The 144179-nt window shown below is 42.2% G+C and overlaps 2 protein-coding genes across 2 annotated transcripts in view; one reads left to right on the top strand and one right to left on the bottom strand.

The window, feature by feature from the left end:
- Positions 1-25851, top strand: part of LOC134846806 (uncharacterized) — a 34783-nt gene extending 8932 nt beyond the window's left edge. Inside the window, exons 4-10 of the mRNA XM_063864198.1 lie at positions 18518-18701; positions 19189-19284; positions 19724-19930; positions 21429-21621; positions 22195-22466; positions 22705-22867; positions 25541-25851. Coding sequence (XP_063720268.1) covers positions 18518-18701; positions 19189-19284; positions 19724-19930; positions 21429-21621; positions 22195-22466; positions 22705-22867; positions 25541-25742 — 1317 coding nt within the window. The 3' untranslated portion in view covers positions 25743-25851. The remainder of the gene's footprint in view (positions 1-18517; positions 18702-19188; positions 19285-19723; positions 19931-21428; positions 21622-22194; positions 22467-22704; positions 22868-25540) is intronic.
- Positions 25852-31952: 6101 nt separating this feature from the next.
- LOC134846048 (small integral membrane protein 14-like) lies at positions 31953-133191 on the bottom strand. Its single transcript, XM_063863227.1, has 4 exons — positions 133182-133191; positions 52002-52097; positions 33985-34263; positions 31953-32405 (listed from the first exon to the last, which is right to left on the bottom strand). Exons 2-4 carry the CDS (start codon positions 52074-52076, stop codon positions 32370-32372), a joined length of 390 nt encoding a protein of 129 aa, XP_063719297.1. The 5' UTR covers positions 52077-52097; positions 133182-133191; the 3' UTR covers positions 31953-32369.
- Positions 133192-144179: the final 10988 nt, after the last annotated feature.

The following is a 144179-nucleotide window of genomic DNA, read 5'->3' as shown; positions in this document are numbered from 1 at the left end:
GCTAAAAATGTTGTATGATGTCCTGATCAATAGAAAAATACCGAAATTTATCTATTGCTTGAGTTATTTACCGATAAATATCTCTTATTAATTTACGAATTTGGATTCAATTATTTTCGTTTGGAGATTAGCGAGCATATTTTGGCGCCCCACAAGGGACCACATTCTGTAGCAGTAGGACAGTATTCTCTAACTCAGAGAGCAGTATTCTACATTGTAGCAGTATCGAAAGGAGTTAATTCAAAAAGCAGCTCAGTCAGACGAGGCGTGGTCGAGAAAGCTGTGAGACGTCCTGTGGTGCTGTATTGTTGCAGTATCGAAAGCAGTTCATTCATACAGAAGTTCAAACAGACGGGGAGTGGTCGAGAAGGCTGTAAGACTTCCTGTGGTGCCGTTTTTCTGACAGGGTTGCTGTTGTGCCAGTGCTCCTGTGTTCTTTTGCTGCCAGTGCTCCTGTGGTCCTTTGCTGCCAGTGGTCCTTTGCTGCCAGTGCTCTTGTGGTGCTGTTTTGCTACCCAGACAGTGGTGCTGTTTTGCTGTTTAGAAGTCCTGATATTAGAAGTACTGAGACGCCCGACACCCGTCGCAGCGATGCTGTTTTACTGCTTAGACGACCGAAACCGGTGATCGCCCAATCTCCAAAACTGTAAGAAGTTTCCAAAACTTTTAAAACTCCAATTGTGCTATAAATTTAAATACGATGTCATTTATGATAGAAATTTTCCCGCAAGCTAGCCCCCGGTAATTTTTCTCGATACCCAAAAATTTTGGACAGTTCCGTTGAACTGAAATATTCTACAGTCGTTACATAGACAAACTGACTTGACATTTTTCTCGATACCAAAATTTTTTGGATATATGTGAGCGGACTATTAATCAGTGAAATCGGAACATAGACAAGAGGTACTGGACTAGTTTTTTGGATTGGTTTATGACTCGAACCTGCTGACCAAAATTTTTTGAAAAATTTTGTATAAAAAGTAAAAAAATTGCCAAAAAATCCTCAAAACGTCTCCAGAATTCTGCGAAACTGTGCTGTAAGATGACACCAACCTTATGTTAAGTGGTCTGGTAGCAAAATATCAGGCAAATTAAGTTGAGTTTTTTCATCCTCAGGTTTCTTCCGCGTGTGTTGTTGGAACTTAACCAATTTGCCTGATCCCCCACCCACCATTGGTGAAACTGAAAGCCAGTTCGCTTCGAGTAAAACAAAGCCGTTTCAGCCCATCAGATTATTGACTTCGTTGCGTGGCAGTAAAGTTAAGTGGTCAGGTACGGTGATATTAAGTGAGTTAAGTTGAATTCTTTCATCCTCAGGTTTACTCCGTGTGTGTTGTTGGAGTTCAACCGACCTACTTAATTTTCCAACCCCATTGGTACTTAAGCGTAACGAAGCCGTCGCATAGGTCCCCTAAGTGTATGGTATTCATTCTAGGAGCTAGTTCTTTGGATCACGCGCTCCGAAAACTTCCCGCTCCGTCCCAGAAGCGCGTCAAAGATACTTGCTTTACGAAGCCAGGTTTAAGTTTGAACTTTAACGCTAGGGACTCTCAGAAAACAATACAGTACTACCTTCATCATTACTTGTCGCACCGTAAAGACCTTGTAATTTGGCACGACGCCATTAATAACTCGATAAGTAGGCACCGCAGCAACAATAACCGCAAGCTGAGTAGTGAGCAACTTGTCAATTTGTTATTAAGGTATAGGACAAACATTTGTGCGATCGTATACTGTAGACGGAACGGAACCGAGGATATAGAGGAAAGTTTAGGTTCAACAGGTATTCTCGTTCTCAACGTCGTTAAAGACTTTATCTCTAAGCGTAAGGCCAAGGACCAGGTACTAATTGAGAAGTACAAAGAGCTTCACCAGCCTCCTTCCCTTGAGTTAAAGACTCTCCTCCTTCTAAGGCGTTATAGCGCTAATCTTAACATCCTTAAGACACGTAAGAAGCGAAACCGCTTACCCCTCAAAGCTCGGAAAGCTATAAGAAATAGGCTTCAGGTAGAAGCTTTGAGACGTCAAGTTCCCCCGTCTTGTAAGCTAATGTTGATTTACTAATGCAAATTTGATTACGTACCAAAACAGTATCTCATTTTATTGATTGTTTTCTATAAGTGAGCATCCGTAGAATATTGTCAATTTGTGAAAAACATGGACGAAAAATTCCAAAATAAGATACGCAAGTTATTCGAAACCCGTCTAAATCTAGAAAATGAGCTGCTTAAAGGTCACTCATTATTACTTGAGTACATTGAGAATAATAGTCGCACTACAAAAATTGATAATGCTGTTTACAAATGTAAAATTGCGTTGGAAAAAGCTGTCGACGTCAATGAGCAATTAATTAGGTTAGCGGGAAAAACGGAAAATCCTGAAAAAATTATTGCTCAGCAAGACCTTTGGCTTAAGAAAGTAACCGAAATGAACGATAAAGTAATGCACGAAGCTCAGAGTTACAAGATGAGCCTTGAACCTTCGTCATTTCCAGCAGCCGGCATTACAGGGGGCAAGGGATCTTTACAACAAACTAGGTCTGAGACATCCTCACGCTCGCACAAAACAAGTGATTCAGCAGCACGAGTATCTGAAAACAGGTCTAAGGTCTCTAATCAGTCTAAGGATAGTAGAAAGCTTGACTCACATAAGTCTGATAAATCTGCTTCTACTCGTCATACGTCGACTGTTCGCACTATGTCATCAAGTGAGAAACGGCATGAGTTAGCTTTAGTAAAACGACGCCATGAGGAGCTGGAAAGGCAGTATCAAGTGTCTTTAAGACTTAAAGAGCAAGAGAACCGTCTTAAGTTCGAACAAAGTCAGCTGGAACTAGAGCAATTGGCTGAAAATCATAAAAAGCAACTAATTGAAATGGAATTGAAAGCGTTTGAACTTGAGGACAGTTCATCTGAGGTTAGCGAGAAGGTAGCGGAAAGTAACTTAACAGGAGTAAGTCAACCTATTTCAAAGGTAGCAACCGATCGAACTAATGATTGGGTAGACTCTGTTAGTTCACAAGCACCTCCCGACGTTGCTAGTGCGCCAGGTTTGCAGGCCTTCACTCGTGTACCCATTTCGTCAGGACCGACGACTTCCGCCCTCCTTGCTCATGCAATTCACACCAGTAATAGTCATAACCATGAGCACACAGCATTGAGTGACCCTGGAATCCATAGTTATGGACATCGGGCTATGCCTCAATTTGGCAGTGCAAGCCGTTTGCCATTGCAAGCTTCTGTTTCATTCCCAGCCTCTGTTCCATTCCCAGTTAACAATATGCATTCTAGTGCACACGTGTTACCACCACCGTCTGCTGTTCCTTTACAGACCATGAGTTGAAAGACCAAGACAGACCTTTGTGTTGAAAGTCATGACATACGATTAATTTGAAAACTGTCTTACAGAAAATCTGAATTTGACGAGCTTTTTATAACATTGTTGATTCTGAGCACTGGTTTTTCCTGTGTATTTTTTGTGCATTTCAAAATCCTGCTATCCGATGCCACTTTTAAGTAGTGCATTATAATGAAGAACGCTTATTATGAACTAAAATTGCAGCCCCGTCAACATGTTGTCCTAGACCCCTTAGAACCATGCATATAATAATCAAAGTTTGAGTGAGTGCCAAGAGACAGGTCTGGTCGGCGGTGTATCGACTAGCATAAAGCTCGAATTGCAGAAAATATTTTAAATTGAAAATCGTATCGATTAGCATAAAAATTGGAACACAAAAATCATATGTTATCGAAATTTAAATCTTTATACTCAAAAATATATTTAATCACAATTTTTATACACATTTAAATCAGCGGTAATCAGCGTTCTGTTCAAGCCATTACAGATCATGGTGTGACTAATCAAAATTCATGGGATGAAAACTTTCATTTTTTTGTTGATTACTTAATTTCTCCGTAGCTCAATTTTCTATTTCACGGAAAAGCACGTTTCAGTTTGAGCGGATTAAAACTGTAGTTTTGTATTTCTGAGAAATTAGGCTATCGAAATTACGCTTTCGATTTTTTTAAAATGTTTTTAAACTTTTATGCTAGTCGAGCTTTATGCTAATCGAGCAACAGCGGTCTGATCTACACAGTGGACTTAATATACACTTATAAGCGGGGAGTGTTGCAATGCAAAACAAGAGTGTAGAATAAAACAAGTATAGATGCATATAAAACAAGCACAGTTGGCCGAGCGGCCTAGAGACAAGTCTCTCACGCCGGTCAACCGGGTTCGAGTCCCCCCATATGCAGACCTTAAAACATGTAGACCCGAGGGGCTATAGCCCCATTTGACCGTTTTTTACTGTTTTTTGGTTCTAATTCGGTTCAGCCTTGATTAAGGTTGACCGCCAAAAAGAGCAATTTGTCTCAAGGACATTACCGACCGGTTCTTGTGGCTAGCTTGCGCCGATTTGTACCAAAAACGAACAGATGCTAAAAATGTTGTATGATGTCCTGATCAATAGAAAAATACCGAAATTTATCTATTGCTTGAGTTATTTACCGATAAATATCTCTTATTAATTTACGAATTTGGATTCAATTATTTTCGTTTGGAGATTAGCGAGCATATTTTGGCGCCCCACAAGGGACCACATTCTGTAGCAGTAGGACAGTATTCTCTAACTCAGAGAGCAGTATTCTACATTGTAGCAGTATCGAAAGGAGTTAATTCAAAAAGCAGCTCAGTCAGACGAGGCGTGGTCGAGAAAGCTGTGAGACGTCCTGTGGTGCTGTATTGTTGCAGTATCGAAAGCAGTTCATTCATACAGAAGTTCAAACAGACGGGGAGTGGTCGAGAAGGCTGTAAGACTTCCTGTGGTGCCGTTTTTCTGACAGGGTTGCTGTTGTGCCAGTGCTCCTGTGTTCTTTTGCTGCCAGTGCTCCTGTGGTCCTTTGCTGCCAGTGGTCCTTTGCTGCCAGTGCTCTTGTGGTGCTGTTTTGCTACCCAGACAGTGGTGCTGTTTTGCTGTTTAGAAGTCCTGATATTAGAAGTACTGAGACGCCCGACACCCGTCGCAGCGATGCTGTTTTACTGCTTAGACGACCGAAACCGGTGATCGCCCAATCTCCAAAACTGTAAGAAGTTTCCAAAACTTTTAAAACTCCAATTGTGCTATAAATTTAAATACGATGTCATTTATGATAGAAATTTTCCCGCAAGCTAGCCCCCGGTAATTTTTCTCGATACCCAAAAATTTTGGACAGTTCCGTTGAACTGAAATATTCTACAGTCGTTACATAGACAAACTGACTTGACATTTTTCTCGATACCAAAAATTTTTGGATATATGTGAGCGGACTATTAATCAGTGAAATCGGAACATAGACAAGAGGTACTGGACTAGTTTTTTGGATTGGTTTATGACTCGAACCTGCTGACCAAAATTTTCTGAAAAATTTTGTATAAAAAGTAAAAAAATTGCCAAAAAATCCTCAAAACGTCTCCAGAATTCTGCGAAACTGTGCTGTAAGATGACACCAACCTTATGTTAAGTGGTCTGGTAGCAAAATATCAGGCAAATTAAGTTGAGTTTTTTCATCCTCAGGTTTCTTCCGCGTGTGTTGTTGGAACTTAACCAATTTGCCTGATCCCCCACCCACCATTGGTGAAACTGAAAGCCAGTTCGCTTCGAGTAAAACAAAGCCGTTTCAGCCCATCAGATTATTGACTTCGTTGCGTGGCAGTAAAGTTAAGTGGTCAGGTACGGTGATATTAAGTGAGTTAAGTTGAATTCTTTCATCCTCAGGTTTACTCCGTGTGTGTTGTTGGAGTTCAACCGACCTACTTAATTTTCCAACCCCATTGGTACTTAAGCGTAACGAAGCCGTCGCATAGGTCCCCTAAGTGTATGGTATTCATTCTAGGAGCTAGTTCTTTGGATCACGCGCTCCGAAAACTTCCCGCTCCGTCCCAGAAGCGCGTCAAAGATACTTGCTTTACGAAGCCAGGTTTAAGTTTGAACTTTAACGCTAGGGACTCTCAGAAAACAATACAGTACTACCTTCATCATTACTTGTCGCACCGTAAAGACCTTGTAATTTGGCACGACGCCATTAATAACTCGATAAGTAGGCACCGCAGCAACAATAACCGCAAGCTGAGTAGTGAGCAACTTGTCAATTTGTTATTAAGGTATAGGACAAACATTTGTGCGATCGTATACTGTAGACGGAACGGAACCGAGGATATAGAGGAAAGTTTAGGTTCAACAGGTATTCTCGTTCTCAACGTCGTTAAAGACTTTATCTCTAAGCGTAAGGCCAAGGACCAGGTACTAATTGAGAAGTACAAAGAGCTTCACCAGCCTCCTTCCCTTGAGTTAAAGACTCTCCTCCTTCTAAGGCGTTATAGCGCTAATCTTAACATCCTTAAGACACGTAAGAAGCGAAACCGCTTACCCCTCAAAGCTCGGAAAGCTATAAGAAATAGGCTTCAGGTAGAAGCTTTGAGACGTCAAGTTCCCCCGTCTTGTAAGCTAATGTTGATTTACTAATGCAAATTTGATTACGTACCAAAACAGTATCTCATTTTATTGATTGTTTTCTATAAGTGAGCATCCGTAGAATATTGTCAATTTGTGAAAAACATGGACGAAAAATTCCAAAATAAGATACGCAAGTTATTCGAAACCCGTCTAAATCTAGAAAATGAGCTGCTTAAAGGTCACTCATTATTACTTGAGTACATTGAGAATAATAGTCGCACTACAAAAATTGATAATGCTGTTTACAAATGTAAAATTGCGTTGGAAAAAGCTGTCGACGTCAATGAGCAATTAATTAGGTTAGCGGGAAAAACGGAAAATCCTGAAAAAATTATTGCTCAGCAAGACCTTTGGCTTAAGAAAGTAACCGAAATGAACGATAAAGTAATGCACGAAGCTCAGAGTTACAAGATGAGCCTTGAACCTTCGTCATTTCCAGCAGCCGGCATTACAGGGGGCAAGGGATCTTTACAATAAACTAGGTCTGAGACATCCTCACGCTCGCACAAAACAAGTGATTCAGCAGCACGAGTATCTGAAAACAGGTCTAAGGTCTCTAATCAGTCTAAGGATAGTAGAAAGCTTGACTCACATAAGTCTGATAAATCTGCTTCTACTCGTCATACGTCGACTGTTCGCACTATGTCATCAAGTGAGAAACGGCATGAGTTAGCTTTAGTAAAACGACGCCATGAGGAGCTGGAAAGGCAGTATCAAGTGTCTTTAAGACTTAAAGAGCAAGAGAACCGTCTTAAGTTCGAACAAAGTCAGCTGGAACTAGAGCAATTGGCTGAAAATCATAAAAAGCAACTAATTGAAATGGAATTGAAAGCGTTTGAACTTGAGGACAGTTCATCTGAGGTTAGCGAGAAGGTAGCGGAAAGTAACTTAACAGGAGTAAGTCAACCTATTTCAAAGGTAGCAACCGATCGAACTAATGATTGGGTAGACTCTGTTAGTTCACAAGCACCTCCCGACGTTGCTAGTGCGCCAGGTTTGCAGGCCTTCACTCGTGTACCCATTTCGTCAGGACCGACGACTTCCGCCCTCCTTGCTCATGCAATTCACACCAGTAATAGTCATAACCATGAGCACACAGCATTGAGTGACCCTGGAATCCATAGTTATGGACATCGGGCTATGCCTCAATTTGGCAGTGCAAGCCGTTTGCCATTGCAAGCTTCTGTTTCATTCCCAGCCTCTGTTCCATTCCCAGTTAACAATATGCATTCTAGTGCACACGTGTTACCACCACCGTCTGCTGTTCCTTTACAGACCATGAGTTCAAACATAACTAATGGTAGTTTTGCCATCGCGCAACCGGAATCATTACCTGTCCCAATGTTACCGGCCCAACCCGGTTCTGGTTTTGTTTCTTTGTCGCCTGCATTTGCTGGTGGTGGCTTCTCATCTTCTGGAGTAAACCCAACGCCGGTTTTCTTTTCGGCACCTAATTGCCATGCAGCGCCAGTCCAGACGCAACATAATCTTCCCTTTGTTCCGCAAACTGTGTCACCTAGTATCAACGATTACTACACAAGTGATGCAAACTTATGGCGATTGGCTGCTACAACTCCAATCGTCACGCCTGCTCAGTGTTGTAATGCTGGAAACATTTTTTTCTAATGTGACAACTGTTGTCCCATCGTGTAACACCGCCGCTCCTTATACTAGTGGTGGGACTGTGTATTTTAATACTCCCCCAGTTCATCCACAACATGTTCCGCATTTCGTCAATCATACTAATACTGGTTATCAACCAGTCAACGAAGACTACGCACCGTCTTCTGCTTATCCGAACCAAGGTTGTTCATCGGATCGACCTCTCTCCGCTCGTGAATTGGCGGAATTATTGATGCATAGCCGCAAAGATCATCTTCCTGAATGGAAGTTGGCCCAGTTTGACGGCAACCCGTTAAACTGGCACGAATGGTTTGGTCAGTTTAAGTCCACCGTTGATTCCGCTGTTCTCACCGATGATACGAAACTGACATACTTAAAAACGCTCGTCACAGGCAAAGCAAAAACCGCAATTGCGGAGTTTAGTTATAGTGGCGTTATGTACAAGGATGCACTTGCCACCTTGCAACGGAAGTTTGGGCAACCACATGCCATTGTTGGTGCGCATCTTGATAAGCTGAATACTTTTCCTCCACTTAAGATGCACAATTCGGAAAATGTCATTAGTTTCTCCTCTGCAATATCTGGCCTCGTAGCAGTTTTCAAATCATTGTCTTTCAACGATGATCTAAAGAGTGTTAACCTGTTAAACCAAGCTGTTAGTAAACTTCCGCCTAACCTCAAGGAGGCTTGGTCAATGCATACTGTTAGACATAATTGGCAGCGACCAACACTCTTAGACTTTAACAACTGGTTGAAAGAAAAGGCCGAGGGGCATGAAAGATTACGTTTACTCAACTCTAAGGCAAAAAACGAGGAACCAGTTAAACCAAAAACAACCAAAGTTTTTGCAGCCAATAGCCAGGTAAGTAGTAAGGCTCAGGATAAGTCTAAGTTTCCGCCGTGTGTTTTGTGTAAGGGTAGTCATGCATTGTGGAATTGTGCTGTTTTTAAGGAAAAGAATGCTACTCAGCGAGCAAAATACGTAGCTGAACAGAAACTTTGCTTCGCTTGTCTCAATGGCAATCATAGTTTCCGGCAATGTTCTAGAGCAAAAAAGTGCCCGAAGCCAGAGTGTGATAGCACACATAATGTCTTGCTCCATGGAGCCGAAAGAATATTTCCTCGGAAGGAAAATTCAAATGTCTCGAATAAGGCTGGAACAAACAAATCCAAGGAGAATACAAACACTTCCACCCATGCCGCTGTTAGTGATGTACATGTCATTGAATCTTCTAAAGGGTTGTTGCCAATTGCAACACTTGGTGTATCCTCGGATGTAACCAGTCTCCTGACGTTGGTTCTTTGTGATAGTGCATCTTCTTCTTCTTCTTCTTCTAGGCGTTCGGCTCGTTCGAGCCATGCCCTCTCCCCCTGCATCTGTCTGTGTGTTTGGCCATGTTTGTCGCCGACAGTGTCCTGTTGCATTTGCTACATTCCTTCTTTTTTGCTATGTATTTTCTGGGTTTTTCAGCTTCTTGAGGGTTACAGACTTTGACGTGATTTTTGTATGGACCTTCTGTCTTCCATGTTTTCTGGCAACGACTGCACGTGAAAGAGTGCGAGGCTTCGGTGTGCATTCTCTTTATGTGAATCTTTAGTCCCCCTACCGATTTGCAAACCTTTTCACATATGTCACACTGTAAGTTCGTCGGGGGGAGATCGAAATTCCTCTTCTCTAACTTTTCTTCCCCATCATGGCGATTCCCTTGTTGGTACTCCCATTTCTCCAAGTGGTCCATGCGTATCTTGATTCTTCTTTTCCATTCTTTTCGGTCTAAGGCAAATTTAGGGGCTTCGGTCCAGTTGATTCCGGCCTCCTTGAGCAACTTCCTCCAGTAGAAAATGGTTTTCCGTTTGTAACCTGGTCGCTTCTGGATTTCCTCGAGGCTGCCCAGCCACCCTAACACCGCCATTTTAACCGTCCTTGCGTTGCTCATTCTTAATATGTGGCCTATCCGCTCTAATGTACGTTTCTCGATCTTCCATCTCAATGATCTTATGTCGTACATGTTCCGGATGTCCTGCATATTAACCCCCTCAAAATGCATTTGTTTCAGCGGTGGACCCTTTTTATTACTCCAGAGATATCTATACCTTTTATCTATCCACGACTGAATATTATTGATCTCTTGGTTATACCACGGCCGAGTAGCGCAATCGAATAGGAGCCCACTTTCGACACATGCTTGCACCACTTGTGCTTGTTTCTTTCTGGGAAGTTTACTTTTCAGAAGTTGCGAGCGGCATTTTGCCCATAGGTATCCAGCTCGCTTTTTTCTATTCATTAGGTCTTTTTTGGGACCTAGCCAACAACCCAACATGCGTATTTCTTCTGCTTCTTCTGATCCAAATAAAGCCTTTTCTTCTTTGTCTGTGTTGTTCTTTTCCTCAAATTTCTCCATGACTTCTTTGATAATGTTAACGCCCTCTTCCAGCTCTCTTTGCTCGCCGATGATAGTGGTATCATCTGCGAACAAGGATATGGTTATGTTAACAGTTTGCGTCTCGCTGTTTGACTTTTCGATCTTGTTTATATCCGGTATATTGCTGCCTGGTATCCATCGCCATTTTATGCCCGTCTGTCCATGTTTCGCGTCTGATATCTTTTTCCGTTCATTCTCCGCTATGCGCATTACCACTTGGTGATAGATATTGAATAGACATGGCGATGTCGAGCAACCCTCCCTGAGACCCCGTTCTGGGATCCATTCCTCGCTATCTCCCTCCTTCCCTTTCACTTGGTAACTGGTTGCCTCGTGTAAATCTGCTAGGGATTCTAGGAAGGGTCCTTTCATCCCGTAGTTTCGCAGGATTTCCCAAAGAGCTGGTTTGTTCACTCTGGGATACGCTTTACGTAGGTCCAAAAGCCTTGCTTCGGGGTCAGTATGTTCAATTTGAGGCAGGTTCCAGATTGCTCGCCTCTTCTTTAGATCGTCTGCGTCTTCTGTTATTCTGACCAAGATTTGTGTTGCATCCGCAGTCGACCTTCCGGTCCTGAAGCCGCTTTGATTGTCATCTAGAATATTTAGGCGTTCTGTCCACTTTCTTAGTCTTTTGGACAGAATTCTTGCCAGGATCCTGCTGCCCATGGCCAATAGGCAGACTCCTCTATAGTTGTTTACATCATTTTTTCCGCCCTTCTTATGTAGGGGTACTATTTGTCCGTTTTTTAGGATTTCGTCCCATGTCGGGGCGCGGAATAAGAACATCTTTTTAACCATGGCCACTATTGCTGATTTAATATGTGGGCTGGCCAATTTGATGTACTTTATGCGGACATTGTCTTTTCCGGGCGCGGACTCCCTTATTTCACTGATGCAGTCCTGTATTTCCTTATCCGATGGGGTCTCATTTAGCAGGTTATTTTCTTCGATATACTTCTTTTCCGCTCTGTGATCCCCCATACGTGCAACAGTATCCATTAGAAGCTGAGGGCTGATTTCATATCGGTTTTTCGATACTTCTTCGAAGTGGGCTTTGAATTCATCAGTTGTGAGTGTTGTGCCAGTATCCGGTTTCCTATCTCTGCCGCCTAATTGGCGTAGTGTTCGGTACATGGTGCCCATATCTCCTTTGATGTTGGCCTGTGGGCATTCGTCTAGGATTTTATCCCACCATTCACGTTCTAATTCTTTCAGCTTCCCCTTCATTTTAGCCCTTGCTTTCCTAAGGTTGTCCCTATTACGCAGTATATCTTGGAGTGGACGGTCTTGCTCTAAGGATTCGTTTCTATCCCTCACGGCCGAAGCTATGGAATTATGGAGCTGTGACAGCTCATCTTCGTGGCCGATCGTCCACGGATTCGCTATCTGCCTGGTTCTCTTTCCACATACCTTTAATGCAGCTTGCGTTAGCGCTGTCGCTATTTCGCTCCATGAGCTATCCTCGTCCACCTCCTTTGTCTCGGTCTCCTTTTGGAATTTTAGAGCTGTCTGCTCAGTACTCAATTTCTCCCAGTTTATTGCTGGTTTCCGTGCTACTCTTGTTGGTCTGGACCTCTTTGGGATTTTTAGGTGGAGGGATACCGGCTTGTGGTCCGATAGCGTTAGCTCCTCGGTAATTTGTATCCTTTTTGCATGCCTGTGCCTTTCTCCTCGCCTCATTATAAATCCGTCCAGCTCATACCATCTGCGGTGGCTGTGGTTAAACCAAGTTCCCCTTTTCCTAAGGTTAGAGAAAGAGTTTATCCATTGGAGATCGTGCGCTACACACCAATCGAGGAGGTCTCCTCCTGCTTCGGTTGTTGGCGTGGTTAGACCATACCTTCCATTTGTTTCACAGGCTCTCTCCCTTCCAATGTGAGCATTATGGTCCCCTCCAATTATTAATACCTTGGTCTTGGGGGTTCGGGCTACTTCATTTTCTAGGCAGTGTCTATATTCTTCTATTCCTTCGACCCCGTTACTCCAAAGTGGTTGGTAAACTGATATAATTTTCATACCATGTACCTCTATGGCGGTAGTGCGCTCCGAGAAACTTTTCTTTTGGCCTTCGCTGATCCAGGACTTGAGGGCCTCGCCACTGAGAACTATACCGCTACGTTGGGAGTGTATAACAGCTGTTTGTTCACTATCTTCACCTAGCCATATCACTCCTTTCGATTTTGATCGAAGCTCTGATATTAAGTTTATTTCCCATCTTTTGCCTTGTGCATACGTAATTACTCTCTTCAGTCGGTTTCTGTTTCTTTCGTGGACTGATAACCCTTGTAGGTTCCATGCAGTTACCGTAATACTCGGCTGTCCCTCGGGGGGAGTGGGTAATCTTCTTTGTTTTCTCTTCTGTCTGCGAGCTTCCCGGTGTTCTTCAGTGGGGCGTCTCATTTTTCCTCTCCTTGTTTTCTCCCCTTTGTCCGAGTCTTTTTGCCGCAGAAGATGTTGCGCGGGGTTTTCGCAACTGTCTATGCCCCTGGTTTCTTCTTCTTCAGGCTCCTGTCCGGGATGGAGGCAGGGACTCTTCGGTTCCTCTCTTTGCGGGAGCTCGTTTGTCAGTGTTGGGCCCTGCGCGGGGTTGTCGCAGGTATTTGTTCCCCTCGGTTCACCCTCTGCTGACTCCTGGTCGAGGTGGGGCCAGGGAGCTTGTTCCCTTGGTACCCTTGTGTCTGTTCCGTTTGCTTCCTTTGGCTCCTGCGCGGGGTTTTCGCAGGGTTTTTCTCCCCTCGTTTCAACCTCGGGAAACTCTCTGTTAGGGTTCGACAGAGCGGAACTGCATTTGGTGCACTCAAATGCATATCTGTTGGCTTTAGCTAGCTGTTGGATCTCTTGCCGGGATAGACCGCTACATCCTTGGTGTATCCATTGTTCGCACCATGTGCATTTCACGCTGTTGCTTGTTACTTTCTTCCTGCATTCTCCGCACAGCGTGGGTCCCGGATTCTTCTCAACGTCTCCGGCCCTCGTTATTAGCTGACCCAGATGGGCTAGTCCCGAGTCAGCGACAAAAAACCCGACACACTCGAACCTGGGGGAGGTTCTGGCCACAATGTTGTTGTAAGAGGTGCTCTGACTGGCTGGGTCTTCGCCACTCTGTTGGTATTCCGGGGGGTTTTGGGTCCTCGCCGTTCCCGGTTTGTTCCCTTCCGTTCCGAAAACCCTGTGTGTTCTTTGCCGCACAGATAACTCGTGCGTTTCCCGCTTGTCCCGCTCGGAGGGCACACACACACAAGCGTGATAGTGCATCGACTCACTCCTGGGTGTTTTCGTCACTCGTAAACCGTCTCGGCTTAGTAGGGGAGCCCGTTAACTTGTCAATTAGTGGTTTCAATTCGACCACCGTTGTTGAGACTCAGAGGGTCAAGTTTACAGTTTCCTCCGAGCCGAACAATAGTGATTTCGTATTTTCTCTCTGTGCATATGTTAAAGACAACATTCGGATTGGTTCCGAATTAATCAATATTGCTGATTTGCAGAATAAATATCCACAATTAGCACCTATTAAGCCCATTCAATATACGTATGAGGACGTTGAAGTTATTATCGGACAAGACTACTACCATGCCGTTAGACCCATTGAGTTCATCTTGGGAGATGATAAAAACTCACCGTGTTCCGTTCGCCTTCCGATAGGTTGGGTCTTAAGTGGTCCGTTGCCGCCGTCCGGTAATTCTACTTCTTCGTGTTTCAAGTGTGTTGTTGAAGATTCTTCTCTGACCGACCAGATAAAATCATGGTACGAGTTGGAATCGTATGGTGCTTTCAAACAAGTCGATGCCCGTTCCGCCGCGGATAAACATGCTTTATCCATCCTCAATTCTGAAACCGTTCACAATGGCGAAAGATACATTGTGCCTATGCTTTGGATTGATAGTAATGTCAGTCTACCAAACAATTATTACTCGTCACTGGCCCAATTTAAATCATTGGAGAGAAGGTTAAGTAAAGACCCTGAGCTGCGCGAAAGATACGCAGAAACAATTAGAGAGGACATTAGGAAAGGCTATGTCGTTACCGTCGAACCGCATGATCCACGTAAGCGTTCCGATCGCGAGTGGTATCTTCCGCACCATCCCGTCGTAAATCCGAATAAGCCGGGTAAGGTGCGCCGAGTCCTTAATGGGGCTTCTAAGTTTCACGGCACATCCTTAAATAAGTCCTTATTGGTGGGTCCTGACCTACTCCAAAATTTAATTTTGGTGCTTTTGCGATTCCGTCAACATAAGTACGCCGTCTCCGCGGATATAGAGGGTATGTTCCTCCAGGTAGGAGTCCTTGCCCGCGATCAAATTTCGCTCCGTTTTTTGTGGCGGGAGGATACCACTTCCGATGTGGTAGTTCATCAGTACACTCGCCATATATTCGGCGCACGGGATTCGCCTACGTGCGCCAATTTCGCGTTGCGAAAAACAGCAACTGATAATATGTCCACATACCCTGAGGCCGCCTCAGTCGTAAATGAAAAATTTTACATGGACGATTACTTGGATTCATTCGAGAACGTTACCCAAGCAATTAAAACTAGTCGCGATTTGGTTTCCTTACTAAAATTAGGAGGATTTAATTTGACTAAATTTGTCAGTAATGCTGATGAAATCACTTCAGCAATGAACCCCGAGGAATCCGAAACCTCGCTTTCACCCATCAAGGAAATTTGTAACGGTGCCGAACAATCATCACACGTCTTAGGTCTTAAGTGGAACCATGTGAAAGACACATTGGTTGTTAGCAGAGGCGTGGATCGTCCTCTCGATAAAGCAATAACTCAACGAACCGTCTTGAGTTTCGTCTCTTCTGTGTTTGACCCTGTTGGGTTAGTAGCTCCATACACAGTTAGGGCCCGTCTTTTACTTAAAGATATTTGGAAAATCAGTGGTCAAAGTTGGGACGACGAATTGCCAGAAGACATAAGAGATAAGTTTCTCGAGTGGCACTCCGGTCTCCCTCTCTTAGGGCAATTGACTATTCCCCGTTGTTACTTCACAGAGCTTGTTGATCAAATTGAGCTCCACATGCTCGGTGATAGCTCGCAGGACGTTTTCTGTGCTGTTGGATTTTTGCGTGCGCGACTCGCGAGCTCGCATAAAACTCAAATATCCTTCATTTTTGGTAAAGCTCGCGTTGCGCCCATGAAAGCGCTATCTATACCGAAGCTAGAGCTTCAAGCTGCTCTGCTCGCCACACGACTAAAAGATGATATACTGACCGCCCTTACCGTCTCAATTAATCATGTCTTTATGTGGACAGATAGTACAACAGTTTTGCAGTGGCTAAACTCCACTGAAAAATTACCTGTATTCGTCGCTAATCGTGTCGGCGAAATCCTCGAGTCGACCACTATTGATGAGTGGCACCATGTTCTGAGCGGCGATAATCCAGCTGATACCGGTACGCGGGGGATTTCTTCGGAAGCCCTCAAGGATAGCAGCTGGGTTATTGGTCCGAGCATTCTCAGGACTACTGATTGGCCGTTTATACCCGACGAACGTGTAATCAATAAAATTCGTTTGAAGGGTCCTTCTTGTGATGTTGATAATTGCTTGGAGACATCATCTTCCTTCGTCACCGATGTCACATCAATCAAACATCCCGAACACGGGTTCAATTGGGAAAGGTTCAGTTCCTTTACAAGATATAAACGAGTAGTCGCTTTTATGTTGAGGGTGTTGCCTTCACATAAGCATTTTTGTGGTAAAGACTTACGAATCACCGACCCTACTGAACTTGATATTGCAGAAAGCAAACTGATTCATCTTGCTCAGATGGAATCTTTTCCCGTTGAGTTAAAAACACTCACCGCTGGCAAACCTATTAAGAATAGTAGTAAAATTGCCACATACTCGCCATTTATCGGTCCCGCTGGAATCATTCGTTCCACCGGACGGATTGTGCGCTTAGTGGATACCGAGTTTGATACTAAGCACCCAATAATACTCGACGCCCGACATACCTTAGTTCGTTTGTTGGCCCGCAGCCTCCACCATAAGCATTTTCATCAAGGATTAGATTACATGCGCTCCGTTTTAAATATGAAATTTGCAATACTTGGGTTGCGTCGACTACTTCGGTCTGTCGAAAATCAATGTGTGACATGCCGTAAACGCAAAGCAAGCACCATCCAGCCAATTATGTCCGATTTACCGGTCGAACGTCTCGGATACAAGCAACCACCCTTCAATCATACGGGTGTGGATTACTTTGGACCGCTTTACGTTCCGGTTCGCAGAAGCACGGAAAAAAGATGGGGATTTCTTTTTACTTGCCTCACCACCAGGGCTGTACACCTTGAGATTGTACCGTCTCTGGACACCAGTTCGTGTGTCATGGGCATTGAACGGTTCGTTGCGCGCCGTGGTACGCCAAGCACAATCTGGTCGGATAATGGCACGAACTTCGTTGGTGCGGAAAAGGAATTACTTGCCTGCATCAAGAGCTGGAATGGCGTGGCTCCGACCATTTTTGCACACAAAGGTGTTACTTGGAAATTTAACGCGCCAGGCGCACCCCATCATGGCGGCTCCTGGGAACGCCTCGTCCGAAGCGTGAAGCGCGTGCTGTACGATATCCTAGGCAGTAGGCGAGTCACTGAAGAGGTGTTAGGAACAACACTCTGTTTAGTTGAACAGGCTTTGAATTCGAGGCCAATCACTCCCGTTAGTACCGATTCACGTGAGTTAGAAGCGTTAACCCCAAACCATTTTTTGCTTGGACAACATGCCACAAGCTTTCCTTCGCTTATACCCGGGGAGCACTTCGATCACAAGAAAAGGTACGTGCGAGCGCAGTCATATGCTAACGCGATTTGGTCTCGTTGGCTTCGAGAATATGTTCCCTCGCTGAATAAGCGTGTCAAGTGGCACACTCATTCTGACTTCACTCTTAAAACAGGCGATCTCGTGTGGGTGATTGAGCCCGATAGTCCGCGTGGGTACTACCCTCTCGCCCGAATCGTCAAGCTAAACTACGGACAGGACGGTTGCGCCCGATCCGCCCTTGTCAGGACCGCAACCCGTGAAGTCACGCGGCCGACCGTTAAGCTCGCTCCGGTTCTTCCTTCTTCAGGGGGGGAGGATGTTGCAATGCAAAACAAGAGTGTAGAATAAAACAAGTATAGATGCATATAAAACAAGCACAGTTGGCCGAGCGGCCTAGAGACAAGTCTCTCACGCCGGTCAACCGGGTTCGAGTCCCCCCATATGCAGACCTTAAAACATGTGGACCCGAGGGGCTATAGCCCCATTTGACCGTTTTTTACTGTTTTTTGGTTCTAATTCGGTTCAGCCTTGATTAAGGGTGACCGCCAAAAAGAGCAATTTGTCTCAAGGACATTACCGACCGGTTCTTGTGGCTAGCTTGCGCCGATTTGTACCAAAAACGAACAGATGCTAAAAATGTTGTATGATGTCCTGATCAATAGAAAAATACCGAAATTTATCTATTGCTTGAGTTATTTACCGATAAATATCTCTTATTAATTTACGAATTTGGATTCAATTATTTTCGTTTGGAGATTAGCGAGCATAGGGAGCTTTTTTCATGGGCCGAGTGAGCGAAAAGCTTCTTATGATCGAAGAACCGAAAAACAAAATAGCCCTTAGAGCTACTTTACGACATGCTTTTTTGTCCGACCGACCAAAAAAGTGTAAAAATTTATACTATTTTGGGTCAAATTGGGTCAAAATTTATGATGTTTTGAGAAAGCTCAGAAGATCAATTTGGCAGATACCTGCAAAAAGGTTGACAAGATGTCAACAGTTTCGATTTTATTCTCGAAAGTTCTCAAGCTGGGGAGTGGGGGGTGGGGGCTGGTTAGGCATATTTATGGCTTTGCTGGTCCAAGCCGATTTTTGTTCTATATTTTTTATCTCAAATGTTTGATACAAGTCATAATTTTATCTCTAATTTCTTCCGTTCGCCTTCTTTCTTTTCTTTCCTTCTTTCTTCTTTTCTCAATTGTTTTTGACTGCAGACTAATGAGCGGAAGGGGGCATCGTGGCTGCTGTGGTTCATTGAGAAGATAGTGGGACTGAGTGGACAGCCGCAGAAGACGAACATAGTGGCAGATGTGATCTACCTCTTCCTCATAGTAGTCACAATCGGATACTTCTTCCTCTGTGCCGTCTTCATCACCATCGAAATCAGAGAAGAGCAGAGTGAGCGAAATAAGTTGCTGATAATATGCATCGATTTCATGTGATCGAAGTGCTTGTCGAATAAAAAATTCGTAATTTTTTGAGACAATTTTTGTTGGTTTCCAGAGTCATTTTTCACGGCGTTATCACTGTCAGTTCTAAATCTGTTTCAGATCCGTTACGAATCATATGCTAATAATATTTTGATTTAAGTATCGACGATCTTGACAAGATTTTGATAAGTAGCATGATCTTGCCAAGACATTTCTGAGATCATAATGCAAGTCATAATGGCTACTGCGAGTATGCAGCACTTAAGACAGCACCAGGAGAGGAAAAATCGAAACCCAAGACTCGCGGTACTTTTACCCTTGCAAGGGTCATCGTTTGTTCTCACGAATAAAATGTGATACTTGTTCTCGGTAAACCAAATGAATTTGAAATGTAATTACTATCGGAAACACATTCAGATGGCGAACTGAACTTAGTGAACAACTTGAGATTTCAGAGCAATCAGACGTGAACGTGTGGGAAAAACTGAAAGAAATTCTCATCAATCAGTTCAAGTTTCTCTGGAAGGCTTCCCTCTGCATCGTATTCAGAAGTGAGCAGAGCTGACATTGACTTTCATCAATTTATTGTTTTTCAGTCGCAGCTTTTATGAATTTTGAGAATAAAAAACTGAAGAATTTAAGCTCAAAGAAGCTCCTACTTTAGTAGCTCCAAGTAAGAAAAACTTTAGTCTTGCCCTTTAAATCGAATATGGCAGCCATTCGATCAAACTCATTTACAATTGTCTGCTCATATATTTTTACAAAATTTAGAAGTTGATGCTGCGTAACAAAAATTTGTCTTTTTTTTTAATGAATCGAAATTAATGAACCGATTATCCGTGCTCGTTGCCTAAAAAAAAATGCATGTGCATCTTAATCAGAGAAACAACGATTAACAGCTGTTCTTCGGAAGTAGCTGAGCATCTCGTACATTAAATCTTACCCTCGAGAATAAATTGTCCCAATGATTATTTTTCTTTCTGTTTTAAGATGAGTTGAGAAAACTTATCAACGACGACTTGATGGTGCGGACTCTGTTGAAACACGTGAAGATGTTGACCCCTCTGCCGTTTGTGGCAATTCTGTTAGGTTTCGCCTCCACTACACTCGACATCTTCATAGACTTGAGGACTAACTTCTTGAAGCTTTATTCTAATGTACACGTGGCCTCCTACGCAGAGCCGACATTACTCACATGTGAGGACGAAACTTTTTGTACAACAAAAGTTTCGTCCGATCTACAACATCTTTTTATTCCTCCGCGAACTTCTCAGTTTTATTGTTCCGACTTTTGAAGAAAATGCGGAATATTTATGCCTGGTGTGGTTTTTTTGATTCAGTCAATTTTGGACTTCTTATTTACCAATTTTGACGAAATTTTTAAACCATCTGAAAGATATTGCTATTTTGAAAGATTTATTTGCCCATGTTCATGTTTTGTGAAGTTACAGAGGTTTGAAAATTGCTAATTTGGCCAATTTGGTACAATTAACGCGCGATATATTGCGTTCTTTTATTACGCGTAAGCGCCGGACTAATGCGTTCCAAATTGAATTGATGAAACTCCTTCGGTGCATTATTTCAACAGAAGACAAAAAATATACCCTTTATAGTTTACAATAGCTTAGCGTGAATGGGTATAAAATGAAGAAAAAAAACGTTTTGTCCTTTTTTCGATGATGTTGTCAATTTTCAATCGGTCTTAAAGTGCAGTCCGAACATTCAGGGCTTTGCCGTGATAAACGAGCAGTCTTATTGTTCCCACATTCAAAGAAAGTGACGGAATATTTGTGCTTGGGTGGTCTTTTTTTCAACAGACAAGTTTCAACTTTTTAGCAAGCCATTTTTGACAAAAAAATTTTACATCAAACGAAAGGTATTGTTGTCTTGAGCTCAAACTAAAAAATTGTATTTCACCGGTGATCTATTTTCGTAAAGTTATGGCAATTTGAGATAAATAACGCGGGATACATTTTTGCTATTAGAGAGATTTCGGTCTTAAAAATTGTTCCACAATAAAATGATTAAAATGAGGCACATTATTGTTCCGACTTTTGTAACAAAAGTAACGGAATATTTGTGCTCGGAGTGGTTTTTTTTCTTCACACAATTTTCGACTTTTTAACTAGCCATTTATGACGGAATGTTTTCATATCATTCGAAAGGAATCTTATATGCCAAAATTGTTTGTTAATAGCAGCAAAATCTATTCATTCGTATTTAATATGGCGTATGGGGATGTTTCTTTTTAACAAAAATCTCAATTTTGAAAAAAAAATTGTTTTATTTTTTGAAATTTAAGTTTTTCATTTTTTTACTGCTCCATAGACCTTAAAAGGCAGTCGGAGCAAACAACCAGGGCTTCGCCCTGATTTGAGCAGTCTTGTTTTGTTCTAAATTCAAACTCAAGCTAATTTTTTCGCCTTTTTGACGTTTGTTATTGGAGAGAGTTATTTATGGTCACTTTGCTTGTCGAATCCGATTTTTTTTCTTTATTTTTGTCTCATATGTTAGAAACAAATAATATATATTGATATTGAATATCAAACACTTTTTTTGAATGAAAGTAGTTTAATGAAGAGCCCACTTAACCTTACACAAAATTACGCAAATAAACTTAAACAAGAGAAACAAAATTTTTATGTTCTGTCTAATATTTCGTCTACAAAAATGAAACACTCTGTTTATTGTTCAGTTCGGACCATAACATCAGTTCTGTCTATTACCTGGAGTAACCTTCTGTTAGTTCTGCTGGGTGCCTGGTGCAACTACCTCTCAGACACTATCAAACTCATGTTCAGAGACCTAGATGAAGACGCTGTCATTTGCGAGTACAACTTCTTCATTCACCAACAACAAAAACAGCTGCATCAGCAACAGCGAATCAGGTGAAAGTCAAGGAAATTTGCTGAAAGCACTACACTTTTGAAATTTTCTCCTTAATGTTGAATGCATCAACATCACCAAAAATAAAACTCCGAATAAGATTTGATGCGATGTAGCTAGATCCATTAAGACTTGTGAGTCATTGATCTTAAAACTTGCGAATCATTCGAAGAACAAAAATGAAATTAATGATACTGAATAGTGTTTTTATTAAGCTTAAAAAGTTTGGTTAACAACAGGGTTGAATGCAAATTATTGGTGACCTCTCATGACAATTCTTTTGAAAATGTAAATCTTTCGACTTCATTTGAAAATGAATACAAGGATTTTATTGCAGTCTTTTTAGAGTTTTGATTGATCCGAGCTCGTTGCCTGCGGGATGAAGGAACGAATCTCAGCTAAAAAACAACAAAAAATTCATTTTGTTCTTGACAAGAGGCACAATATCATGGATCTCTGTAAAAGATGAACAGCCGAATTTGGTCTTTTCCATCGTGGACAAATGGTCTTAATTTTAATTAATGCTTGCTCTTTCGAATGTTTCTAACTTTGTTTGCGTATTTGATATCAACCAGACCACAGAGGAACGAATACTCAACTGGCATCAGAGATATTCACAATCACAATGCAATCAATGTGACAAACAGGAGTTCCTATTTGAGAGACAGAGAAGAGGTGGGGCAGCTGCACTCCAGACACAGTCCCACCCCTGACAGAGGGGGTGGTGGGGGCGGGGGAGGAGCACTGAGAGAGGGCGGGGGAGGGGTTTGTCAGACTTGTGATGAAATTGAGATACTCACAAATGAACAGCTTCTGCTGATGTACACTCAGTTGCGTGAACGACTAGGCAAGTTTGAAACATTTCGCAATTTCAGAATAAACGACTAACTTTGACGCCCTTGATACATACAGAAACGCAAGAAAAGGTTTCATAAACCCAAGAAATCAATTTAAAAACTGAAACTGATGCATTTATGAATACACTATGTACCGGAGCTTTCACTAAAAAAAAGAAAAAGGTAAAAAATTTTTTAAAATTGTTGCTGTTTTTGTCGCGAGCGCACGAACTGAATAACATTTTTTAGTGTACACTTCAACTAGTTTCGAGACATGGCTGGGTCTGAACCTTCTCTCTGGCTGCTTGAATTCAGTCTTGTTCCTGTTGCGCTACGTCACTGATGGCGCTGAGCTGGATGTAATTGCTAGACAGGCGTTAATCATGGGCTACTTACCTGTCCTAGTTCAGAAGTGAGTTTGTTTATTAATCTGACTACCCTACTCATGGGCGGATTTAGGATGGGGGGGGGGGTTGGCAGGATTCGACCCCCTGCCGACCTAAATTTGTTCACACTGTCTGATTGTTATGAAAATTGACATGCGTACTGTACCAAATAGGCCATGAAAAACATTTTATTAACCCAGCAAAACCACTCGTTAGTCTAGAAAACTGACGCTCGTGTGCTGAGCTCTCCTAAATTACTATAAAGACCCCAATTCGACAATATTTTCTGCGCCGCAGACAAATTTTTGAAAAAACAGGCCACTGGTGGTTAGAACTATGGATTTGTTGGTTTTGTTTCTTCCGATTTTGACTACCTGTGCTGATGCAATCAACAACTTCTCACCGCAAAACCCAAAAACTGAACTTTGATTCCTGACGAAGCGACGATGAAACAAAATTCTCAATCAAGAACACCTAGTCTGACTATAAGACAGTACGATCGAATAGTGTTTCATAACCTGAAAGCGCGCTCTTAAGGAATCAAGTGTGGCATAATATTTAAACCCTATTGATTATGATTCGCACTTCAAAAAAGGGCTTTTTTCCTTGCCCCCTCCCACCTGCAAAATTTACTAGAAAAAAGTTTCGTTCACGTCTGATTGTTATGAAAATTGACATGCGTACTAATTAGGCCATGAAAACTATTTTTGGTCTTCGTAATTAACCTTGCAAAACCACTCGTTACACTGCAAAACTGATGCTCGTGTGAGGTGGGGGAGATGGGTGGACGGGAAAAAGATCTAGAAAAAGTCAAAACGTTGTCTCAGTGTCGAGAAACACTGGTCAAAAACTTTCCGTTTTTCAGACTAATTTCCACGGAAAAAAACACGTACACCAAATGACACGGCGCAGTTCTTAGGCCTATTTTGGTAACCAGCGAAATGTTATTTTTCAGACAAATAATGATTTGAAGTTGTCTGAAATGATTTAAGTGGTTTAACATTTCAAATGAAAATTTCGCCAAAACGAAAAAAAACTAATCTTTTTAATTATTGCTACCTGTATGAAGCTTTTGCACTAGATGATGGTTTTCACCTTTCATTTATTATATAAAAATCTCAAAACATTGGCACTATCGGTGGCCTTGATTACCTTTTTTGGCTACAAAATTGCGCTTCGAACTATAAATAAACCAAATTTCAAGTTTTCCGAATTCCCAAAATGTTACGAAAAACTGCTTGATTTACTTGTTTCGGAAACTTCTCAACTGATTTGTTAAAGCAGAGTAACAATTTAAAATAGAACTTTGACTAACCAATCTTACAAATAATGAAATACTAAATATCAAACGTGTTGTATAACCAAGCATGCGAGATGAAATAATTTTTCATTACTACAAGCTCCGTTTTTCAACGCTTTATTGTTGTTTCCATTGAAAGATGCTACAAACTGTTCTGATATTTTGATCTCTATGATTAGCTTTTTGATCTCTATGATTCCTTCATTTCTACAGTAAATCCGTAACCACTAGGAAGTTATTATAGAGGTTTTGGTTGATTTCTTAAGAGAACAATGTACCACCACAATACATTGTTTTTGAAAGTAAAGAACTAAGTGAAGACTCTTGAATAGCTTTTATGATTTGTTTTGTTGTTTTTTCCCGGAAAAAGTCTGAAAATGTGCATAAAAGTCTCTAATAACTACAGGTGTACATTCATACATACTGATGCATTTATGAGTGCACTTAGGTATATATGCACTTTTTGAGTTCAATTGAAATGCATCTGCTGAAATTGACGTAAATAGCACTCTCCAAAAACGAAGGTGGAAATGTCGCGAAAAAACGTGAACGATTTCTAGTTTCAAAAGTGGGATTGAATTTTTAGATTTCCAGCGGAATAAAAATTTTACCTGTTGGTCCAGTTTTCTCAAGTTGGGTTAATGTTTTCAAAAAAGCGTCAATCATAAATCGTTCTAAAAATTCAAAAGTTTTAAAAGGCATCTATAGTATCTTTGAAATTCGAAAGTTCAGATTTTTCAACAAAGATTTTAGTTTATTTGCGTTAATTACTACTTTTCCAATCTTTGATTGGCTGTTCTTTTAGCTGGCAGTGTTAGTCCAGTTAAAAAAGAGCGAAAGTCAACTCGTATATCAGGGCGAAACCCTGAATGTTCCGACTGCACTCTAAGGCCAATTAAAATTTTTTTTTTCCAGAAACTTGACGGTAATTTTGACAAATATTGAACGCTAACGATCCCAAATTAGCCAATTTACCAATTTTCAAACCCCCCAACATTACGAAGTTTAATCACAGGTTAAGGTTTTGATACGTTTGAACTCCGAAAAACAATATTTCTCAAATGGTACAAAAAACTTCCGTCAAAAACGCTCAGGCAAATGGTCAAAAATTGACTGCAAAAACCAACCCCCCAAGCATCAATAATCGGCTTTTTCTTCAAAAACTGCAAAAATTAAGCATGAGCTAGCAATCATCATCAAATAGTGGGCTGATATTGTGCATTTCATATCCAAAAGCTCAGTTTTTCCTTATTTACCATTGTTTTTGCCATCGAAAATCACGCTATCTTTCCTGTTAAATGCGCCATTCGAATGATGGCGTTTACTGATACTTTTAAACAAAAAATAAAAATTGAACCGATTGAAATCATCAGATATGCGCAATTTGCTTCCCTTTTAGTGTGCTCCGAGTCAACTCCCAGTTGGGTAATTTGCCCAAGCATATCTACCCTCTACCTACCCGTGCCTCTGTATTCACCCTCATAAACGCATCCAAAGCAGAACTGTGTATTTTTGGAAGACCTCTAACTTACGGATCTGTATGTGCAGTATTCCTGGCCATATGTGTCGGACTGACAACAAGACTCCTTGTGCAGCTATAAAATAACTTTGAGCTCAAATAAATCAAAAGATCAACCTAAAATAATGAGTTATGATCAGACCGGACTCCGTCGAACAGCCAAAAAAACAACACTTCTTGCTGTATGGTTAGCTCCATGATCTCATTTTTAAAATATAATTATTGAGCAGAATGTCTGCACCATTGTCAGTTTCGAGAGAAGGTAAGAGCAGCATAAAAATATATCAGTCTGCTTCAATACAATATGAGAGCTAATGGCTATTTTTAAGGCTGAGCAGAAAAATGTCCTCTCCCGGGTTCGCAGAACGTCAACTGATCGATCCAAGTCACTTAAGGATTCCTTCTATTTCACTGGTTTTTGATGATTTGTTTCATATCTCAGAGAAAGGTAAAAATATTTCAGAGCTTAACTATAAAGTAAAAAGCTAAATTTTTGAAGTATTTTTTCTGTCAAAACTCTTTTTGTCGATAGTTAAGTGCTCCATAAATTTGCTGTTTGAGAATTTTTGAACAAAAATGATTCGTTAACATATATGACCTATTTATCTTCTCGGGTTCGCAAGAAATGCTTGACATTAAATTCCATTCTATGGAAAAATGCTCATCATACAATTCCATTTAGTTTCATAAGAAAAAAAAATGCTTAAAGGTGGCATGATAAGCATAATTGGCATAATTTTTCATTTTAAAGAAATTTATTGAATATTTTTCCTTACAAAAAACTTATTATTTTTTGATTGACTAGAAAGCTTTTAATTTGGAAAACTCAGTGGAAAAAACGTATGGTTCATCTTTTCTACTGATTTTATTGTTACTAAGAAAACGCTGTCTGCACACAAAACAATCCTCGGAACTTAAGGCTATGATGTGCAACACTGAAGCTGAGAAAAAGGGACTACGCTCTAGACAGAAACGTTATGATCATCATGCAATTTCCGAAAATTATTTCAATGACGTTTGCCAAAATAAAGTGGCTCTTTTCCAGCTCCCCCTTTTCAAAATACCGAGTTTCATGAATGTTTTAAGTGTTGTTACGGCTAAATGCGTGAAGTTACGCTGTAAGGTGTGAAGGACAAATCTGTTCACAGCTGTCGATTTGTTCACCACGCCAAATTTCATTATGACACCATTATGACAACGTTAGAAAAGCTTTTCAAAACTTGAATATAAAAAAGGGACTGGAAAAGAGCCAATAAAGTTTTTTCCCTCATTTTGTGAGCTTTTATTCTATGGAGAAACGCTTATTATACGATTAACATTAGAGAAAAATTTGTGACAAGGATTTTCCCCGAAACTTACAAAACTCATTTTTCGACAAGGCACGTGTTCTCAATCAACAAAAAATCAAGTTCAATTGATTGAAAGTTGCCTAAATACGTTTGCACACATAGCCTACAGGGGTGCGGATCTAGAATTTTCTCGATGGGGGCGGCGAATTTTCAAAAACTATTTCAAAAATTTAGTCAATTTTCTTTAGATCGATCAATGATTTTCCGAGCTCTCGCAAAGCACCTGGAAAATTTTGGAAAAAGGCCAAAAAAGGCGTTTTTAGGCACTTTTTGGTTTTTAGGCGCTTTAAAAAAGCACGTTTTTTCGGTGCGCGCTCTCCTCTCAAAATTAGCATATTTTGGCGCCAAAGGCGCTTTAGAAAATTTTTATGGTCCTGAAAAAGGATATCTCGAAATAGTACAAAGGGGGAACCCTTTGGGTCGACAGCGGGTCGAATCCCTGAAAAGGGGGGAGCGTCCACCCCACCCCAAATCCGCCCCTGAAAGTCAGGTCAAACAGTTAACCTAAATTAAAATTTTACGGTGGGCAGTTTTGCCGAAACTTACAAAACTCATATTTTCGACAAGGCATGTGCATTCAATGAACAAAAAAAACTCAACTCATTGAAAGTTGCCTAAATACGTTTGCAAGCACAGTCTACAGGGGTTCGGGTCTAGAATTTTCTCGAGGGGGCGGTGAATTTTCAAAAAAAAAAAAATTCCAAAATTTTGTCAATTTTTTTTTAGATCGACCAAATTAATTTTCCAAGCTCTCTCAATGCACATGGCAAAATTTGGGCACTTTTTGGAGTTAAAAAAGCACGTTTTTTTTTTTTGGCGCGCGCTCTCCCTTCAAAATTAGTATATTTTGGCGCCAAAGGCGCCTTTAGAAAAATTTTAGGTTCTGTCAGGCAAAAAAGGATATCTCAAAACAGCACAATGGGGAAACCCTTTGGGTCGACAGGGGGCCGAATTCCTGAGAAGGGGCAGCGTCCACCCCACCCCAAATCCGCCCCTGAAAATCTAGTCATACAATTAACTTAAATGAAACTTTTGAGGTGAAGGACAAATCTTTTCACAGTTGTTGATTTTTTCATACGCCAAATTTCACCATTATGACAATATTATGACAACGTTAAAAAACCGTATTTTTGACAACCAAGGTGCTCTCAATAAAAAAATTAAATTTATTGAAAATAACCTAGAAAACAACGGAACCAAACGAATTCTAAAATGTTTTTATGGAAAAGTTTAGGCATACAATTTACATATAAGAAAATTTTGTGGTGAGCCTTTTTTTGGCAAGAAGAACAACCTTGTTTTTGACAGTCCCGTGTAAAAAACGAAAAATCACATAAAGTCATTTAGCTGCACACTAGATAAACACACTAGAATTTAAGTAAAAGAAAAATGTGAAAATTAGAGAAAAACTGTTCGACTTGTGCTGGAATTGAACCCCTGACCTGGAGACTAAGATTATTATAATCTTATCTGCGCCATGGCTGCTTGACAATCTCTAAACACTAGCCACCAATGAAACGTGTTCAACAGATACTTTTTAAATGCCAATGCTATGTTTGCACGGGAAAGTATCACCAAATGAGAGTTTTTATTTGCGAGTGAGAAAAGGAATTCGTGAGTTGACACAACGCTTGCTAGCTTTCAAGTCACCCAAGCTTGAATCCTTATTAATTTGCTCTTTAATGTCAACGCGAAAATATATTTCAGTGGCATTCAAGCATTAGAATAAGTGTCAACGAGAACAAACTTTTAAAGATGCAGACACCGTAAACTTTTTTGAGCTAGAAATCACTAAATTTTTAAAGCTTTATTTCTACTTAATTTACTAAAACAACACTTAAAAATAAGAAATTGCTCGTTTAACAAAAATAATAGCGTGTTTTGCGGTAGAAAGATATGAAATTTTATGAACAGCTACCAGAGAGAGAGAAGTATTTAAAACCTCCAGGAAATCATAAAGTTGAGCTTTTTCTAATTTCATACTAAAATCAAATCAGATTAAAAATTTTTGATAACCAAAATTTTTTCTTACAATTAAACTAACCTTATTTGAGACACAGATGCTAAGTTCAACTTCAAACCTGATTGGTTCATTTATAACAAAAGTCTGCGTTCATCTTTTTCTTTTAGAAAAAATTCACAGAAATTCAAAAGCTGATGACATGGCTAAAAAATTCTTTTTTTAAAAAGTTTCATTTTTGAAAAAAATCAAACAAACTTTTACCTAATGCATTTTTTAAATCTTTTTTACTCTTGAAGAAATCTTCAACATAATAGTTTATTCTTAATCTATTTTATTCTTTATCCATATCTTTCACCTTCATTCTTTGAGTACTTCTTCTAAGATTACAGGTGAATTAAAATCTCTTTTTAGAACTTTTAGTAAATTTTTCCATATAAGCCATAAGAAAAATCAAACTTTGATAAAACTTTATTAATAATTAAAAAACACGATACAACGAAGACGAAATAAATTCCGTTTCTGCAAGGACGTTTTGTTTTATTCTTGAAAAGAGAAAACTGCAACCTCATCAGGCGAATTTAAGGGTGTACTAATGCTCAGCTCGCTGTTTTTTCATCATGGATTTACATGAAAAACCCTAACTAAAAATACTTCAACATTACAAACAAAAAATTTTAAGAAAAAGAAAAGATTTGGAATTTTTGGACTGATATCAATCCTGATAAAAAACGAAGTTTATTAACTGTGAGTAACAATACGGAATTTTTAATGGAAAAAAAAGCCTTTTAACGTAAAACATAGCCGTCAGTGTTTGCTAAAATTAACGCAATTTGAGAAACATGGATCAATAGCTAATTTTTAATAGCGCTGGGAAATGGGAAAATCTTTAAAATGAAATTCACATTCAAAACTAGAATCCATTGACGTTCTTCGTTCTCTTTAAGCTTTTGATGATCGATGATCGTGGAGTTTACTTTCCTTTTAACAATAGCAAAGCATCGAATTTGAAAAGAAATCACAAGTTGCACCGCGAAAAATCAAAATTGAGCGAGAAAAAAATTTAAGACTTTTTCCTGAAAAAAACCAAACAAAAAATTAGCAAGACCTATATAAGAGTACTCACTTAGTTCATTGCTCTTAATCAAACAGCGGAAAACCAAAATTTAGCGTGAATAAATTTTATTCGTTACATCCACTGACACATAAAAACTCGATGATCTCGATGGTATAGATTCTCTCTGATGAATTTCGTCCGAAACCTACCTGCACCGCAGCAGTGCGAGACAGTCCTCCAAGATTCGCAATCTTCTCCAACAAAGAAGCAATCAGAATCAATTTTCCCGGATGCTCAATCTCTTGCAAATTCTTATGTAACTTGACATCCATCAGTTTTCGTTCCTTGCTCAAAATCAAGTGTGAACAATCTTTAGGACATTTTCCTGATAAAAAAATATCACGACCTATATAAGTCTCTTCAGAGCTTTCATTGAAACTTATAAAACAAACATATTTCTGGAAAATATTCAGTCAAAAACAACGTCACTCTCAATTCCCAAGCGAAATATGCCTTTAGAGACAAAGCAATTAGGTCAAAAATTAATATTAAATTCACTGGACTGAGATGCATTTTTGTTCGAAAACTTTTAGACATTTTGAACCAAAAAATAGACCATCACCTTGAATCGATCGATATACAAATGATTTAGCTCAGCTTTTGAGATAAACGTACACGCAAAATCAGGTTCCACGCATAATTCTTAAAATTTCAAAAAATTGTCCAGGTATTGAGAAAAAAATGTTTCAACAATCTTTAGTTTCATTTCAATTTCGTCGAGTAAAATAAGCTAGCAGGCTTATTTTAGATGGATGCACTGTGTAATTTCAAGTTCGAGCAAATAAAGCAAGAGAACAGGCTTTCTGAAGAAGGCTAAGCCTAGAAAATTTACTTTTAGCGCCTTCTTGGGACTAAAAAATTCAAAAAACATTTCCAAAACTCAAAAAATATGTTTTGTTTTTCTTATTCTTTTCCCCCAAGAACTGTTGTCCAATTTGCCAAGTGTACTGTGAATATCGAATAAGCTTAAGTTCTAGGCTTTCGTCAGATCCTATTAACACCCCACGCACAAAAAGAACGCCACCAGTTCGAAAAAAAAACAGCCAATCGAAAATTGGAAAAGAGTAATGAACGCAAGTAATTACAAAAAAACACTGACTTTGTAAAAAAAAATCTCAACGTTCGAAACTCAAGGAAAAAATAGATGCCCATTAAACTCTTTGAATTTCTAAACCAATTTTTGACTGGCGCTTTTTTGATAACATGGACCCAACTGGAGAAAACTGGATCAATAGGTAAAGTCCTCTGGAAATCTAAAAACTAAATTCCACTTTCGAAACTAGAAATCGTTTACGTTTTTTGCGCCGTTTCAACACTCGTATTTGGAGAGTGCTATTTACGTCACTTTCAGCAGATAAATTTCAATTGAACTCAAAAAGTGCATTTATACCTAAGTGTATATACCTATCAATATTTCAAGACTTTTTCCCGGAACAAAAAAAAAATCAGCAAGATCTATATAAGTCTTCACTACGTTCATTACTCTTAGCCAAGAAAAAAAACTAAGTACATTTTTTCAGAATACGGCCAAAACATTCTGTGCCAATTGCACAGCAGCCAGCTATCCTTGTTTTAAATATTAATCAAATGGTCTTCTCAGCACTTGGGAACACTTGTTCCATTTACTATCTTAGTCTGTATTTTGATCTATTCCATAAAACGTATTCCCATGTCGAGCTGCAATTCGTAGGTTTTAGATTTAATCACAGCTCAGTTGAAAATTGGTTTCAATAGTTATTGAATTCCAGGCACCGATACTAATTTAAATTTAGATATTGTCTTGCACGCATTTTTTAGCTGAACAATACCGTCTCACGTAAATTATCTTGAAAAAGAAACTAATAGAATTTTTCGAGCAAAACAACATCAAGGTTAAAAGAGAATTAAACTAAGCCAAAATAAGCGTCAGAACCCGAAATAAAAATTTCTCTACTGCGTACTACTCGGCATGTATAATTTGAATGGAATTTTTATGGTAATTTTTTACAGCGAAGGCACAGTGGCTTTGTAATGAATTACATCAGCTATAATTACACATTGTTCATTGCATACTTGACACCAAACTTCTGGCGAGCCTAATTTTAAAGCCACTTAGAATATAGGTTTAAAGAACAACGCCAGAAGAAAAAAGAGCTAAACTAAAACCACAACTTGAATTAGATTCGGACAAAGTTTCAAAGTTTTCTTTTTTCTTCGTAGATATGTAGTGCTGCTCTGCTATCTGTTTGTATTGTAAGCACGCTAGTTGTCCTTTGGAGAGATTTGGGCATTTTGGGTCAAGATTTAGGACGAAACACCAGGATCGTCATCAAACCGTCTCTGAAACAAAACAAATGCCATGACTCAGCGATCTAATCATTTCTTATATATTCATTCAACACTAACGCCAATTATACAATAAGCTCGGTTTTTATTTCACTTAGGATACTAATTGATACAGAAGAAAGATGTACCTAACGCTTCTCAATGCTTTTTCTAAAGTAAAAAAATTGCGTAATAAAAATCAAAATTGTTACTGGCTGCATAATTTGATTCTAAGAAACCCCATCCGTCATATAACTTATTGAAAATGGGGACCTATACGTACTACTTCTGAGGAGCCAATGTGAACAATTTCCGAGGTCTTGTCAAGCTGCAAAACTTCATTTCAGCGAAATTCTCAAAACATTTCAATGCGTCCCCAAGTGCTCTTATGGTAAAATATGATATTCTACGCAGAGGTGGAGCCTAGCTTCGCACCACTTGCGATACAATGCAAAACAGCCACGAAATCGAGAAAAAAATCAGAAATGCCGAAATCTATGAGAAGAGTATCAAAAGCTCGCACCAAGACAAAAAAAGGTAAAAATAGAATCAGAAGAAAAATTACCAAGTTGTAAACAAGACGAAAATACCTGAGAGGAAACCTTTGAAGCCGCAAAAATTCGAAAAAATGGCTTTAAAAACTAATGAAAAGTTTATATCCCCCATTCTCCTCAATGCAAAAACTTTTTTCGCTCATTGGACGACAAAACATGAGGCAAATAAGTCGATATAAAAGAGGCCGAAACTTATCAACGTGAGAAAAAAAGAAAAAAAAAATTTAAAAAAGACTTAAAAACTAACAAAAAGTTGTAAAAATCCCATCCCCTTGATTACACACACACTCACACACAACAACAGTTTTTTTTTGCTTATTACAGGCCGCAATATGAGGCCAATAAGCCGAAATAATATAGGCCGAAACTTATTAAACCGAAAAATTTCCAAAAAAAAATGAAAATAAAAAAAACGAGTTGCTGAAATTACAAGCAACCTAAAAAGCAAATTTCGAATAGGACGGATATTCAAAAATATAACATGCTCATAATATGTCTGTTGCAGTTTCTAACAGAGAGACGACTGGTGCAGTTTAGAGATCATCCTGTCGACTAAGTTGTTTACGGGAAAAAGCCTTGTACCCGATTGCAATACCTTTGCTTATCGCAAGGGTAATTATCAACACAACAGAGCTTGAAAATCAAATTGGTCAAATATATGTTTTTAAAAATACGTAACTCCTCGCTTTGCGTCGTCATTTTCTGATCAAAAACAGATCGTATACGCGTTTTTGAGACATTTGGGGAAAACTCGAGGATATGCGTTGTGATATTCGCTCAACAAGGTTGTTGTCTTTGGCGGCAACAACCTAGCTTAACTGTTTATTACCTTGAAATAGTATTTCCTTAACTACTCCTGTGACCTGTGATTTTTTTTCATTGTTAAGGACTAGAGCAATTTGCATTTCGGCAGCATACAAAAAAAATAACTGAATAAAATCCAACCGCAATAAAAAACTGCAATGAAAAAACAAGATTTTCTTTGGATTATTAATGCTTAAACCATCTTTGGAGCAATTTAAATATCTTGAAGCTCTAACCGATGGTCCAGGAGCATCTCCACTACCACCGCCACTGCCACTTGGTCCCGGGTGGTCTGAACTTCCACCCGATGGTCTAGAGCTGGGCCCCGGTTTCTCATCCTTCGATCGCCTCAGACTGCGAGGTCTAATTAGGAATAGAACTGTAGCTACTAACATCCACATCATGGCCATCATGAAGAACGACATGCCTTGGTCAGCGGGTGCGGATCCCGCCTCCGGTCCAGGTAACTCTTGGAGGCACTCTGTGTCTGTGCAGAAGTTCTGGGACTCTCGCAGCTAAAAATTACACAATGTTGCATGAAAAAATACATGTATTGCCTGTATTATCCTTCAATAATTCTGCTTCATAACGCCAATTAGACTGCGATAGGTCCAAAATTTTCAATTAACTGGCAATTTTCCTGAAATCAATATTTCATCATTTTAAAAACAATTTCTGGTGTTTATTGTTCCGACTTTCGATACGAAATTAACGGAATATTTGTGCTCGGGGTGGGTTTTTTTTTCTTCAGACAAATTTCGACTTTTTAACTAGCCATTTTTGACAGAATTTTTTATATCATTCGGAAGCCATTGTTGTCCTGAGCTTAAATTTGAAAAGATATTTCACCAGTGATCATTTTTCGTAAAGTTATGAGGGTTTAAAGATTGCCATTTTGACCAATTTGGGACAATTAACGCGCGATATAACTCGCGCTATTAACGCGTAAGCGGAGATTTAATCCGTCTTAGAAATCGTTCTAAATTGGTTGAAAGAAGCTTCTTTGCCATAATTGATTTGTTACAAGGAGCGAAATCTATTGTTTTGTACTTAATATGGCGTATGGGGGGATGATTTTCATAGAAAAATTTTCAAATTTTAGAAAAAAAGTTCTTCATTTTATTTTGTTTCATTTAATTTTTTTATGTTGTTTATGTTATTACTGCTCCATAAACGTTAAAAGGCAGTCGGAACTATCAGGGCTTCGCCCTGATACGAGCAGTCTTGTTACTATTTAGTTAACTCAAACAAAAGGATCAGACCTCTCGAAAATCGTTGAGTATCGTATAAAAACAGGAATATGAGAAAATAGCTTTGTGCTGAAGCTGATTGAGTTTCTACACCCTTCTAAGGTTGATTTTACAAAAAAAATTAATAAGTATCTTTTCATTCTGCACGAATTTTCTTCAAACATAAGACTCACATTTCAATTTAGATGTTACGCCATTTAGCATAATGAAGACCAATTTTCATACGACAAATAATTGTAAAAAGTGATGTGAACTACGTACATAAAAAGCCAAATAAGAAATTGACAAAACCAAAGACAACATATAGTCCAGACAGTTGCGAAACTGTTATTGGACTCATGTAGAACCAAAAACAATTTCGGATCCGATGTTTTTCCGATCTTCTTTAACATCAAACTTCATGAGAAAGACATCAGCTTAAAAAGATCCTTGAATTACAAGAATCTTTCATGAGTGACACTTATTCAATAAGAATGAACCAATTTGATAAATCTCAATCTTAAATTTTCATGAAATTGTCTCGATTTATCTTCATTTCGATGAAAATAAGCAAAGAAACACGATCACCACTACCGTTAGATAAACATTCAAAATCATTTAATGCGCGGCGAGTAAGCCGACAATAATTAAGTGGACGCCAGTTGAGCCGATAAAAAAATGATACAACATACGAGCTTAAGCTTTTAAAATACGAGGTATTTATGCCCATTTTTTGAAACACACAAAAGCACAACAATCGTTTTTTTGCCATGCGTTCTACAGAAAGCCGACAAAATTCGTATGCAAACGATAGTCCGACAAGAGAAATTTTCCAAAAAAAAATATTTACAGACCTTGACAAAAGCGAGGTCCGGCCAATTTTTGAACCTGAGACCTGTCGCCTGTAAAAATTTTGCTTTAATGTATAAAAAAATCTTTGTTTCTAATCTGATTTCAAGTTACTTGCTTTCACAAATAAAAAAAATGTCAAGAACTTAAGGAAACCACATGAGATGACTGCTTTTTGTCCGTTTCATTTTCAACTTTGAGCTTCATAAAACGCAACGCCTGGAAGATCTTCGATTTAAACAATCATTGATTATCGACACGTTTCCAATCATGCTCACACAAAATAGGAAAACTGAATCAATAGCAACTTTAATTCTATGGGGAAAAATCGAGAGTGAAAACCATTTTCATAGTCGCAATCCATTTTTCGTGCTATTTGAATTATTATTGTTGCAGAGAGTAAAATGCCTGACATATAGCATATGAAAAATTGTTTCTAAACGATCAAACGTGAGATCACCAAAACTTGTTGAGCGTGAACAAAATACAATTTTTTTTTCTAAAAAAAGTGACACGACCTACACAAGTGAAAATTCACTTCAATAATTAACACTAAATATGCTTTAAAATAGCGTGAAATTACAAAGTATGATTTTCAAATATCAAAAAAATAGTTGACTACTGTACAACTAGCACAAAAAGAAAATGATTTTCAAACTAAAGCAAGCGTAAAAAACTTAAAACTCAACAATGAAATGCACAAAAAATGCTAACCATAAGCTAATATGGCGTGAAATTCTAGTTGAATTAAATTTGGATATCCGTCTCTTAATAAACTCCTGTATAATTTCTTTCCAATTAAGTCGGAAAAATGATGTGACAAATTTCTGAATTTTTTCCTGGAATACGAAAAAAGGGTTTAATGAGCTTTAATATGACACCACACTTGACACCATGCTGGCTTTCTTCAAAGCAGTCAAACAGGCAAGAAAAAACACCAACATATTTCTTTCACACCCAGAGGACAATTAAATCAGATTGCAGTTCACTCAATTTTCTCACGCCCACGCGCTTTGATTTAGTCTACACAGAAGCGAAACTTCACAAACACTAGCGAGAACACGACAAGAGGCAGCTCTAGAAAGTGTAATAAGAAAAAACATAAATAAGCCTCGAATTAGCAAAAATTCAGCTAGGACTAGGATTCGATCTGCGACCTACTGCAATCAAGAGATTTAGAGTCTCACGCTCTAACCACTCCGCCACACACCTTTAACCATCGCCAAACACTAGTCACGAATAAAGCAGCTACATATGCTAATAAATTGCCAATGCAATTCGGCAAAAAAGGCACCAAATACAAAAAGACACAATTTTGCAAGTAAAAATTTGGAACCTAACAAACTGAAGGCCAGGGTTGGGTTTTAAACAAGTTTTTTAAATAAAAAACGTTTAAAACGTATAAAATTCAGATTTTTAACTACTTTGTCAGAATTATACCACACATTCTTGGCTGACAAAAAACATGGAACCAATCAGCCTCAGTACACAAACAATATCTGAAATGATGGACCGGTAACCGACAATGTTTGTTCAAGTCAAACAATTCATCCCTTGGCCAAGTGACGAGACTTCCTATCCAAACATACAATGCTTACAAACATATAGCTTGCTTCATATTGTTGCAGTATGACTTAATATAAAACAATAATTAAAAACATGAATAAAAAACACCTGTTTTAAAACATGTTTTAAAACCCCCATGTTTTAAAACAGCCAACCCTGCTGAAGGCATCCACACTAATTTTGCATGCAACAAATCGCAAAGCATAAAACCACTTTATGTATATATTATGCATTTCAAAAAATTGCGAGATATATCGATTCAGAAAAATATCTGAAATCGAATTTTTCTTATTGTTGTTGTTTGAAACAAATAGCTTTTTTTCGGTTCATTTGATGAATTAAAAATGCAGCAACTGTATAACCTTATTATTATTATTCGAACGTCAAAGCTGTAAAGGTGTCCCAAAAGTGGCACCAATAAGCAAGTAAAAAAATTCCAATATTTTGACCAGTTGCTTGAAAAGTGAAAAAACTATTCTAATTCGGACTGACTGAATAGGATCTTATCAGATATCACACTCAATCACCGATAAATTTTCTTGGTATCAAGGGTATCGAAAATCACGTGAAAAACGCTCAACAAGCTATAATACCTCTGAAATTCTAAAGGAATTGTCGGATTTAAAAGATTGCACATTTGCCGCAATTTAAGAATCATGTGGCTTCATAGAAGCTTATAACTTCATATCATCTACTGCTTCCATTCTACAAAGATTTTGACAGCTAATCCAAGTTCTTCTAAATATAAAGACATTTATTGTTCAGTCATTTACCTCTTTTCATTCTCAAAAAGTTGTAGCAGTCTCACTAAGAAGTTAAAATATTTTACATTTGTTTAATTATGACATTTTTAGTCAAACTAATTTCCGAAACCATAACACAGACATTCATACAAGCTTTTTAAGCCATTGTTAATTCAAAGTGTGTTCCTAAGTCCTTTTCAAGCCTCAACAATAGAATAACAATGAGGCATTAAAAAGCTCTAATTTTTAGAGGGAACAAAAACAGCATTTGCATTTCCAGATGTTCCGCCAAACTGAATTGAAGATAGAATGACACGCAAGGCAGAGTCTTTGATAAAGTCTGATCCAAACGCTGAGTTTCAAAGCTGGTTTTCAATATTAGTTCTTAACTCGCAAAGTAGTTTTTAAATTGAACAAGACTGCTCGTATCAGGGCGAAGCCCTAAAGTTCCGACTGCCTTTTAACGTTTATGGAGCAGTAACAACATAAGCAACATAAAAAAAATTAATGGAAATAAATAAAATGATAACTTTTTTTTCTAAAATTTGAAAACTTTTCTATGAAAATCATCCCCCCACACGCCATATAAAGTAGAAAACAATAGATTTCGCTCCTTGTAACAAATCAATTACGGCAAATAAGCTTCTTTCATTCAATTTGGAACGATTTTTAGGACGGATTAAATCTCCGCTTACGCGATAATAGCGCGAATTATATCGCGTGTTAATTGTCCCAAATTGGTCAAAATGGCCAAAATTGCAATCTTTAAACCCTCATAATTTTACGAAAAATAATCACAGTTGAAATATCTTTTCAAATTTAAGCTCAGGACAACAATAGCTTTCGAATGATAAAAAAAAAATTCCGTCAAAAATGGCTAGTTAAAAAGTCGAAATTTGTCTGAAGAAAAAAAAACCCACCCCGAGCACAAATATTCCGTTACTTTCGTATCGCTTTCTGTGTACCGCCTGCACAAGTCAAGTAGGTAAATTGGGAAAATTGGAAAAAAACATGTCTCATTAACCATAATCAGTAAAACTGGTCTGAACAATTTACTTCAAAAAACGACAGAGCTTGCACTACCAGAGCAACTTATCGTAGAAAGCGGAACACGCAAAACCGCCCAATCAGGCGGATAGAGAACTAGAGGTGTGGAAACGTTAATTACAATGTAGGAGAACGATTGTCAACGGATTAGAGCCATTCCGGTAACTATCTTGAACATCACTTGGGAGGTAACGGGTAGAGGGGTTAAAGTCACACAAGCTTCTCCGTTATGAAAAAAAGGAAAACTAAAACAACGAAAGAAAACGCGAACCTTCAGATAACGAAAAAAAGCTCACCACTCTCGTACTATGAATTATGTTGAAAGATACTTTCAAATCTTACCGGATAATGGCATTTGACATACTCACATTCCTTTTTAAACAATCCTGGCTACTCTTCACAATTTTGCACTGTATGCAGCTTGGGTACATCAAAGTTAGATGGCTAATAGATTCAGCTCTTAACTGAAACGCTGGATTCTTCACTATGTCTGGATCGAGAAAAACTTAAAAATAACGAAATGAACTGGCTACAGATACAAATATACACAATTTTGCAAGTAATAATTTGGAACCTAACAAACTGAAGGCCAGGGTTGGGTTTAAAACAAGTTTTTTAAATAAAAACGTTTAAAACGTTTTAAAACGTATAAAATTCAGATTTTTAACTACTTAGTCAGAATTATACCACACATTCTTGGCTGACAAAAAACATGGAACCAATCAGCCTCAGTACACAAACAATATCTGAAATGATGGACCGGTAAAACCGACAATGTTTGTTCAAGTCAAACAATTCATCCCTTGGCCAAGTGACGAGACTTCCTAAACAAACATACAATGCTTACAAACATATAGCTTGCTTCATATTGTTGCAGTGTGACGTAATATAAAACAATAATTAAAAACATGAAAAAAAAACACCTGTTTTAAAACATGTTTTAAAACCCCCCTGTTTTAAAACAGCCAACCCTGCTGAAGGCATCCACACTAATTTTGCATGCAACAAATCGCAAAGCATAAAACCACTTTTTGTATATATTATGCATTTCAAAAAATTGCGAGATATATCGATTCAGAAAATTATCTGATATCGAATTTTTCTTATTGCTGTTGTTTGAAACAAATAGCTTTTTTCGGTTCATTTGATGAATTAAAAATGCATCAACTGTATAACCTTATTATTATTATTCGAACGTCAAAGCTGTAAAGGTGTCCCAAAAGTGGCACCAATAAGCAAGTAAAAAAATTCCAATATTTTGACCAGTTGCTTGAAAAGTGAAAAAACTATTCTAATTCGGACTGACTGAATAGGATCTTATCAGATATCACACTCAATCACCGATAAATTTTCTTGGTATCAAGGGCATCGAAAATCACGGAAAAACGCTCAACAAGCTATAATACCTCTGAAATTCTAAAGGAAATGTCGGATTTAAAAGATTGCACATTTGCCGCAATTTAAGAATCATGTGCCTTCATAGAAGGTTATAACTTCATATCATCTACTGCTTCCATTCTACAAAGATTTTGATAGCTAATCCAAGTTCTTCTAAATATAAAGACATTTATTGTTCAGTCCTTAACCTCTTTTCATTCTCAAAAAGTTGTAGCAGTCTCACTAAGAAATTAAGATATTTTACTTTATTTAATTATGACATTTTTAGTCATATTAATTTCAGAAACCATAAGGCAGAAATTCATACAAGCTTTTTATGCCATTGTTAATTCAAAGTATGTTCCTAAGTCCTTTTCAAGTCTCAACAAAAGAATAACAATGAGGCATTAAAAACCTCTAATTTTTAGAGGGAACAAAAACAGCATTTGCATTTCCAGATGTTCCGCCAAACTGAATTGAAGATAGAATGACACGCAAGGCAGAGTCTTTGATAAAGTCTGATCCAAACGCTGAGTTTCAAAGCTGGTTTTCAATATTAGTTCTTAACTCGCAAAGTAGTTTTTAAATTGAACAAGACTGCTCGTATCAGGGCGAAGCCCTAAAGTTCCGACTTCCTTTTAACGTTTATGGAGCAGTAACAACATAAGCAACATAAAAAAAATTAATGGAAATAAATAAAATGATAACTTTTTTTTCTAAAATTTGAAAACTTTTCTATGAAAATCATCCCCCCACACGCCATATAAAGTAGAAAACAATAGATTTCGCTCCTTGTAACAAATCAATTACGGCAAATAAGCTTCTTTCATTCAATTTGGAACGATTTTTAGGACGGATTAAATCTCCGCTTACGCGATAATAGCGCGAATTATATCGCGTGTTAATTGTCCCAAATTGGTCAAAATGGCCAAAATTGCAATCTTTAAACCCTCATAATTTTACGAAAAATAATCACAGTTGAAATATCTTTTCAAATTTAAGCTCAGGACAACAATAGCTTTCGAATGATAAAAAAAAAATTCCGTCAAAAATGGCTAGTTAAAAAGTCGAAATTTGTCTGAAGAAAAAAAAACCCACCCCGAGCACAAATATTCCGTTACTTTCGTATCGCTTTCTGTGTACCGCCTGCACAAGTCAAGTAGGTAAATTGGGAAAATTGGAAAAAAACATGTCTCAACCATAATCAGTAAAACTGGTCTGAACAATTTACTTCAAAAAACGACAGAGCTTGCACTACCAGAGCAACTTATCGTAGAAAGCGGAACACGCAAAACCGCCCAATCAGGCGGATAGAGAACTAGAGGTGTGGAAACGTTAATTACAATGTAGGAGAACGATTGTCAACGGATTAGAGCCATTCCGGTAACTATCTTGAACATCACTTGGGAGGTAACGGGTAGAGGGGTTAAAGTCACACAAGCTTCTCCGTTATGAAAAAAAGGAAAACTAAAACAACGAAAGAAAACGCGAACCTTCAGATAACGAAAAAAAGCTCACCACTCTCGTACTATGAATTATGTTGAAAGATACTTTCAAATCTTACCGGATAATGGCATTTGACACACTCACATTCCTTTTTAAACAATCCAGGCTACTCTTCACAATTTTGCACTGTATGCAGCTTGGGTACATCAAAGTTAGATGGCTAATAGATTCAGCTCTTAACTGAAACGCTGGATTCTTCACTATGTCTGGATCGAGAAAAACTTAAAAATAACGAAATGAACTGGCTACAGATACAAATATACACAATTTTGCAAGTAATAATTTGGAACCTAACAAACTGAAGGCCAGGGTTGGGTTTAAAACAAGTTTTTTAAATAAAAACGTTTAAAACGTTTTAAAACGTATAAAATTCAGATTTTTAACTACTTAGTCAGAATTATACCACACATTCTTGGCTGACAAAAAACATGGAACCAATCAGCCTCAGTACACAAACAATATCTGAAATGATGGACCGGTAAAACCGACAATGTTTGTTCAAGTCAAACAATTCATCCCTTGGCCAAGTGACGAGACTTCCTAAACAAACATACAATGCTTACAAACATATAGCTTGCTTCATATTGTTGCAGTGTGACGTAATCTAAAACAATAATTAAAAACATGAATAAAAAACACCTGTTTGAAAACATCTTTTAAAACACCCCTGTTTTAAAACAGCCAACCCTGCTGAAGGCATCCACACTAATTTTGCATGCAACAAATCGCAAAGCATAAAACCACTTTTTGTATATATTATGCATTTCAAAAAATTGCGAGATATATCGATTCAGAAAATTATCTGATATCGAATTTTTCTTATTGCTGTTGTTTGAAACAAATAGCTTTTTTCGGTTCATTTGATGAATTAAAAATGCATCAACTGTATAACCTTATTATTATTATTCGAACGTCAAAGCTGTAAAGGTGTCCCAAAAGTGGCACCAATAAGCAAGTAAAAAAATTCCAATATTTTGACCAGTTGCTTGAAAAGTGAAAAAAACTATTCTAATTCGGACTGACTGAATAGGATCTTATCAGATATCACACTCAATCACCGATAAATTTTCTTGGTATCAAGGGCATCGAAAATCACGGAAAAACGCTCAACAAGCTATAATACCTCTGAAATTCTAAAGGAAATGTCGGATTTAAAAGATTGCACATTTGCCGCAATTTAAGAATCATGTGCCTTCATAGAAGGTTATAACTTCATATCATCTACTGCTTCCATTCTACAAAGATTTTGATAGCTAATCCAAGTTCTTCTAAATATAAAGACATTTATTGTTCAGTCCTTAACCTCTTTTCATTCTCAAAAAGTTGTAGCAGTCTCACTAAGAAATTAAGATATTTTACTTTATTTAATTATGACATTTTTAGTCATATTAATTTCAGAAACCATAAGGCAGAAATTCATACAAGCTTTTTATGCCATTGTTAATTCAAAGTATGTTCCTAAGTCCTTTTCAAGTCTCAACAAAAGAATAACAATGAGGCATTAAAAACCTCTAATTTTTAGAGGGAACAAAAACAGCATTTGCATTTCCAGATGTTCCGCCAAACTGAATTGAAGATAGAATGACACGCAAGGCAGAGTCTTTGATAAAGTCTGATCCAAACGCTGAGTTTCAAAGCTGGTTTTCAATATTAGTTCTTAACTTGCAAAGTAGTTTTTAAATTGAACAAGACTGCTCGTATCAGGGCGAAGCCCTAAAGTTCCGACTGCCTTTTAACGTTTATGGAGCAGTAACAACATAAGCAACATAAAAAAAATTAATGGAAATAAATAAAATGATAACTTTTTTTTCTAAAATTTGAAAACTTTTCTATGAAAATCATCCCCCCACACGCCATATAAAGTAGAAAACAATAGATTTCGCTCCTTGTAACAAATCAATTACGGCAAATAAGCTTCTTTCATTCAATTTGGAACGATTTTTAGGACGGATTAAATCTCCGCTTACGCGATAATAGCGCGAATTATATCGCGTGTTAATTGTCCCAAATTGGTCAAAATGGCCAAAATTGCAATCTTTAAACCCTCATAATTTTACGAAAAATAATCACAGTTGAAATATCTTTTCAAATTTAAGCTCAGGACAACAATAGCTTTCGAATGATAAAAAAAAAATTCCGTCAAAAATGGCTAGTTAAAAAGTCGAAATTTGTCTGAAGAAAAAAAAACCCACCCCGAGCACAAATATTCCGTTACTTTCGTATCGCTTTCTGTGTACCGCCTGCACAAGTCAAGTAGGTAAATTGGGAAAATTGGAAAAAAACATGTCTCAACCATAATCAGTAAAACTGGTCTGAACAATTTACTTCAAAAAACGACAGAGCTTGCACTACCAGAGCAACTTATCGTAGAAAGCGGAACACGCAAAACCGCCCAATCAGGCGGATAGAGAACTAGAGGTGTGGAAACGTTAATTACAATGTAGGAGAACGATTGTCAACGGATTAGAGCCATTCCGGTAACTATCTTGAACATCACTTGGGAGGTAACGGGTAGAGGGGTTAAAGTCACACAAGCTTCTCCGTTATGAAAAAAAGGAAAACTAAAACAACGAAAGAAAACGCGAACCTTCAGATAACGAAAAAAAGCTCACCACTCTCGTACTATGAATTATGTTGAAAGATACTTTCAAATCTTACCGGATAATGGCATTTGACATACTCACATTCCTTTTTAAACAATCCAGGCTACTCTTCACAATTTTGCACTGTATGCAGCTTGGGTACATCAAAGTTAGATGGCTAATAGATTCAGCTCTTAACTGAAACGCTGGATTCTTCACTATGTCTGGATCGAGAAAAACTTAAAAATAACGAAATGAACTGGCTACAGATACAAATATACACAATTTTGCAAGTAATAATTTGGAACCTAACAAACTGAAGGCCAGGGTTGGGTTTAAAACAAGTTTTTTAAATAAAAACGTTTAAAACGTTTTAAAACGTATAAAATTCAGATTTTTAACTACTTAGTCAGAATTATACCACACATTCTTGGCTGACAAAAAACATGGAACCAATCAGCCTCAGTACACAAACAATATCTGAAATGATGGACCGGTAAAACCGACAATGTTTGTTCAAGTCAAACAATTCATCCCTTGGCCAAGTGACGAGACTTCCTAAACAAACATACAATGCTTACAAACATATAGCTTGCTTCATATTGTTGCAGTGTGACGTAATCTAAAACAATAATTAAAAACATGAATAAAAAACACCTGTTTGAAAACATCTTTTAAAACACCCCTGTTTTAAAACAGCCAACCCTGCTGAAGGCATCCACACTAATTTTGCATGCAACAAATCGCAAAGCATAAAACCACTTTTTGTATATATTATGCATTTCAAAAAATTGCGAGATCTATCGATTCAGAAAATTATCTGATATCGAATTTTTCTTATTGCTGTTGTTTGAAACAAATAGCTTTTTTCGGTTCATTTGATGAATTAAAAATGCATCAACTGTATAACCTTATTATTATTATTCGAACGTCAAAGCTGTAAAGGTGTCCCAAAAGTGGCACCAATAAGCAAGTAAAAAAATTCCAATATTTTGACCAGTTGCTTGAAAAGTGAAAAAACTATTCTAATTCGGACTGACTGAATAGGATCTTATCAGATATCACACTCAATCACCGATAAATTTTCTTGGTATCAAGGGCATCGAAAATCACGGAAAAACGCTCAACAAGCTATAATACCTCTGAAATTCTAAAGGAAATGTCGGATTTAAAAGATTGCACATTTGCCGCAATTTAAGAATCATGTGCCTTCATAGAAGGTTATAACTTCATATCATCTACTGCTTCCATTCTACAAAGATTTTGATAGCTAATCCAAGTTCTTCTAAATATAAAGACATTTATTGTTCAGTCCTTAACCTCTTTTCATTCTCAAAAAGTTGTAGCAGTCTCACTAAGAAATTAAGATATTTTACTTTATTTAATTATGACATTTTTAGTCATATTAATTTCAGAAACCATAACGCAGAAATTCATACAAGCTTTTTATGCCATTGTTAATTCAAAGTATGTTCCTAAGTCCTTTTCAAGCCTCAACAAAAGAATAACAATGAGGCATCAAAAACCTCACCTAATTTTTAGAGGGAGCAAAAACAGCAGTTGAATTTCCAGATGTTCCGCCAAACTGAATTGAAGACTGATTGACACGCAAGGCAGAGTCTTTGATAAAATCTGATCCAAACGCTGAGTTTCAAAGCTGGTTTTCAATATTAGTTCTTAACTCGCAAAATAGTTTTAATTGAACAAGACTGCTCGTATCAGGGCAAAGCCCTAAAGTTCCGACTGCCTTTTAACGTTTATGGAGTAGTAACAACATAAACAACATAAAAAAAATTAATGGAAATAAATAAAATGAAAACTTTTTTTTTCTAAAATTTGAAAACTTTTCTATGAAAATCATCCCCCCACACGCCATATAAAGTAGAAAACAATAGATTTCGCTCCTTGTAACAAATCAATTACGGCGAATAAGCTTCTTTCAACCAATTTGGAACGATTTCTAGGACGGATTAAATCTCCGCTTACGCGATAATAGCGCGAATTATATCGCGTGTTAATTGTCCCAAATTGGTCAAAATGGCAATCTTTAAACCCTCATAATTTTACGAAAAATAATCACAGGTGAAATATCTTTTCAAATTTAAGCTCAGAAGAACAATAGCTTTCGACTGATATAAAAAAATTCCGTCAAAAATGGCTAGTTAAAAAGTCGAAATTTGTCTGAAAAAAAACCCACCCCGAGCACAAATATGCCGTTACTTTTGTATCGCTTTCCGTGTACCGCCTGCACAAGTTAAGTAGGTAAATTAGGAAAAATTGGAAAAAAACATGTCTCATTAACCATAATCAGTAAAACTGGTCTGAACAATTTACTTCAAAAAACGACAGAGCTTGCACTACCAGAGCAACTTATCGTAGAAAGCGGAACACGCAAAACCGCCCAATCAGGCGGATAGAGAACTAGAGGTGCGGAAACGTTAATTACTATGTAGGAGAACGAGTGTCAACGGATTAGAGCCATTCCCGTAACTATCTTGAACATCACTTGGGATGTATTGGGTAGAGGGGTAAAGTCACACAAGCTTCTCCGTTATGAAAAAAAGGAAAACTAAAACAACGAAGGAAAAGGCGAATCTTGAGATAACGAAAAAAAAGCTCACAACTCTCGTACTATGAATTATGTTGAAAGATACTTTCAAATCTTACCAGATAATGGCATTTGACATACTCACACTCCTTTTTAAACAATCCAGGCTACTCTTCACAATTTTGCACTGTATGCAGCTTGGGTACATCAGAAGTTAGATGGTTAATAGATTCAGCTCTTAACTGAAACGCTGGATTCTTCACTATGTCTAGATCGATAAAAAACTTAAAAATAACGAAATGAACTGGCAACAGATACAGGACAATGAGTAGGAAGGCCGGGAAGTTTTCTAAATCGAAAATAAAATGAAACAAGGTGCTTCGCGGCAGACTCAGCGAAGGCCTTGACCAGAGGTCACGAAACCATGCGGAGGTTTTTGGCTACAACGAATCAGCACTCAGAGAATTTTTTTCAGCAACGGAAAAAAAACAGTAGAAGCTGCGGGGAAAAATCAATTTTTTTGAATGTGCCAATCGAGAAACCCAGGGGAGAAAAATTCGAACTTTTTGAAAGGAATTAGAGCTTGAGTGAATCTTATCGACAATAGAAAATACAGAAAATACAGTTCGGATACAGACGAGCGATCCTGCACAATTGAATACGACAAAGCCAACGCGGATCTACAAATGTACGACGATTTGGTCTGAAAAGAGCTTTTTTCAAAAATTATTCAATGGATCAGATCAAGATACAATGGGGCTAAAATTGAGGAATTCACTGGACAATATATAATTAAAATTAAATCTACAATTTAGCTTCATAGCTGATAACAACAGTGTTTTCAATTTTATTATCCAAATAAAAGGCTCAAAAGCTGGTGGAACTATGCAACAAGCCTTTTTGAGAAAAAGACCAGAAACTTCCGAGATTTAAAAAGAATTACCATAGAGTCATAAAAATATGTAACTTAGAAATACACTGTTTACAGGGGGGCGTTAGACAGTGCCGAAGTTAGAGAGTGCCGAAAAAGGCGGGAAATATTGGAACGCAATTTAAGAGGCTAGCTTTTGGCGGGAAAATTAATAATGACACTTGAAACTTGTTCAGACTCAATTTTGGCGCCAAAATCGATGAGCAAACAAAACTTTCTTTTCTTTTCTCAATTAGTTCACGACAAATAAGTCAGTTTCTTTCATTTTCGGCACTCTTTTCAAATTGTTCAGACTCAATTTTGGCGCCAAAATCGATGAGCAAACAAAACTTTCTTTTCTTTTCTCAATTAGTTCACGACAAATAAGTCAGTTTCTTTCATTTTCGGCACTCTTTAACAGATTTTTGTTTTCGGCACTCTCTTACTTCGGCACTGTCTTACCCAACCGTTTACAGACCTACAAACCTCCGACCGGCATGTGGAGGATACGTCCACAAAAACACGGCAGAAAACGTACTTAAACCAGTTTTGGGACGGGATAAGCTTAAGAGATGGGATCCAGATAACTCAGGAACGCAACACTCTCAAGAACAACAATTCCATAAAGACACAGGAAAAATACTCAAAAGAATGTGACTTGAATTATCCCAAAACTTCAAGGGGTTATTTGCACAGTTAGAATGGAGAACTAGTTTCTCGGTCCGATCGAAACTCTTCCGTAAATTCACAACTATGCAATTGGAAGGTACATGAAAGTAGACAAATCATTTTGCAAGAAAAACTAGAACGTCATATAATTGAAACGTCTCTGAACTATCAACCATTTTAAAAAAGCAAATCAAAACTTTTTCACCTAAAATATTTGGGTTACACTGTATCAACCTTATAATCTCTTACTACAGATTCGACAGTTTTAAACAAAAAAAACACAAAAATTTTTACCAAAAGCCGAGAACTGTACAGTAATGGAGGGTATTGACCCTTACAATACCAAGTCGGAAAAAAGGCACTCTGCTTTTTCAAGCTGGATCTGAAGTACGCTTACTCACAGCTACTTTTAAAACTATCTTTTTAAATTTGAAAATTTTTTTAAATAAAAATCATCACCCCACACGCCATATAAAGTACAAAAGGATATATTTCGCTACTTGTAACAAATCAATTATGACAAATAAGCTTCGTTAAACCAATTTGGAACGATTTCTAAGACGGATTAACTCTCCGCTTACGCGTTAATAGCGCGAAATATATCGCGCGTTAATTGTCCCAAATTGGCCAAAATGGCAATCTTTAAACCCCCATAAATTTACAAAAAATGATCACAGGTGAAATATCTTTTCAAATTTGCGCTCAGGACAAAAATACCTTTCGAAAGATAAAAAAAAGTTCCGTCAAAAATGGCTAGTTAAAAAGTCGAAATTGGTCTGAAGAAAACAAAAACCCACCCCGAGCACAAATATTCCGTTACTTTCGTATCGAAAGTCGGAACAAAAAGACTGATTGAAGTAACTTTTGAAGTACCGCCCTAAAATATTGGAAGTAAAAAGATATAGGTCCACCTTACACAAACAATCAAATGCTAAATGATAAGCTCTGTGTGTTTTTGCAATATTTGGGTCCATTGACTCGCTTGAATTTGTTTTGGAGTGTTTTTTGAGCCTCCTTTTGGTTTAAGACTCCCCTATGAGCTACGAGTTAATTGAAAAGTGGTAAAAATTACTTTTTACTTATCTCATAACTTTTGAGGCCCTGTTAACTTTGTGAACAAATCAAAAATCTCTTTTTGTGGATTTTATCTTTCAATTTGAGCTCAATTTGAAGTCAACAATCTTTGAAAAGTTGCGTGTTAATGGAACTTTGTCTTGAGATAAAAACCGCCCCGTGCGCAAAAAGTCTGTCATTTTCATGAAAATTGAAGTTACTTATTTAACAATAGCCAAATTTGATTAAAAAATTAATCTTTGCACTAATTTGCACTAAATTAATTTTATAGTTCTTTTTCAGTTCAAGTTTCAGCACGAACATACACAACTGAAAATAAAATTTTATAATTTTGTTTTCGTATATCTCAACAACTAAAAACAACCAAGTCTTTTATTAAATATTAAATCTGTATTAAAATTGAATGTAAATAGGTTGGGTGAAAAACAATTTATATCGAATTAAATGAATTTAAACCAATTTAAGTCGAACAAGACTGCTCGTATCAGGGCGAAGATCTGAATGTTCCGACTGCCCTTTAAGGTATATGGAGCAGTAATAACAAAAAAAATCAATGAAATAAAACAAAATGAAAATTTTTTTTTCTAAAATTTAAAATTTTTTACGAAAATCATCCCCCCACACGCCATATAAAGTACAAAAGGATAGATTTCGCTCCTTGTAACAAACCAATTACGGCAAACAAGCTTCTTTTAACCAATTTGGAACAATTTCTAAGACGGATTAACTCTCCGCCTACGCGTTATTAGCGCGAAATATATCGCACGTTAATTGTCCCAAATTGACCAAAATGACAATCTTTAAACCCCCGTAACTTTACGAAAAATAAACACAGGTAAAATATCTTTTCAAGTTTGAGCTCAGGACAACAATACCTTTCGAATGATATAAAAAAATTCCGTCAAAAATGGCTATTTAAAAATTCGAAATTTGTCTGAAGAAAAAAAAAACCCACCCCGAGCACAAATATTCCGTTACTTTCGTATCGAAAGTCGGAACAATGGGTCAGATAACTCCATACAGATTCAACTTGTTGAGAAGTTTAGCTTGGCATTCCTTTCGATATATAATTGTTGTAAATCTAAGTGAACAGGAGCAAATTTCGATACCAAAAAAAACATAGCATAGCTATCTAGCAGAAAGAAAATAAACCGAAAGCCATTAAGTCAAAACAAAATTGAAAACATGTCAATAACCACATCTGCAAAAACCTTTCACTTTTTGTCTCGATTGATGCATAGCACAAAAAATTGTTGTGTGGCAACTTAGCCGACAAACTATAGTCAAGCCTATTCAATTTTTCTCGAAAAAAACCCAGACATTGAAAAAAGTCGGGCCGGGACTCGAAACCCAGACCATAGGGTGCAAAGATAACTGCAATAACTCCAGACCCAGAGGGAACGCGCCTTAAAGTTGCTATGGTTCGATAATAACGCAACATCAATTACTTCCAAATTTGTGCGAAAAATTTTTAACGGGAAAAAAAATCTAGATCCCGATTCAATACATTTGCCCTTAAGTATAAAAAACCGATTCTGGCCGGATTCGAATCTAAACCCTAGGCCGTACCAGGTGTAGTCGTTAATCTAAACTAAGAGTACCAGGGAAGCTCGAAAATTTGAATTCATTAATCAGGCGAAGCGGATCTTCACTTTACTTGCGATAGATCACAATCATCTATCAGAAAATAAGACAAAATCCGCTAAATCTAAACTTTCTCTGAACTATCACGGTAACCGAAGTTACCTTCATCATTTTACCCAGTCAAAAACCCTTGGAATTTCATAAATTAGACAAGCGTAAAGGAAAGTATAACAAGAAATTAAAGAGAGTTGAAATGAAAAGTTAAAAGGGCCGAGATGGGAATCAGGTCAAAAAGATTGATGAAACTAACGCCTGCAGAATAAACCGGATAATTAAGTTTGTTAATCACAGTCTAATGTACTTTATAATTATAATTCTACCAAGCGGAGAAGAAAAAAGACAGACTTTCCCAACACCGATCTTTGTTTTAAGGATTTTTCTGCAATATCATATCAATCACAACCAAGACAGCTTCATCATGACGATATGCTTAAATCAATTGGATGCTATTATGGTTTTAAGATCTGCATTTGAAAAATTAAGCTTGCGATTACCAAAAAGTGACATACCAAACTCACGAGACGCCTCATTGCTCCTTCATAGCTGTACACGCATTCGCACGGGTCATAACCGCCCTCTGCCATAATAAATTACCAAATCAATCTGAAAAAAACAGAATCATTTGCTTGGGATTTTATTATCTTTATGTTCATTTCCTGTCCAAAAGAAAGCAATAGGGTGCCTACAGCAGCAAAGCTGATTCAATAACAGACAAAACTACACGGCTAACATTTGTTAGAAAACGGAATTTGCTCATAAACAAATTCCAGCAAGATCTATTATCAATCAAGTACTTTAGAAAATGCCTGACAATACATCGAAAAATAAAAGCAAAATCGGAAAATATAATTAATGTAAGTTTCATTTTGGTCATTTAATCGACTTTAAGGCAGCACTTAATTTGACTTTAACTTGACAAATAAATAATATGCAACTCAAAATTAAGTTGAGAGATAGTTAAGGTGAATAAATGGATGTACGTTTTTCGGAAGCTTAAATCCTCTTCTGTTTGATTTTTTTTCCAACTAAAAAACTTCCTAAATTTTAATTACAAAATCACTTTACTTTTCTAAACACTAGCGTGTTGAGCACCTTCGGTGCTTCTAATTGGTAACAACTCAAAAACCTCACGTATTGAAAATAAGATCTGCATCCTTTGAGTGTACTCTGTCAGCAAGCAATTACAGGGTTGTAAAGGTAATTTCAAAATTAGTTTAAAAAATTTTATTCAAGTTTTTTCAAAGTTAGAAAAACCATAAATTTTAGGTTTAAGTTTTTTAAATCCGTTTTTTGAAAAATTTCAAAATGACATAAAACGTCACATCTCGGAAACTAAAAGCCATTGAGCAGTCGCATTCGAACTCAAGATTTACGACTCCTGAGAGAACTCTCACAGTACCCAAATACAGCTTTGAGAATTTAAGCATAAGAAACGTCCAATCTCAACAAGATCAAAGTTCAAGCATCTGCAAAACAGTTTTTCAATACTTTTTCTTAGGGATTGCGAAAACTAGATCTACCGTTCCTTGAGTACCGTTGAAGACCAGGAACAATGATTCAAGATTGTGTACAACCGCTATGATACGAAAGCGACGAAAGAAATGTTAGACCTTAAGAAACGAGACACCAGGACAAACGGCAGCAAAGATTTATTGAAGAAGGCCAGTCTAGAAGTAAGGAAACATTACTTTACAATTGGAGCTGCAACAGACAGGGACGCATTGCCAAGTGAAGTCATAAACTCAAAAAGAAGGAATCATTTCAAAAAGAAACTGACAATTTTTGAAGAGAAACTTGAAGCAATTATTTCGAAACGAAGAATTGAAATGGAATACAGCACGAGCTGATCGAAAGCGACAAAAAAACTCCTATATGAACTGAACTGAATACACAACTGGCCATAGGCACATTTTCTTGATTCATTGGAAATTCAACAACTGCTAAACGTTTGTTCTTGTGATTTTCAAAAAATCAGCAGAGGCACATTTTCTTGGGTCTCGGGAAGTTCAAACAGCTGTCTGAGAGTTCCAGTCGCAGGAAGTTCAAACAACTGCCCCAAACAATTTCACTTTATTTTTCGGAAATGGTTTTGTTCCTGAGAAGTTCAAACAATTGTCCAACGGATTGGGACTTGGAAAGTATAAAAAACAACCGAACACTTTTGGTCTTAAAAAAATCAAATAATTGCCCAACATTGTTTTTAATTGAGTCTCGGAAAGTTCAGACAATTGCCAGAAAGGTATTTTTCTTCAGTTTTCTGAAGTTCAATGGTTTGTTTTTGGAAACTTCAACCAACTGCCTAGCACTTTTGTTCTTGTGAAGTTCGAACAACTGGACAAAGGTGTTTTCCTTGATTTTTGAAGTTCAAAAAATTAACTAAAGGTAAATTTTTAGTCTTGAGATTTTCAAACAACTGCTCAACTGTCAATTTTCAGCCTCAAAGGCTGTAACAACTTTGGAATCTATTACCAATTTCTTCATAATGAAATTAATTATTCCTGATTGAAGAAATTAAAGATCCCGTTAATTGTATTCTAACAAAGAACCAAGCATCCTTTAGTATTATCCTTGATAACATTGATTACAGTAGTGATAATTGTAGATAGATCATTAAATAACTAGGTGAAGCTAATTGCATAATTATTGTTTCATGTTTTATAGCAAGACAACATTGTTGTGACATTCGACCAGAATTGACAAAAAGACAGTTACGAAGGGCTAGCAGCTAACCATCCGAATTGGCAGTTTTAGAGGATTAACAGTGTTATTCAGACGATTAGACAAATCGTGAAAGCTGAAGGATTCGGAAATACTTCAATTTTAAAAATTCGAATTGTGACGTCACACTACTGAGAAACGTCAATAACGGCCATTTTGAAGAAATCCAAAATAAAAACAGAACAACAATAGAAGTTGCGAAAACAACAACCACGACAGTTGTGAGAAAAACGAAGAGAAACACGACAGACCCCCTCCTGTCAACGTCCGAGAGGAGAAGACCCTACCCAGACGTACTCGGAGGACCCTCAGCCAACTTCGGTCCGGCTACAGTCAACACCTGTTGTCGTACCGGGCCAGGCTCGAACCAGACCAAGAGTCCTCCTGTCCCCTCTGCCATACAGCCCCCCATACGACTGCCCACCTGTTCCAATGCCCCACAAACCCCACTAACCTCCCCCTCACTGCCCTTTGGACAAACCCGGTGGAAGCCGCCCGTTTCATTGACCTGGCCGGGGTACACCCCACAATGTAGGGCCCCGGCGAGAGGCAACTACAACAACAACAGAGTGTCAGCAGAGACCGCTCCGAGTTGCAACGATTGTGTCGCTACAATCGTTGCAAGGCCATTCACGCTAACAAGAAAACCGAAAGTGCGGAGTCAGCATCGCAGGAGGAGGAAATGGAACATTGATGAATGGTCGAGAAAACAAGAGGCAACAAGAAAGAAAATTAGAAGAATTTAGAAGTTTTAGAACTTCTAAACGACGAAAAAAGAAGAGAACAAAGGAATGATGAAGAAAAGTTAAAACTCAGAATTGTTTTATGTGTGTGAAAAACTCAAGTGAGAAACCAAGCAACCAAGTTGTAATTAAAAACTGAAACATTTTGTTGAGTTCTGAAATTGTTGCATTTATAAATTTGCATTTTGGTTTTAGTTGAAGTGGCTTTAGAGACACTCACTTATTATTTATTTAGAAAGGCTTGAGGGAAGAGTATGTTTAAATATTCCAGCCTGCATGATTGTTTTTAATCACTTAGGAAAACTGATCACTTTGTGGTGATATGAAAGACTTGAGTAACCTCTTGAAGAGGGAGGTTGGTACATTGTTCTTTCTAATCACAAAGTTTCTTAGTTTTAATATTCAGGACAATAAACAAGCAAGATTTCCGAAGGGAAGGAGCATAGTAGGATAATTTTAGCTTGTTGCTTGGCAGGACTGTCCTGCAGGCCAACAACTTTTAAATCTAAGAGAAAAAGTTTTAATCGGGACATAGACACTGGAAGTCAGAAAAGATGTTTTATCTTAGGTCATATTCTCAATGTGCAGATTAATGAAAGAATTTGAAGGCTATAGTGATGTAGTATGATGCCATTTATATTCTGCAGTGAGTTGATATGACGTGGGTAAAAGTAATTCCGTGCATTTTGTAAATTCTGTTCGATGGCACTGTAACCATTTTATGAACATTGCGCGATTCAATGAGGACATTGACCGGACTGTCCGGGGAGTATGTGACATTCGACCAGAATGGCCAAAATGCAGTCTCTGCAGAATTCGGGATTTTAGCAGTGAACCTTCCGAATTGGCGATTTAGAACGGATAAGGACGTTATTTGAACGATTGGCCAAACGGTGAAGGCTAGAAGATTCTGGAATTCTAAATTTTAAAAATTCGAATTATGACGTCATATTTCTGAGAAACGTCAGAAACGGCCATTTTAGCTAAAATAGCAGAAAGAAACAGAACAACTTTTATTTGTGATTGCGAACAGAACGAAAATCGAGATTAAAGAAAAACAGCAACGAACTACAATAGCAGAGAACGTTCCAAGTTGCAACTATTGTGCTGCTACAATAGTTGCAAGGCCGTTGCCAACAACGGTGAAGGGTGAGAACCAGCCTTCCGGATTGGTGTGAAATTGAACTTGAGGAGCTTGATTCACTGGATTCAAGAATCCGGAAGGGTTTCGGGACTGGAACTTTTAGCTTTTTATATAAACTTTTAGCTTCTTGTCATGTCCTGAATTGAATTTAATTAACAACTGGATTCGTTTTGATAAGGATGAGAAGCTAGGAGTTGGGGGAAAGGGTTGATCCATCTTCGATGGAGATGATGATTTTTATCTACTGAACAAAAACAATAGTAATATGATAAGTAGTAGCCCTGTTTTTAGGAGTGACCTCGTGGTCTGGGGATACTGAGACCCAGCCATGAGCTCACTATTTTTGCATGTAATTCAGTTAATTTGAGCGTTCTGGTCGAAGCCGGAGAACAGTAACGTTTTTGTCGACCCGATGTAAGAAAGACCACCGAAAAGTACTGGCTTGGTAGAGACGGTGAAAAACATGCAAAGCTCTGTTTAGACGCTAGCCAGTCGTCTTAAGACTTAGTTTTGTTATCCGTCGATATGTATCTTCCGGGCGAATGTTACAAGGGTTGATCCACCTTCGATGGAGATGATGATTTTTATCTTCTGAACAAGGCAATAGTAAAATAAGAAATAGTAATAGCCCTGTTTTTAGGAGTGACCTCGTGGTCTGGAAATACTGAGACCCTGCCATGAGCTCACTAATTTTGCATGTAAGTAAGTAAATTTGAGCGTTCTGGTCGAAGCCGCAGAACAGTAACGTTTTTGTCGACCCGATGTTGAAAACCACCAAAAGAACTGGCTTTGGTAGAGACGCTGAAAATCATGTAGAGCTTTGTTTAGAGGCTGGCCAGTCGTTTTATAGCTTAGCTTTATTTTCCGTCGATATGTATCTTCCGGGCGAATGTTACATGTATGTTTTTATGGCGCTCCTGGGTGTTATTCTTTCATAACATCATGACCGGCGGAACCGTTAACGAGCACTCCGCGCCGAGCGGATGCTCACATTAACGCCCTTAATAGGCCTAAACCGCCGGGGCGGAAGGGTAGTTCGGAACGCGGAAGCCTTCCGGATTGCCGTGAATAGTTTTTTAACCTAGTTAAGACCGAAAATTCATGAACCAGGAAGGGTGGGGGGAATCGCGAACCCCTCATCCCCTGAGTGGTTTGTGACCAAAAACACTTAAAGATATAAGCAAAACCAAACAAAAAGTAGTATAGTACCCAAGAAAAACAAAAAACATAAAAAATAACCGAAAAAACCAAAAACAGTAAAAAGTAAAAAAATCAGTAGAAATCATCCCCCCAGACAAGATGTGATTCAACCCCCCCGTTTGTTGTTGATAGATATACTGTTGTTACAGGCATTTATATCAGTCAGGATCGTTACGATCAATTTTGTGGCCCGTTTGTGAGGCTTGTACTGTAGGGTTATTTGAGCATTTAAGCACGTTAATGATAAATTGCGTTCAATCCGGAGGGGTCAGCTGATTTGCGCTCAATTCGGAAGGGTCTTGGGTGAAGACCGATCCGGCAAGCAGTACAAGGAGCAACAAGAAGGGGCTCAACGACAACAACAATCGACTGTTGGGTATCGTTAACAAGTTTTGTATCCATTTTGGTACAAAAAGTAAGATAGTAATCTGTGGGGGGCTCGACAGTGCTGCACTGTAGTGACCCTTCACCGAACTGCGAATATCCGAGTTAAGCACCTTAATTCGGATAATAAACAAACCCGGAGGGGTGTAGTATTACTAATATTATTACTTGGATAGCCTATATTAATAGTCTTATATCGTTTTTCAGTGAAAAACAACGAAAACAGACCGGTTTTTAGGGTCAAAATAGCGATATTTTGATCCCCCCACAAGTCGCGATTTTTGAGATATCGATATTTTTTGAAACGGAAAAAAGCGCTAAGTTAGTGTGTTACATCGTAACTGGACTACTGTAATAAGTAGAACCGGTTAACTTTAGTTCGGAAGTGGTTTCCCAATTTTTGATAGTAAGAAACACTATAAAATCAGAAAATTTTTTGAAATCTTTGAGTTAGGACAGTAAAAATAGTTGTTCGGACAACGTCCACTAGTGAATCTACGAGTTTTAAAACCCGCTACCCGAAAGCCTTCCGGGTTGCAGAGAAATCGAACATAACGTGTTTGATTTGGTGGATTCATCAATCCGGAGGGGTCCAGGTAGCATAGTTTTTCGCAAATTTTTTCTACAAAAGCGTTTTAGATCGGGTCTTTTGCATTGAACTAGAAGAGTATAGGCCTTGTGAGCTCAGATCAATAATTTTTAGGTCGAAAGGACCAGATTTGCGGAAAAAGTTAGGCGGAACCTATAAGAGAGAAAATTTTTGAATTTGGAAAAAAGACGTTTTGGTTAATAACTTTGGAACTACAGAGCATATCGAGTCAATCTTGGTACCATTAGATCAGAAATTAGCTGAACTTACTAGTAGGAAAGAGAATTACTCGAAAAAGCGAGCGAGAAAGTTTTTTGAGATTGTTTTTAGCAAATTACACAAATCCGGAGGGGTACACCCTTCACGTTTTATAAATTTTTCAGAAAAACCCTTATACCCCTACCAAAAGTTGATAGCGATTGAACTAAGTAATTTAGGACAGTTCTAGACAAAAAGGGAGGGCTGAAGGCACAAGACAACCATAATAGAGTCGAGATTAGGCAAGTGATAAGACCCTTCACCGTTAGTGTGAATTGTCAAATAAGTGCCTTAACTTCAATCCGGAGGGGTCTAGGAAAGGACCCTATACCCTTCCCAGTTAATTCAAACAGCATAATAGCAACGCAGAACGTATCCGGAGGGGTATAAGCTGAAATTAAGAAAACTACAAAAAGCTACTTTGACAGAGCTAAGGGCTCCCAATCCGGAGGGGTCGAAATTTTTCAAAGTCAGAGGGGTCCGAATCCGGAGGGGTCTACTTTCCACAAAACCGGAGGGGTCCGAATCCGGAGGGGTCTTATAGTTGCTAGTTCCGAGGGGTCCCAATCCGGAGGGGTCTATATTCTGACAGTCCGGAAGGGTCCTATTTGTGCCAATCCGGAGGGGTATCATTTTATTAAGGATTTAGGTAAACGAAAGAAAGACTAAAAAGCGAGAGGTATTAGGTTATTAATACACAGGCTAGGTATCAGTGACTGCACTGGTAACTTGCCTTTCAAAAAGAACCAGACTAATACAAAACAGATCCGAACTCGGATATTCGCGACACTAAGTCTAAATTAGAAAGAGCGTGACTCATTGGTGTGGATTGAAACATAATACGTTTTTGGGAAAAGTGACTGCCCTGAGGATTTTAGTAGGTCTAGCTCGGGCAGTCCGAAGGCAGATAGGTAACACAATACTCGGTGGGTGCAATAGACGCCCACTTGAGAAAATTACTGCCTTCAAAGTTTTGTCTGTTTGGTGAAGCACCAAGCAGGGAAAGCTTTTTCTTTAAAAGACAGGTTCGACTATTGTACTGCGACCAACTAAGAGTACAAGACACATACGTTTTTTTTGTATATACATTCATATTGTGTCAATATATAATTCTTGTTTTTGATTTTAAATCAACCTAAACTGTGCTTGATTGGGTAGTGACTACACTATCTTTTAAATTGACTGATAACATCATATTGTGCTAGTTCCCAGATCTTTGGACCGATAATCGGCTAGTGTGAATAAATTTTATACAGACTGTACTCTGACAACATACAGGGATTCGTGGTCACTATTTAATAGAATCTGGTGAAATTTATTGTGTTTTGTCATTATTTTTGTTAATAAAACTATAAGGTCTCTAGCAATTGAGTCAAGAGTAGGCATAGGAAAGTGACAAATAAAGAATGAGTTTAGACAAGTCAAGGATACCAAAACGAGGTAATAGCTCTAGGAAATTCATACCTGAAAAGCAAAGAAAAACGATGACCGATCCTTTTGTGGATTGGATCAAGCGAACCCGGTCCGATAAAGAGGGGACGGTTTCAGGCAGAATGGTTGAAACGAGAAGTCAAAAGACCTCAGAAGAGCGAAGAGAACTGTTGGAAGCGGAGGTCAATACGGACCACACCATGAATGACAACCAGGAAGTAAATGAACTGGAAGGGAGAGGCAGAAGGCTGGCGAGTGAATCTACCCCGGTAGAACAAGGCCATGATTTTGCCACTTCCACCGGGACATTGGATCGAGAGGAGATGTCGGAACTGTCCGACATCTCAACTGAAGTAACGGCAACTAGAAGATCTCCGACAGACAACACTATGATGGCAGGCGGAACGGGGAAACAAACAACGTCATCATCATTCTCGGAAAGAATGAAGAACACCTTCGGAAACATCTTTCCATTCAGCATGGGAGGAGGAGCAGGAAATGACGGTGAATCCCAAGAGGAAGAGGATGAAGAAGAGCAAGGGGACTTTGGATCTCAGGTCAGCCTCAACAGTTCGATCCAGGAGAACGAGGCATACGTCGGAGGAGAGACTGGAACCATGGACAAATTTGGTGTAGTGACAACGATAAGCAAAGAGGCAAACACACCAGGCCAGTCAAAAGACTTCGCGATTAGGACAAGTTCAGAGCCACAAACTGGAGAGAGTAGAACCAGAGGGCTAGGCAACGCGTTAGCGGATCCTGAAATAGATAATGATAAAACGTCAAGACAGAGAGCCAAGGCCCGGATCTCTACCAGCACGAAGCTACCTGGGACCGACAGAGTTACACCACCACTAGTGACGCCACTCATGGATAACAGGGCAGCACTAGAGGAAGCCTTAAACAACATAGTGGGCAGTTTAGGAGAACAAAATGAACAGATGTCGATAAGGATGAGTGAACTGGAAAGAGCAGTTCACATTGAAAGAGAAAGTCTGCGGGAAGAAATAAACCGCAACAGACAAGAAGTTGGCAGAAGCGAAAAACGCTTGAAAGAAAGAACGGACGAACATATGACGAGGAATTTGTCACGAATGACAAGAGAGGCGGAACAGAGGGAGTTACGCTTAAGAGCCGACATGGAGAAGTTAAGAATTCAGCAAGAGCAGTCTCTTGGGTCTCTTGACACAAAGATAGATGCGATGATGGAGAGGCGAACTCAGGCTATCATGGATAGGTTGGACGGGCTACTAAGCAGCAAGAGTGGACCAAAAGAAGGAGAGCCGAACTCGGGAGGTCCCAGCAGGGAACCGAGGGTGAACTTCAATGAACATCAAAGGAGGAACACGTATGGATCCACTAGAGGCAGGGGCAGTTCATCAGGCTATGCCACAAGGGGTAATACAGCATGGGGCCCGAACAGTAGAGCTAGTTCAACGGGGAACAGACAAACCTCGAACGAACGACCAACGCAAAGCACACATGCGACTGGGAGAAGCGATTCTGGCAACATGGGGCGTACAAGCCCGAGGAGGAGTCACATGGGCCAAGCGGGAAACGCTCATGGTGATTCGGATTGCAGGGATGCACCGCACACAGAGCCTTCGACAAGGTGTGAGGACACTCAAGCGGGACTCTCAAGGGATGCTACGGCAATGGCCACAGCATTTGAACCCCTGAACAGGTCTTTGGAGACATTCCTGACGCGGTTATCTAGAACCAATGAACGCAGTGAAAAGTCCAGAAGAGTCTTTAAGAAACCAAGATGCTACAAAGACGAATCTGATGGCTGTATTGATACCTGGATAGAGGTAATGAAGCTGCATTTCGAGGAAGAAGACTTGTCTGAGAGACAGGAATGCAGCGCGCTCACCAGCAACTTAGAAGGGACAGCCCTGAACTGTGTCATGGCCAAGAAACAGTATCAACGTGACACTGCAGAGAAAATCTTCGAAATCTTGTTAAACCGTTTCGGATCAGGCGTGCAGGGGCACCAGGCGATGATGCGCTTCGAGAAACGGAGGCAACGGGAAGATGAAACCATAGACAAGTTTCTCGATGATTTGGAAATGCTGAGAAGACGCAGCCAACCGGATGAGTCAAACCAAAGGATGAACCTGGCCGTAGCCTCAAAATTCATCGATGGTGTGAAAAATGATGAACTTCGTACGATGCTAGCAACGCATTACACACCACTATCAACTAATGCGCCAACACCGGAGGAGTTGAGGCTCAAATCAAAAGAGTATCTATTGTTGAAACCTCCTTCGAGATCTGGATATTACAAGAACAATTATGGCAATTTTAACAACGGACCAGCAAACCAAGGGAACAATTGGTACAAACCGAGGGACGATATGGACAAGAGACGCTCTTGTGCCAATTGTAGTTCAACAGACCATCACGTGTCAGCATGCCCAGCTTACAAACAAGGCATGAAAGCAATAGGCTTTAGCCTCGAGGACGAAGATGCGTCAGAGTTGGACCATGAGGATTTCATGAGAGGAGTAATTGCAAAATTCGGCCCGAGGCAAAATTTGGAAGGTCATTTTAAATCAGATTGTCCGCAATTCTGGGATGCAGTGGCAGACATCAAGCATCCAAGGCATGAAGAAGCTTTGTCAGGAGTGAAAGCAAGCAAGGCTCGACTCTTGAGCGAAGCAGAGGCACGCAGGAAGGACAAACCTCAAGAGCTGGCGGCAAAGAAAATGCAAGCGGTAACAGAGGAAGCACGTGAACCGGAACCAGCAACTGCGGCCGATGACTTCAAGATCGATTATAAGGCAGCCGCAAAGGATGCTCTAAATAGAGTACAGCAGGAATTGGTGACGAAAGAGATCGAACAAAAAGTGAAACTTGAACTGGAAAATGAAAAGCTTCAGGAGCAACTGAATACCTTCGAGGCAACGGAGTTCGAGGAGACGAAAACACCAAGCAGTTTAGATATGAAACTTAAAGTGATCTCCGGTAAGAGGTTCGCCATGGCGCCGCAAGGAAAGAAGATACAGTCGATAATCTCAGTCGCTGGACACCAGGTAATAAGAAATTTGAGTGAACCATCAGAGTTCACTTTAATGCATTTGGACACATATGCAGATTATCTGAGGCAGGTGGAGCCACGCACTGAGTCGAGAGCTGTGCGAGCACTACTAACGACGGGTGGCCCTCGCATGAAGAAACTTCATGGACGCTACTTGGAGGTCTATGGGCCGTATCAAATAATGCTGAACGTGGATGGAATCAGCATCTACACCAGGACTTACATAACAACAGATGATGACCAAATGGGGCAGATCTATTTGGGTGAAGAGGAACTCAAAGTCCGCAGGATAGGCCATGACGCCATGATGGAACAAGACGCGGTACATATTGGATATGAAGCAGATGTGACAGCACACCTGCTTGACACCAACGGAACAAAAATCAGAGTCACAGGGCTTCTGGACACAGGCGCGGTGGTGAGTGTGATGCCGATAAAAACCTGGGAGAGAATGGGCTTCACGCGGGAAGATCTGATTCCTACGAATCTCCGACTAGCCGCTGCAAATCGAGGAGCTATCTACGTAGCCGGAAGAACACCGGTGACGGTCCTTCACATGGGAGGACGGAACCTTTGGATGAGCTTCCTGGTGGTAGAGAATCTGGACGATGCCGACCAATTCATCTTGGGCAGAGATTTTGTCAGGAATTTTGACGTGATGATTGACTTGAACAACGGTCTAATACGGATTAGAAACCCGGACCGAAAGTATGTTAAGAGACCATTTAATAGGATAATAACAGATGAAAATAAGGTACCAGTTTTTTTGGATAGAAAAGTAAAGTTACAACCAGGACAAGCTGTAGTAGCGATTTTTATAATGAGAAATTTAAATTCGTTAAGTGATAGTAAACAGGTTTGCTTAGTACCGAATCCAAATAGTCAGAGTTCGGTGATTTTAGGCCGGAGCTTCTCGGTAACGCGAAACGGACTGTGTGTCAGTGTGTTGTTGAACACACTGGACACCACGGTTTCAATCCAGCGTGGAAAGAAGCTTGGTTACGCATTGCCGATGAGGACCGACTATGAGGAGACAGAAAACTCGAAGAAATATAGTGTGAAAGACTGTCCTTATCATGCAAATAAAGATAAAATCTTAAAGAGAATTAATGAATTAAAATCTATTCATAAATTGTTTTCAATGAAATCCGAAACGGACGACGGCTTATCAAGCTGCTCGAATTTTCCGGAACGCCCCTCGTCATATGAACTAGATTCTGACAAACCGGTTTTGCCAGAAATAGAACATTTAAAAGGAAAAATAGGTGAGGGAGATTTTGAAAAATTGCGGGACCTCCTAGATCGGAACGCCGAAGTATTTTCAAAACATAAGGCGGACATCGGTTGCTGTAATTTCGTCGAACACGAAATCGAACTAGAAGAGGGCGCCGTTCCCCATAGGGAAGGCGCAAGGCGAATGACGCCACATAAATCGGAAGCGTGCCGAGCGGAAATAGAAATGTTGCTTGAATACGACATGATAGAACCCTCGAAATCACCATGGGCTTGCGGAGTAGTAATGGCGAAAAAGAAAGGGGGGCAGCTTAGATTTTGTTGCGACTTTCGTTACTTGAACGCGGTAACGATTAAAGATGCGTACCCGATACCGCGAATAGACGAGAGCCTATCCAAACTTGGTGATGCAAAGTTCTTCACCACATTGGACTTAGGTTCTGCCTTCTGGCAAGTTCCTTTGCGGAAAAAGGATAGGGAAAAAACCGGTTTCGCGTGCGAATTGGGGTTGTACCAGTGGAAGAGGATGCCCTTCGGCTTGTGCAATGCAACAGCAACCTTTCAAAGGCTGATGGCTCAGGCTTTGACAGGAGTGGCCAAAAAGTACGGGAATCTCTTAATGTGCTACGTGGATGACGTAGTCATAGCGACACCAACCCTGGAGGATCACATTGATCGACTCGATGAGGTCTTCGGATGTATGAAAAGAGCAGGCTTGAAATGCAAACCATCGAAATGTGAAATCCTTAGGGATTCGATCAAGTACCTGGGAAGAATGGTGGACCGGCATGGTGTGAGGCCAGATCCAGAAGCAGTAGAGGCTGTGCTGACATGGAAAGCTCCTAGAACGGACACACAGCTCATGAGCTTCCTAGGGTTTGCCAATTACTACCGAGAATTCATAAAAGGATACGCGGACAAGGTGTACCCGATGCAGAAGCTGATGCGCAACAAAGGGAAAAAGTTCGAATGGAACGATGAGGCACAAGTTGCTTTCGAGAACATAAAGCGGGAACTGTGCGAAGCGCCAGTGCTGGGCATGCCTACAGAAAAGGGCATGTATGTTCTTGACACAGACGCATCGGTGGTGGCCATCTCAGGAATATTGCATCAAGAGCAAGAATGGAACGGAAGAACAGTCCTCCGTCCCATTGCATACGGCAGCAAAGTCTTGAGTGACACAGAGATGAAATATGGCACACCAAAAGCAGAAATGTTTGCAGTAGTTACCTTCGTGGAGAAGTACCGTGCATACTTGGGGAGCGCTCCTTTCAAGTTACGCGTGGACAACAGAGCGTTATCCTGGTTGAAGACCTACTCGATGGATCAGAGTTATATTGGTAGATGGATAGTAAGACTGGATGGCTACCATATGATAATCGAACACAGGATGCGTGATAAACATCAGAATGCTGACAGTCTCAGCAAGAAAACTGAATTCTATGAAAGATTGGAGCAGAAGCAGGCCAATCAGGCGGAAGTAAAGGAGGGATTCTCGTTTCTGGACAAAGAAACTTATGAAGCGCTTCCCTTAACGAGATGGTTGGATAAGTCTGGACATCCAATTCCAGGGCATCCTGAGTTACCTGTAGAGAAAGCAGCTGATTAAAGATCCTGTCCAAGGAGGATCCAGTCCCCTTAGATTTGTTGCTGCGCTCGAACCTGGTCCAGCAAGAACTCTCTCGCATGAATATAAACAGCCTCTCATTATTGGATAAAACGGTGCAAGTCACACCACAAGTAATGCGGATGCTGGGTGGATTGTTAGAAAGAGAAGTGACCAGAGATGACCCCGAGTGGACAGCAGCAGTGGCATCGCTGACAATCAGTGAGAAGGTGAAGATCGTGCCGTCCAGACGACAACACGAAGAGAACGAGAGGGATTGTAGGACAATAGTTCAGCAACTAGTATCCTCAATACCCCAAGAGATTTTAACCAGTACTTCTTACGGACAGAAAGGACAGGAGAGCGGCAGGCAAAAGAAAACTGTCACTTTTGTAGACCGGGATAAAGACGGTGAAGTTGTAGAACAAAATCTGCTGCAAGACTATTTGTCCGGGGAGAAGGATGAGGAGAAAAACCAGCGATCACAAGATCAACACCCGGGACAAGGAAATTTGTCCGGGGAGTCCGAGATAGACGAGAAAATTCCTGAGGAGAAACAGGACCTAGAGAACAAAGTTTTGTCCGGGGAGTTCAGATGGATGCGAAGGAAATACAGACATGATCTGGAGGAGCGTGCAGTCTCCAGCACAACACCTTCGACGGATAATGATTCCCGAAACTCAGGAATGGATACCTATTCCGACAGGAATTCCACCTCGGGATCAGAACTGTCAGAACTAGCGATACACACGCTACTAGTGGAAACTCGGGCGAGAGACCTGGACAGAGAGGTGTACCAGGATCCGGACAGCGATCGCTACCTTATACCGAGCGAAAGTGTCTTTGACAACGCAGCGGATGACTTAGAAACGATAGCGGTATCGAAACGTTCGATAAGCCTGTTGCCGCAGAAAGAGGTAGTCAGGACTGATCTTCAGCCGTTTCAACAAGAAACACAACCGTTGGCGAAGATATGGTGCGTTAAGATGGAAGAAGACACACATCAGCCCAACGAGCTGAACAGTCAGATGAGAGTCATGAAGACGTACTTGAAGGCGAGATACAGACTCTCGGACCTTCTAAGGGCGCAGAGAAATGATCGCATGACAAGCAACCTAAAAAGGTGGATAGAAAACGGTGCACCTGACAAAGGTGACCTGGAAGAAGACAGCTATAGGATCCTGAGGCAATACTTCATGCAGAAGGAGGGGAGATTATATCTGAACAAGGACGGGATCGTGGCCTGCAGGAGAAGAGAAGAAGACAAGGTCTTATACAAATATAACGCGATAGTGTTGCCGCAACTCTATCAGACAGAACTATTATTCAGGTCGCATGATCAGATGGGCCATCAAGGGATCGACAAAGTGTATCAGAGGATCCTGAAGCGCTTTGAGTGGCCTGGGATGAAAAAGGCATGCGAGAAATGGGTGACAGCGTGTCTGTCATGCCAACAGGTCAAGGATCCTAGGAAGTTGCGATTTCCTTTACAATCAATTGAGTCGTCTGAATTCAACGAGGTGGTGCAGATAGATCACCAGAAGATATGCATGACAGACAGCGGTTACAACCAAGTCTTGGTCATGATAGATCACTTCACGAAGTATGCAGAGGCCGTGCCCTGCATAACTGCCTCGGCGGAAGAGACATGCGACCACCTGATCAATACGTGGATAGCAAGACACGGATGTCCAATGACGTTTCAATCGGACAATGGAACGGCTTTCGTAGGCGAGCTTACGAAAGAGCTTATGAGACGGTCACAAGTCGCTCAGGCTCACTCCACGACATACCACCCTCAGACGAATGGCTTAGTGGAAAGACAGAATAGGACGTTAGTGTCGATGCTGAGGGTATATTGTTCCAGGTACATGACCAATTGGGACAGATACCTTCCACAGGTGATGGGAGCTTATAATAGCACGCAACACTCCACCACTGGGGTCAGTCCACACATGATGCTGACGGGACACGAGAAGTCTTTACCCTTGACATTCTTCTACCCAGAATATGAGGGGAAGAAAACATCTCCACAGGTTTACGTGAGGGATGTGATCAGACGTCAACAGGAGTTGAACGATCTGTGTAGACGAAATACTCAGCAAGCACAAGCAAGGCAGAGGAAAAGATTCGACAAGAAAGCAGCTGGTGCAAAGGCTTACTCGGTGGGAGACTACGTAGGGTATTTCAGAACGTTATACCACCGAAAGGAACAAAGAAGCTTCTAAAAAAGTGGAGGGGACCCTTCATGATTACAGAGGTGCACCAAGAGGGACGTTTTTATAGACTGAGTACTGGCCGAGCCGCCCACTACGAGAACATCAAGCCACACAATCCATCGACAGAAGACTGGTGTATACCTGCAGACATGGAAGAAGGGGATTATCTAATGATGGATCCTGCTTGTGAGGTCAATGAAAAAGGCACCAGGGAGAAGAACGATGGAAACGAAATCGTAGAGGAAGGTACGGATATACCGCTGGACCTGGATCCAAACGAAAAGATCGAAGCGGATGATGAAACCTTACCCTACGCAGAAGAGGATTGGCAGGATCCCGAACAAACAGAGGTTCCCAAGAACTTGGAAGCAGACCTTCCGTTCACGATGCAGACTCGTCAAAAGGACGGGACGAGACCAAGAAAAAAGTACAATCCTTACGGTGACGACTTTTAGTGGATAGGATAGATCTAAAGAAAATAGTGGAGGAAGTAGTGGGTTTAGAGGAAATAACGGTGTCACAAGACATTGACATAGTCAATGATCACAACGATGAGTGGGTTGACGACTGGTCGAAACCCGAGGTGGAGTTCGACGATGAGCAACAGCAGTCAAATGAAAAAGACCTGACGAACCTGCGTGTCTTAGAGTGGCTGAACGAAATGACATCAGACCCTAAAAAGACCAGCGTCACGATTCAAGACGTAGATCGTGAAAGCATGAAATACATCAAGACTGAACGAGACGATCCTTCCTGGGCTGCCCAGGAAGGACGTTTACTCATTCCAGCTTCAAATCTCGACTTAATAACCGGTATGCGATCGACGGGGACGCCGATGGATATTTTTGTCCGGGGAGTGGGGGTAGGACTTACCCACACTGAAAACTTGATAATAAAAAAATTGAGAATAGCAAGAGAAACAGGAGACTTAGAAGCAGGAACAGGCGAAGAACCTAAGAAACCTGACATAGGCAGGGTAGTTGAGTCATATTTTAACTTACCAAATGAATATTCAAGTAACATAGTACTAACAGATAGCGATTTCATACTCACAGACAGAACATGTGCGATAGCGATCACCGCAGACATGAGTTTTAGGACAGCGCTAGCGGCAGATTTTAAGAGAGAATACAAAAACGTGGAATTCCTTTGGAAGCAAAGACCAGGGATAGGGGGCGTAGCAGCCTTACCCCCGGCGGTGTCGCAGATACCGGGAAAGTACTTATGCTTCTTGGTAACGAGAGCGACAGAGAAGCAGCACGTGGACCCAGAAAATCTAGTCTTGTCTTTGACGAGGCTGAGGGACTTCCTTGTGGAAATGGACGTGAAGGAACTTTCGCTTCCAGTGTACGATCCAAATAGAGGAAGACTGCATCCTCGGGAATTGTACGCGCTCGTACACGTGATATTTTCTGATACGAACATACAAGTGTATCTACATAAGAAATATTACTTAAGTATAGGCTGAGTGATGTGCGAGAGGGTGTTAGGCCAAAGACCAAGTTACGTGTGATATGTGTGTTATGTTATGTTATGTTATGTGTTGTTGTGTGTTAGGTTATTAAGATCATGGGTAAGTAGGGGTCAGTGACCATGAATAACTAAATGACGATTTTGGGAATAGATCCAAAGTTTGGACTGTCCAATCTTAGGTCGTATTCCAAAATTTTAGAAACCAATTGATTTTAATAAATTTTAGGATAAATATCTTTTTATCTGAACTGTCTTTAAGCAAATTTTAACGATGTATGTTAAGGTGAAATTGACAAGTGTGACATTCGTGATTTCTTTTCTAGATCCTGATTGATCATTTAATTGCTCACTTGAGTCAAAACTTGAAATCGAAATCAAATCAAACTTGGAAAGAACAGTATGGACAATTTCAACCTGGATGAATTGATGGACCTGGCAGAGGCATATGTAGGACCGATAGTAGATGCGATCTATCGTCGGCTGATCGAACGAGACTTCGCTCTGGAGGACCCAGAGGTGGTCATGTTGCTGACCGCCCTGATTAACATCTTGGGGCACGACAACCGTGGGGACCGCCCCACGGAAGTCCTGTTGATGGCAGCATATGGAGAAAGAGGAGTACTAGACCGCCCGAACATGAGAGTGATGAGGTGGAGAAACGGGGCTCTCTCAGGGAGTGACTTGGCGAATGAGCCTGGGTTGGGAAGTTCTAGGACTTACCAACCAGATGAGATGCCAATGCCCTCCAAGCCCAAACCTGGGCTGACGAGAATGCATCGGGAGATGAACAGCGAGGCGACCTCGTCTGGTTCACCACTGAGAGTAGCTGTGCCACCAAAAGGGGCGAAAGTAACACAGAAGGTTCAGACGAACCAAACCATACAAGATCTGGACGAGATGAACGATCAGTTGAGAAGTACGAAGAAGGAGTTAGACGATATGACGAAGACCATGCTGGCGATGGAGGAAGACCGGGACATGTGGAGAAAGTTGTTTGAAGACTGCAACAAAAAGCAGGGTCAAGAGATCGAACGCTTAAGGCAGGAATACAAAGAGCGATCGGAGCAGGTGGCGTTGACGACGTCCATTGAGAAAGTGATACCTGCAAGGGATATTCCTCGTGGGCAGTCCCCGATGGAGCTCTTGACACCTCGAGAAATGAGTCAAACAACGGAGACACGGCTTCCAGCAGAGACGAACCGAGTAACAATCCCGGATCCTAGTGACACCTTGGGTGATCCCGTCGTAGAACAGACAGTGAGAAAACTGATAGAGACAGCTGGACGATTGGTCGCTAACAAGAATGCACCAGGTTCCGGGGTGACTGCACCCTATGGAACGATTGACGATACGGGCAGAGTACAACTCTCCCAGACAGTAATCAGACAAGGGATGAGTAACGTGACACCACTCATGGGGAACTCGAGAATCCCTGAGAGGAAAGTAAGGAAGATGCCAGCGAAGAAAGTGTCTCGTGTAATGGACGTGCAGAAGAATAATCAATTAAAGTATAATTTCACGGGAGTTCCGGAGACAGATCCGAGAGCCTGCTTCAATCGAGCTACCTGGAGCCCGGCTGTGAACCTGCAGCAACCACCACTCGGGACATCTCACCTGATATTGGGAGACAGCTTAGTTAGAGTGCTGTCGAATTTGAGGACCTCATGGGTCACCACGGTGATGGCCTTTGGAGGCGCGACGATTGCCCAATTATATCGCATGGTGGAGCTGATGAATCCAGGGAAGATACCCAATGTGATGATCTTAGTTGGGACGAATGATATCTCCAGAGGATCAGATGAGCAGGAAGCACTGTGGGAATCAATGATGGTGTGTTTATTCACCACTCTCTGGCAGAAGTTCAGTTGCGCGGTACTGACCGTTTGCACGGTGCCAATGAACGCAAGAAGTCTGACAGCATCAGGAAGAAGGCACAACGAGGGAGTCATGAGATGGAACAACATCTTAAGAAACCTAGCAAATCGAAATGCCGGAAGAATGATCCTTATGGACATTGAACACGAATTGAGAGCCATGGAGCAAGCCAGACTGACTTCGGATGGCATCCACTTTGACACAATCGAGGGACAAGCTTGGTTGAATCGAGTCTTCCAAGAACGGTTGGATGAGTTGGAAGCAGAACTCTCTGACACAGGAGTACTGAAGGAAGAGGGAACGGTGAATGATACGGTGATCACTACCTTTGTGCCTCCTAACCTGGAAACGCGTTTGGGTACAGTCCCAGCCGCCATAAATTACCGGCAACAAAGCTCCAGTGAACCAGGTCGAAGAACAGACGTACAAGATCGGTTGGGAGAAGCACCGATGAGGAGGACAATCCATCCTAGGAGAAGGATAGGACCTGTCAACCAACCAATCGAGGAAGTAGCAGGCACATCCAGATCGGACACTAGATCGGAGACGACGAGTACCAGTCGAGAGGAAAGACCGAGCAGAGGCTCATTGATGTGGTCGCGATTCATACCGTCTCCTTGGCATATATACAAAGAAGAACTAATGAAGCTGGACCTACAGAGAGTGAGCTTCATCGAAGATGCAAGGAGGATGCTGAATGGAGCGACGCTATCCGTCAGCAGATTGTACTCGATAACCGGCGTAGACTGGTTGATAGCCGCTAGCATAAATTTCAGCTCCACGACGGCCTTGAGATTTGCCGACTTGGAGGGACTGCCCTCCAACAACACAATGGGACCTGTGAATGCAAGACCGTTGCAAGATGTGAGATTGAACCATGAGGAGAGGAATCGTGAAGAAAGACCAGGAAGATTCCTGACGGCGAGAGCGCCGATTGGACAACACGTGAAGATATTCAGGCAACTGACGACACCACCTGGTCATGTGAAGGAGAGAGTGTACCCAAAACTAGTGACCCAAGATGGTGATGCTGAGAGATATGGCGGATTGACAGCAATAAAGAAAGATGAGAGCATCTTCGCCGCCTACGACAAAGCAGAGATGAGAAAGGCCAAGATCATGGTAGTAGCGAATTCAGAGTTCGTGTACACCTCTAAGTCTTTGTTTTGGCCGGACGTCATAATGCTGGCCGCAGTTGACCTAGACCTATTGCAATCAGTGTCATTGGCTATAGGGGTACAAAGACAGACAGAAATGAACCCGATAACGATTGTGTTTGCTGGTATCAACGACCATCTACATAGTAGAGGTTTTCTGAGCAGGCTCAGAGATCCTGCAACAGCAGAAAACGCAGTATGGCCAGCGATAAAAGACATCCTGGAATCGATGGGTGAAGTGGTGGATGCGACGAAGGAGGGATCATTCAATAAAGTGACGTTGAAAGTAGTATTTGCGTTGTCTCCGGGATATGCACATCTCCCGGATGGACTAAAATTTGTGTATGCGATGGTAGCCTTACTTTCGGAAGGAAAATATGATGTGATCATATCAGCCCCGAATCGCATGATTGAAGTGGAGAACCTGAGGCCACTCAAGGCTGAACTGCCTGCAGTATGGTCAGATATCTCGAACGCGATGAGAAGATTTAAAGACCACGCGCTACACATGTTGGTGTTGGACGAGGTGCTGGGGTTGGAACTGTCCAACTTCAGTCGGCAACTCAAACTGAAACCAGGAATAGATGACGACCATCGAGTGATCACGGCGATGTCCAACGACTTGTGGTTCCGAGCAATGGAAGTGGCGAGTGAAGACACGAGAAGAAAGAATTCACTGGAGACGAGAGCTCATCTGGAAGCGATGGTGCTGAGAACCAAGCCAGAAGCAAACCAGTGGCTACACCTGAATCCGAGAGTAGCTGCATTGGGTGCAGATGCTTTTCAGCAAGGCCCAGTAATGATCACTAAGATACACGCCTACTTGTTGAAAGAGGTGAACCTGGCGGAAAATGCCGGAGAAAAGACAGCTGAGTTCGTGAACAGAATGTGTCAGATTACTCTGGAAACCTTCTGGACCCAGGAAGTGAAAGGACAGGAGGGATTTGAAAGGACAGACAGCATGCTAGAAGGGTTGGGAGCCGGATGGACCGCGTCCTTCTTGGCAAAAGTCTACCCGAAAGTCTCGCATTACTTGATAAAGGAATTCCTCCAAGCGGTGGTGAAAGTATCGATAGTGGAATTAATAGCCTTGTTCGTGACATTTGGAGCGGAGAATTTCGTGAAAGGACCGGTGATACTGCTTACGGATGGAATACAGAACCTGCGACTAGATGGACTTTTGACATTGATCGCAATAACCCACGGAAACTTGGGAGGGCTGATGAAACTGGCACGTTGTCCAGAGCAGATGAAAGAGAGAGTGAGGAATCTGGATATGAAGAAATCCACAGACTCGTGGAACAAAATAAGAGACCTGAGACACACTCTTATCCAGTATCTCTTGCAGCAAAATCGCTTTGGAACCGGAGAAGACGAGACAATTGAAAGAGAGGAAGATGTTAGACGACATGTTGGAGGCATGCCGCTGTTAACAGATTTGAGCTTAGCTATGAGAATTGATCCCTTGGCGCTGATCAGAGGAGTCACGGAGTTCGTGACAGTGATCTATGGACCAGCAGTCACCTTTGCGTTCCCTGACGTTAAAGTGGAAGCATATAGGAGGTCGGTGTTGCACCTGAACCTCATATCGGCAGTGGACGGTAGTACACTGAACTGGTGTGAGCAGCACGCATTGCGAGAGCTCATGAGTGAAGATCTGTTATTTGCGAAAATATCGGAGCCAGAGATGACAGCCATCAATTTTGACGATCACTTCTGTGACCGCATGGGAGAAGTAGAAAGACTGCACATCGAGGTGTTTCCAAAGCTTTGGAATCTGAGGCCCTATGACAAAACGAATGGTGAAATGACCAGAGTGCCTCGTCTCACAGCAGCGTATCACAAGGTGAGAGAAGAGACGAAGGATTGGGGCGATTACAAGAAGCTACCCGAAGCAATCCCTGAATTCCCTCTGATAAGAAGGATGTTGCTCGGAGCAGTCTCCGTAGTACAAACTCCTAGGTTGAGAGCATTCGAAACCAATGAAAGGAGAGTAGGGAATTTCTTGGCGACAATGGATCCATACTTCGTGGGGAGAAATGCCGCCGTGTTACAGTACACACGATTTGCGTACACGGATCAAGCGACGAGAAGGCGAATAAGCAACGCTGCTACTCCCAAGCCTGAAGGATTTGATGAGGAATGGAGGGGACTAGGCTTAGCTCCAATGAGGATGAGAGGCAGGACTGAATTGCCTGAAGCCTCAGTAATCCTGACCAGTGTGAGAAAAGAGATGAAAGCTGCGGGAGTATTGCAGACGAGAATTTTCCTAGCACCCTTCGGCTGCGAAGAAATCAAAGTGGTCCATGGAGAAGAGGACGATAAATCAGCCGGTACATTGCTCATACCGAGATTCCAAGAAGAAGCTGACAATGACAAACAAGGACCATCGAACTCGAATAGGGTCAAGTCAGAAGGAGATGACGGACAGGGTGGAAACCGTCAGACTGAAGAACCCATGCAACAAGATCAAGCTGGTGGGGAGGACGACAGGGCATCGACAGGAGGAACATCCAGCCTGGATTTCAATATCTTCAATGATCTTGAGAATAATGCAGACACGTTGGAGACGGCTGAGCCAGCGGATGAAGGCATCTCGACACTGGAACCTCCGTCAGCCTTTGAGGAAATGAAACGGAATTTGCCGGAGAGCAGCTCTCCTGGCAATACAAGAAATAACGATCAGAGAATCCTCATGGAATCACCTCGGAGGAGAAGAATAGAGGCCTCAGCCAGAGTACCTTTCTTGGGAACGCTACCCGAAGAAGAATGGGAAGTACATCACCGAGACCACGAGAGTAGGACGGGATGTAAGCTGGACAGAGTGGCGTTCATGGAAGAAGTCTGGACTGTGATTCAGAGCTATGGGACCCAGTCCATTCTCAAAACAGGTCTCAATCAACCCTTAATGAGAGAAGTACTTGACAAGCTTGATGAGTGTGAAGGGAGACTGAGTGAGTTATTGATCGACTCAGCCACTGATGAGAGTGAAGCGAATTCTCCCATCAAGATGACACCGCAGGACAATGAAGGAGAGGTGGTGTACCTGTCAAGGACCAGGAGAGGAACGATGCGATCGAAAATGGTGATTGATAAAATCAATGCGATGAAAATGAAGTTAGGCAGCAGAGTGATGCCGAGGAGGATTGGAAAGACGAAAGTGGATTCGGAAATATCGATGAAAGCTGGTAACTCAGCGAAAAGAAAACGAGTCGAGGAAGTCATGGATTTGGGGCAAGGTGATTATCAATTGTCTAGCACAGATAGAATGCTAACTGATATAGCGATGGTGCCACCCATTCTCATGGCGGGAATAAAGTCAACCGGTTATAAATCCAAAAGGAGTGACCGCACTCTGACTGGAGCGACTTTAGAAATGGAAATACTCAGTCAATGTGGAGAGAGTAAAATGAGGGACTTCGAGCCATCTCCCATGAATCATGGAAAGGGAAGTGTTGCAGGACAACTAACACCAGTGGAATACAACAGACTAACAGTGTCTGAGACAGTGTCGATAGATGCACCCACCGGTGGATACATGGAGATGTTGGAATACCGAAACTCGGCTAGAGGGCATGTAATGGCCCTGGAAGAAGAAAAAGCCATGGAGGGTTATCTGGAAACAATGTTGCAAGGCACCACTCTCAAGCAGAAGGCGTACGGAACTTTGGCGTCGTCTGACGTACAGGCGGAGACGATCGAGCAGTTGGTGAGCCTTCCATGGAAAGCAGTAGTATTGAGGTATTTCGAAGAAGAAATGAGGACTACGCCAAGAATATATGCTCTCGTGGCAGTACCTTACGTAAGGACAGAATTACAATTCAGGCTCGCCTGGTGCATGATGGGACTGACTCGCGAAGAGTATGATTCGGAAGAAAGGAAGAGATCAAAGGAGGAAAAAGTTTTCCTTATGACGAATCTGAGGGATCTGATAGTCCAGGAGGGAGCAGCAGTAGCGTGTGCAAAGCGGAGAGACGCTCTCTGTTTCATTCGATTCCTGATAGAGCAGATCTCAGTACCTGCATTAAACACTTGTGTTAAAATGTTGAGGGAAGGCGATGAGCGAACGAAAGCCATGTTCTTACTAGCAATGCTGGATATGCAGCAAAGTAAACCGATGAGGGTGAACATGAAAGAACCTGAAGAATTGGAACCCATGAAAAAGATAGACGAGATCAGGAGATTCTCGAACAAGGAGTTGAGGCTCACTAAAGAATCTATGGGAGCATTGCCGAAATCCAGTGAATACTGTGGACCGATCAAGAAGAAGTCATATAGCTATGTGTCCGGGATTATAGGGATAGCATACAATCCTTTCCTGAGTGAAGACATACGCGATTGCTTCTTTGATTATGAGCAGGCGGTGTTACTAAGATTCTGGACGTCCAGGATTGTAACGATTAAAAGCGTCAACAATTCACAGGCCAAATTGGGACTGGTCTTGGAAGAAGAGGTGACTGCACCTTCAGTACCAAAATCCGACAAGAGAGTGGAATTTGGGTTGGGATTCTCAGATGAATTACTGAGAACGAGCTTGATGGCAGTGTGGGAATTGATGAAGCCATCATGGTGTCCTAGTCCCAACGCTGACTCAATATTACGGGCGACACAAGACATACAGAGGGAACTGAATGCGGACTGTAACCTGCGTGACCTCATACATCATATATAATGTGATGATAACAGCCTCTAAGAGCGACGGAGAAGATAAAGTGGAGTTGCCTGGCTGGGGACCAGAAGACTGGGTCAAACCTGGTAGCTGTCTGGCGGAAGTCTGTGGACTAGAGGGTCACGTTTGTGGAAGTCTAGACTGTGTGAAAACCCTGGAGAAACAACACAAGCAGTTGACAGTATTGTTTGGAAATGTAGTGATGAAAGCAAGAACGGAAACGGAACTGATAGCAGATTACCATGGAGGAACCGATGTGAATCTAGTGACAGCACTAGGATTCTACAGCATGTTTGGTTCTTTAGAGTCACTATTGAATCTAGAACAGAAACATGAGATGGTCACAGCCATCAGCGTAGAAGTATTCCCAGGAGTTCTGCAGACTGAGCAGAAGTATATAGGAAAATGGAGGGAAGCAATCGAAACAGAGATGAACATCAGATACAGCGAAACTTATTGTAGACCATCAGGAGCACGATATTTGGTGGGCTCAACGTTGGCTCCAATGTGCAAGAGCAAGTATCCTGTACATTTCGTAGCTGTGGATGTGAAGAGTGCAAGAACGATTGTGGATCAAGCCTTTTCAGTGCCGAAGTGCGTGAGGTTGGCAAGAATGTCTGAAAAGTCCTACGAGTTACTGTGTAAGATTTTCTCAGCAGTTCCAGAGAGAACCAAAGAAGAGTTGGAGTCAATATTGGGAAAGAAGTTCATGGGATATGTGAGCGGGAACTTCAGTGACTTTGAGAAACAGAAACAGAGAGGATCAACTGTCACAGATTACAATGCAGTAGATGAGAATGATGAAATCCACCGAGTGATGATGGAAGTGGAACCATTGCTGGAAGCTTCGGGAAAACGTAATTGGAGGAGCATCATGTTGACGCATGATGAGTTTCCTTGCCACTGCTTGTTGCAGACCTGGTGGTATCCCAAGCGTAGTAATCTGATGTTGATCTGGGACTCTGGAGAGCTGCTCTCCATGGGTTTACCAGATTCATCACAGCCCGTAACAATAGTGATAGTGGGAGTTATGATGGCGATACGATGGCTGGAAGCTCATGTTAGAGAAAATAATAGACAGGAGGCACCAGCGAGAGAACAATTGCGGAAATTAGATTGTCTAAAAGATTTAGATCTTTTTGAGACAATGTGCAAAGTTCTAAACATTCCGATGGAAGTGAAGAAGATATGGGCAAGAAAACGATTGATGCCATGGTTCAGAGCTAACATGACTGCGTGGTTGTACGAGTATGCGAAAAAGCATATGTCGAAGCATGGCAGAGTGTACAGTGAATATCAGCTGGACATTGGGGCAGGAGCTTTCAAGCGAGCTTTCGTGACTCATCGGAATGCAGTGACCACCGCTGTGAAAAGAATTTCCAGAACGAGTGAGCGTAGTGGAAATGAGAAAGCAGAGATGCTGAAAGAAGATCTGGAGAGAAACGTGACGTTGTGTCTCCACAACAGCTTCTGTAGAAACAGAGAATCCAACGTGGATCCCCTACCTTGCTGTAAACAGAGGGTAGAAGAGCAGAAGTGTTGGAGGACGGCTTCCAACAGCGTCAGGATAGTCAACGACGTGCTACAAGACACGGAAACCGAAAGTGCGGAGTCAGCATCGCAGGAGGAGGAAATGGAACATTGATGAATGGTCGAGAAAACAAGAGGCAACAAGAAAGAAAATTAGAAGAATTTAGAAGTTTTAGAACTTCTAAACGACGAAAAAAGAAGAGAACAAAGGAATGATGAAGAAAAGTTAAAACTCAGAATTGTTTTATGTGTGTGAAAAACTCAAGTGAGAAACCAAGCAACCAAGTTGTAATTAAAAACTGAAACATTTTGATGAGTTCTGAAATTGTTGCATTTATAAATTTGCATTTTGGTTTTAGTTGAAGTGGCTTTAGAGACACTCACTTATTATTTATTTAGAAAGGCTTGAGGGAAGAGTATATTTAAATATTCCAGCCTGCATGATTGTTTTTAATCACTTAGGAAAACTGATCACTTTGTGGTGATATGAAAGACTTGAGTAACCTCTTGAAGAGGGAGGTTGGTACATTGTTCTTTCTAATCACAAAGTTTCTTAGTTTTAATATTCAGGACAATAAACAAGCAAGATTTCCGAAGGGAAGGAGCATAGTAGGATAATTTTAGCTTGTTGGTTGGCAGGACTGTCCTGCAGGCCAACAACTTTTAAATCTAAGAGAAAAAGTTTTAATCGGGACATAGACACTGGAAGTCAGAAAACATGTTTTATCTTAGGTCATATTCTCAATGTGCAGATTAATGAAAGAATTTGAAGGCTATAGTGATGTAGTATGATGCCATTTATATTCTGCAGTGAGTTGATATGACGTGGGTAAAAGTAATTCCGTGCATTTTGTAAATTCTGTTCGATGGCACTGTAACCATTTTATGAACATTGCGCGATTCAATGAGGACATTGACCGGACTGTCCGGGGAGTATGTGACATTCGACCAGAATGGCCAAAATGCAGTCTCTGCAGAATTCGGGATTTTAGCAGTGAACCTTCCGAATTGGCGATTTAGAACGGATAAGGACGTTATTTGAACGATTGGCCAAACGGTGAAGGCTAGAAGATTCTGGAATTCTAAATTTTAAAAATTCGAATTATGACGTCATATTTCTGAGAAACGTCAGAAACGGCCATTTTAGCTAAAATAGCAGAAAGAAACAGAACAACTTTTATTTGTGATTGAAGAAACAGAACAACTTTTATTTGTGATTGCGAACAGAACGAAAATCGAGATTAAAGAAAAACAGCAACGAACTACAATAGCAGAGAACGTTCCAAGTTGCAACTATTGTGCTGCTACAATAGTTGCAAGGCCGTTGCCAACAACGGTGAAGGGTGAGAACCAGCCTTCCGGATTGGTGTGAAATTGAACTTGAGGAGCTTGATTCACTGGATTCAAGAATCCGGAAGGGTTTCGGGACTGGAACTTTTAGCTTTTTATATAAACTTTTAGCTTCTTGTCATGTCCTGAATTGAATTTAATTAACAACTGGATTCGTTTTGATAAGGATGAGAAGCTAGGAGTTGGGGGAAAGGGTTGATCCATCTTCGATGGAGATGATGATTTTTATCTACTGAACAAAAACAATAGTAATATGATAAGTAGTAGCCCTGTTTTTAGGAGTGACCTCGTGGTCTGGGGATACTGAGACCCAGCCATGAGCTCACTATTTTTGCATGTAATTCAGTTAATTTGAGCGTTCTGGTCGAAGCCGGAGAACAGTAACGTTTTTGTCGACCCGATGTAAGAAAGACCACCGAAAAGTACTGGCTTGGTAGAGACGGTGAAAAACATGCAAAGCTCTGTTTAGACGCTAGCCAGTCGTCTTAAGACTTAGTTTTGTTATCCGTCGATATGTATCTTCCGGGCGAATGTTACAAGGGTTGATCCACCTTCGATGGAGATGATGATTTTTATCTTCTGAACAAGGCAATAGTAAAATAAGAAATAGTAATAGCCCTGTTTTTAGGAGTGACCTCGTGGTCTGGAAATACTGAGACCCTGCCATGAGCTCACTAATTTTGCATGTAAGTAAGTAAATTTGAGCGTTCTGGTCGAAGCCGCAGAACAGTAACGTTTTTGTCGACCCGATGTTGAAAACCACCAAAAGAACTGGCTTTGGTAGAGACGCTGAAAATCATGTAGAGCTTTGTTTAGAGGCTGGCCAGTCGTTTTATAGCTTAGCTTTATTTTCCGTCGATATGTTCTTCCGGGCGAATGTTACATAGAAGTTTTTATGGCGCTCCTAGGTGTTCTTCTTTTTTAACATAATGACCGGCAGAACCGTTAACGAGCCCTCCGCGCCGAGCGGATGCTCATAATAACGCCCTTAATAGGCCTTAACCACCGGGACGGAAGGGTAGTTCGGATTTCCGTGAATAGCGTTTTAACCTAGTTAAGACCGAAAATTCAAGTTCCAGGAAGTGTGGGGAGATTGGCCGTCCCCTCGTTCCCTGAGAGGTTTGTGACCAAAAGCACTTAACGATACATAAGAAACCAAACAAAAAGCAGTATAGTCAAAAAAAGAATAAACAAAGAAGTGATGAAAGAGAAGAAGTTAAAACTCAGAATTGTTTTGTATATGACAGAAAAACTCAAATGAGAAACAAAGCAATCAAGTTGTAATTGAAACTCGAAGAAAACATTTAGTCGAATTTTGAAAAATTAAATAATTTGTTGAATTTATAAACTTGCATTTTGATTTTAGTTAGTGGCTTTAGAAATACTTCCTATTTATTTAGAAAGGCTTGATGAAGAGTATATTCAAATATTCCAGCCTGCATGATTGTTTTTAATCAACTAGGACGATTGATCATTTTGTGGTGACATGAAAGGCTTGGGTATACTCTTGAAGAGGGAGATTGTTCCATTGTTCTTTCTAACCACAGAGTTCCTTAATTTTAATATTCAAGACCAATAACAACTAAAATTTCCAAAGGGAAGAAGCATAGTAGAATCATTTTAGCTTGTTGGTTGGAAGGATTGTCCTGCAAACTAACACCTTTTAAAACCTAGGAGAAAAAGTTATAAGTCAGGGCATTGACGTTGGAAGTCAGAAAAAATGTTTTATCTTAAGTCGTATCCTCAAAAGTGCAGATTAATGAAAGAATTTGGAAGGCTATAGTGATGTAGTATGATGCCAATTATGTTCTGCGGTGAGTCAATATGACGTGGATAAAAGTGATTTCGTGCATTTTGTAAATTCTGTTCAATGGCACTGTACGAATTTTACGAAGATTCAATGGGAACCTTGACTGGGCCGTCCGGGGAGCATGTGACATTCGACCAGAAGTGAAAAAAAGACAGTTACGAAGGGCTAGCAGCTAACCTTCCGAACTGGCAGTTTTAGAGGATTAACAGTGTTATTCAGACGATTAGACAAATCGTGAAGGCTGAAGGATTCGGAAATTCTTAAATTTCAAAAATTCGAATTGTGACGTCACACTTCTGAGAAACGTCAAAAACGGCCATGTGGAGAGAAATCCAAAATAAAAACCGAACAAAAATAGAAGTTGCGAAAACAACAACTACGACAGTTGTGAGAAAAACGACGAGAAATAGAGAAACACAACAGAGTGTCAGCAGAGACCACTCCGAGTTGCAACGATTGTGTCGCTACAATCGTTGCAAGGCCATTCACGCTAAGGGTGAAAGGTGTGGAAACAAGCCTTCCGGAGAGGAAATAAGGGTGTTATTTCCCCGGATTCAGGAATCGGGAGGGGTCTTGGGACTTGAACTCAAACTGTTTTATACAAAATTTCAGCTTACTGGTTATGTCCTGATTTGAATTTAATTAACATCTGGATTCATTTTCCGATGATGAGAAGCTAGGAGTTAAGGGAAAGGGTTGATCCATCTTCGATGGAGATGATGATTTTTATCTAGTGAACAAAGCAATAGTAAAATAAGAAATAGTAATAGCCCTGTTTTTAGGAGTGACCTCGTGGTCTGGAAATACTGAGACCCAGCCATGAGCTCACTAATTTTGCATGTAAGTAAGTTAATTTGAGCGTTCTGGTCGAAGCCGGAGAACAGTAACGTTTTTGTCGACCCGATGTTGAAAAGACCACAAAAGAACTGGCTTTGGTAGAGACGATGAAAAGCATGTAGAGCTTTGTTTAGACGCTGGCCAGTCGTTTTATAGCTTAGCTTTATTTTCCGTCGATATGTACTTCCGGGGGAATCTTACACATATCTGTCAAAACGGGAGTCAGGAACCCAGAAAATCAATTTAGACATTTGAAAGAACGCAGCCAACTAAAATTTCATCTGTTGAGAGAAAAAATTGATACTCACTATCAAAACTGAATTTACTGAACATGATGAACACACGATGAAAAAAAAACGACTCAGAGTAAGGCAATCAAAACTAATGGAGAATTTTGAGAGCAAAAAGAAAAAACACAAGCCAAAATACAAGAAAATAAATTCGAGACAACAAATCACAGCATGCACGAGGGTAGGGACAAAGTGAAACGATCGAAACAGACAAAATTGAAAAAAAAAATGACAAACGTTAACTGAATTAGCAATAAGCGATGTTACTAACACAAACCGAAAATCTCCTCAGACAGAATAGGATGACTTCCGGAGGAAGAAAGCGTCTTTTACAGAAACACTCAAAGAAGGACTGAAGACATTGGTAGGATTGAAATGTAAAGAAAAAGAAAAAATGTGACAATACAACTAAAAGGAAATTTTTTGGTACAGTGTCGACAATAACGACAAACTCCACAGCTCCCGAACCTAAAAATCAAAAGACTAAAGCTTCCAGACACCTTGGAACAAAAAAGTGACAAAATTGACGCGTAAACTTGAAATGGTGCAGAAAAAACTTCAATGCGGTGAGGATGATAAATACAACTCAAAAAGGAGATAAGGCACTTAAAACAAGGATAGATATTTACTACATGGTGGCAAAAACTGAAGAGGAAAAAATGGCACAGCTGACGGAAAGCTATAGGAGACAAACAAAGAAAGAGAATAGAAGATCAAGAAGGACGTGCAGGTGATTAAAAAAACAGTACGAATCAATGATTTTCAACTAGGGAGTTTAGAGTCGAGAATGCAGACCATGAGTGGAGATCAAGTTGAAAACTGGTGTGCCGTTCAGGCAAAACCTGATGCAGTTGTGACATTCGAACAGAATGTACGAAAATTCGAGGTCGAGATTCGAAATTTTAATGTGACATCGGAGTGGGAAGATTGACGTTTTTAACAAATTAGAGGCCTTAATCGTTCATTTTGACAAACTCGGAAGGGTTAATTTGGAGTTTCATATTAATTTTTAAGAATTCGTTTCAAAATAAAGACACGTCACGACCTTGAGATTTCGCACCAACTGAAACGGCGAAACACAACAACAAGATTCCCAGACAGAACAACAATATTCGTTGAAGTAGACGAGGTGAACGACGAGCCTTCGATACAAATTGAAATAGCCATTGAGATTATTGTTGGAAGACCATTCCGAGTTGTAACGATTGTGCAGTTACAATCGTTATAAAGCAATTCCCGAGAACCAGGAGGGGCGTTGGGACGACGTGTCCAGCCTTCCGGAAAGAAATGAGGACGTTATTTCCCCGGATTTCAGAATCCGGAGGGGCCTCAGAGGAGAACTTAAACATTATTTCAATGAAATTTTAGTTTCCTGGAGATGTCCTGAATTGATTTAATAACATTCGTTTTCAGATCATGAGAAGCTAGGAGTTGAGGGAAAGGGTTGATCCATCTTCGATGGAGATGATGATTTTTATCTACTGAACAAAAACAATAGTAATATTATAAATAAGTATTAGCCCTGTTTTAGGAGTGACCTCGTGGTCTGGGGATACTGAGACCCAGCCATGAGCTCACTATTTTTGCATGTAATTCAGTTAATTAGAGCGTTCTGATCGAAGCCGGAAACAGTAACGTTTTTTGTCGACCCGATGTTAGAAAGACCACCAAAAAACTGGCTGTGGCAGAGACGGTGAAAAGCATGTAGAGCCGTGTTTAGACGCTAGCCAGTAGTTTTAGAACCTAGCTTTATTTTCCGTCGATATGTACTTCCGTGCGAATGTTACATTGATCTGTCAAAACGGGAGTCAGGAACCCAGAAAACTCAAATTAGACATTTTTACGGCACTCCTGGATGTTATTTTTTTTAACATCATGACCGACAGAACCGTTAACGAGCACTCCGCGCCGAGCAGATGCTCAAAACAACGCCCTGACTACCGGCGCGGAAGGATAAATCGGAACGCGGAAGCCTTCTGGATTCCCGTGAATAGCTTTTTAACCTAGGTAAGACCGAAAATTCACAAACCAGGAAGAGTGGAGGAATTCGCGGTCCCGTCATTCCCTGAGTGGTACGTGATCAAAAACACTTGAAGATATACAAGAAACCAAACACAAAGTAGTATATACCTACGAAAAACAAAAAACAAAAAAAAACAAAAAAAAAACCAAAAACAGTAAAAAGTATAAAATCAGTAGAAATTACCCCCCCAGACGAGTTGTGATCCGACCCTCCCGATTGTTGTTGTTAGATATATTGTTGTTACAGGCATTTATATCAGTCAGGATCGTTACGATCATATTTGTGGCCCGCTTGTGGTGCTTGTACTGTAGGAATATTTGAGTATTTAAGTACGTTAATGCTAACTTTCGCTCAATCGGAGGGGTCTCGGGATTAGAGAAGAAGACTGATCCGGCAAGCAGTTCAAGGAGCGACAAGAAGGGGCTCAAGAACAACAACAATCGACTGTTGGGTATCGTTAAAAGTTTTGTATCCCTTTTGGTACAAAATGTAAGATATTACTCTGTCGGGGACTCGACAGTAACTGCACTGTAGTGACCCTTCAGCGAACTGCGAATTTCCGAGTTAAGCACCTTAGTTCGGTTATTGAACAAACCTAGAGGGGTATAATATTACTCATAATAGTATTTATACAGCCTATATTAATACTCCTATACCGTTTTTTAGTGAAAAACACAGTAAGCAGACGAGTTTTTAGGGTCAAAATAGCGATATTTTGACCCCCCCACAAATCGCAATTTTTGAGATATCGATATTTTTTAAACGGAAAAAAGCGCTAACTTAGTGAGTTACATCGTAACTGTACTAGTATAGTAGGTAGAACCGGTGAAGTTTAGTTCAGAAGTGGTTGGAACTAATTGGGTACCAAAAACCGAATTTTCTAGATTTTTGAAAAAACGAAACGCTACAAAATAGAAAACTTTTTGAAACTTTTGAGTTAGAACAGTAAAAATTGTTGTTCGGACAATATTTACTAGTGAATCGACAGGTTTTGAGACCCGTTTGCCGATAACCTTCCGGGTTACAGTGAAATCGAACTTAACGTGTTTGATTTAGTGGATTCATCAATCCGGAAGGGTCCAAATAGCAGCTGGAACGTTTTAGATCGGTTTATTTTGAACTAGAAGACTCTAGGCCTTTTAAGCTCGGATCAATAATTTTTAGATCAGAAAGAACAGATTGCGAAAAAAAGTGAGGCGGAACCTATAAGAGAGAAAATTTATTGATTTTAGAAAAAAGACGTTTTGGTTAATAACTTTGGAACTACTGGACAGATCCAGTTCATCTTAGTACCATTAGATCAGAAATTAGGTAAGCTTACTCATAGAAACATCAATTATTCAAAAAAAATATGCGTGAAAATTTTTTCAAATTGTTTTTAGCAAATTCACTTATTCGTGAAGGTAGACCCTCCACGTTTTATGAAACTTTTTTGGAAAGACCTTACACCCCTACCAAAGGGTATTAACGGTTGAATAAGGCAGTTTTACGCTTTTTTAGATGAAAAGGGAAGGCTAAGGAAACCAGAAAACCATAGTTAAAAGGAAACCAGAAAACCATAGAGTCGAAACTAGGCTAGTGATAAGACCCTTCACAGTTAAGGTGAATTGTCAAATAAGAGGCTTAGCTTCAATCCGGCAGGGTCTTGGGAAAGAAAATACATTCTTTCTAGTTAGTTCAAAGAGCATAATAGCATCGGAGAACGTATCCCGAAGGGTATCGGGTGAAAATTTTGAAAGTCTCTGAAAAGCTGTTTTTAAAATCGGAGGGGTCCCAATCCGGAAGGGTCCCGATTTTGCCAATCCGGAGGGGTCTTATTTTTGCCAATCCGGAAGGGTCTTATTTTTGCCAATCCGGAAGGGTCCCAATTTTGCCAATTCGGAAGGATCCTAATTTTGCCAATCCGGAGGGGTCTTGTTTTTGCCAATCCGGAAGGATCCCAATCTTGCCAATCCGGAAGGGTCCTAATTTTGCCAATCCGGAAGGGTACTATTTTTGCCAATCCGGAGGGGTCTTGTTTTTGCCAATCCGGAGAGGGTACTATTTTTGCCAATGCGCAAGGTTCCTGTTTTTGCCAATCCGGAGGGGTACTATTTTGTTAAGAATTAAGTAGACAGAAGAAAAGAAAATAGTGAAAGGTATTAGGTTATTAAGAGACAGGCTGGGAACCAGTGACTGCACCGGTAACTTGCCTTTTATAAATGACCAGACCAAAACAGGTCTTAACTCGGATATTCGCAACGCTAAGTCTAAATTGAAAAAGAGTTTGAAACTGGTGTGTGTGGATTGAAATCCTAATCGTTTTTGGAAAAAGTGATTGCTCTGAAAATTTTATTCGGTCTAGCTCGGGCAATCCGAAGGCAGATAGGTAACACAGGACTCGGTGGGTGCAATAGACGCCCACTTGAGAAAAATACTGCCTTCAAATTTTGTCTGTTTGGTGCAGCACCAACCAGGGAAAGCTCTTTCTTTAGAAACAAGTTCGACTATTACATTGCGACTGACTGAAGTACAAAACACATACGTTTTTCATTGAAAATTTTCTTTTTTTTTTTTTAGTTTTAGATCAATATTATCTGTCTTTGATTGGGTAGTGAGAACACTATATTTTAAATAAATTGATATCATCATACTGTGCTAGTTTCATATCTTACAACTAATAATCGATTTTTGTGAATAAATTCTATACACGCTGTACTTTGATAACATACAAGGATTCGTGGTCACAATTTAGGTGAAACTTTTGGATTTTATTGTGTTGTGTTATTGTTATCAGTAGTCAGACTATAAGGACACTAGCAATCGAATTGAGTGAAAGGCAGTAAGAAGTGATAAATTGAAAATGAGTCTAGACAAGTCGAGGATACCTAAACTAAGTTAAAGAGGCTGGGATCATGGACTAATTTGGTGTGGTGAGGACAATAAGCAAGACCACAATCGGATCCGGCCAGTCAGGAGACTTTGTGAACATGATGAATTCGGAAATGGAAATTTCGAAGAAAAGAAACACAGGGCTATGTGACGCACCTGCGGATCCAGAAGTGGATCATGAAAAGACTTCGATGCAGAGAATCAAAGCCCGAAACTCGACAAACACCAAGCTACCTGGGATTGACAGGGTGACACCGCCACTTGTTACGCCATTAGTGGATAACGGAGCATCAATTGAAGAAGCCTTGAACAACATAGTGGGTAGCATAGGAGAACAGAATGAACAGATGTCCTTAAGAATGAGTAAACTAGAAAGGGCAGTCCACGTCGAGAGAGAAAATCTGCGGGAAGAGATCAACCGCAACAGACGAGAAGTTAGTAGAAGCAAAAAACGCTTGAAGGAGAGAACGGATGAACACTTGGCGAAGAACTTGTCGCGAATGACGAGCGAAGCTGAGCAAAGAGAGTTACGATTGAGAGACGACATGGAGAAGTTGAGAATTCAACAAGAGCAGACTCTTGGGACTCTTTACACGAATATAGATGCGATGATGGAGAGGCGAACTCAGGCTATCATGGGTAGGTTGGACGGGCTACTAGGCAGCAGGAGTGGATCAAAAAATAGGGTATCGAACTCGGCAGAACCCAGCAGGGAGCCGAGGGTGAACTTCAATGAACAACAGAATAGGAGAAGGACATATGGATCTACTAGACGAAGGGGCAATTCATCAAGCTATGTCACAGGGGACAATAGAACACGGGGCCCAAACATTAGAGGAAGCTCAACTGGCAACAGACAGACCTCAAACAAACGACCGACGCAAGATACATATGCGACTGGGAGATGTGATTCCAGGAACAGGAGTCATGCAAGTCAAGGAAGAAACAATCCCAGCGATTCGGACAGGAGGGTATATCCAGAGCCCTTATCAGGGGGCAATGATAGTCAGGCGGGGCATTCAAGAGACGCTACATCAATGGCCACAGCCTTTGAACCTCTGAACAGGTCTTTTGAAACATTTCTTACAAGGTTATCAGGAACCAATGAACGTAGTGAAAAGCCCAGAAGTGTTTTTGAGAAACCAAGATGCTATAAGAAAGAATCTGATGACTGTATTGATACCTGGATAGAGGTGAAGAAACTGCGTTTTGAAGAAGAGGACTTGTCAGAAAGACAAGAAAGCAGTGCTCTTACCAGCAAATTGGAAGGACAGCCCTAAACTGTGTGATAGCCAAAAAGCAATACCAGCGGGATACTGCTGAGAAAATCTTTGAAATCTTGTTAAATCGTTTGGCTCAGAGGTGCAAGGACACTAAGCAAAGATGCACTTCGAGAAAAGGAGGCAACGAGAAGATGAGACTTCGATGCAGACTGGGAGTTACGATTGAGAGATTACGATGAGCTTCGAACAATGTTAGCGACACATTATACACCACTCTCAACTAATGCGCCAACACCAGAGGAGTTGAGACTCAAGTCTAAGGAAAACCTTTTGCTGAAGCCTCCATCGAGATTTGGATATTACAAGAACAATGCAGAGAATCAAAGCCCGAATCTCGACCAACACCAAGCCACCTGGGATTGACAGGGTGACACCGCCTTTTGTTACGCCATTAGTGGATAACGGAGCATCAATTGAAGAAGCCTTGAACAACATAGTGGGTAGCATAGGAGAACAGAATGAACAGATGTCCTTAAGAATGAGTAAACTAGAAAGGGCAGTCCACGTCGAGAGAGAAAATCTGCGGGAAGAGATCAACCGCAACAGACGAGAAGTTAGTAGAAGCAAAAAACGCTTGAAGGAGAGAACGGATGAACACTTGGCGAAGAACTTGTCGCGAATGACGAGCGAAGCTGAGCAAAGAGAGTTACGATTGAGAGACGACATGGAGAAGTTGAGAATTCAACAAGAGCAGACTCTTGGGACTCTTTACACGAATATAGATGCGATGATGGAGAGGCGAACTCAGGCTATCATGGGTAGGTTGGACGGGCTACTAGGCAGCAGGAGTGGATCAAAAAATGGGGTATCGAACTCGGCAGAACCCAGCAGGGAGCCGAGGGTGAACTTCAATGAACAACAGAATAGGAGAAGGACATATGGATCTACTAGACGAAGGGGCAATTCATCAAGCTATGTCACAGGGGACAATAGAACACGGGGCCCAAACATTAGAGGAAGCTCAACTGGCAACAGACAGACCTCAAACAAACGACCGACGCAAGATACATATGCGACTGGGAGATGTGATTCCAGGAACAGGAGTCATGCAAGTCAAGGAAGAAACAATCCCAGCGATTCGGACAGGAGGGTAAATCCAGAGCCCTTATCAGGGGGCAATGATAGTCAAGCGGGGCATTCAAGAGACGCTACATCAATGGCCACAGCCTTTGAACCTCTGAACAGGTCTTTTGAAACATTTCTTACAAGGTTATCAGGAACCAATGAACGTAGTGAAAAGCCCAGAAGTGTTTTTGAGAAACCAAGATGCTATAAGAAAGAATCTGATGATTGTATTGATACCTGGATAGAGGTGAAGAAACTGCGTTTTGAAGAAGAGGACTTGTCAGAAAGACAAGAAAGCAGTGCTCTTACCAGCAAATTGGAAGGACAGCCCTAAACTGTGTGATAGCCAAAAAGCAATACCAGCGGGATACTGCTGAGAAAATCTTTGAAATCTTGTTAAATCGTTTGGCTCAGAGGTGCAAGGACACTAAGCAAAGATGCGCTTCGAGAAAAGGAGGCAACGAGAAGATGAGACTTCGATGCAGACTGGGAGTTACGATTGAGAGATTACGATGAGCTTCGAACAATGTTACCGACACATTATACACCACTCTCAACTAATGCGCCAACACCAGAGGAGTTGAGACTCAAGTCTAAGGAAAACCTTTTGCTGAAGCCTCCATCGAGATTTGGATATTACAAGAACAATGCAGAGAATCAAAGCCCGAATCTCGACCAACACCAAGCCACCTGGGATTGACAGGGTGACACCGCCTTTTGTTACGCCATTAGTGGATAACGGAGCATCAATTGAAGAAGCCTTGAACAACATAGTGGGCAGCATAGGAGAACAGAATGAACAGATGTCCTTAAGAATGAGTAAACTAGAAAGGGCAGTCCACGTCGAGAGAGAAAATCTGCGGGAAGAGATCAACCGCAACAGACGAGAAGTTAGTAGAAGCGAAAAACGCTTGTAGGAGAGAACGGATGAACACTTGGCAAAGAACTTGTCGCGAATGACGAACGAAGCTGAGCAAAGAGAGTTACGATTGAGAGACGACATGGAGAAGTTGAGAATTCAACAAGAGCAGACTCTTGGGACTCTTGACACGAATATAGATGCGATGATGGAGAGGCGAACTCAGGCTATCATGGATAGGTTGGACGGGCTACTAGGCAGCAGGAATGGATCAAAAAATGGGGAATCGAACGCGGGAGAACCCAGCAGGGAGCCGAGGGTGAACTTCAATGAACAACAGAATAGGAGAAGGATATATTGATCTACTAGAGGAAGGGTCAGTTCATCAAGCTATGTCACAGGGGACAATAGAACACGGGGCCCAAACATCAGAGGAAGCTCAACTGGCAACAGACAGACCTCAAACGAACGACCGACGCAAGATACATATGCGACTGGGAGATGTGATTCAAGGAACAAGAGTCATGCGAGTCAAGGAAGAAACAATCCCAGCGATTCGGACAGGAGGGTAAACCCAGAGCCCTTATCAGGGGGCAATGATACTCAGGCGGGGCATTCAAGAGACGCTACATCAATGGCCACAGCAGCCTTTGAACCTCTGAACAGGTCTTTTGAAACATTTCTTACGAGGTTATCAGGAACCAATGAACGTAGTGAAAAGTCCAGAAGTGTTTTTAAGAAACCAAGATGCTATAAAAAAAGAATCTGATGACTGTATTGATACCTGGATGGAGGTGAAGAAACTGCGTTTTGAAGAAGAGGACTTGTCAGAAAGACAAGAAAGAATTGCTCTTACCAGCAAATTGGAAGGGACAGCCCTAAACTGTGTGATAGCCAAAAAGCAATACCAGCGGGATACTGCTGAGAAAATCTTTGAAATCTTGGTAAATCGTTTTGGCTTCATGATGCGCTTCGAGAAACGGAGGCAACGTGAAGATGAGACAATAGACAAGTTTCTAGACAATTTGGAGATGCTGAGGAGGCGTAGCCAACTAGATGAGTCGAACAGAAGGATGAACCTGGCAGTAGGCTCAAAATTCATCGAAGTTGTGAAGAATGATGAGCTTCGAATAATGTTAGCGACACATTATACACCACTCTCAACTAATGCGCCAACAGAGGAGTTGAGACTCAAGTCTAGGGAAAACCTTTTGCTGAAGCCTACATCGAGATCTGGATATTACAAGAACAATAATGGCAATCTTAACCACGGACAAGCAAACCAAGGAAACAACTGGTACAAACCAAGGGACGATATGGACGAGAGACGCTCTTGTGCCAATTGCAGTTCAACGGACCATCATGTGTCAGCATGCCCAACTTACAAACAGGGCATGAAAGCAATAGGCTTTAGCCTCGAGGACGAAGATGCGTCAGAGGTCGATCATGAAGATTTCATGAGGGGAGTAATTGCAAAATTCGGCCCGACGTGTTTTTTTTTGCAACCTGGAAGGTCATTTTAAATCGGATTGTCCGCAATTCTGGGATGCTGTAGCAGACATCAAGCATCCAAGGCATGAGGAAGCTTTATCAGGAGTGAAAGCGAGCAAGGCTCGCCTATTGAGTGAAGCGGAGGCGCGCAGAAAAGACAAACCGCAAGAGCTGGCGACGAAGAAAATGCAAGCGGTAACGGAAGAGATACGTGAACCAGAACCGGTGACTGCAGTGGATGACTTCAAGATGGACTATAGGGCAGCCGCGAGGGATGCTCTAAATAGAGTCCAACAGGAATTGGTGACGAAGGAGATCGAACAAAAGGTGAAGCTCGAAGTAGAGAATGAGAAAATTCAGGAAAGGCTGAACGCCTTCAATGCATCAGAAGTCGAAAAAACGAAAGCACCAAGTAGTTTGAGCATGAAACTAAATGTGATCTCTGGGCAGACGTTCGGAAAGGTGCCACAGGGAAGCAGAATACAGTCAATAAGTTTAATTGCGGGGCATCAGGTGATCAGGAATCCAAGTGAACCTTCAGAGTTCACTATGATGCATTTAGACACATATGCAGATTATCTGAGACAAGTAGAGCCACGCACTGAGTCGAGGGCTGTACGAGCGTTGTTGAAGACGGGTAGGCCTCGAACGAAGAAACCTCACGGGCGTTACGTGGAATTCTATGGACTTTATCAATTGATGTTGAACGTTGACGGGATAAGTATCTACACTAGGACCTACGTCACAACAGATATCGACCAAAAAGGGCAGATCCATTTGGGACAGGAAGAACTTGAGGTCCGCAGAATTGGCCATGACGCCATAATGGACCAAGACGCGGTTCACATTGGATACGAAGCAGATGTGACTGCACATCTGCTCGACACCAACGGGAAGAAAATCGGAGTCACAGGGCTTCTGGACACAGGAGTGGTAGTAAGCGCGATGCCGATAAAAACTTGGGAAAGAATGGGCTTCACGAGGGATGATCTAATTCCAACAAACCTAAGATCGGCAGCCGCCAACCGCGGAGCAATCTATGTGGCCGGAAGGTCACCAATAACGGTCCTTCACATGGGAGGACGCAATCTTTGGATGAGTTTCCTGGTGGTTGAAAATCTGGACGACTCAGACCAATTGATCCTAGGCCGTGATTTTGTCAGGAACTTCGATGTGATGATTAACTTGAACAACGGTCTAATAACGATTAGAAACCCGGACCGAAAGTACGTTAAGAAACCAATTAATAGAATAATAACAGATGAAAACAAGGTACCAATCTTTTCAGATAGAAAGGTAAAACTACAGCCGGGACAAGCTGTAGTAGCAATTTTTAGAATAAAAAATTTGAATTTGTTAAGGATACTAAACAGGTTTGTTTGGTAGCGAACCCAAACAGTCAAAGTTCAGTGATTTTAGGCCGGAGCTTCTCGATAACTCGAAACGGACTGTGTTTCAGTGTGTTATTGAACACAGTTGACACCACGGTTTCAATCCAGCGTGGAAAGAAACTTGGTTACGCTTTGCCGATGAGGAAACAAAGAAGCGACGAAATAGAAGATGTTAAAACTCAGAATTGTTTTGTATATGACAAAAAACTCAAATGAGAAACAAAGCAACTAAGTTTGCAATTGAAACTGAAAAGAAAATTTTAGTTGAGTTTTGAAGAATAAAGAATTTGTTGCATCTATAAATTTGCATTATGATTTTTGTTAGTGGCTTTAGAGACACTTACTATTTATTTAGAGAGGCTTGAGTGAAGGATATACTAAAACATTCCAGTCTGCATGATTGTTTTTCAACAACTAGGGAGACTCATCACTTTGTGGTGACATGAAAGGCTTGGGTAATCTCTTGAAAAAGGAGATTATTTCATTGTTCCTTCTAACCACCGAGTTTCCTAGTTTTAATATTCAGGGCCAGTAACAACTAAATTTCCGAAGGGAAGAAGCATAGTAGGAAGATTTTAGTTTGAGGGTTGGCAGGACTGTCCAGCGTCCCTACTTTTTTAAAACTAGGAGAAAATGTTCCAAATCGGGACATAGACATTGGAAGTCTAAAAAGAGGTTTTATCTTAAGTATATCCTCGAAAAGTGCAGATTGGTGAAAGAAGTTGGAAGGCTATAGTAGTGTAGTATGATTCCATTTATATTCTGCAGTGAGTCGATATGACGTGGATAAAAGTGACTTAATGCATTTTGTAAATTTTGTGGCCCGCTTGTGGTGCTTGTACTGTAGGAATATTTGAGTATTTAAGCACGTTAATGCTAATTTTCGCTCAATCGGAGGGGCCTCGGGATTAGAGAAGAAGACTGATCCGGCAAGCAGTTCAAGGAGCGACAAGAAGGGGCTCAAGAACAACAACAATCGACTGTTGGGTATCGTTAAAAGTTTTGTATTCCTTTTGGTACAAAAAGTAAGATATTACTCTGTCGGGGACTCGACAGTAACTGCACTGTAGTGACCCTTCAGCGAACTGCGAATTTCCGAGTTAAGCACCTTAGTTCGGTTATTGAACAAACCTAGAGGGGTATAATATTACTATAAATAGTATTTATACAGCCTATAGTAATACTCCTATACCGTTTTTCAGTGAAAAACACAGTAAGCAGACGAGTTTTTAGGGTCAAAATAGCGATATTTTGATCCCCCCACAAATCGCAATTTTTGAGATATCGATATTTTTTAAACGAAAAAAAGCGCTAACTTAGTGAGTTACATCGTAACTGTACTAGTATAATAGGTAGAACCGGTGAAGTTTAGTTCAGAAGTGGTTGGAACTAATTGGGTACCAAAAACTGAATTTTCTAGATTTTTGAAAAAAGAAACGCTACAAAATAGAAAATTTTTGGAAACTTTTGAAGTAGAACAGTAGAAAATGTTGTTCGGACAACGTTTACTAGTGAATCGACAGGTTTTGAGACCCGTTTGCCGATAACCTTCCGGGTTACAGCGAAATCGAACTTAACGTGTTTGATTTAGTAGATTCATCAATCCGGAAGGGTCCAAATAGCAGCTGGAACGTTTTAGATCGGTTTATTTTGAACTAGAATACTATAAGCCTTCTAAGCTCGGATCAATAATTTTTAGGTCAAAAAGAAAAGAATTGCGAAAAAATGTTAGGCGGAACTTATAAGAGAGAAAATTTATTGATTTTAGAAAAAAGACGTTTTGGTTAATAACTTTGAAACTACTGGACAGATTCAGTTCATCTTGGTACCATTAGATTAGAAATTAGGTGAGCTTACTTATAAAAACATCAATTATTCAAAAAAGTAAGCGTGAAAATTTTTAAAGACTGTTTTTAGCAAATTCACTTACTCGGGAAGGTAGACCCTTCACATTTTATAAAACTTTTTTGGAAAGACCTTACACCCCTACCAAAGGGTATTAACGGTTGAATAAGGCAATTTTACGCTTTTTTAGATGAAAAGGGAAGGCTAAGGAAACCAGAAAACCATAGTCGAGTCGAAACTAGGCTAGTGATAAGACCCTTCACAGTTAAGGTGAATTATCAAATAAGAGGCTTAGCTTCAATCCGGAAGGGTCTTGGGAAAGAAAATACACCCTTCCTAGTTAGTTCAAAGAGCATAATAGCATCGGAGAACGTATCCCGAAGGGTATCGGGTGAAAATTTTGAAAGTCTCTGAAAAGCTGTTTTTAAAATCCGGAGGGGTCCCAATCCGGAAGGGTCCCGATTTTGCCAATCTGGAGGGGTCTTATTTTTGCCAATCCGAAGGGTCTTATTTTTCCCAATCCGGAAGGGTCCCAATTTTGCCAATTCGGAAGGGTCCTAATTTTGCCAATCCGGAGGGGTCTTGTTTTTGCCAATCCGGAAGGATCCCAATCTTGCCAATCCGGAAGGGTCCTAATTTTGCCAATCCGGAGGGGTCTTGTTTTTGCCAATCCGTAAGGGTCCCAATCTTGCCAATCCGGAGTGGTCTTGTTTTTGCTAATCCGGAAGGGCCCCAATTTTTCCACTCCGGAGGGGTCTTGTTTTTGCCAATCCGGAGGGGTACTATTTTTGCCAATCCCGAAGGGGTCTTGTTTTTGCCAATTCGGAGAGGGAACTATTTTTCCCAATCCGCAAGGTTCCTGTTTTTGCCAATCCGGAGGGGTACTATTTTGTTAAGAATTAAGTAGACAGAAGAAAAGAAAATAGTGAAAGGTATTAGGTTATTAAGAGACAGGCTGGGAACCAGTGACTGCACCGGTAACTTGCCTTTTATAAAAGACCAGACCAAAACAAAACAGGTCTTAACTCGGATATTCGCGACGCTAAGTCTAAATTGAAAAAAAGTTTGTAACTGGTGTGTGTGTGTGTGGATTGAAATTCTAATCGTTTTTGGAAAAAGTGATTGCTCTAAAAATTTTATTCGGTCTAGCTCGGGCAATCCGAAGGCAGACAGGTAACACAGGACTCGGTGGGTGCAATAGACGCCCACTTGAGAAAATTACTGCCTTCAAGTTTTGTCTGTTTGGTGCAGCACCAACCAGGGAAAGCTCTTTCTTTAGGAACAAGTTCGACTATTACATTGCGACTGACTGAAGTACAAAACACATACGTTTTTCATTGAAAATTTTCTTATTTTTCTTCATTTTGGTTTTAGATCAATAATATCTGTCTTTGATTGGGTAGTGATTTTGTGCTAGTTTCATATCTTACAACTAATAATCGATTTTTAGCTAACAAGGATTCGTGGTCACTATTTAGGTGAAACTTTTGGAATTTATTGAGTTGTGTTATTGTTATCAGTAGTCAGACTAAAAGGACACTAGCAATCGAATTGAGTGTAAGGCAGTAAGAAGTGATAAATTGAAAATGAGTCTAGACAAGTCGAGGATACCTAAACTAAGTGATAGCTCCAGGAACTTTATACCAGAGAAACAGAGAAAAGCAATGAACGTCTCTTTTGTGGAAAGGATCACACGAACCCGGACCGACAAAAGGAAAAAAAATTTTAGGCAGAATGGTTGAAACCTGGAGTCAAAAGTCCTCAGAAGGACAGAAGGCAAGGTTAGAGGTAAAGGTCCATCCGGACCCTGCCATGGATGAGAACCAGGAGGGACATGGACCGGAAGGGAGAGGAAACAGAAAATTGGCGAGTGATTTTACTCCGGTAGAACAAGGCCGAGATTTGGCCACTTCCACAGGGACCCTGGACCGAGAAGAGATTTCGGAACTGTCCGACATCTCTACTGAAAATGTGGCGACTACAAAATCACCCACAGACAACACCATGATGCTTGGCGTGACGGAAAAACCGGCAAAGTCTTCATCGTTTTCAGAAAGAGTGAAGAACACTTTCGGAAACTTCTTTCCCTTTACCATGGGAACGGGTACAGGCGATGAAGCAGAAACCCAAGAAGAAGAAGAGGACGATGACGGGCATGATGACTTTGTACCTCAAGTCAGCCTCAACAGCTCGACTCAGGAGAATGACGCATACAAAGATAAAGAGGCTGGGATCATGGACCAATTTGGTGTGGTGAGGACAAAAAACAAGACCACAATCTGATCCGGCCAGTCAGGAGACTTTGTGAACATGATGAATTCGGAAATGGAAATTTCGAAGAAAAGAAACACAGGGCTACGTGACGCACCTGCGGATCCAGAAGTGGATCATGAAAAGAATTCGATGCAGAGAATCAAAGCCCGAATCTCGACCAACACCAAGCTACCTGGGATTGACAGCGTGACACCGCCACTTGTTACGCTATTAGTGGATACCGGAGCATCAATTGAAGAAGCCTTGAACAACATAGTGGGCAGCATAGGAGAACAGAATTAACAGATGTCCTTAAGAATGAGTAAACTAGAAAGGGCAGTCCACGTCGAGAGAGAAAATCTGCGGGAAGAGATCAACCGCAACAGACGAAAAGTTAGTAGAAGCGAAAAACGCTTGAAGGAGAGAACGGATGAACACTTGGCGAAGAACTTGTCGCGAATGACGAGCGAAGCTGAGCAAAGAGAATTATGATTGAGAGACGACATGGAGAAGTTGAGAACTCAACAAGAGCAGACTCTTGGGACTCTTGGCACGAATATAGATGCGATGATGGAGAGGCGAACTCAGGCTATCATGGATAGGTTGGACGGGCTACTAGGCAGCAGGAGTGGATCAAAAAATGGGGAATCGAACTCGGGAGAACCCAGCAGGGAGCCGAGGGTGAACTTCAATAAACAACAGAATAGGAGAAGGACATATGGATCTACTAGAGGAAGGGTCAGTTCATCAAGCTATGTCACAGGGGACAATAGAACACGGGGCACAAACATCAGAGGAAATTCAACTGGCAACAGACAGACATCAAACAAACGACCGACGCAAGATACATATGCGACTGGGAGATGTTATTCAAGGAACAAGAGTCATGCGAGTCAAGGAAGTAACAATCCCAGCGATTCGGACAGGAGGGTAAACCCAGAGCCCTTATCAGGGGGCAATGATACTCAGGCGGGGCATTCAAGAGACGCTACATCAATGGCCACAGCCTTTGAACCTCTGAACAGGTCTTTTGAAACATTTCTTACCTGTTTATCAGGAACCAATGAACGTAGTGAAAAGTCCAGAAGTGTTTTTGAGAAACCAAGATGCTATAAGAAAGAATCTGATGACTGTATTGATGCCTGGATAGAGGTGAAGTAACCGCGTTTTGAAGAAGAGAACTTGTCAGAAAGACAAGAAAGCAGTGCTCTTACCAGCAAATTGGAAGGGACAGCCCTAAACTGTGTGATAGCCAAAAAGCAATACCAGCGGGATACTGCTGAGAAAATCTTTGAAATCTAGTTAAATCGTTTTGGCTCAGAGGTGCAAGGACACTAAGCAATGATGCGCTTCGAGAGAAGGAGGCAACGAGAAGATGAGACTTCGATGCAGACTGGGAGTTACGATTGAGAGATTACGATGAGCTTCGAACAATGTTAGCGACACATTATACACCACTCTCAACTAATGCGCCAACACCAGAGGAGTTGAGACTCAAGTCTAAGGAAAACCTTTCGCTGAAGCCTCCATCGAGATTTGGATATTACAAGAACAATGCAGAGAATCAAAGCCCGAATCTCGACCAGCACCAAGCTACCTGGGATTGACAGGGTGACACCGCCACTTGTTACGCCATTAGTGGATAACGGAGCATCAATTGAAGAAGCCTTGAACAACATAGTGGGCAGCATATGAGAACAGAATGAACAGATGTCCTTAAGAATGAGTAAACTAGAAAGGGCAGTCCACGTCGAGAGAGAAAATCTGCGGGAAGAGATCAACCGCAACAGACGAAAAGTTAGTAGAAGCGAAAAACGCTTGAAGGAGAGAACGGATGAACACTTGGCGAAGAACTTGTCGCGAGTGACGAGCGAAGCTGAGCAAAGAGAATTATGATTGAGATACGACATGGAGAAGTTGAGAACTCAACAAGAGCAGACTCTTGGGACTCTTGGCACGAATATAGATGCGATGATGGAGAGGCGAACTCAGGCTATCATGGATAGGTTGGACGGGCTACTAGGCAGCAGGAGTGGATCAAAAAATGGGGAATCGAACTCGGGAGAACCCAGCAGGGAGCCGAGGGTGAACTTCAATGAACAACAGAATAGGAGAAGGACATATGGATCTTCTAGAGGAAGGGTCAGTTCATCAAGCTATGTCACAGGGGACAATAGAACACGGGGCACAAACATCAGAGGAAGCTCAACTGGCAACAGACAGACCTCAAACAAACGACCGACGCAAGATACATATGCGACTGGGAGATGTGATTTAAGGAACAAGAGTCATGCGAGTCAAGGACGAAACAATCCCAGCGATTCGGACAGGAGGGTAAACCCAGAGCCCTTATCAGGGGGCAATGATACTCAGGCGGGGCATTCAAGAGACGCTACATCAATGGCCACAGCCTTTGAACCTCTGAACAGGTCTTTTGAAACATTTCTTACTTGTTTATCAGGAACCAATGAACGTAGTGAAAAGTCCAGAAGTGTTTTTGAGAAACCAAGATGCTATAAGAAAGAATCTGATGACTGTATTGATGCCTGGATAGAGGTGAAGAAACCGCGTTTTGATGAAGAGAACTTGTCAGAAAGACAAGAAAGCAGTGCTCTTACCAGCAAATTGGAAGGGACAGCCCTAAACTGTGTGATAGCCAAAAAGCAATACCAGCGGCATACTGCTGAGAAAATGTTTGAAATCTAGTTAAATCGTTTTGTCTCAGAGGTGCAAGGACACTAAGCAATGATGCGCTTCGAGAGAAGGAGGCAACGAGAAGATGAGACTTCGATGCAGACTGGGAGTTACGATTGAGAGATTACGATGAGCTTTGAACAATGTTAGCGACACATTATACACCACTCTCAACTAATGCGCCAACACCAGAGGAGTTGAGACTCAAGTCTAAGGAAAACCTTTTGCTGAAGCCTCCATCGAGATTTGGATATTACAAGAACAATGCAGAGAATCAAAGCCCGAATCTCGACCAACGCCAAGCTACCTGGGATTGACAGGGTGACACCGCCACTTGTTACGCCATTAGTGGATAACGGAGCATCAATTGAAGAAGCCTTGAACAACATAGTGGGCAGCATATGAGAACAGAATGAACAGATGTCCTTAAGAATGAGTAAACTAGAAAGCGGAGCAATCTATGTGGCTGGAAGGACACCAATAACGGTCCTTCACATGGAGGACGCAATCTTTGGATGAGTTTCCTGGTGGTTGAAAGTCTGGACGACTCAGACCAATTCATCCTAGGCCGTGATTTTGTCAGGAACTTCGATGTGATGATTAACTTGAACAACGGTCTAATAACGATTAGAAACCCGGACCGAAAGTATGTTAAGAAACCAATTAATAGAATAATAACAGATGAAAACAAGGTACCAATCTTTTCAGATAGAAAGGTAAAACTACAGCCGGGACAAGCTGTAGTAGCAATTTTTAGAATAAAAAATTTGAATTTGTTTAAGGATACTAAACAGGTTTGTTTGGTAGCGAACCCAAACAGTCAAAGTTCAGTGATTTTAGGCCGGAGCTTCTCGATAACTTGAAACGGACTGTGTTTCATTGGGTTATTGAACACAGTTGACACCACGGTTTCAATCCAGCGTGGAAAGAAACTTGGTTACGCTTTGCCGATGAGGAAACAAAGAAGCGACGAAATAGAAGATGTTAAAACTCAGAATTGTTTTGTATGTGACAAAAAACTCAAATGAGAAACAAAGCAACTAAGTTTGCAATTGAAACTGAAAAGAAAATTTTAGTTGAATTTTGAAGAATAAAGAATTTGTTGCATTTACAAATTTGCATTATGATTTTAGTTAGTGGCTTTAGAGACACTTACTATTTATTTAGAGAGGCTTGAGTGAAGGATATACTAAAACAATCCAGCCTGCATGATTGTTTTTCAACAACTAGGACGACTCATCACTTTGTGGTGACATGAAAGGCTTGGGTAATCTCTTGAAAAAGGAGATTATTTCATTGTTCCTTCTAACCACCGAGTTTCCTAATTTTAATATTCAGGGCCAGTAAGAACTAAATTTCCGAAGGGATGAAGCATAGTAGGATGATTTTAGTTTGAGGGTTGGCAGGACTGTCCAGCGTCCCTACTTTTTTAAAACTAGGAGAAAAAGTTCCAAATCGGGACATAGACATAGGAAGTCTAAAAAGAGGTTTTATCTTAAGTATATCCTCGAAAAGTGCAGATTGGTGAAAGAAGTTGGAAGACTATAGTAGTGTAGTATGATTCCATTTATATTCTGCAGTGAGTCGATATGACGTGGATAAAAGTGACTTAATGCATTTTGTAAATTTTGTGGCCCGCTTGTGGTGCTTGTACTGTAGGAATATTTGAGTATTTAAGCACGTTAATGCTAATTTTCGCTCAATCGGAGGGGCCTCGGGATTAGAGAAGAAGACTGATCCGGCAAGCAGTTCAAGGAGCGACAAGAAGGGGCTCAAGAACAACAACAATCGACTGTTGGGTATCCTTAAAAGTTTTGTATCCCTTTTGGTACAAAAAGTAAGATATTACTCTGTCGGGGACTCGACAGTAACTGCACTGTAGTGACCCTTCAGCGAACTGCGAATTTCCGAGTTAAGCACCTTAGTTCGGTTATTGAACAAACCTAGAGGGGTATAATATTACTATAAATAGTTTTTATACAGCCTATAGTAATACTCCTATACCGTTTTTCAGTGAAAAACACAGTAAGCAGACGAGTTTTTAGGGTCAAAATAGCGATATTTTGATCCCCCCACAAATCGCAATTTTTGAGATATCGATATTTTTTAAACGAAAAAAAGCGCTAACTTAGTGAGTTACATCGTAACTGTACTAGTATAATAGGTAGAACCGGTGAAGTTTAGTTCAGAAGTGGTTGGAACTAATTGGGTACCAAAAACCGAATTTTCTAGATTTTTGAAAAAAAAAACGCTACAAAATAGAAAATTTTTGGAAACTTTTGAAGTAGAACAGTAGAAAATGTTGTTCGGACAACGTTTACTAGTGAATCGACAGGTTTTGAGACCCGTTTGCCGATAACCTTCCGGGTTACAGCGAAATCGAACTTAACGTGTTTGATTTAGTAGATTCATCTATCCGGAAGGGTCCCAATAGCAGCTGGAACGTTTTAGATCGGTTTATTTTGAACTAGAATACTATAAGCCTTCTAAGCTCGGATCAATAATTTTTTGGGTCAAAAAGAAAAGAATTGCGAAAAAAAGTTAGGCGGAACCTATAAGAGAGAAAATTTATTGATTTTAGAAAAAAGACGTTTTGGTTAATAACTTTGGAACTACTGGACAGATTCAGTTCATCTTGGTACCATTAGATTAGAAATTAGGTGAGCTTACTCATTAAAACATCAATTATTCAAAAAAGTAAGCGTGAAAATTTTTTAAGACGGTTTTTAGCAAATTCACTCATTCGGGAAGGTAGACCCTTCAAGTTTTATAAAACTTTTTTGGAAAGACCTCACACCCCTACCAAAGGGTATTAACGGTTGAATAAGGCAATTTTACGCTTTTTTAGATGAAAAGGGAAGGCTAAGGAAACCAGAAAACCATAGTCGAGTCGAAACTAGGCTAGTGATAAGACCCTTCACAGTTAAGGTGAATTATCAAATAAGAGGCTTAGCTTCAATCCGGAAGGGTCTTGGGAAAAAAAATACACCCTTCCTAGTTAGTTCAAAGAGCATAATAGCATCGGAGAACGTATCCCGAAGGGTATCGGGTGAAAATTTAGAAATTCTCCGAAAAGCTGTTTTAAAAATCCGGAGGGGTCCCAATCCGGAAGGGTCCCGATTTTGCCAATCCGGAGGGGTCTTATTTTTGCCAATCCGGAAGGGTCCTATTTTTGCCAATCCGGAAGGGTCCCAATTTTGCCAATTCGGAAGGGTCCTAATTTTGCCAATCTGGAGGGGTCTTGTTCTTGCCAATCCGGAAGGATCCCAATCTTGCCAATCCGGAAGGGTCTTGTTTTTGCCAATCCGTAAGTGTCCCAATCTTGCCAATCCGGAGTGGTCTTGTTTTTGCTAATCCGGAAGGGCCCCAATTTTTCCAATCCGGAGGGGTCTTGTTTTTGCCAATCTGGAGGGGTACTATTTTTGCCAATCCGGAGGGGTCTTGTTTTTGCCAATTCGGAGAGGGTACTATTTTTGCCAATCCGCAAGGTTCCTGTTTTTGCCAATCCGGAGGGGTACTATTTTGTTAAGAATTAAGTAGACAGAAGAAAAGAAAGTAGTGAAAGGTATTAGGTTCTTAAGAGACAGGCTGGGAACCAGTGACTGCACCGGTAACTTGCCTTTTATAAAAGACCAGACCAAAACAAAACAGGTCTTAACTCGGATATTCGCGACGCTAAGTCTAAATTGAAAAAAGTTTGTAACTGGTGTGTGTGTGGATTGAAATTCTAATCGTTTTTGGAAAAAGTGATTGCTCTTAAAATTTTATTCGGTCTAGCTCGGGCAATCCGAAGGCAGACAGGTAACACAGGACTCGCTGGGTGCAATAGACGCCCACTTGAGAAAATTACTGCCTTCAAGTTTTGTCTGTTTGGTGCAGCACCAACCAGGGAAAGCTCTTTCTTTAGAAACAAGTTCGACTATTACATTGCGACTGACTGAAGTACAAAACACATACGTTTTTCATTGAAAATTTTCTTATTTTTCTTCATTTTGGTTTTAGATCAATAATATCTGTCTTTGATTGGGTAGTGATTTTGTGCTAGTTTCTTATCTTACAACTAATAATCGATTTTGTGAATAAATCCTATACACGCTGTACTTTGATAACATACAAGGATTCGTGGTCACTATTTAGGTGAAACTTTTGGAATTTATTGAGTTGTGTTATTGTTATCAGTAGTCAGACTATAAGGACACTAGCAATCGAATTGAGTGAAAAGCAGTAAGAATAAATAAATTGAAAATGAGTCTAGACAAGTCGAGGATACCTAAACTAAGTGATAGCTCCAGGAACTTTATACCAGAGAAACAGAGAAAAGCAATGAACGTCTCTTTTGTGGATAGGATTACACGAACCCGGACCGACAAAAGGAAAAAAGTTTTAGGCAGAATGGTTGAAACCTGGAGTCAAAAGTCCTCAGAAGGACAGAAGGCAAGGTTAGAGGTAAAGGTCCATCCGGACCCTGCCATGGATGAGAACCAGGAGGGACATGGACCGGAAGGGAGAGGAAACAGAAAATTGGCGAGTGATTTTACTCCGGTAGAACAAGGCCAAGATTTGGCCACTTCCACAGGGACCCTGGACCGAGAAGAGATTTCGGAACTGTCCGACATCTCTACTGAAAATGTGGCGACTACAAAATCACCCACAGACAACACCATGATGCTTGGCGTGACGGAAAAACCGGCAAAGTCCTCATCGTTTTCAGAAAGAGTGAAGAACACTTTCGGAAACTTCTTTCCCTTTACCATGGGAACGGGTACAGGCGATGAAGCAGAAACCCAAGAAGAAGAAGAGGACGATGACGGGTATGATGACTTTGGATCCCAAGTCAGCCTCAACAGCTCGACTCAGGAGAATGACGCATACAAAGATAAAGAGGCTGGGATCATGGACTAATTTGGTGTGATGAGGACAATAAGCAAGACCACAATCGGATCCGGCCAGTCAGGAGACTTTGTGAACATGATGAATTCGGAAATGGAAATTTCGAAGAAAAGAAACACAGGGCTATGTGACGCACCTGCGGATCCAGAAGTGGATCATGAAAAGACTTCGATGCGGAGAATCAAAGCCCGAATCTCGACCAACACCAAGCTACCTGGGATTGACAGCGTGACACCGCCACTTGTTACGCTATTAGTGGATACCGGAGCATCAATTGAAGAAGCCTTGAACAACATAGTGGGCAGCATAGGAGAACAGAATGAACAGATGTCCTTAAGAATCAGTAAACAAGAAAGGGCAGTCCACGTCGAGAGAGAAAATCTGCGGGAAGAGATCAACCGCAACAGACGAAAAGTTAGTAGAAGCGAAAAACGCTTGAAGGAGAGAACGGATGAACACTTGGCGAAGAACTTGTCGCGAATGACGAGCGAAGCTGAGCAAAGAGAATTATGATTGAGAGACGACATGGAGAAGTTGAGAACTCAACAAGAGCAGACTCTTGGGACTCTTGGCACGAATATAGATGCGATGATGGAGAGGCGAACTCAGGCTATCATGGATAGGTTGGACGGGCTACTAAGCAGCAGGAGTGGATCAAAAAATGGGGAATCGAACTCGGGAGAACCCAGCAGGGAGCCGAGGGTGAACTTCAATGAACAACAGAATAGGAGAAGGACATATGGATCTACTAGAGGAAGGGGCAGTTCATCAAGCTATGTCACAGGGGACAATAGAACACGGGGCCCAAACATCAGAGGAATCTCAACTGGCAACAGACAGACCTCAAACAAACGACCGACGCAAGATACATATGCGACTGGGAGATGTGATTCCAGGAACAGGAGTCATGCGAGTCAAGGACGAAACAATCCCAGCGATTCGGACAGGAGGGTAAACCCAGAGCCCTTATCAGGGGGCAATGATACTCAAGCGGGGCATTCAAGAGACGCTACATCAATGGCCACAGCCTTTGAACCTCTGAACAGGTCTTTTGAAACATTTCTTACGAGGTTATCAGGAACCAATGAACGTAGTGAAAAGTCCAGAAATGTTTTTAAGAAACCAAGATGCTATAAAAAAGAATATGATGACTGTATTGAAACCTGGATAGAGGTGAAGAAACTGCGTTTTGAAGAAGAGGACTTGTCAGAAAGACAAGAAAGCATTGCTCTTACCAGCAAATTGGAAGGGACAGCCCTAAACTGTGTGATAGCCAAAAAGCAATACTGCTGAGAAAATCTTTGAAATCTTGGTAAATCGTTTTGGCTCAGAGGTGCAAGGACACTAAGCAATGATGCGCTTCGAGAAACGGAGGCAACGTGAAGATGAGACGATAGACAAGTTTCTAGACAATTTGGAGATGCTGAGGAGGCGTAGCCAACTAGATGAGTCGAACAGAAGGATGAACCTGGCAGTAGGCTCAAAATTCATCGATGTTGTGAAGAATGATGATGTTAGCGACACATATACACCAATCTCAACTAATGCGCCTACACCAGAGGAGTTGAGACTCAAGTCTAAAGAAAACCTTTTGCTGAAGCCTCCATCGAGATCTGGATATTACGAGAACAATTATGGCAATCTTAACAACGGACAAGCAAACCAAGGAAACAACTGGTACAAACCAAGGGACGATATGGACAAGAGACGCTCTTGTGCAAATTGCAGTTCGACGGACCATCATGTGTCAGCACGCCCAACTTATAAACAGGGCATGAAAGCGATAGGCTTTAGCCTCGAAGATGAAGATGCGTGAGAGGTCGATCATGAAGATTTCATGAGAAGAGTAATTGCAAAATTTGGCCCGAGGTGTTTCTTTTGTAATTTGGAAGGTCATTTTAAGACGGATTGTCCACAATTCTGGGATGCTGTAGCAGAAATAAAGCATCCAAGGCATGAGGAAGCTTTATTGGGTGTGAAAGCCTGCAAAACTCACCTGTTGAGTGAAGCGGAGGCACGCGGAAAAAAACCGCAAGAGCTGGCAACGAAGAAGATGCAGGCGGTAACGGAAGAGATACGTGAACCAGAACCGGTGACTGCAGTGGATGACTTGAAGATGGACTATAGGGCAGCCGCGAGGGATGCTCTAAATAGAGTCCAACAGGAATTGGTGACGAAGGAGATCGAACAAAAGGTGAAGCTCGAAGTAGAAAATGAGAAAATTCAGGAAAGGCTGAACGCCTTCAATGCATCAGAAGTCGAAAAAACGAAAGCACCAAGTAGTTTGAGCATGAAACTAAATGTGATCTCTGGGCAGACGTTCGGAAAGGTGCCACAGGGAAGCAGAATACAGTCAATAAGTTTAATTGCGGGGCATCAGGTGATCAGGAATCCAAGTGAACCTTCAGAGTTCACTATGATGCATTTAGACACATATGCAGATTATCTGAGACAAGTAGAGCCACGCACTGAGTCGAGGGCTGTACGAGCGTTGTTGAAGACGGGTAGGCCTCGAACGAAGAAACCTCACGGGCGTTACGTGGAATTCTATGGACTTTATCAATTGATGTTGAACGTTGACGGGATAAGTATCTACACTAGGACCTACGTCACAACAGATAGCGACCAAAAAGGGCAGATCCATTTGGGACAGGAAGAACTTGAGGTCCGCAGAATTGGCCATGACGCCATAATGGACCAAGACGCGGTTCACATTGGATACGAAGCAGATGTGACTGCACATCTGCTCGACACCAACGGGAAGAAAATCGGAGTCACAGGGCTTCTGGACACAGGAGTGGTAGTAAGCGCGATGCCGATAAAAACTTGGGAAAGAATGGGCTTCACGAGGGATGATCTAATTCCAACAAACCTAAGATCGGCAGCCGCCAACCGCGGAGCAATCTATGTGGCCGGAAGGTCACCAATAACGGTCCTTCACATGGGAGGACGCGATCTTTGGATGAGTTTCCTGGTGGTTGAAAATCTGGACGACTCAGACCAATTGATCCTAGGCCGTAATTTTGTCAGGAACTTCGATGTGATAATTAAACTGAAAAGAAAATTATAGTTGAATTTTGAAGAATAAAGAATTTGTTGCATTTATAAATTTGCATTATGATTTTAGTTAGTGGCTTTAGAGACACTTACTATTTATTTAGAGAGGCTTGAGTGAAGGATATACTAAAACATTCCAGCCTGCATGATTGTTTTTCAACAACTCGGACGACTCATCACTTTGTGGTGACATGAAAGGCTTGGGTAATCTCTTGAAAAAGGAGATTATTTCATTGTTCCTTCTAACCACCGAGTTTCCTAATTTTAATATTCAGGGCAGTGAGAACTAAATTTCCGAAGGGAAGAAGCATAGTAGGATGATTTTAGTTTGAGGGTTGGCAGGACTGTCCAGCGTCCCTACTTTTTTAAAACTAGGAGAAAAAGTTCCAAATCGGGACATAGACATTGGAAGTCTAAAAAGAGGTTTATGTATATCCTCGAAAAGTGCAGAAGGGTGAAAAAAGTTGGAAGGCTATACTAGTGTAGTATGACTCCATTTATATTCTGCAGTGAGTCGATCTGACGTGGATAAAAGTGACTTAATGCATTTTGTAAATTCTGTTCGATGGCACCGTGCCATTTTGATGAAGACTACGAGACTCAATGAGGGCATTGACCGGGCTGTCCGGGGAGTATCTGACATTCGAGCAGAATGTTCGAAAATGCAGTTTCGTATTCGAATTTTTATCGGAACAACTGACCGAGAGAATTGATGATTTTTATGGATTAGTGACGCTAATTGAACGATTAGACGAATCGGGAGGGGTAAGTTTTGACTGGCATGCTAGTTTTTAAAATTTCAATTTGGACATGAACGACACGTAACCTTTTTATTTTTCGCACCATCTGTTTGCACTGTCTCCGGGATATGTTTGCACTGTCTCCGGGATATGCACGGCTCCCGGATGGACTGAAGTTTGTATATGCGATGGTGGCTTTGCTCTCGGAAGGGAAATACGATATGATCATATCTGCCCCAAATCGCGGAATAGAAATGGAGAATCTGAGGCCACTCAAGGCTGAATTACCTGCGGTGTGGTCTGACATCTCGAATGCGATGCGAGGATTTAAGGACCATTCACTACACATGTTAGTGTTAGACGAGGTACTGGGGTTTGAACTGTCCAACTTCAGCCGACCAGTCAAACTGAAACCAGGAATTGACGATGACCATAGAGTGATCGTGGCGATGTCAAACGATTTATGGTTCCGAGGAATGGAAATAAAGGAGGAAGGAGAGAGAAGGAAGAAATCCAAGGAAACCAGAGCTCATTTGGAAGCGATGGTTTTGAGAACGAAACCAGAGGCTAACAAATGGCTGCACTTGACCCCTCGGATAGCAGCATTGGGTGCGGATGCTTTCGAGCGAGGCCCAGTGATGATCAGGAAAATCCATGCCTACTTAGTGAAAGAGGTAAACCTGGCCAAAAATGCTGAAGAGAAGTCAGCCGAGTTCGTGAACAGAGTGTGCCAAGTGACCCTGGAAGCTTTCTGGACACAGAATGTGAAGGGAGAAGAAGGCTTTGACCCTACTGACAGCATGCTGGAGGGGCTAGGAGCCAGATGGACCACGTCCTTCTTGGCGAACATTTACCCCTCGCTTTCTCGATATCTGATAAAAAGAATTCCTCCAAGCAGTCGTAGAAGTATCGATCGTTGAATTACTAGCCCTGTTCCTGACGTTTGGAGCAGAGCACTTTGTGAAAGGGCCAGCGATACTGCTCATCGAAGGAGTGCAGAATTTGCGATAGACGGACTTCTAACGTTGATTGCGATAACGCATGGAAACTTAAGAGGATTGATGAATTTGACACGGTATCCGAGAGCAGATGAGAGAGAACGTGAGGAAATTCGATGTGAAGAGATCCACGGATTCCTGGAATAAGATAAGAGGTTTGCGACATAACCTTATCCAGTACCTCCTAAAGCAGAATCGCTTTAAAACTGGAGAGGACGAAACGACTCAGAGGGAGGAAGACGTGCGGCGTCATGTTGGGGGCATGCCCCTGCTAACTGATCTGAGCTTAGCTATGAGGACCGAACCCTTAGCATTGATCAGGGGAGCCACGGAGTTCGTGACGGTCATATATGGACCTGCAGTCACGTTTGCGTTCCCTGATGTTAAGGTGAAAGCATACAGGAGGTCGGTGATGCACCTGAACCTCATGTAAGCAGTGGACGGAAGTGCGCTGAACTGGTGTGAGCAGCATGTACTGCGAGAGCTCATGAGCGAAGACCTATTGTTTGCAAAGATATCGGAGTCAGAAATGACGGTCTTCAACTGTGACGATCACTTCCGTGATCGTATGGGAGCAGTGGACAGAAGACACATCGAGGTGTTCCCAAAGCTCTGGAACTTAAGGCCGCATGATAATACCAATTGCGAAATCACGAGAATTCCTCGTCTAATGGTCGCGTACCATAAGGTGATAGAAGAGACGAAAGGCTGGGAGGAGTACAAAAAACTGCCGGAGGAAATCCCTGAATTCCCTCTGATAAGAAGGATGCTGCTTTGAGCAGTCTCCGCAGTGCAAACCCCTAGGATGGGAGCCTTTGAGACCAACGAAAGGAGAATGGCGAAATTCTGTGAAATGATGGATCCGTGTTTCATTGGCCGAAACGTTGCAGTGCTACAGTAAAAAGCATTTTACTATCACTGATGAAACAACGAGGAGACGAATGAGCAATGCCGCGACTCCGAAGCCTGGGAGCTTTGACGAGGAATGGGCGAAACTGGCTCTAGCGCTTATGATTATGAGAGGCAAGGCTGACTTACCAGAAGCCTCCTAAATCTTAACGAGTGTAAAACCAGAGTTAACGGTGGGAGGAACACAACAGACTAGAACCATGCTAGCACCCTTCGGCCATGAAGAAGTCAAAGTAGTTCATAGAGAGGAGGAAGATCAGTCAGCTGGCAGACTAGTTATACCGAAATTTCCTAATGGGCCAAGGAGTGAAGAGCAAAGGCCCTCAAGTTCAGGGAAGAATCCGAGACAAGACGATGGGCAGGGAGGAAGCCGTCGATCGGAAGAACCTATGCAACAGGATGCCGATCAAGCCAAGAAAGAAGACGATAAGGCTTCGACAGGAGGGATGTCCAGCCTGGACTTCAATTTCCTCAGCGATTTTGAAAACGGCACGGACACGTTGGAAGCGACGATTGAGCCGGCAGACGGGGAAACTTCCACGCTGGAACCTCCGTCGAACCTCCGTCGGCCTTCATGGGAACGAACTGGAACTTGCCGGAGAACAGCTCTCCGAGCAATTCTAAAAATACCGAACAGAAACACTTGATGGAATCACCAAGGAGAAGAAGAATAGAAGGCACTGCCAGAGTACCTTTCTTGGAAAAGTTGCCCGAAAACGAGTGAGAAGTGCATCATAGAGACCATGAAAATAGGACGGGATGCAGAATGGACAGAGTGGCCTTCATGGAAGAGGTCTGGACAGTAATTCAGAGCTACGGAACCCAGTCTATTTTGAAACTAGGTCTAAACTGATCACTAATGCGGGAAGTCCTTGAAAAACTCGACGAGTGTGAGGGGAGATTGAGCGAGTTGTTGATCGACTCGGCCACTGACGAAAGTGAGGCAAACTCTCCTATCATGATGACGCCGCAAGAAGACAAAGGAGAAGTGTTATATCTGTCAAGAACCCGGAAGGGAACGATGCGATCAAAAATGGTGACTGATAGAATTAATGAAATGAAGATGAAACTGGGCAGCAAGGTGAAATTGAGGAAAACGGGAAAGACAAAGGTGGATTCCGAAACCTCGATGAAAGCTGTCAGCTCAGCTAAAAGAAAACGCGTCGAAGAAGCTATGGACTTGGGACAGGGTGATGATCGATTTTCTGGCACAGACAGGATGTTGACTGACGTAGCGATGGTGCCACCCATTCTCATGGCAGGAATTAAATCAGCCAGTTACAAAACCAAGAAGAGTAACCGCACTCTGACTGGAGCGACGTTAGAAATGGAGATACTCAGCCAATGTAAAGAGAGTACCCTTAAAGTCTTCAAATCGTCTCCCATGAATCACCGAAAGGGAAGAGTCGTAGGACAGCTAGTCCCAGTGGAATATAACCGACTGACAGTATCGGAAACTGTATCAATTCATGAGCCCACCGGTGGATACATGGAGATGTTAGAGTACAGAAGTTCGGCCAGAGGACACTTAATGGCTCTGGAAGAGAAAAGTGCCATGGAAGGCTATTTGGAGACGATGATGCAAGGCACCAACCTGAAGCAGAAGGCATATGGGACTCTGGTATCGTCTGAAATGCACACGGAAGCGATCGAGCAATTAATGAGCCTTCCATATAGAGCGATAGTGTTACGATACTTCGAAGAAGAAATGAGAATCATGCCGAAGATACACGCACTGATAGCAATACCCTATGTGAGAACAGAGATACAACTGAGGTTCGCTTGGTGCATGATTGGACTGACTCGCGGGGAATATGATTCGGAAGAAAGGAAAAGATCAAAGGGAGAAACGGTGTTCTTAATGACGAGTGTGAGGGATCTGATGACCCAAGAAGCTGCAGCAGTAGCGTGCGCGAAGTAGAGACGCTCTCTGTTTCGTTCGATTTATGATAGAACACATTTCAGTGTCAACCTTGAACACTTGCATCAAGATGCTAAGAGAAGGCGATGAACAAGCGAAAACTTTGCTCTTGCTAGCATTTTTGGACATATATCAGAGCAAACCAATGCGAGTGAAAATGAAAGAACCCGTGGAACTAGAACCGATGAAGAAAATAGATGAAATAAGGAGGTTCCCAAATAAGGAGCTGAGGCTGTCGAAAAAAATTATGGGAGCACTGACAAGCTCCAGTGAATACTGTGGACCGATCAGGAAGAAATCATACAGTTACGTTTCCGGAATCATAGGGATGGCGTACAACCTTTTCCTAAATGAAGACATAAGCGATTGTTTCTTTGATTACGAGCAAACAGTGTTGCTAAGATTCTGGAATTCAAGAATTGCAACGATAGTAAGCGCTGCTAATCAGCAGTTCAAGCTGGGACTAGTCTTGGAGGAAAAGGTGACTGCACCTTCAGTGCCAAAATCGGACAACCGAATGGAGTTTGGATTGGGAATCTCGGACGAACTACTGAGAACGAGCTTAATGGTGGCATGGGAACTGATGAAACCATCATGGTGTCCTAATCCCAACGCTGATTCAATATTACGTGCGACACAAGACGTGCAGTGGGAACTGAACTCAGACTGTAACTTGCGTGACCTGAACATCATCTATAATTTGATGACGACAGCCTCTAAGAACAACGGAGAAGACAAAGTAGAGTTGCATGGCTGGGGACCAGAGGACTGGGTCAAACCTGGTAGTTGTCTGCCAGAAGTCTGTGGACTGGAAGGTCACATCTGTGGAGGTCTGGATTGCGTAAAGACCCTGGAGAAACAACACAAGCAATTGACGATATTGTTTGGGAACATTGTGATGAAGGCGAGAACAGAAACGGAACTGATTGCAGATTGCCATGGAGGAACCGAGGTGAATCTAGTGACTGCACAAGGATTCCACAGCATGTTTGGTTCTTCATAGTCACTATTGAATCTAGAACAAAAGCATGAGATGGTTACGACCATCAGTGTAGAAGTGTTTCCGGGAGTGTTGCAAACCGAGCAGAAGTATATTGGAAATTGGATAGAAGCGATCGAGGCGGAAATGAGAATCCGGCATAGTGAAACGTATCGTAGTCCGACGGGAGCGAGATATTTAGTGGGATCAATTCTAGCTCCAATGTGCAAGAGCAGATACCCAATGCATTTCGTAGCGGTGGATGCGAAAAGTACGAGAACGATCGTGGATCAAGCCTTCTCAGTGCCAAAATGCGTAAGACTGGCAAGAATGCCAGAAAAATCTTACGAGTTACTGGGTAAATTGTTCTCAGCAGTTCCGGAGGGAACCAAAGAGGAGTTAGAATCGATACTGGTAAAGAAGTTTATGGGATACGCCAGTGGAAACTTCAGCGACTTTGAAATACAAAAGCAGAAAGGATCAACAGTCACCGATTACAATGCAGTAGATGAAAATGATGAAGTCCACCGAGTGACGATGGAAGTGGAACCACTACTGGAAGCTTCGGGAAAACGTAATTGGAGGAGCATCATGTCAACACGTGATGAGTTCCCCTGCCATTGCTTGCTACAAACATGGTGGTACCCCGGGCGTAGTAATCTGGTGTTGATCTGGGACTGTGGACATCTGCTCTCCATGAGTTTACCAGATTCCTCACAGCCCATAACGATAGTGATAGTAGGAGTTATGATGGCGATACGATGGCTGGAAGCTCAGGTAAAAGAGAACAATAGACAGGAGGCGCCGACGAAAGAACAGTTACAGGAATTGGATTGTCTAAAAGATTTAGATCTTTTTGAGACAATGTGCAGAATCTTGAACATTCCGATGGAAGTGAAAAAGATATGGGCCAGAAGACGACTGATACCATGGCTTAGAGCCAACCTCACAGCATGGTTATACGAATATGCCAAGAAACATATGTCGAAATACAGCAGAGTTAACAGTGCGTATCAGCTGGACATTGGAGCAGGAGCTTTTAAGCGAGCTTTTGTAACTCATCGGAACACAGTAACTACCGCAGTGAAGAGAAGTTCTAGAACAAGTGAATGTGACGGAAGGGAAAAAGAAGAGATGCTGAAGGAAGAATTGGAGAAAAACGTGACGATGTGCCTCCAAAACAGCTTCTGCCGAAACAGAGAATCTAACGTTGATCCTCTACCTTATTGTAAACAAAGAGTAGAAGAGCGTCTTCCAACAGCGTCAGAATAGCTACCGACGTGTTGCAAGACAAAGAGACTGAAAGTGCGGAGTCAAAGTCGCAGGAGGAGGAGATGGAACATTGACAAATGGCCGAAAAACAAGAACCAAAAAGAAAGAAAATTAGAAGAATTTAGAAGTTTTAGAACCTCTAAACGACGAACAAAGGAGGAAACAAAGAAGCGACGAAAGAGAAGATGTTAAAACTCAGATTTGTTTTGTATGTGACAAAAAACTCAAATGAGAAACAACGCAACTAAATTTGCAATTGAAACTGAAAAGAAAACATTTAGTTGAGTTTTGAAGATTAATGAATTTGTTGCATTTATAATATTGCATTATGATTTTAGTTAGTGGCTTTTGAGACACTTACTATTTATTTAGAGAGGCTTGAGTGAAGAATATATTAAAATATTCCAGCCTGCGTGAATGTTTTTCAATAACTAGGACGACTGATCACTTTGTGGTGACATGAAAGGCTTGGGTAATCTCTTGAAGAAGGAGATTATTTCATTGTTTCTTCTAACCACCGAGTTTCTTATATTTAATATTCAGGGCCAGTAACAACTAAATTTCCGAAGGGAAGAAACATAGTATGATAACTTTAGTTTGTGGGTTGGCAGGACTGTCTTGCGTCCCTACTTTTTTAAAAATAGGAGAAAAAATTCCAAATCGGGACGTAGACATTGGAAGTCTAAAAAGAGGTTTTATCTTAAGTATATACTCGTAAACTGCAGATTGGTGAAAGAATTTGGAAGGCTATAGTAGTGTAGTATGATTCCATTTATATTCTGCAGTGAGTCGATATGACGTGGATAAAAGTGACTTAATGCATTTTGTAAATTCTGTTCGATGGCACCGTACCATTTTGATGAAGACTACGAGATTCAATGAGGACATTGATCGGGCTGTCCAGGGATTATGTGACATTCGACCAGAATGTACGAAAATGCAGTTTCGCAATCGAAATTTTTTCGATCTGAAAAAGAATATCTAACTTGGAAGATTGATGGTTTTAATGGATTAGCAGCGTTATTTGAACGATTAGACGAATCGGGAAGAGTTGGTTTTAATTGACATGCTAAATTTTAAAATTTCAATTTGGACGTGAACGACACGTAACCTTTTTATAGTTCGCACACACTGAAACGGCGAAACAGAACAACAAAAGTTGCAGTGGAAACAACTACGAGAAAACGACAATAGATTGAAATTGTAATTGGAGATTGTCAGGAACCATTCCGAGTTGTAAAGATTGTGCTGCTACAATCGTTTCAACGTAGAACCCGAGAAAAAGTGAGGGTGTTTGGACGGCGTGTCCAGCCTTCCGGAAAGAAATAGGAGTGCTATTTCCCCGGATTCCAGAATCCGGAGGGGTCTCGTGCCCACAACTCAAACTTTTATGTAAAAACTTTTAGCTTCCTGAGCATGTCCTGAATTGAATTTAATCAAAATCCCGACTCATTTTCAGAGAATGAGAAGCTAGGAATGAGGGAAAAGGTTGATCCATCTTCGATGGAGATGATGAAATTTAAATACTGAACAAAAACAATAGTAATATAATAGATAGTAGTAGCCCTGTTTTTAGGAGTGACCTCGTGGTCTGGGATACTGAGATCCAGCCATGACCTCACTTTTTTTGCATATAATTCAGTTAATTTGAGCGTTTTGGTCGAAACCGGAAAGCAGTAAAGTTTTGTCGACCCGATGTTAGAAAGAGACCACCAAAAGAACTGGCTTTGGCAGAGACGGTGAAAAGCATGTATAGCTGTGTTTAGACGCTAGCCAGTCGTACTAGAACCTAGTGTAACATTCGTCTACTACAGTCACACATGAGGCTTAAGAAAAATAGGCCCTATAACTATTGGCTCAGGAGTCAGGGACACTATCTCTTGTGTTTTTCCACCTCAAATCAGTCGGAGCCAATTCGGTTCGCTTGTGACATGAGACTACGACCCGCTACTGCTTAAGGCTACTACCAAAATATCCCCCCACTCTAGAATTAAGAACGTCCCCATACTTAGGTCTCAAAATACCCAAAATACATGAACGCCGTTAAAAACCGGGTCGGAACAATCCGTTAAGTTACTTTTTTATTAGACAGTGGAACTTTGATCCATTTCAGATGGATCAACCTAAAACTCGCCTTACCTCAACATAACAATCATAAAACACACTCTAGAAATTTAAATTAAGGACTCACATGTTGATGCGCTCAAGCACAGGAAGTAATTAAATGGGTGAGCAACTCTAGAATTAACTAAGATAACTAGATAAGTTCAATGTTTATCAGTTTGAATGGCAAAGGTAAGTTTGAACTCTAGAATGAAGTTTTATGTGGACCATTGGGACACTCAAGCTGTCCACCTTTCCGTCGAAGGTTCACTCTGGTCCAGTTCAAATAATTGTTCTCTCGGGAATACTCTGTCTTCTATTTCAGATAGGACAGTTCTACTCTTGTTCACTATGATGGAAATTGCGAATAGCAATTTCCCACTCTTTTTTATCTGACAACTTTCCCGCAATTGTTCTGAATTTGTTCTGATTTCTTTCTCTGGTTTTCAGTTATCGCGAGAAAATCGTGCATGACATGTTCCATTCGAAATTTTGAAAAATTTAATTTCACTCCAAAATCAAGTGTTCTCCGCTCTTCTCAAGGTCAAACTTCCAAATATGACCGACTGGCACATACTCCCCGGACTCGAGATCGATGTCCTCATCGCGCGCTGTCTTTTGCCAGTGAGTCCCAGAAAAACCGAGTGTTGCTCAAGATACAGTGCCAGTGGTCATTTACAGAAGTTTGCAGCAGATTCAAGATTATCTACACCCCAAAATTCACGGCCATTTAAAATTTTCACACTATTGCTAAACAGCAACCAAAATCTGCATTTACCTGCACCCTTGAATTTTCGCTTTTCAAGCCAATCATTTAAAAATCTCTTTTGTCCTATTCAATCAGGAAATTGTCATGCAGCATTTCGATTTATATAATAAATATAGTATATTAGTAACAATATTTGCTTTGTTAAAATTTCTTTTTCGTGAATCCAAGTTTCACTCGGATTCACACTCAAGCCCCCCTTTCCTCTCAAGACTCATGATCCATCCTATTTGCCCATTCATCTCGTACTCTTCGCCTTGGAGGTACTGCATCCTGAAGTGCTAGATGCAGCAAACTGTCTCAACAGTTCCTCTTCATCATCGGAGCTAATCACAATCTCCTCCCAAGCCTTCAGCTGTTCATAGGATCGCATCCATTCTCTCTGCTCCTGTAACCTCTTTGCTTGGTTGGGTAGTGCCTTCACCCTAGCCTCTCGGTTCAAGCAAAAGGAGTTGTGCAGGCTCAAGCTCACGTTCTTCGCCAGGTCTTCCTCTAGTATCGACTCCCTCGCTTTGGTATTGTCTCCAGACATCTTGCCCACTCTTTTCCATCCTGTCGTGATCGCATTACGATGGGTTAGCAGGGGTCTCTTGAAAGCTTCCGGCCCAATCTCGGCCTGGAACTGTCGATACTCTTTTTGATGTTTTCTCATGTGATCTTTCGTTGTCATGTACAACCAAGACGTCAGTGTCGCCCGAAACCACGGGAAGTACCTCAAGCGGCTCCATACGTGCCTGACTTCCATCGGTATGGCGAATACTTTGCACGCAGTCTCAAACAACTCAAGTCTCCTGCTGTAGTCTATCGCGTATATTGACTCAGCCGTTGGCGTCGTCGCCTCCCGATACTTCGTTATGTTCTCTTCTATCCATCTCAGAGCTAACATCGTACTCACTACTAAGAGCGTCACCTTCTGCCGGTGATCCGGTAGTCCGATCGACCGAATCTCTTCCACATCCCACACCAGGCAAAGGTTCTTGTGATCTGGGTACCACACCGTTTGTGCCAAACAGTGGCATGGGCATTCCCCATGAGAGATCTCAATGCTCCTGAGATTACGCTCCCCTGAGGCTTCCAAGAGAGGCTCAAGCTCCATCATTTTCTCGTGCATCGTGTCGTTATCTTCCAGGTTCGGAGTGCTTCCCACAGGTTTTCCGATCACATTTTGTCTCTCGTGATCGCTGGTGTTTTCTCTTTCCAACTTCAGAAGATCTTCTCCCCAGATTTCACTCAAGTCATCTCTCAATTCTTTTGGTACTGTCCCTTTGATTTTTCTCAACAACTTGTGCGAGTGATGCGATATCCGAGCCAACCTCACGCACTTGGGCACTGAGAAGGCCTTGTCCACCAATATTCTCTGGCTGGACACTTCCACCATCGCCAATTGTAGCGGGTAGTGGCTTCCGCACAAGTTGGCCATCATTGACCCTATCAGCGACTTCGCGTTCAATGGCAAGCCATAGGCTTCGCTCATGGGAAATCCCATTTCCGCCTCAAGACCAACCTTCCAGCTGCGGATGTGTTTTTGAGTCACCTGCAACACCCCGGGCCAGGATTCTACGCTCAACGCCGTCACTAAATGATGTTCAGATTCCAGTCTCTCCAGTGCCTGCAGACCACACATTCTCGAGAAGAATCCGAGAGCTGTTGCTATATTCACCGTGGTTCTCGCGTAACATTCCGCTATTATTTGCACTTCACTTTTCTCCCTTTCTGTTATGTCTTCGAACCACGTGACCAGGTCTTCTTTTTGAAATGACAGTATTCTGACGCATGACCGTCCATCGCAGATGTGCTCTCCGCTCCCACACGTCGAATCCAGACAGCTACCCGGCTCCAATTTCTTTGCTGACCCGGGGTCGCCCGTCCTTTCACTTGGCTCTTGCATCTGGGGCGTGATCAGCTTATGTAGCACACTCAACTTCGCCAGATCTTCATCTTCCGTTGGTGCTAACCTCACTCGCTCAGTGGTTTCCTCGATCAGACTCGCATGGGGATGTGGACACCAGGAGGGTCTTAGTAGCTTCCATACCACTCCCAAGTTCGTGGTTAACAAGCCATTTCCACCGCCCATGTTCACTTCAACTCTCTTGTTTGAGCGCGGTATGCTTACCACCTCTGGTGTTTTCTCAAGAATCAGGCCCAGGCTCTGCCCCTCTTTTTCCACCGCGTCTATTTCCATTATTCTTTCTGTCCAAAACTTCAGTAGCTCCGCTACCTCATGGTTTCTGTGGGCTCCTCCAGCTTCTGAGTCTAAGAAGGGATTGTAGGCTATTCCCATCACTCCAGACACATATTGGTATTCCCCCTTCTCGCTGAGTCTCGAGTACTGCTCTGACGAGGCCAGGTTACGGTGAACATCATGTTCTTCCTCGAACTTCTTATTAGAGAACCTCCGTACCTCGTCCAGCTTTCGATGGTTCTCCAAGGATACTCTGGAGCCATCTTCTTTCTCTATTCCTGTACTCTGATACACGTTCAAGATGACCGTCGAGACTCTTTTCTCCATGGTTTTACTTCCGCTTGCTCTCTGGTGGCATGCCAGGATGGTGCTATCAGACATCATTGACATTACCCATCTCAAGAAACATGTGGCATCTTTTCTTCTAGCCAGGCTCAAGCCTGAATTGTCCCTGGCCACGTGTTGCATCAGTGCCTGATATACCTCTAGCTTCTTGCTTCCCAACTTCAGCCTGTCATACGAGGTCAATGTCTCCAACTCTATTCCCACCAGACTCCAGGTGAACATTAATTGTCCCGCAGTTCTAACGAAGGGATTCGCCATTAGTGGCGGTGCTGATGAGGGTGTCCTCATCGCCTCTTCAAAATGATCCTTCAACAAACTCTGCCAGGACCTCTTCAGATGACTTGCCATCTCTATCTTATTGACCTCGGCTTTTTGCTGGGTGGCCCAATTGCGTCGCTTGCGAGCTACTCCACTGTCCAACTTCTTTAAGCAGTCCTCCATTTCCTTCAATGTTTCGAGGGCCATCCACCATGTCCGGGAAGTGTTCCTCGTCATATTCCTCTCCAATGGATCACTCGTCGCCTGTTTGCCTATGTCCTGATGTGCCTTCGAGATCCATTCTTTGCCGACATCCACTTCCCCTACCTGTCCGTTCGTTGAACCTCTCTTCACGTTTATCTTCTGAGGCTTGAAGTCTTCTTCTGACGTTGAACTGGCGGAAACCTCTATTTCCTTTTCTACTTCAAGTGGTTTCCTGAGCTCCGAACTGTTCTTGTATGCCGCCGTCTTGCATCGAGCCAAGACAATGGGCGCCGTCTCTCTCAAGTTTCCTTCCGAAACAGCATCCACTGAAGGACTACCCCATCCTTCCACTTCTCTCTTCCTCTTGCGAGTCTTCACATCTCTGCTCGAGGGTGTTGTGGTTATCATCATTGATTCGACCTCTCCATCCACTCCTTCCAACTCTTGCCTCCCCCCTGCTCGAGCCTTAAGGATATTAGTACTTTTAATCATATTACTAGTCCCAACCTTATCCCTTTTTATATCATCAACCATTTTATCTACAGTTTTTTGTTTCAGAGTAGAGCTGTCCTCACATTTCTCTTTTCTAGTCTTCGATCGTGCGTTCCTCAGCTCCACTAGCTTGTTCAGCGGCTCTTTTCTTGCTTTCTCATCCAGGCCCGTTCCTATCAGGAGCGGTTCCCCGAATCTCACTACTGCGTCCCACAGTTCCTTCTTGAACTTGTCCAGCGTCGTCTCGCTGCCTACTTCTTGATTGAATTCCTCCAGGAATTCCTGCCAAGCATCATCCTCGAGAGATCCCAAGAATATGTCCCTGTTTCCTTCGAACGTATTCTTCTCCCTTTCCTCCGAGCTCAAGAGTAACATCCCCATATTGAAGGTCTCACCTGCCAATGGCAACTCTAGGTTCTTCCGTGGGGACGGGTTCAGAGGTGGGGTGGCAGTGTCTGCCCAATTCTCTTCGCTCAAGTCTTTCAACAGCTCTTGAGTGGTGAGTTCCTCGCCTGATTGCCCTGGTTCAGGCGCATTCCCTACTTCCATGTCTTCTCCATCTTCACTGAGAGTTTCATCCATGCTCTCTTCCTCCGATTCATCTCTTCTTCTCTCTAGAATTCTCTTGAATCGGTCCTCAACGGGTCCACTCCTCCTGTCTCCAGGCGTGTCTACAGACAGTGGTGACGGTGTCGCAGGATCCAGCTTTTTATATTCTGTCAGGGCTACATGCAGTTGACCTGCTGCATCTAGGTCTGTTCCCTCTTTCATCACTTCTACTTGTTCCAATCCATAGGGTGCCTTGTATTTTCGTGTGGCAAATTTCATTTCATCCATCAATGCGACATGCCCCTCCGTCATAATCATCCTGCCATCATCCCATATGGGTAGCACATTCTCAAGTCCCTCCTTCTCAAGAATCCTCAAGACTTTCCGCACCTCATATCCAGGGGGCTGCGAACCTCTACTCTTTTTCGCTTGCGTCGTCCACGAATTTACCTTCATCTCGCTGGTATGGAAATAGACTGCCGCCGTGTAGCCAACAAACAGGGGATCCCAGCCATCCGTGAATTGCCTCTGCGTTTCCTCAGTCATCATCCTCGCCATTATGGAGGGAACCACCAAGGGACTATTCATTCCCAAGGTCATCCTCCTGACTGTCGGGAACTCAGGCATGGTGGCTGGTAGGATTTCCTTCTCCATTATGGCCTCCAACTCCCTCTTGACTAGTGCAAAGCACTCCTTCCAGGCGGGGATTCTCAAGACTTCCCGTCCGTTGGCCGTCAATGGATTTAGGTTCCAAAACTTTGGATACATTTCAATGGGGCCTTCTCGCTTGCCTCCCATTCTGCATTGCATTTGTCCCCTGAAATTGCACACCATCATTTCGGCATCTTTCACTTTTCCGAAGAGTACCGTGTTGCTCATACGCGCCCTGAGCACCTCCTGCCGACACCAATTCAGCGCCGTACCATCCAGTACGCTGATGAGACTCAAGTGCGTCACCGAGTGACGATACGTTATCACCAGGGGATCTGGAAACGCGTACGTCACCGCTGGACCATAAATGCAGGTCACCACCTCCTCCAGACCCCGAATTATCCCCATCGGGTCCGACCTCATTGCCAGGCACAGGTCTGTCAATAGAGGCATCCCTCTGTTCGCCTTTCTCCATTCTTCTCTCGAGGTTGGGTTCTCATCTTCACCCGTCATGTATCGATTCTGCATCATGAGGTATTGCACCAGCAGTGTCTTTAACCCTGCTGCACACTTGTAGGAGCTGGTTTCAATGCTTGTGTGGACCCTTCCCATAGACAGAGGTTCTCCATATTCCATTAACCGATGAAACGACATCAATTCCCCATGGGTCAAGAGTACTAGCGCCAGGTATCCATCAACTCGAAGTGTCTCCACTCCTCGACTAAACATGTATGCCGGGCCCATGTTGAACAAGTACCTGGGGTAAACCAAATACAGGGCCAAGAGCAGGCTGATGGACATGCCCAGTATCTCTTGTATGAAGGCTGCGAAGATAGTCGCCGTGGTGTCGAACACTCCTGCCAGGAATTCTCTCTCCCAGCAAGGACTCAAGAACTTGAGAATCTCGTAATCTCTCCTAGTTTTCAGTTCGCCGTTGGCGTGTTCTCTCCAAAATCCCCCAATCGTCACTTCATTGGCGGCCGAGACAAATCTCGCCACCGTCATGTCTCTCGTTTCCGCTAGCTCCAGTTGTTTCTCTAGAAAATTCCAGATTTGTTTCACGAGGAGTGGCGCTTCCTCTCTCGTCTTATTCGTGACATTCTCCAGCCTTGGTGTCAGGAATGGCCACCAGCCATCCTGTTGAGTCAAGCGATATTTCATTGATTCTAGTTGTTTCTCCGTCTCGACCACATTTCTTCTCTCGTTGCTGGGACCTCTAGACCTGCTGGTGGAATTTGCGACTTTCACCTCCATAAACCGGAACCACAGGCTGGCCGTCAACTGGTTTATCGCCGTGTGGTCGTCCCCGATGACTGGGCTGAACTTGAGTTGTCTAGCAAAGTTCGATATCTCTAGCAAGAGTACCTCATCCAACACAATCAAGACGTCGGCTAGTCCGTAAAAGCCCCTCAGCGCATGAGATATGTCAGCCCATGCCGCTGGTAATTCTGATTTGTAAAGTCTCAAGTTCACTGGCTCCAGCTCTCGATTGGGGGCTGCCATCAGAATCCGCCATTCACTCCCTTCTGCTATCAAGATCAAGACCGCGTACACGAATTGTAGGGCGGGTGGCATGCTTGCGTATCCTGGGGATGTGGTAAACACCACCTTTGTCTTGGACCCAAATCTCGAGGCTACGTTCTCTTGTACCTCATTCATCGCCGCAAATAACGCCTGAATGGCCTCCCATATCTTCCTTGATGTCGGAACCTCCTTGCCCTTCAGTTGCTCAAGAAGTCCCATCGCATGCAGGTGGTCATTCATTCCTGCAAACAATAGCAGCTCAGGTTCACAGGGCATCTCCGACTTTATTGCCACCACTAGGGTCAACATCTGGTTCAATTCGGCTCCTGGCAAAGAGTATACCAGAGTCTCCGGCCAGAACAACTTGGGAGACGTTCCTTCGAAGGCCGATCCCGCCACAATGACTACTCTTGCAGCAGCTGGATCTGCTCTATCATAAACTGCCAGAGTCTTGGCCAATTGGGTGCCGCCACAGGGCTTCCCGTACCTGGGATCCTCTGCCAACTTGGGACCTTCGTAAGCAGCGTCAGGCAACTCCATTCCCCCCGGATTGAGTAGCTTGTCTACCACCTTTAATTGCGCCGGGGTTGCCAACCTGATCCTGGCGATGCCAGTTCGGTGCTTGGGAGGTTCTACTATAAGTCCAGGACTCCCTAGCAGCTTGAGAGGCCTGTAGTTAATGTGTCCCATGATCGCTTTTGTGGGAATTCCAGTCAGGTCTGTAGTCTCCATTAACTTCGCTCTCGAGAAATGCGCCTCGTGTGCTTTCAACCAGTCTACGCAATGATGTCTATTCAAGTCCTCATGCGACACTCGTTCGATCCCCAGGGTTTCCGCCAACTCTCGTCTGCATTCCAAGGTCTCTAGATCCAGTTCCTTCACCTTCTCAGGATATCTCAAGCGGGTAGTCTCCATAGACTTCTTTTCTCTCCTGCCATCTGCCACCACCACGGAGGACATCGCCGAGGCCGGAGGTGTTGATGACTCTACCTCCTCCGACTCCATTGGTGTGGCACTCTGCAATCGGGTCTGATTGCTCCTTGAGCTGTCTCTAGTATCAACTCTCGCTCCCAAGCGACCAGCCAAGGCCCTCGAGGCAAGGAATGGTGGGTTGGGAGGTGGTCCTAAAGTGAATTGGGCTGTCTCCAGCAGGTCCGCTTCTAGCGTGTTTATGTGTTCCTGGACGACGTCGTTCAGCCACTCCGCTCCCCTTGGCCTATCGAAATGGATTCCATCTTTCGAGGTGTCTTCAGGGAATCCCTTGTTCTCCATGCGTTCTGCTATGTCCAACAGCCTGAGAGGAAGCACACTCTTTCGGTGTATGTCTCGGATCGCCTTATTCAGGCTCCGCACCTTCTGGTTCATATCTAGGGCGTGCTGATCAAACATCATGTTATAGGGGACCGTGCATATCGTCAGCAGGATGGGGTCCATCTGGATCCTCAGTTCCTCAAGAAGGCAGCTCATCTTGTCGCACAGCCTCGTCACTTTCCTCGCTTCTCCTCTTGACACGTCGTTGGTCCCAACCATCAGGGTGACTGTGTAAACTTTGGTCATTCCTAGCATGTCCAGGGTTACCAACATCTGTGGCGTGGCAGCTCCAGCGAAACTCAAGACTCCTGTCTGCCAATGTGACCGGATCTGGGTCAACACCCGCACCAGGCTGTCCCCTATAATTAGGTGAACCGCACCCTCTGGCACACGAGGTGGCGCTAGATACTGCACCCAGGCTGCGTCATGGAAGCAGTCCCTCCTGGCTTCCTGTTCCGCACTCCAGTCCAGCCGATTGTGCTTGTGGTAGTTCCCTTCTGTATTCTTCTTGTAGCTCGCGATCACGACGTTTCTGACCGGCTGTTCCCTCCAAGTTGGGGGAAGCTCTGGCCTTGTCGATCTTTCACGACTCTGCTGCTGCAATTTCTCGCCCAGCTCCTTCAGGCGCGATGAGGCGCCACTCACCTGACTGCCACTCGAGGTCGAGGTTGGGGTATATCCTGGTAACACCACATCCATCAGAGGACGTACAGGTTGGGTCTCTAGGTTGCGCAAGGAAGGCGTCACGTCATTCGGTATCCAGACCTCCAAGCCTTCACTCATGTGTTCCCTGGCCTCGCGGTCAAGGTTGAACCGTCCTCTAGCCCTGGGAGCTTCATCCACCTCCATGCGCGACTCTGGCCTCGAGCTTGTCACCACTCGTTCGTTTGACCTGGCTCCCTTTTGTGCGTCAAGCTCGCGTTGTCGCTGTTCTATCCTTTCCAACTCCGACTTTAGTTGATCACGATTCGCGACGTTCTCCCGCACCCTTAGCTCCTGCTGATGTTCAGCCCTCAGCATCTCAAGTAATTTCAACGTCTGATCTCGCTCGTCGACTGCCTGGTCCCTCTCCAGCTGAAGCTTCTCCCTATCCAGCTTCGCCTGATCCCGATCGAGGTTCGCTTTATTCTTTTCCTTCAGCGCCTTCTCAAGCTCTTTCTTTAGGACCCCCAGCTCCGGATATGCCTCGGTCGTCTGTTGCGCTCGCGACATCGACGGCACCTTACTCGAGCTCTGTCCCGTGGATCTTGCTGTTGGCCTCGTCGGTAGCGGGAACTCTCCTGCGCCGTGTTCGGTGTTGTTACTCAGGCCAGGATTTCTTGCCAAGTCAAAGCCCCTTACTCCTCCATCCGCATTCCAAGACAACCATCTGGTCTGTGCCCGATTTGATATGCCCTCGGTGGTGTAGCCGACTATCAAGACAGCCTCCGTCGCAGACTCCCTGCACTCGCCCTGGTCCTCCAACTGGAGGATCGCATTCAGCATCACCGCCATTCTCTCGTCTATCTGGGTGTGGTCCAGGTCCCTCAAGCGTCTGTACAGCTCGTCAAGAGTGGGCCTCTGCAGAGCCGCGGGCATGGAGTTCCAGAATCGGTCTGCCATTCTTTATAACTTCGGGATGTGTGCAGATAGATGTTAACCAGCTCAAGAATTACCTTACCAACTCAAGAATTACCTTACTCAAGAATTCCCTAGGAATTTTCTCTTGCAAGCACTTGCTGTAGATCCGGATTATCGCGTGTCCAATCAAGATTCTCTTCTTCTGTTTCTCGCTTGAGTGTAGTTGGATATTCAACTTTGTTTTTCAAACTTGATCTGAAAACATAAAGCTCATTAAAACTTAGTATGTCACGTTCCTGACCTAGAGACCCCCCTTCTACCCATATGATTAAAATCCTATCATTCACATATCACTTAAAACAATTCGATTGGATTTCCCTTAAGAACATGCAGATTCATTTTATGTTTTAGCACCGTTAATTCTTTCTTTTAAAATTCAATTGTCATGCCAATCACATCTTAAGATCCCTTTACCTGCGCCGCACCCCCGTACCTAACTCAAGACTCCTCCCGCACACCCGAATCGATACCTCCATGTACCCGACTCAGGCGATGCTCAAGTAGTACTTCTTGTGAAGATGCACCATTATCTCGGTTTCTGCAAAGACCACATGTAGGATAGCATACAATTCCCTCGAGCTCAGTTTGCCCCTGTTTGGGTCGTACACCGGCATCGAGACCTCCACTATTCCTCTTTCAATCATGAAGTCACGTAGTCTTGTCAGTGCCAATATCACGTGTTCGGGATCAATTGTGTTTCTGTCGTTGACTCTCGTTACTAGGAAGCAGAGGTATTTGCCCGGGACTTGTGCCACTGACGGTGGAAGCGCTGCCATGCCTCCCAGTCCCGGCCTCTGTCTGAACAGGAACTCTACGTTCTGGTACTCTCTTTTGAAGTCAGCCTCCAATCTTGATTTGAAACTCATGTCCGCCGTGATGCAGATCGCGCTGGTCCTGTTTGACAGGATGAAGTCGCTATCCGTTATCATGATGTTCTCTGAGTATTCATTGGGTATTTCGAATTTCGTTTTGAAATTCCTTCCTATGGTAGGCTCTGGTTCTTCTTGCTCCAGTTCCAATCCGCTTGTTTCCCTCACTTCCTTGAGCTTCTTTATCATCGAATTTTCGGTGTGGGTAAGTCCTACCCCCACTCCCCGGACAAAAATATTTATCGACGTCCCCGTCGATGTAGTCGGGTCTGAATTGTCCTTAGGGATGTCCAGTGGCCTGTCTGTTGCTGTCCATCCGAAAAGTGGCTCCCCTGTCTTCATGTACTTTGCTGCTGATACATCGACTTGCTGAATGCTTTGTCCTTCGTGACTCTCGTCTTTGACATCACGCATCCACTCTAGAATCCTCAAGTTCGTGTTCTCCCTCCTTTCTATTTCACTCTGCTCGAGATCCGTCTCCAATTCTGGCGTCGAGTAATCATCCTGCGGATAATGCCCACCATCGTCAATGACCTGCCATTCTTCTCCGGCTTCCAGTTCGCCTACGCCTAGTAGTTCATCGCCCAACTTGTCTGGCAGTATCTTATCGATCAAGAAGTCATCCCCGTACCTATTGTACCTCATGCCTGTGCGTTTACGATTGCCCGTCCTGGTTTCCGGTGGTGTTGGTCGATCCGGTTCCATCCACTTCGGTACCTCGTTTTGCTCGGGATCGTTCCAGTCTTCTTCTACAAATGAACCTGCATCCGACTCCACTTCTATCTTTTCGTTGTCGTCCAAACTCAAGTTCTCATTACCATCATTTTTCTCTCTAGTGCCTTTCTCATTCACTTCGCACGCTGGTTCCACCACCAGGTACTCAAGACCTTCCATGTCTTTTGGCAGGCACCAGTCCTCCGGAGACGGAACGTGAGGCTTCAGATTTTCGTAATGTGCTGCTCGCCCTGTACTCAAGCGATAGAACCTTCCTTGTTGATGTACTTCCGTAATCATGAACGGTCCTCTCCATTTCTTGAGTAGTTTCTTTGTTCCCTTGGGCGGTATGACATTTTGGAAAACCCACACGTATTGGCCCACTTCGTATGGCTTTGCTCTTAGTATCTTCTCGTCATATTTCTTGCGTTGCCTCATTTGCGCTTGTGCCGTGTTTCTCCGACATAGCTCGTTCAGCTCTTGTTGTCTTTTGATCGCTTCCTTCACGTATGCTTGAGGCGACGTCTTCTTCCCCTCGTACTCCGGGTAGAAGAATGTCAGAGGCATTGCCCTTTCCCTGCCCGTCAACATCATGAAAGGACTGATACCCGTTGTAGAGTGCTGGGTACTATTGTAGGCTCCTACTACCTGTGGCAGGTATTTGTCCCAGTCCGTCATGTATCTTGAGCAGTACACCCTGAGCATGTTGACTAGTGTCCTGTTCTGTCTCTCTACCAACCCATTGGTCTGTGGATGATAGGTCGTCGAGTGTGCTTGAGCAATGTGTGACCTCTTCATCAATTCTTTTGTTAAGTCCCCCACAAAAGCCTTGCCGTTGTCTGACTGGAAAGTCATTGGACAACCATACCGCGATATCCAATGCGTTATCAGGTGATCACATGTTTCCTCTGCTGAGGCTGTCTGGCACGGAACTGCTTCCGCCAACTTGGTAAAGTGATCTATTATAACTAGTATTTGGTTATAACCCGATTCCGTCATGCAGATTTTTTGATGGTCTATCTGCACCACTTCATTGAATTCCGAACTCTCGACAGACTTGAGGGGAAACTTCATCTTCCTTGGGTCTTTTACTTGAAGGCATGCTAGGCAGGCATTCACCCATCTCTCGCAAGCTTTTCTCATTCCCGGCCAGTCAAACCTATGAAGTATCCTTTGTTGTACTTTATCTATCCCCTGATGGCCCATCTGGTCGTGTGATCTGAAAAGCACTTCCGTTTGGTACAGTTGTGGTAGTATGATGAGGTTGTGTTTGTGTATTATCTTTTCCTCATCTCTTCTCTTGCACGCTACCACCCCTTCCGCTGTGTGATAAAGTAAGTCTCTCTTTTCTTTGTAGAACTGGCTCAAGATCTTGTAGCTGTCTTCCTCAAGTTCCCCCTTCTCCTTGACTCCAGAATGGATCCATTTGGAGAGGTTACTTGTCATTTTGTCATTCTTCTGGGCCCTTATTAGGTCAGACAGTCTATATCTCGCCTTAACGTGCTCCTTTAGCGCCATGATCTGTCCATTCATCTCACCAGGGTTGTGGATGTCATCGCTCAGTTTCACACATATTATCCTTTTCACGATTTTCATGTCGTCCTCTGGTACCAGATTCGTTCTCACGTTTGAGTTGCACGATAGTTCCCTAAGTGGCTTTCTTGAAACTGCTATTTTCTCGAGCTCTTCTCCACCTCGTACCTCTTGTATTTCCAGATTGTACGTCCCTGAAGATGGATCTGTCTGTAATTCCCTGTCGTGCTGTCTCGTCTTCTCTTCCGCCAGTATCATGCATAGACTGTCTTGATCCTCACTGCTCTCATCCGAGTCTTCATCCCATTCTTTACGCTCCCCGGACAATTTTCCTTCTCCGGTTTCGTCTTCTTCCATGAATCTGGACCACTCCCCGGACTCTTGATCTAGTCCCAGGTGTTCAATTTCTTCTCTGAATGTCACTTTCTTATCCCTGACTTTTGTTTGCTCCAGAATTTTTTCGGGGATTTTCTCAACTAGTGATCGCACAACTTCCTTGCTATCAGTGGTGCTTCCTTTTGAGACGTCAGTATTGTTCACTGTTTTTTCTCTCCGAAGTATGGTTAGTTCCGGTGCCTCCTGACTTTTCCCTTGGATCACGGGCTTGTCATCCGATAGTTTCTCAAGTAACCTCATTAAGTCTTCATCTATTCGGACCGTTCCCTCCTCTACCTGGGTGAGATCATAACCTTTTGCCTTGAGTGTCTCCCTCACGATTTTGGACTTGAGCATTATTCCTATCGGAATCCCTCTGCTTTTCTTCAAGATGGTCTTTTCAAGAGGCTCTTTCGGCAATTCGGGATGATCTTCAATCGGTTTACCTGATTTGTCCAGCCATCTCGTGAGTGGAAGACTGTCGTACGTTTCTTTGTCCATGAAGGAGAAGCCATCTTTGATCTCCGGTCTGTCCGCCTCTCTTTGTTCTTGCCTCTCGTAGAACTCCGTCTTCTTACTCAAGCTGTCAGCATTTTGATGTTTATCTCGTGTTCGGTGCTCAATTATCATGTTGTATCCATCCAAGCGAACTATCCACCTCCCAATATAGCTCTGGTCCATTGAGTACGTTTTCAGCCAGCTTAGTGCTCGGTTGTCGACTCGCAGCTTGAAGGGCTCACTGCCTAGGTATGCTCTGTATTTTTCGACAAAGGTGACCACCGCGAACATCTCTGCTTTCGGTGCTCCGTACTTCATTTCTGTGTCACTTAGGACCTTGCTCCCGTATGCTATTGGTCTCAAGACTGTCTTCCCATTCCATTCTTGTTCTTGATGGAGAATCCCAGAAATAGCGACTACTGACGCGTCCGTGTCTAGCACGTACATCCCCTTCTCTGTCGGCATACCCAGTACTGGTGCCTCACACAGCTCTTTCTTTATTCTCTGGAATGACTCTTCTGCCGCGTTGTTCCACGTGAACTTCTTGCCCTTATGTCTCATTAGTTGTTGCATCGGGTATACCTTGTCCGCATAGCCCTTGATGAAATCTCAATAATAGTTGGCGAAACCCAGGAAGCTCATCAGCTGGTGCTCCGTCTTCGGTGATTTCCAGGTTAGGACTGCTTCCACGGCGTCTGGATCAGGTCTGATACCGTGCTTATCTACCATCCTGCCCAAGTATTTAATCGAGTCCTTGAGTATCTCGCACTTTGATGGTTTACACTTCAGCCCCGATCTTTTCATGCACGCGAACACCTCGTCAAGCCTCTCGATGTGGTCTTCTAGTGTCGGCGTTGCTATTACCACGTCGTCCACGTAGCACATTACCAGGTTGCCGTACTTCTTCGTCACGCCTATCAACGCGTGTGCCATCAGCCGCTGAAACGTGGCTGTTGCATTGCAGAGTCCAAACGGCATCCGTTTCCATTGAAACAGACCCAACTCGCAGGCGAACCCTGTCTTGTCCCTGTCTTGCTTCCTTAATGGTACCTGCCAAAAGGCCGAGCCTAAATCAAGAGTCGTAAAAAATTTCGCATCACCTAACTTCGAGAGGCTCTCATCAATTCTAGGTATGGGATAGGCATCCTTCACCGTGACGGAGTTCAGGTATCGAAAGTCACAACAAAACCTTAACTGGTCGCCTTTCTTTTTGGCCATCACTACTCCACACGCCCACGGTGACTTGGATGGTTCTATCATGACATACTCTAGTAACGTTTCGATTTCTTTTCTACACGCGTCCGATTTGTGTGGGGTCATGCGCCTCGCCCCCTCCCTGTGTGGTACCGCGTTTTCCTCAAGTTCAATTTCATGTTCAACAAAATTACAACACCCGATATCCGCCTTATGCCTTGAAAAAACCTCCTCGTTTCGCTCTAGTACGTCCTTGATGGCTTCGAGCTGTTCCTCTTTCAGTTTGCCCCTTAAGTGTTCAATCTCCGGGAGAACCGGTTTGTCGGTTTGCATTTCATCTAGTGTGGGTCGCTCTGGAAAGTTCGAACAGCTCGAAAGCCCATCGTCCGTTTCTGACTTAAGTGATTTAATAAGACCTGAAGAATCTTTTATTCTCTGCAATCGTCTCAAGATACAAATTTTGTCCCTGTGGTTGGGACAATCAACAACTTCATTTTGTTTTGAGTTTTCAATTGTTTCATATCGAGTTTTAACCGGTAAAGCATATCCCAGTTTCCGCCCTCTCTGTATCGTGATCGGTATATCAAGGGTATTCAACAAGACACTGACGCAGAGGCCGCTCTTCGTTATCGAAAATGATCTTCCTAAAACAGCAGCGCTTTGACTATTAGGATTTGGAACTATACACACTTGCTTGTTATCGCTTAGTTCATTATAATTTTTCATCCTCAAGCTTACGATTGCCGCTTCATTAGCTTTTAACCTCACTCTCCTACTCAAGAATACCGGTGCTTTGTTTTCATTTGCCATTATTAAATTTACCGGTTTGATTGCGTACCTCCTATCCGGGTTCCGTATCCTGAACATTGCATTATTTAGATCAATCGTTACGTCGAAATTCCTGATGAAGTCTCTGCCCAAAATGAATTGGTCAGATTCATCTAGGTTTTCTACCACGATGAAGCTCATCCACAGGTTACGTTCCCCCAAATTGAGGGCTATTATCTGCGTCCTGCCCAGCACCCGAAGGGCCCCTTTGTTTGCAGCTGACAGCCGTATTCTCGAGTCTATCAAGTCATCTTTGTCGAAGCCCATCTTTTCCCATGTTTCGATTGGTATGACGCTCAAGACTGCTCCCGTGTCAAGTAATCCACGTAACTGAGTCTTTTTGCCATTTATGTCTAGCACGTGCCCTGTCACGTCTGCTTCCGTTCCGATGTGCATTGCATCTTCTTCAAGCATAGCACAGTGTCCAATCGATCTTACTTTCAATTCCTCTTTCCCTACATAGATTTGTCCAATTAGGTCTTCGTCGCATGTTATCATCGTTTTGGTATAGATGTTAATTCCATCTATATTTAGCATGACCTCGTGTGGACCATAAGCTTCAGTGTACCTATTATCAACTCGTACCGACTTGCTGCCCCCTCTCGTGAGTAGTGCCCTGAGCGCTCTAGAAGTCGTTTGTGGACTTATTCCACTCAAGTAGTCTGCATACACGTCAATGTGCATTATCGTCTGGTCGCTCGGCTCGCTCAAGTTTCTGGTTACCTCGTGGCCGCCCACTGTGATTATCGACATTATTCTTGCTCCAATTTTCGATATTCCAAAAGGTTTACCTGTCACCATTTTCACGGTGTTACAATTCCCAGTCTTCGTTGAGCCCGTTCTAGCCTCTGGTATTGATATCGATCCGGTTAATGCTTCGTTAAAATTTTGTCTTTCGATCTCCAACTTTAGTCGTTGCTCTATTTCTTTCGCTGCCAGATCTTGTTTCACTTTGGCAATTGCTTCCGTCGCTGCTTTCTCATAATTTATCTCTAGAGAGCTTCCGGCTGCGGACTCTAACGCACCGCTAACATGTGTAACAGCTTTCACTGTCTTTGTCGGCAATTCGGTGTTTGGTGCCCCTAAGTTCCTAGATTCGAACTCGTTTTGCCTGTTCCGCTGATTCTGCACCGCCGCTAATGCCAACTTATGTTTGGGGTGATTCTGGTCCTTGACCGCTTCCCAGAACAAGGGACAATCCATTCTGAAGTGCCCCTCCTCGTTACAGAAGAAGCATCTGGCGCCCATCTTGATGATTAAGCCATTATAGTACTCGTGTTCCTCCATCTGACTCATATCCTCCTCATCCGGTGCATAACCTAGGCTCTTCATGCCTTGTTTGTACGTTGTGCAGTCGGCCACATGATGATCCGCTGACCCGCAGTTCGCGCATGATCTGCGCTTGTCCATATCATCTCTAGGTTTGTACCATGATGATCTCTGGGGTTGACTTCCCCCTTGCGTGTTCCTGTTTTCAGAATATGAGTACTTCTTAGGTTTCATCAGCATGTATTCTCTTGATTTCTGTCTCATTTCTTCTGGGGTGGGTGCGCTGTCCTTCGACAATGTGTAGTATGTTGCTAACATTGTCCTTAAGTCATCACTTTTCACCCCATCAATGAACTTCGAGGCAATGCTAAAGTTCCGTCTGTTTGTCGACTCCTCTGGGTCACTCCTCCTTCTCAAGCTCTCAAGGTCATCTAGGAACCGATCTATTGACTCGTCGTCCCTCTGCCTTCTCTTTTCAAATCGCATCATCGCTTGGTGACCCTTCATTCCTGACCCGAATCGATTCAGCAATATCTCGAAGATCTTGTCCGCGGTGTCGCGTTCTTCCTCCTTCTTTGCGACCACGCATTTTAATGCCGTTCCTTCCAAGTTGCTCAGTATGGCTGTACATGCTTGTCTTTCGTCACTCAAGTTATCTTGTTCTAGATGTAATCTCATCACTTCCACCCAAGTGTCAATGCATCCATCGGAGTCGTCTTTGAATTCTTTTGGCTTCTTGAATGTCTTTCTTGATTTTCCCTCTCTCCTGTCGCTCGAGTCAGTGTTCCTCGTGGCGAAGGCCTCTAGAGTCCTGTTCATCATCTCCCAAGTGCTGGCCCATGTCATAGCATCCGGTCCTGTGTTGCTGTTAGCTGTTGAATCTCCCGGACCAGTCGTTGTATTCGACGTTCCATTCTTCATTATTGTTTTCGCAGCTGTTGGTGCTATGCTTATCGCATCCCTGTTTATGGGCAACGGTGTCGGTTGCCGTTTGTTCCTTTGTGGTTCTACAAAGTCAACTCTGGTGCCTTGCGTACGATCCGCTGCCGGTCTTTCTTGTGGAGTAGAACCTCTCAAGATTGCATCCAACTTCGCCTGTATTGTACACGAACTCTCGGCCTGACTCTTGCTCATTGTGTCCATTCTCCTTTCCAGGCTTCCTAATTGGCTGTTGACATCATCATATCGGTTCTTCAACTGTTGCATGTCTGTTTTGATGTTCTTTTCTCGTTCTTCATTGGTGGCTTCTACCTTATCTGACATTTCCTTGGGTCTCTCATCTGTTGCCTTAGCTAGGTTAAAATAACTGTCTAGATACTCGTGCTTGTTGTATCTTATCTCCTTTTTTATCACCTCTCTGTCTTCTTCACTGTGCTTAAGTCTTTTGTCAATCTGATTTAATTTCGCCAACAAGTCACCCAGCTCAATTAGAGTCTCTTCATGGTCAGCCGTCGGTCTCTCTTCGGCCGTAGCCTCTGCTTTAGCTTGTTCCTCTCTTGGATTGGCTTCTGAGGTCTTCGTGCTCACTGTCCCAAATGTTCCTGCTCTTTCTGCTTTTGGTTCTTCAGTCACGTTTTCTTTCGTTTTTATTCCGAACATTATTCCCAATTTTTCCGTAAAAGATGTCCTCTTTGCTTGAGAGTCTTCTTTCACCGTTTCTTCGGTGTTGCCTATTGCATCTTCCGCGTCATCTATCGGTGAGAACTCTATGGGTTTCTGGTTCGGTTCCTCTGCATTGGGCATTGGAGTTGACTCTTTCGCCATCTTCCTTGTTTCATCCACACTTTGATCGGGTGTCTCTAGATCAATCTCGATGGTGGGTTCTACTCGCTCCCCTTCCGTGCCCTCTTTCGCCCTGTTCTCCGCTGTACTCCTTGTGCTGACCATGTTAACTGAAAAGTTCTTCTTTGTTATCTCTGGGCCCGTTGATGTCGTTCCGCGCAGCGATGAATTATATTTCGTGTTTGATCCACTTGACCTTTTTTCGAGCACCGGTACCCTACTCCGCCTCATTATTTCTATATACAACTGCTTCTATTTACAATTTTATTATATACACGATTCTATCCTAATAGTAAGTAGTAAAAAAAATAAAAAAAAATTTTTTGCGGTAACAATATCTGTACAACGTGTTAAAAACCTTGTTCTCTTTCTAAAACCTTTGAAAAATTTCCCTTAATGTGGTCTTAACCGTACCTATTTCGATTTGTCTTATCCTGTCTTAAAACACACTTGTTGTAATTTGACTTCAATTTTTATACCGTCCCAAGACTGTTCGTCACTATCACAGTACTCTCCGCTAGTGTCCTTAGACCCTTGTACCAAGGCCACTGTCCCAAGACTACTGTCCCAAGACTAGTGTCCCAAGGCTAGTGTCCCAAGACTACTGTCCCAAGACCAGTGTCCCAAGGCTAGTGTCCCAAGACTACTGTCCCAAGACTACTGTCCCAAGACTAGTGTCCCAAGGGTAGTGTCCCAAGACTACTGTCCCAAGACTAGTGTCCCAAGGGTAGTGTCCCAAGGCTACTGTCCCAAGACTAGTGTCCCAAGGCTAGTGTCCCAAGACTACTGTCCCAAGACCAGTGTCCCAAGACTAGTGTCCCAAGACCCTTGTCCCAAGACCACTGTCCCAAGACCCTGTCCCAAGACCCTTGTCCCAAGACCACTGTCCCAAGACCCTGTCCCAAGACCCTGTCCCAAGACCACTGTCCCAAGACCCTTGTCCCAAGACCCTGTCCCAAGACCACTGTCCCAAGACCCTTGTCCCAAGACCCTGTCCCAAGACCACTGTCCCAAGACCCTTGTCCCAAGACCCTGTCCCAAGACCACTGTCCCAAGACCCTTGTCCCAAGACCCTGTCCCAAGACCACTGTCCCAAGACCCTGTCCCAAGACCCTGTCCCAAGACCCTTGTCCCAAGACCCTTGTCCCAAGACCACTGTCCCAAGACCCTGTCCGAAGACTACTGTCCCAAGACCCTGTCCCAAGACCACTGTCCCAAGACCCTGTCCCAAGACCACTGTCCCAAGACCCTGTCCACTGTCCTCGAGACTGTATCAAGACTGTTCTGGTCCAACACTGTCCCAGTACCACACTGTCCCGAGACTGTCCCCAGACTGCTCTGTCCCAAGACTCGTCACGGAGTGTCTTCCTCGTTGTAGGGTCTTCTTGATTCACCGTACCTTGTACCACCACTCAAGCTCTAGTAAAATTTTCCCAAAAACCCTCTCTTAAAAGCCAAATGCAGACCCCCCTCTTCTTTTTGGTTATTTCTATTTCAGTGTAGGTGCGCAGGTATCTTGTGATCACCTGTTCGTATAAAACCAAACACAAATCCTCACCAAAATGCAACAAAATCTAAGTAAGAAAAATAATAAAACAGAAAAATGAGCCCACCTGAAATTCAAAGGTGACCAATGTCCACCTTTCGTCTAAAAAAATGTCTGGTACCTAATTGCCACGCGTTTTCCTCCCCCCACTAGTGATCTTATGGGGTATCACAAAAGCTGTCTATATCCGGTCCCCCCTACCAAACCGACCAGCGTACCAATCTTAACTCGATTTAAATTTTGGATATCCACCTATTATTACCAACGCGTGTTATGGCTACTGTAACTAAATCAACGATGTCGATTAATTAGTTACTCTAATTTCCCCCTTTTTACAATTTACAACCGCCAACCTCTAACTTAACCAGCCCCCCTTCTAACCTCCCCCCTTTCTAGCCCCCCTTCTTAAGCCTAAAAATTACCTTTAGCGCCTGGTGCTAAACCTCTCAAGAGAAAACCGTAGACCTGTTTCCAGGCCTGCTCAAGTAAAAACGTTCCTCAAAACTGGGGGATTTCGCTTATCCAATTTTACACTTATCTCCTATAATGTAATGTGGATTCTAACGATACCCGTTCTGCCCAACTTGAGAACTCGAGAACTGTCAAATCCTTCTTGGCTGCTTTCCCACTCGACTGATCACCTGTTCCAGTCCAGTCTCCAATTGGTTCAGCTCAAGTGTTCCTGAACCAGTTTCCCACTCGGCCGGTCACCTCTTCCAGTCGAGTCTCCTATTGGATCAGCTCAGGTGTTCCTGAACCAGTATTGGTTCAGCTCAGGTACTCCTGAACAACCTTCCCACTCGGCTGGTCACCTCTTCCAGTCAAGTTTCCTTGTTGTCCAGCTAAGTTCCAAGCTATCTGAAAACCCTTGACAACGCCCCACACTCGGGCACTTTATTACGGTTACTGGGTTAAATTGCTAGGTTGATCGAAACGATCGAACTTATAAAACAGTATGGGTATACTATTTAATTAATATAAAGGTTTGATCAAACTGATCTGGTGTCAAAGTCACTGTCTTTTTTCGTTTTATGGTTTTTGTTCCTTTTTCTATTCTTTTTTGGTTTTTTTGTTTTGCTTTTTGTCTTTTTGCTCGTGTTTTTGTCCCCCTAGTTGCCCCCCTTTACTCGGTTAGCTAAGCCTCGTTCGGAGAGCGTACCAGGAAATTTTCTCGAGTTTTCTTAAAAAGCTATCACGGTACAACCGGAAGGTTTGCACGTTCCTGTCGAACCGTACCGCCGGTACTCTAGAATGGGCATTCAGCCCGAAGCTGTATCAAGTGGGTTTGACTCCGTAGTCTTGATGTCGTAAACACCCAGGAGCGCCATAAAAACACTATGTAACATTCGTCTACTACAGTCATACATGAGGCTTAAGAAAAATAGGCCCTATAACTATTGGCTCAGGAGTCAGGGACACTATCTCTTGTGTTTTTCCACCTCAAATCAGTCGGAGCCAATTCGGTTCGCTTGTGACATGAGACTACGACCCGCTACTGCTTAAGGCTACTACCAAAATATCCCCCCACTCCAGAATTAAGAACGTCCCCATACTTAGGTCTCAAAATACCCAAAATACATGAACGCCGTTAAAAACCGGGTCGGAACAATCCGTTAAGTTACTTTTTTATTAGACAGTGGAACTTTGATCCATTTCAGATGGATCAACCTAAAACTCGCCTTACCTCAACATAACAATCATAAAACACACTCTAGAAATTTAAATTAAGGACTCACATGTTGATGCGCTCAAGCACAGGAAGTAATTAAATGGGTGAGCAACTCTAGAATTAACTAAGATAACTAGATAAGTTCAATGTTTATCAGTTTGAATGGCAAAGGTAAGTTTGAACTCTAGAATGAAGTTTTATGTGGACCATTGGGACACTCAAGCTGTCCACCTTTCCGTCGAAGGTTCACTCTGGTCCAGTTCAAATAATTGTTCTCTCGGGAATACTCTGTCTTCTATTTCAGATAGGACAGTTCTACTCTTGTTCACTATGATGGAAATTGCGAATAGCAATTTCCCACTCTTTTTTATCTGACAACTTTCCCGCAATTGTTCTGAATTTGTTCTGATTTCTTTCTCTGATTTTCAGTTATCGCGAGAAAATCGTGCATGACATGTTCCATTCGAAATTTTGAAAAATTTAATTTCACTCCAAAATCAAGTGTTCTCCGCTCTTCTCAAGGTCAAACTTCCAAATATGACCGACTTGGCACATACTCCCCGGACTCGAGATCGATGTCCTCATCGCGCGCTGTCTTTTGCCAGTGAGTCCCAGAAAAACCGAGTGTTGCTCAAGATACAGTGCCAGTGGTCATTTACAGAAGTTTGCAGCAGATTCAAGATTATCTACACCCCAAAATTCACGGCCATTTAAAATTTTCACACTATTGCTAAACAGCAACCAAAATCTGCATTTACCTGCACCCTTGAATTTTCGCTTTTCAAGCCAATCATTTAAAAATCTCTTTTGTCCTATTCAATCAGGAAATTGTCATGCAGCATTTCGATTTATATAATAAATATACGTATATTAGTAACAATATTTGCTTTGTTAAAATTTCTTTTTCGTGAATCCAAGTTTCACTCGGATTCACACTCAAGCCCCCCTTTCCTCTCAAGACTCATGATCCATCCTATTTGCCCATTCATCTCGTACTCTTCGCCTTGGAGGTACTGCATCCTGAAGTGCTAGATGCAGCAAACTGTCTCAACAGTTCCTCTTCATCATCGGAGCTAATCACAATCTCCTCCCAAGCCTTCAGCTGTTCATAGGATCGCATCCATTCTCTCTGCTCCTGTAACCTCTTTGCTTGGTTGGGTAGTGCCTTCACCCTAGCCTCTCGGTTCAAGCAAAAGGAGTTGTGCAGGCTCAAGCTCACGTTCTTCGCCAGGTCTTCCTCTAGTATCGACTCCCTCGCTTTGGTATTGTCTCCAGACATCTTGCCCACTCTTTTCCATCCTGTCGTGATCGCATTACGATGGGTTAGCAGGGGTCTCTTGAAAGCTTCCGGCCCAATCTCGGCCTGGAACTGTCGATACTCTTTTTGATGTTTTCTCATGTGATCTTTCGTTGTCATGTACAACCAAGACGTCAGTGTCGCCCGAAACCACGGGAAGTACCTCAAGCGGCTCCATACGTGCCTGACTTCCATCGGTATGGCGAATACTTTGCACGCAGTCTCAAACAACTCAAGTCTCCTGCTGTAGTCTATCGCGTATATTGACTCAGCCGTTGGCGTCGTCGCCTCCCGATACTTCGTTATGTTCTCTTCTATCCATCTCAGAGCTAACATCGTACTCACTACTAAGAGCGTCACCTTCTGCCGGTGATCCGGTAGTCCGATCGACCGAATCTCTTCCACATCCCACACTGCGCAGCGATGAATTATATTTCGTGTTTGATCCACTTGACCTTTTTTCGAGCACCGGTACCCTACTCCGCCTCATTATTTCTATATACAACTGCTTCTATTTACAATTTTATTATATACACGATTCTATCCTAATAGTAAGTAGTAAAAAAATAAAAAAAATTTTTTTGCGGTAACAAATTCTGTACAACGTGTTAAAAACCTTGTTCTCTTTCTAAAACCTTTGAAAAATTTCCCTTAATGTGGTCTTAACCGTACCTATTTCGATTTGTCTTATCCTGTCTTAAAACACACTTGTTGTAATTTGACTTCAATTTTTATACCGTCCCAAGACTGTTCGTCACTATCACAGTACTCTCCGCTAGTGTCCTTAGACCCTTGTACCAAGGCCACTGTCCCAAGACTACTGTCCCAAGACTAGTGTCCCAAGGCTAGTGTCCCAAGACTACTGTCCCAAGACCAGTGTCCCAAGGCTAGTGTCCCAAGACTACTGTCCCAAGACTACTGTCCCAAGACTAGTGTCCCAAGGGTAGTGTCCCAAGACTACTGTCCCAAGACTAGTGTCCCAAGGGTAGTGTCCCAAGGCTACTGTCCCAAGACTAGTGTCCTAAGGCTAGTGTCCCAAGACTACTGTCCCAAGACCAGTGTCCCAAGACTAGTGTCCCAAGACCCTTGTCCCAAGACCACTGTCCCAAGACCCTGTCCCAAGACCCTTGTCCCAAGACCAGTGTCCCAAGGCTAGTGTCCCAAGACTACTGTCCCAAGACTACTGTCCCAAGACTAGTGTCCCAAGGGTAGTGTCCCAAGACTACTGTCCCAAGACTAGTGTCCCAAGGGTAGTGTCCCAAGGCTACTGTCCCAAGACTAGTGTCCCAAGGCTAGTGTCCCAAGACTACTGTCCCAAGACCAGTGTCCCAAGACTAGTGTCCCAAGACCCTTGTCCCAAGACCACTGTCCCAAGACCCTGTCCCAAGACCCTTGTCCCAAGACCACTGTCCCAAGACCCTGTCCCAAGACCCTGTCCCAAGACCACTGTCCCAAGACCCTTGTCCCAAGACCCTGTCCCAAGACCACTGTCCCAAGACCCTTGTCCCAAGACCCTGTCCCAAGACCACTGTCCCAAGACCCTTGTCCCAAGACCCTGTCCCAAGACCACTGTCCCAAGACCCTGTCCCAAGACCCTGTCCCAAGACCCTTGTCCCAAGACCCTTGTCCCAAGACCACTGTCCCAAGACCCTGTCCCAAGACTACTGTCCCAAGACCCTGTCCCAAGACCACTGTCCCAAGACCCTGTCCCAAGACCACTGTCCCAAGACCCTGTCCACTGTCCTCGAGACTGTATCAAGACTGTTCTGGTCCAACACTGTCCCAGTACCACACTGTCCCGAGACTGTCCCCAGACTGCTCTGTCCCAAGACTCGTCACGGAGTGTCTTCCTCGTTGTAGGGTCTTCTTGATTCACCGTACCTTGTACCACCACTCAAGCTCTAGTAAAATTTTCCCAAAAACCCTCTCTTAAAAGCCTAATGCAGACCCCCCTCTTCTTTTTGGTTATTTCTATTTCAATGTAGGTGCGCAGGTATCTTGTGATCACCTGTTCGTATAAAACCAAACACAAATCCTCACCAAAATGCAACAAAATCTAAGTAAGAAAAATAATAAAACAGAAAAATGAGCCCACCTGAAATTCAAAGGTGACCAATGTCCACCTTTCGTCTAAAAAAATGTCTGGTACCTAATTGCCACGCGTTTTCCTCCCCCCACTAGTGATCTTATGGGGTATCACAAAAGCTGTCTATATCCGGTCCCCCCTACCAAACCGACCAGCGTACCAATCTTAACTCGATTTAAATTTTGGATATCCACCTATTATTACCAACGCGTGTTATGGCTACTGTAACTAAATCAACGATGTCGATTAATTAGTTACTCTAATTTCCCCCTTTTTACAATTTACAACCGCCAACCTCTAACTTAACCAGCCCCCCTTCTAACCTCCCCCCTTTCTAGCCCCCCTTCTTAAGCCTAAAAATTACCTTTAGCGCCTGGTGCTAAACCTCTCAAGAGAAAACCGTAGACCTGTTTCCAGGCCTGCTCAAGTAAAAACGTTCCTCAAAACTGGGGGATTTCGCTTATCCAATTTTACACTTATCTCCTATAATGTAATGTGGATTCTAACGATACCCGTTCTGCCCAACTTGAGAACTCGAGAACTGTCAAATCCTTCTTGGCTGCTTTCCCACTCGACTGATCACCTGTTCCAGTCCAGTCTCCAATTGGTTCAGCTCAAGTGTTCCTGAACCAGTTTCCCACTCGGCCGGTCACCTCTTCCAGTCGAGTCTCCTATTGGATCAGCTCAGGTGTTCCTGAACCAGTATTGGTTCAGCTCAGGTACTCCTGAACAACCTTCCCACTCGGCTGGTCACCTCTTCCAGTCAAGTTTCCTTGTTGTCCAGCTAAGTTCCAAGCTATCTGAAAACCCTTGACAACGCCCCACACTCGGGCACTTTATTACGGTTACTGGGTTAAATTGCTAGGTTGATCGAAACGATCGAACTTATAAAACAGTATGGGTATACTATTTAATTAATATAAAG

Source organism: Symsagittifera roscoffensis, chromosome 5 (assembly GCF_963678635.1).
Source record: "Symsagittifera roscoffensis chromosome 5, txSymRosc1.1, whole genome shotgun sequence".
In the NCBI taxonomy this organism is placed as follows: domain Eukaryota; kingdom Metazoa; phylum Xenacoelomorpha; order Acoela; family Convolutidae; genus Symsagittifera; species Symsagittifera roscoffensis.
The sequence above is the reverse complement of the archived record's forward strand: the minus strand, read 5'-3'. Positions and strand labels throughout refer to the sequence as shown.

Coding starts and splice junctions, on each gene's coding strand:
- LOC134846048 (XM_063863227.1), bottom strand. CDS start 52,076: ATGGCAGAGGGCGGTTATGACCCGTGCGAATGCGTGTACAGCTATGAA. Junction 34,264..52,001: donor TGAGGCGTCTCGTGAGTTTG/GTATGTCACTTT, acceptor TGTAATTTTTAG/CTGCGAGAGTCCCAGAACTT. Junction 32,406..33,984: donor GAGATGCTCCTGGACCATCG/GTTAGAGCTTCA, acceptor GTTTTGTTTCAG/AGACGGTTTGATGACGATCC.